Raw genomic sequence first — 116562 nt, 5'->3', positions numbered from 1 at the left:
TGTAGCCAAACTCCCTATCCCACTCAAATGGAAAATGGTCACCTCTCCACTACTCATGGAATGGATATCCAAAATGAATGAAATTGTTCGATTTAAAGAGTGTTCTGCCCACAACAACAGGCAGAGAAAAGACTTTAGAGATATTTGGCTCAGATGGTTCTTTTTAAAAAAAATCAGATAAACATTAAAGTAACAAAGCTTCTTGAGGTTGTACAAACAAAAAAAAAAAAAAATAAGGATACATTCTATGTGGTCAATCACTCTCTAGTGTTAGACAGTTTAAGTCAAGACTTAACAGAGTTCAAGTCTGATTTTGTTATATTATTATATGGTCTAATCTTGCATTCAATATTATAATTTAAAATTTTGGCATGGTAATCTTGGCCTATTGTTATTTGCGTGCACCCCCTTCCTCTCCCTTTTTTTCTTTCTGTACCCCCATATACAAAACATGTTCTCTTTTGTTCAATAAAAGTATTTGATACAAAAGAAAGGCAGTGACTGATTGGTTGCTATGAGTTACTGCCACACACAAATGCATTGCATTCACACCCACAAGCACACTCAAAATCACATTTAAAAAGGCACTCACGTGAACACAAACATACACTTATCCTGACATTTGAAAATATACATGCACAAGTACAAATAATCATGTGAAAATGTTCATTCACACACAATACATAAATAAATACATTTTAAATACATGCCATAAAATGAGCACAGTTGAAGAAGGAAAAATGGTGGCTGAACTTTATGTTCTTCAAGCATGACCATGAGGGTGGTTGACAGGGTTGTCCCACCTGTCAGTCATAGGGACTGGGTTCTTCACACTGAACCCATGTCAGTGACAATAAACATACTTTAAATGAGTCATTAGTGGGCAGTCTGTAGTAGGTATATCTGCTGGAGTGGTTCCTTACTTTGAAAAAAACACAAACATCAATCACTCAATCAACTGAGAAAAAAAAACACGGCAGTAAAGGGAACATATACCCCCTTTTTTTCTCTACATTCGCTCACAGTTGAATTTAATTCCCTCCCTCATCTTGTCCCATTGTAAAGTAATGGATTCCAGGACTTGATGTCCATCTGCTTTTCATAGAGGGTGGTGCACATATTCTCTGGAAATCAGAAGGAGTTCAGACCCCAGAATCCAGTATGTCACAATAAAACAAGATGCAGGAAGAGTTTCATTACATTGTAAGCCTAAGAGAGGTCCCTGCAAATAGATATAGACTATAATGCTTTCCATGTAAAAGACAATGTTAAGTGTTTATACACCTTTGTGCATAGGCCCGACTGAATGAAAAAAAATAAAGACATCAATTCTGCCTGCAAAAATAATGAAGAAGATCCCCAAAAAGTTCATAACAAAGTAACAAACAGATAAAGAGTTTTCTGTGCAGCTAGATAACATGTAAATACCATAACATAAGTACAAAAGTAAATGGAAAGCTAACCAACAATATAATCACAAAATGTTCTTGGACAGCACAATGAAAAGTAGACCACATTTGCATCAATATATTAGTTAAAAGGCAGCATGTATAACATAAAGACAAGTGAGCACTGCTTAAATAATAACGAGAACATTCCATGCTTGATATTGGAGGTGCTTTCAGACCACACAAATCTGAAAATCTAGTACAAAGTGGAAAGAGGTTGCCATGTCAGCCTTTCAAACAGGTCCTCCTTTATCTTCTAAATCTGGCCCGAGAGATTTTGTGGGATTTGTATAGAGCCTTTGTGAACTTTTCCCTTTTCCAGTATTTTCAAAATCAAACCTAAGTCACTCATGCACAGCGATTCAGAGTACAGCAAACATCACCTAGGGGAATATATGGTTCAGTGGATGTCACCAGTAGTGCCTGCATAACTAATGAACCCCATGTATCATTCTACATAGCTCAAGTGCCCAGTCATTGTGATTTATGATTAGTGGAAATTTCCATTAGGGGGAACTAAAATCTCCCAGTGTTTTGAGGGCCTGTATGAGCAGGATAAATTATGAAGTTGCCTTAAATACAATATTGACATTCTAAAATTCTACATACCAGCAGAAATCGATACCTGTTCCATATACTTTTTGTCCTTAGTGGCACAATCTGAGGTTATTTGTAAGAGAAACATTATTATTATCAGCTATAGTGAACGCTCTGGGGTATATTTATCAAACATTGAAGTTAGAGATAGCCGCAGTCCTCTAGAGTGAAATTCCGCAATTCTTCATTCATTTATATGGTATTTTGAAAGGAGTATTTATCAAAGGATGAACTTTCACTTTCACCTATTGATAAATACTCTTTTAAAAATCCCATAGAAATGAATGGAGAGTGGCGGAATTTCACTCTAGAGGACTGTGGCGATCTCCAACTTCATTTTTTGATAAATATACCCCAGTGAAACATCTTTGAACTGATGACAACATAGACCAGTCTTCTGGGGTAAAGATAAAGATATACACTTGCTAAACTCCACTACGGCTACTGAGGGACCATCTGTGCCACAACTTACCACCCTAAAAAGAAAAATAATTTTGCCAAGGTTTTTTAAAAGTGAACATAAATGTATAAACTTCTATATATAATGTTTCACGTGTTATTTGGTGACAGATGTCCCAAATATCATTTGAAATATTCTGTATAAACGTTTATACATTTATGGTCACCTTTAATGTAGCAGAATTTTGAGCTGGGTTAGCTTATGCAAACTATTACATCTTTGGCAATAAAAAGTAAAACCAGTGCCAGGTAATAAACATCCGTGCCAGACATAGCCCACAACACAAAGGGGCCGATTCATCAATAGTCGAATATCGAGGGTTAATTAACCCTCGATATTCGACTGGGAACTAAAATAGTTCGACTTCGAATATCGAAGTCGAACGATTTTGCGCAAATCCTGCGATCGATCGAACTATTAAATCCTTCGAATCGAACGATTCGAAGGATTTGAATCCAACGATCGAAGGAAAATCCTTCGATCAAAAAATCACAGGCAAGCCTATGGGGACCTTCCCCATAGGCTAACATTGACTTCGGTAGGTTTTATCTACCGAAGTAGGTGGTCGAAGTATTTTTTAAAGAGACAGTACTTCGATTATCGAATGGTCGAATAGTCGAACGATTTTTACTTCGAATCGTTCGAATTCGAACGAATTTAACCAATTCGATGGTCGAAGTACCCAAAAAATACTTCGAAATTCGAAGTTTTTTACATTCGAATTCTTCACTCGAATTTTGTAAATCTGCCCCATAGTATCTTATGCAATAGGTGAAAGATCATGAAACAAAGTTTTGTCCCCGTAGGGCCAAAATCATTATACTTTTATGGCAGTGCAAAAATATATGATAATTTCTGTTACAGTTAAAGGAAAAATGTACCCCCTATTTCAAAACAAAAGTATATTAAAATTGAGTTACATTTTCACATAAAGACAGTAAAAGTATTAAAAGGCACATATATTAGTATTAAAAGGCACATATACTGGCATACATAAAGGCAATATATATATATATATATATATATATATATATATATATATATATATATATATATATATTATTCTCAGAATAAAGAATGTGTTTTTTATGTGTTTATTGGTTTATTGAAATGTTTTAAAATTCTTATGGGAGATTAACTTTCCAAAAATTAGTTCATAAGCCTATAAACAGAAGTTGCTCTTCCTCTGAATCTTATTCTTATTAGAAGTGCTTACGGCACATGTTCTTTTTATATCAGAGAAATCAACATTAATAAAAATGACAGTTCCTTACTGTCAATCAATCATGTCAATAATGAGCATTCCTTCTGCTACCATGTCTGGTAGAGTAAAAATAAGCATTACATTCCCGCTGTAGCTGGTCTTTTTTACATACAGTATATAAAAATACACGAGGAGCCAGCACTCTCGATATAGAGTGTTATTTTACCTGGGTGCATGATCATCTTTTAATCTCCAACAAATGCAAAAAGTATCAGCACTCTCAGGTCTTAGAATTGTAGAAAATATTTTTATTAATAAAATGGCTCAAGACTAATAAAATGGCTCAAGACTAAAGTTTTCGGCCCCTTTCAAGGCCTTTCTCTTTTTTCACTTTGAGAAAGGCCTTGGATATATATATATATATATATATATATATATATATATATATATATATATATATATACACAAAAGCCATGAATATCTTGTAAATGATATCCTTATAAGAAGTGAGTTCTGATGTCATCAGTTATAAACAGTGAGTTCTGATGTTGTTTCTGTCACATGACTCACTGAAACTTGTGTATTATAATAAATAAAGTACCCCCAGTTGCAAAATATGAGGATATTAGAAGTTACCTCGGAGTTCCATGATCTGTAAAAAAACACTCTGCCTTTGGCCTCATGTTTTTATATGGTCATGAAACTCCTCGGTAACTTATATCATCCTTATTATTTAGGTGGTACTATATTCACTATATAATCAGTGCTTAGTGAGACCATCAGTTATTGTTATGTATAACAAAATATGAGGATAATAGTTGTCACCTTGAAGTCTCTTGACCTATGACTATATGACAAAAGCCAAAGCCAATGACAATGTGACAAAGCCAATGAGTTCTCCATCTCACTTTATCATGTTTTTTGATCAATTGTTTTTTTCCACAAAGGTTTTTCTTCACAATTGCATTTTTTTTGACGGGGGCAGGGGGGGTTACATTCTGAGCTTTGTATTTGTAAAAAATATTTGTTTGTGGGAAAAATGCAAATAATAAACATGATGAGGATCTCTTTACACTTTACAAGTGCAGACATGATACAGTTGTTTTCTCTTGGAAAAAAGATGTGAGGGGACATGATTACTCTTTACAAATACATTAGAGGAAATTATAGACAGATAGGGGCAAATTTACTAAAGGGCCAATTGACTAACGCTGGCGAAAATTCGCCAGCGTGACGTCATTTCGGGACTTCAATAATTTACTGACGTACGCTGGCATAAATTAGCTAGCGAAGGAGATAGACTGTAGCGCTACTTCACACTCTAACGCAAGGCAAATTTTCACTCTGGCGAATGGACGTGACTACGCAAATTCACTAAGATGCGGATTTAATGAACATTACCTCTTGCGCCAGACTTGCCTTCACCACCTCAGACCAGGCGAAGTGCAATAGAGTAGACAGGACTTCCTCAAAAAAAATGTGAACATTTTTTTAAGTCCCAAGAAACGCTGGCAACTTTTCAGTTTTTCAGGGTGATAGGCTGCAAAAGATCGTACATTTTTTTTAGGGTACCCGGCTTCCCCTCTACATTTCCTTACATATGGCACATAAACTATACACTGGGCACATGTGTAGGGCAATATAACGACTCTGATTATTTTATTAAGGTTCCCTGGGCTTATGTAGTGTAATGTATTTGCTGCAACGTATACGTCCATTGAGGAAAAGAACTTTCATTTGAAGCAGTGTAGGTGGTTCTTCACAGTGAGGGCGGTGAGGTTGTGGAATGCACTAGATGTCTATTTAGTGTGGCGTGAATAATTTTGTAGACAAGCTAAAATCAGCAGTTAGCATAGCTATTGGTATATATATTTTATGTGTGGGTATAGATAGGTTGGTATGAGTGTGTGTTTGTATAGTATGTATGTATGTGTGCTGGGGTTCATTTGGAGGGGTTGAACTTGATGGAATTTGGTCTTTTTTTCAATACCTTTTAACTATGTAATTGTGTCTCTATGTAACTCTGTAACTTGCTACAAGCTATATATGAAATCTATTAGACGTGTGACTAATTGGTAAATGGTTCAGATGCATGCTCTGCAAGTAGTGTAGTCCGCAGCACATATCTCCCACTACCCTCAGTATGACAGCTCATATTTGAAAGGAAAAGAAAGTACTTAGCTACTCGTGTGCAAATGGTACCCAGAGAGCATGCAACAGAGAATAAGGATGATTCAAAAGAAACTACAGTATATAACTCAATCTATCATGTCTCATTACTACTGACCTTATCAGATGTGTATTATCTAATCACTTCACAATTTTATTACTGATGCATGTTAACATGAAATGTATATGATTATGTTAAAGGGCACCTATTATAGGCCAATGTTGTGGGCTAATAAAGCATGCATTCCAGTTGGGGGAAACAATACTTGTAGTGTAGGGATTTTTAAAAGTGTATTTATCAATGGGTGAAAGTGAAAGTTCATCCTTTGATAAATATGCATTTCAAAATCCCATAGAAATGAATGGAAAGAGGTGGTATTTCATTCTAGAGGACTGTGGGGATCTCTAACTTTTTGATAAATATACCCCTTTGACTATGAAGGAATCAAGGAGGTGCCTACTGGGCATGCTCACTGCTTCCACGTCAATGGAAATCAATCAGGCATGCGCAGTAGACACCTCTTTGAGGTCTTCTTAGTCGAAGAGAGAAGGAGTGCTCCGAAAGTAAAATTGGCAGATCTTCACAGATAAGATAAGGAAATAACTATAAGAGCAGCAGCTGAACTGGTTGTAACAGAGGATCAAAATAAATCTGAACCCAGGGAGAAAGGTATGTTATTTTGTGGGCTATTTAGAGCATATTAATGGGGGGAGGGAATAAAAAGATTTACTTATTATTTAGCTTTATTATTATTAAAGCTAACAACATATGGATCATTTTCTCCACTGGTGTATAAAACCAGTGAAGAAAAGGACCTGACGGTTATAAGTCTTTACCGCTACTCAACTCTCTTTAAAAGGGCAGTTCACCTTCACAAAAACATAGTTTTAAAATAGAACACCAAAACAGTCATTTTTATTTCTAAAATATAAGTTTTTAAATTTGACATTTCTAATCGATAGGCAAAAAGTATGTTCAGTCCTATTCATTGAACCAATGTTGAAAAAGCATTGAGCAAGATGTACAGCAATGTCAATTACCCTTTACATATAAGGCACTCACATTTACAATGCTCTTGATTACTCTGATTTAGTTAGAGTGGGATCAGAGATTTGAGCTTTGGTTCAGTTAAAACACACAAATCAGTCTTATTTTAATATATATAATATATTAGGCTCAAAAGTAGTATACACCAGTGCCGTAACTAGAGGGGGGCGGGCCCTGGTGCGTGACGCGCAGCTGGGCCCCCCCCTGCCCACACTCCGTACACGACGGATTTCACTGGCGAGCGGGCTGCCGGGGGGCCCTGAGGGGGTGCGGGCCCTGGTATACACTTTACTTCTGTGTTAAATTAAACTGATTTTATTTTGTGCATATCATACATCCGACGTTTTGGCCCACATAAGGGCCTTTTTTCCTTGAAGATTTTGCAGATTTCTCACCAGAGCAGATCATTTTAGACCACAGCTGAGGCTGGTAACGAACACAGTTTCACAACTTTGGATTAAAGGTGTAACTTTGTTCCTCTGATAGGGAAACAACACGGGGAACATCTGAAAGAACTATCAACACTAACTGAATCATAGGTCAGAGGAACTTGGAATGAATTGGCACAGTATTCTTTAATAAACTGTATAAGTAACTGTAACCTACTTCTAATCTGCTGGGCCATATTAAAACACATTCTATTCCTGAAACTTTTGTACCATTTCTAGAAAACACAAAATTGTAGTTGAAAATACCTTTTGTCGTTGGACTTTTGGGAGCAGTTCATAAATATTGCATGTATTATAAAAAAAATCCATCAAACACAGTAGACTGGCTGGGGCTTTGATTAGAACACAGCAGAGCTCATAGCAAGCACTGTCACTGCGATAAATAACTGCTGCTATAGCAATGGCATACAACACAAATCCAGGCATTTTGTTTCCTGGGTGATTAATAGATCTATATTTTGGAATCACTCTCCACTTATTCTAACAGCAATATCTTGGATGCATTTGAAGGGCAGGAGTGCTGGCTGCCGTGGTTCCAATTGACAACATGCTGATCTGCAAGTCCAGGTGATAGCTGTGGGGAGTCATTGTCCACCTGCGTAACCATTAAAGAGAAAGAAATGTGCTTACCTGAGACCCCAGGTGGTGCTCCTGTTAACTGTAATGTGCACCAGTCCAAGGTACTTTTGTACCAAATTGCAATCTTCTTCTGCTTTTTCTAGTACTTCTGCTCAGGGTATCAGTTATTATTATAATCACTGAGGAGTATCAGCCATGATTATACATTTCCTCCTTCTTTCAGAGACTCAGGCTACAAACAACCAGAATCAGACCATATGCATATAAAAGTGGTTGTTGGACTTTTTTCTCCAATTTGGAAGTCCAGACTTTGGTCAGGGTCCATTTGGGGATCCCAATGAAGTTTTATATCTCTTTATTTTTGTTGACGCAAAACTGTGAGGCTACACATTCCATGTGCCACACATTTCATGCACAATGATGCACTTTGCAAAGATATTTGACTAAACTGGAAAACTGGGCACTAAATTGGCCAGTGAGGATCAACTTGATAAATTCAAAGTTATTCACTTTGGTAGAAATAACATAAATGCTAGTTATACACTAAAAAGTAGTGTGTTGGGGTCCTTTTAATGGAGAATAATTTGGGGTGGTGTATCAGGACTTGTGAGGTTTCAAACCCTGATATATGTTGTTGCTCATATATGTTTTTCCCAATTGAGCCACTGTCCCCTCCTCCACTTTCATTAAGGTCAGGTGTCCTTCCTGAATCACATTGCTGGATCATTAAAGGGATTCTGTCATGATTTTTATGGTGTCGTTTTGATTTCTAAATTACACTGTTTACACTGCAAATAAGTCACTCTATCATATAAAATGTCATTCATAACCTAACAAGTGTATTGTTTTAGTTGTAATTTTGGTGTGTAGGCAGCCATCTCAAGTCATTTTGCTTGGTCATGTGCTTTAAGAAAGAGCCAGTGCTGCACTATGGAACTGCTATTAGACAGGCTATTGTTTCTCCTACTCAATATAACTGAAGGAGTAGAAGTGGGAACTGGATTTTACTATTGCGTGCAGTTCTTATATCTACTAGGGAGCTGTTATCTGGTTATCTTTCCATTGTTCTGCTGATGGGCTGCAGTGCAGCTGTAAAGAGTGACTGAAGTTTATTAGAGCACAAGTCACATGACTGGGGGCACCTGAGAAACTGACAATTTGCCTAGCACCGTGCCAGATTTCAAAATAAAATATTAAAAAATGTGTTTGCTGTTTTGAAAAACGTATTGTAGTGCAGAAGTCTGCTGATGCAGTTTGAAAAAATGTTTTCCCATGACAGTATCCCTTTAAGATTTGATCCCTTATTCCCGCTCCAGCCTTGTTCCTTGAATCCCTGCCCTGTTCTGGCGTTTTTTGTAATTGACCTCTGGAATAAGACTGGGCCCATTTCCTGTTATCTTCTATGATTGATAAAAGGACATCGGCCTGTCCCTAACTATGATACAACTCTGCCTGCCTCTGGCTTTGTCCTGTCCCCGATTACAACTGAACTCTACCTGCCCCAGACCTCTTGCCTGCTTATGGACTTGCTCTAGTTCACCTACCTAACCACAGGTTGTACTTGACTTGTTTCCATTGTTTTTTCTCATTCTGCATTGCTATTGTCTTCCAATGTTAATATTAAATCATTTGATTGCACATCACACAGCTTCCACTTTTGTTCTACTTAGCAACATGCATAACCTGGGTTACACAGAACATAGGCTCCTACAAACCTCTCACCTGAGGTAGTGCATGACACTGTGCAACTCTAGACTGTGTCAGGTAGTGACAGCTAAGAGATATCTTGTATAAAAGGGTATTGACTCCAAGAATGAAAATGCAAATGATTTGGCTGTGAAAAGCCCTGCAGTGAGATTTTGTCATTACTGGTGTTATGAAAGTATGGACTTGAGCACACACTTCAAATGTTAAATTATATTAAAGTAATCAACATTTCTGTTGTTAATTAAAAACTGTTATTTAAAAATGCCTCTCTTGTTTTTAGACAAGAGAGAATTTTTTTTAAATTTTTTGCTAGAATTGGTTTGAGATTAGTGATGGGCAATTTTTTTCACTAATCTATGGTTTTGCCGCAAACTTCTGAGTTTCACCACTGGCAGAAAGTTTTGCGAAACAGTACCAAAAATTTGTCACGGGTCAGTTTTGCATGCAACAAAATTGACTCACAGTAGACAAAAAGAGACACGTGGTAGAAAAGAGAACACTCTCAGCACCCATCTGTTTGGTGGATGGATTTATTAGTTGTGCCTGGGGATATGTAGTAATATATAGATGGTACTTTTTGGTTAAACAGCAACATAGTTACTAAGTTTAGTAAAAGATACCATTACCAGTCGACCAGAGGTAATGTCAAAAGTCATAGACATGTGTATTAGAAATTGGCAACACGAGAACCTATTTTTCTATTATAGAAGCAGTTGTAGTATATTGGATAGGAGGTTCTCTAACATTGTAGCGCTGTGTGTACTGGTATTTTGAGTGAAAAATACATGTGATTTTTTACCAAAGCAATTCAGTGAATTTTGACACTGGTTTGCAAATTTTGACACAAAGGGAAACATGGCAGATTTGCACAGTTAAGACTGATAGTAAGGAAAAGATATTTTATTGGTAATCTAAATGCAGGAAAAGGTGCAGCGAAAAAATAGTGGTAAAAAATAAGCAAATAAACTCCATGTATTTTGCTTCAAAAAGTTGCCAAAAAAGTCACCCATAGACTCTAATGTGTTTTGCAAATTTTCCTGTAGCTGTTTGGTTTTTTCAGCCAAACAGGACAGATTGAACATTAAATAACCTCAATAAGGATTAATTACATGTTAGTTGGGATGAAGTACAAGGTACTGTTTTATTATTGCTAATTCCCATATACAGTATGTTAGAAATACATTGATGATTTTCAATGTGGAAGAATAGATTGAAATATTCATTTTTACATTGCATTAAGTTGATTTTTAACAAAATAAAACCATGCTTTAAAAGTAAAGAAAGAGGGGCTCTTTTGCTAATAAAACAGAATACAGTATTTTGCCCAGAATTCCTGGGTAATATGTGGCCCCATAACATAGAATACACTGCCACCTATGTTTAATTTGCAATACATGCACACTAGAGACACATGTTGAATAAGGCAAATCAACTAATTTATTTAATTGCTTTGTATTGCAAATTAAACATAGATTGCAATGTATTCTATGTTCATCCCAGCTAACATATAATTAATCCTTATTGAGGTTGTTTAATGTTAAAATAGTTTTTTTTAGCAAAGTATGGTGATCCAAATTATGTAAAGATCCTTTATCTAGAAAACACCAGTCCAGGGCATTCTCGATAACAGACCCCATACCTGTATCCAATGCTGCACAGTAGCAGTGCTATCCACACATTTTCAAAACAATTAATTATTGCTAGACGACTTTACAAGGTCTTTAGAAATGGTCATCTCATCTATAACTGTACACAAACAAATACAAGAGGTCCTCTGCACTCTTGATGTCGGGATATTTTTGCCCTAAGCTACTAAAGATGTCCTTCCTTTTAAACAAAACAGGGATAGTTTGTCCATACTGTATATAGCAATATATTTAAGCTGGCCAACTACATCAAAGTTATCCCTGGTCTGGCCAGACCTACACTAAACCTTTATCTGATTCATTAAGTAATTCTACTACTTCATTTTACAGTATACACCTGCCAATAGCAGGGAAGGGTGGGAGCTACAACATTGAGCTGGCCACTGCTCCTGTTTAAACTATAGTAAAAAAGGAAAAATGTGCCTTAGAGAGATACAATCAACCTATACTTACATATGTGAGAACAATATTTGTCTAATGAACTTTTCTTTCCATAGGATGGAAACCAAACGATCAGCCTGAACATCAAAAGCAGGGACCCAAGATCTCTCCTCAGGACCATAACCTTGCCAGTGCACCACTGTAATTTACCTCTGAAGAAACGAGAATTAACTCGTACCAAATACTCAGACTGATCTTCAACAGTAATTTTGAACCCCTTGCCAAATCTTAGAGAGGTGATCCACCAAAGAATTTACAGGGGGCTGACCTGAGAATGAAAAGGCTCAAGGATTATAGCCAAAAACTGTAAAAAATTGAGATTTGAGTGGAGTGGATGAGTGAGTAGCATTGTTAAATGCAAACTCAGCCCATAGAAGAAAATCTGCCCAGAGTACTTATTACTAGACATAACACTGCAGATTTTGTTCCAAAGACTGATTTGTTCTTTCCGTCTGACCATTAGTTTGTGGATGGTATGCAGAGGAAAAAGATAAATAAATACCCATCAGGGAGCAAAAGGCCCGACAAAACTTTGACACAAACTGAACCCCCTATCAGAAACAATGTTCAATAGAGCTCCATGAAACTAAAATATATTAGATAGGAAGAAGGGAGGGTGGGAAGGGGAACAAAATGAGACATTTTCTAAAACGATCCACTACCACCCAAATTACAGTATTCCCTCTAGAAGAAGGCAATTCCACAAGTCCTTAGAAATATGGGTATATGGCATTTCAGGAATGGGAAGTAACTGTAATAACCCCTGAGGTAATGACCTGTAAGGTTTAGAACGCTGACATACCGGGCATGAATAAATAATATAACCAACATCCTGCCATAAAGTTGGTCACCAAAGCCTGTGAGACAGAAGGGAACAGTGCGGCCCAGATGTCACAGAGGTTTTCTTGAAATAAAAGTTTACCCAGAGGCACATTAGGAGGAGCATTACCCAGGGTTTTAGATAAAGAGGAAGACGGATCAGGGCTGCAACAAACACTTCCTTACATACAGTAGAATCAGGTTCAGATTCTTCTTTAGGACTGGAGACAAACTTCTAGAAAGGGCATCTTCCTTAATTTTCTTTTCCCCGGACCTGTATGTCATAACAAAATTAAAACTGGTTTTAAACAGTGCCCACCTGGCATGTCTGGGGTTTAGGTGCTTAGTGGATTCGATGTACAACTGTAACTACATGCTAAGCGGCCTCTAGAAGATGTCTCCATTCTTCAAAGGCCCATTTAATGGCCACAAATTCCCTATTGCCAATATCATAGTCCATCTCTGCTGACGCACAAGCATGACCTTATTGGTAACAGGGTGCAGTTGAGACAAAACTGCCCCCGCACCAATCACAGAAGTTTCCACCTCCACCAGAAAAGGAAGGGTGGAATGCTGGAGTACCGAGGCCAAAATAAATACCTCTTTTAATTATACAAAAGCCCTCATTGCCTCTTCAGGCCACATGCTAGTATCAGCCCCCTTCTAGTAATATCAGTTATGGGAGCCACTAATATACAGAAATTCTTAAGAAATTGCCTGTAATAATTGGCGAATCCTAGAAACCTTTGAATGGTGCGTAAGGATATGGGTTGTGCCTAGGGTTGCCACCTGGCCGGTATCTTACCGACCTGGCCGGTAAAAATTATGGTTGATCCCAATGTTATTAATAGGGAAAAAAGACATATAGATAGGAAGGCCGGTATTTTTTTCCAGAAAAGGTGGCAACCTTAGTTGTGCCTAATCTAGATTTGCATGGACCTTAGCTGGCTCCATCTCTAAACCCTTCTAGGACAAAATGTACGCTAACAAATTTACAGAGGTGACCTCAAAGTCACATTTCTCGAATTTGGCATAAAGCTGGTTCTGCCTTAGCCTGCGTAAAACCTCTTGGACATAGATACGATGGTCAGTTAGAATAGAATAAAATATCAGGATATCATCAAGATACACCACAACACACTGACCCAAAAGATCACAAAATATATTGTTTATGAGTTCCTGGAAGACGACTGGGGCATTACATAAACCAAATAACATTACTAAATATTCATAATGCCCATTCTGAGTGTTAAACACTATCTTCAATTCATTCCCCTTCCCTTATTCGAATTAAATTATAGGCGCCCCTAAGATCAAGTTTAGAGAAGATGGTAGCGCCTTTAACTCTGTTAAAGAGTTCAGAGATCAAGGGAAGGGGGTAAAGATTCTTAATCATGATCTTATTAAGACCTCTATAATCGATGCAAGATCTGAGGCCCCCGCCTTTTTACTCAACAAAAAATAATCTGTCTCCATAAATAGAGATAATGGCTTTCATCCCCAAGCGACAGAAGCGCTTATTACGGTTATTCCTAAACCGGATAAAGATCCTCAACAATGTACCAGTTACCGCCCAATATCTTTAATCAATGTTGATCTCAAGATATATGCTAAAATGATTGCTGAAAGATTAAAAAAGTACTTACCTTTACTCATCCACCCCGATCAGACAGGTTTTATTCCCAAGAGAGAAGGAAAGGAAAATACTGTTAAGGTACTTTCCTTAATGCATTATGCTAATGCTCATGACATCCCCTCTTTTCTCCTTACTACGGATGCGGAGAAAGCCTTTGACAGGGTTTCCTGGCCTTTTTTGGATGCCACTTTGTCGGGATTTGGTTTTGGGGATATAATGAAAAATAGAATTTTAGCATTGTACCAAAATCCCACGGCCAGGATACGAGTTAATGGTATATTATCTCCCAAAATTGAAATTGCTAATGGGACTAGGCAGGGGTGCCCGCTTTCCCCTTTATTGTTTGTATTAGTTTTAGAGACCTTATTGTCACATATTCGGCTAGCTCCAGATATTGCAGGCATATTTGTTAAAAACAGAGAGTATAAAATAGCAGCGTTTGCGGACGATTTGCTATTATTTATCACTAAACCTATTATTACTGTACCTAATATAATGGTGTTATTTAAGTTATTTGGGAAACTCTCTAATTTTAAAATAAATTTTAGTAAATCGGAGGCCATGAACATTAATTTGCCAAGTCAGACCCGTACCCTGTTAGAACAGAACTTTCCATTCCGTTGGACCAATACTGCTATAAAATATTTAGGTGTTAAAATACCGTCCAAATCTCATTTAATATACCAGGAAAATTTCATCCCCTTACTTAAGGTGTTGGAACATAAAATAGAGAATTGGAAGAAATTAAGATTGTCTTGGTTCGGTAAAGTACAAACAGTAAAATCTATTCTAATGCCACAACTTCTATATCCACTTCAGGTACTACCAGTACATATACCGCGAGCTTTTTTCACCTCCATTAAATCATTGTTCTCTAGATATCTATGGTCAGATAAAAGCCCTCGGATTAAATACAATAATTTAATACGCCCAAAAGATGAGGGAGGCCTAGCGTTTCCAGACCCTTATACTTATTATAGAGCAGTACATCTGACTAGAGTGTTGGCATGGTATAATATAAAAGAATCGAAAGCCTGGTTAGACATAGAAAAAGCCCATGTTGACATCCCTTTAGAAAACCTTCTGTGGACTACTAAAGAAGTGGCTAGAAAATACGTCCGGAATCACCCCACTATTAGACCGTCTTTGGATGTATGGTTTTCCTGCAGGGAGGATCTTAACCTTGCCCCTAAGCCGTACTCCAACCCTTGACTATGAATCCTGAGTTTTTGCCCAGTTTAGATCAGGGCACATTTGTAAATTGGAACTGGTATGATACCAAACCCACCAAATTGAAGGATTTTTTTAAGAGAGGGATGAGACTGTCCTTGACAAAAATACAGAAAAGGTGGGGGAGTCACCCTAGAGACCTTTGGTGTTTTAACCAATTATCCCACTATCTCTCATCTACTACTCGCATAGGTTGGGAAAGAGAAAATACCTATTGGGAAAATATCATGGAAGGTAAATCCCCTGCTAAGAAACCTCTATCTGTGATCTATAAAATGATTATACAAGCACAAAATCTTCCGGATCCTCCCTGCAAGAAAATTGGGAAAAAGAAATGGGAGTGGAAATTCCTGATGAGACCTGGTGTAGTATTTTTAAGTCTCTACATAAAAGTTCGAGGGCGTCTAGGACACGGGAAACTTTGTTTAAATTAGTGACTAGGTGGTATTACACACCAATACGTTTATCTCAGATGTATCCGGCTCACAGTAAAGAGTGTTGGAGATGTAATTTATTTGACGGTACCTTTGCTCATCTTTGGGTTGATTGTATGAAACTTAAGGAATATTGGTTGTCAGTGGGCAGAACCATAAAGGATCTTACTGGGATTGAGATTGATACTTGTAACCCCCTACTGATTTTATTTCACTTAGATATAAAATCTAAGGAGATTATTCATAATGAGCTTTTCCTGCATCTCATCCAGTCTGCAAAGGCTTTAATTCCATGCAAATGGAAGTCCCCTGTACCTCCTACATATATTGAATGGATACACAAAGTGGAAGAAATTCGAAAGCTAGAGGAAATCGCTTATATTTTAAGAAATGAAAGTGGGAAATATTGGTTCATTTGGAAGCCGTGGATACTGTTTATTCAAGATAAGTAAAAGTGGACCATGTTATGCACAAGCTATGATTGCTAATTCCTAGACCAACATTTTCTCTTGCCCCCTATGCTACTATCTAGACCAATATGGTTTCAAATGTCTAATATCTGCTGTCATATGACTTGTTTTATTGATATGTGAATATGTACGCCTCACTTGGCTTCCGTACTACGTCGTGATGTATGTTTTTTGTATTATATAAACGACTGTGACGCTTCATCCTTATGTCCTTCCCCCATCCCCTCTCTCCTCTTTTCTTTTTTCTCTTCTGTTGATTTTCCTTTTTCTTTCACAAAATAAATAAATAAAGAATATTCAAAAAAAAAAAAATAATCTGTCACCGGCAGAAGAAGAGGAAGGTCTTATAAAGTCTCTTTCCAGGTTTTCTTTGATATATTCCTCCATAGCCTAAGACTCAGGAAGAGACAAAGGGTAAGTTCTACCCTTAGGGGCAGAGGAACCTGGTATTAGATCAATGGCACAATCATAGGGCCTATGCGGAGGAAGGGTCTCAGCAGCTTTTTTAGAGAAAACATCCGAAAAAGACACTTCTAGAGAGGTAGCTAAAATAGTCTTATTAAATTGGGATAAGGGTTGCACACAGATTAGATTCAGAGGCAGCAGGTAATTTTTTGGATGTTAATTTTGCAACTAGGTACGGTATACCCACTAAACTCTAGTCCCTTCTCTCAGACTAGTGGCCATAGATGAAAGTGTCCTAGGGTGTGGGATTAGTGTTTTCTTGTTCAGGAAACATCACTATGTCTCTGGGTAATCATTCTGAACAAAATTTATTTTTCATCATCAGTTGCCCGCAAACTCCTGTAATTCTAGGCCTCCCCTGGTTGCAGAAACACAACCCCCAGGTGCTTGGGATTCACCATAGGATGATGGCAGCCTGCCTGACAAAGCTAGAGCTGACAAGGTAACAACGGGTTGCTGCTGGATGGTGCCCAACCTTGCCGACAGTCTTTGCAAGCACTGGTCCTGCTTGGACTCTTTTTCTCTGCGAGCGTCCCAACACCGCTAGATCACCAGGTATCCTTACAGGCTAATTCTAAATTTCAATTTGTCTTCAATTTAAACTTTAAACGTTTTAAATTTTGGGGTCAGTGACCACATCTAAGGCTTCTCATTTATTGTTATTGCTATTTTTATCACTCATCTTTCTATTCAGGACCTTGCCTATTAATATTCTAGTAATTTATTCAAATCAGTGCATGGTTGGTAGGGAAATGTGAACCCTAGCAACCAGATTGCGGAAATTGTACACTGGATTAAAAAATACTAAATAATCAAGAAACCACAAATAATATACATTGAAAACCAATTTCAAATTGTCTCAGAATATCACTCTCTACATCATACCAAAAGTTAATATAAAGGTGAACGGCCTTATAGGCAATGGGTTTCTTAATTGCACAGAGACTTGATATGGTGACTATGTAATGACTTGAGTGCTTTGAAGAATATTCAGTACATGAAACATCTGGTTACTGTCTTTAAAGGAATTTGCAGTTAATGCCATGTTATCTTATTTGACTCACTATTGGGATGGTTCAAATGGTTATTCAGGGTTGCAGCCACCATACTGAAATGGAGATGTTCTGCTTTGTTTTACCTTCCATGTCTGATACTAGTTATTACACTTTAATCAGGTTTCCTGAGTATACCTGAAGATGAGATAGGCATCTAAATGTGCCTTGTCTGGTGAAGGTTCATTACTTTAAAGAAATGGAAAAAACAAATACTTAACTGGTTATGTAGGAATGCGCTGCTTAATTTTCAGATTATATTCCGTACATTACCTCCTGAGCTGTAGCATCGTGCTTACTGGACAAATGGGTGAGGGTATAATTTTCTCTTATTTCAAAAGCAGGGATAATATTTGGAACATATCTCACCATAGTGCTCTAGACTACTCATAATGCTGTTTAAATCCTATTGCTCTACCACTGTCAACTTAAAGGAGCTATATAGGATAAATTAACCCCTCTAATATTGTAGTGTAGGCAAGAAAAAGCTAGTTTTATTTTGGACTAAAAAGGAATGCTGTCTTTAAAAATGGTGCCTTTATTGGAGCTCCCTATAAATATGCTACAATCGCTATCCATATTCAGCTGAGGGGTGTATGTTTCCTAATGGTCCCTGCCAGAAGTACAGTAGGAGGCCGGAAAGTCATAAGCCACAGCACGCTTCATTTCCCTATTGGGTCAACCTTAGTGATGGGCGAATTTGTCCAGTTTCGCCATGAAATTCCGCGTTTCACAAAATTTTCACCTGTTTTGCGAATTTCGCAGGAAATTCGCGAAACAGGTGAAAAATTTGTGAAATGTAGATTTTGTTGCCTGCGTCAAAGTTGACGCTGGTGCCCATTAATGTTCATGGGTGTCCCTTAATCGTCACAGGGCAAATTTTCATGGCATATTCGCCCCAGCAGAATAAATTCGCCCATCACTAGTCAGCCTAGCTGCTGTTTGGTTCCTATGCTACAGAGCAGTGTGCTAAGTGCTACCAGCTCCCCTGCACAGCCTGGGAAAGGAGGTTTTTGCAGAAATTCTCAATAATTCAACCCAAAACATTACTTTCTTTCTATATTGAAACTAATATAATTCACTCGCTCATTTTTGTTTTTCACACAATATGTCTTCTTTAAGACATCACTAAATACTTGTATCCCATGTGCAAAAAGACTACAGTTCCATTCATTTACTCTGAAGGATTTATTCAAATGAGGGCAGCAGTGGGCAGTCAGAAGCACAGAATGTTATCCATGATGTGACCACTTTAGTGTTGTAAAGTCTTATGTCATGAGAGGACAGAAATTGCCAGTAGTAACATTTGGTGCTATTAGGGTTGCCACTTTTTTGGAAAAAAATACCGGCCTTCCTATATATTTAGATTTTTCCCCTATTAATAAAATTGGGATCAAGCAACATTTTTACCGGTCAGCCCGGTAAAATACTGGCCAGGTGGCAACCCTAGGTGCTGTCTTTACCATATTACAAGCCTTCAGGACATTATTCACACTCATAATGCTTACTGTCCTATCTATTTACATGAGAGCAACAGTCACAGAACTCTAGGCAGGTTGACCTAGTACTTCTGCCCAAGGAGCGCTATGCAAATAAAAATATACATGCATACATAACAGTATGCAGACTGCTCTGCTACTCATTCAGCTGCATCAGTTTTAAACTGTTGGAGTTTGCCTCCCTCTTCTGGACAGCTAAAGCTATTTAAATAAAGTGTTATTCCTTCCTAGTGTTACTTTTTGTATACTAAACGGTTGGTTGGTCTGTCCTTGTCTATATATCTATAGTTGGAATTAAAGGGGTTGTTCAACTTTGAGTTAACTTACAGTATGTAGTAGAAAGTGATATTCTGAGACAATTTGCAATGTTTTTTGTGTTATTATAGCCTTTTATTCAGCAGCTTTCCAGTTTGCAATTTAAGCAATCTGGTTGTTAACATGCATCAATTTGAATATGAGACTGGAATATGAATAAGAGAGGGGTTGAATATAAGAAATGAGTACTAAAAAGTAGCAATAACAATAAATTTATAGCCTTACCGAGCATTTGGTTTTTTTAGGTGGGGTCAGCAACCTCCATTTGAAAGTTGCTTAGAATTGGTCACTGTACAACAAACTAAAAGTTAACTTAAAGACCAACCACCACCTTTTAAAAAATTTATGGGGGAATGTAATAAAAGTTGCAAAGAGCAAAACAATTTGCACAAATAAGAATAAAAATTAGCATTTCGCAATGTAATATTCTTCCTTAAACTGCTATTGCTAATTTTCATTGCACATTGCGCCAGTGCTTGAAGGTGTCGTAATCTTTTGGAGCAAACTTAACTTTTTCAATAAGAAGTTTTATTACATTCACTGTGCACTAACGCAAATTATAAAATTCACAAACCTTTTGTCGGAAGTGGTCTCTAAACAGTTTCCGGGTTAGCAAAAGCTATATTAATTTCACGATATGGAAAAAATTTTCGCACAGAGGCATAACTTTTCCCCATATACTGTATGTTCTTATGTTTGCTTTACTTTTTCATTTGCAAATGCTCTAAACAATTGTTTTACCAAGCTGGGATAGAAGGAATATAAAATTCAATGACATATATAAATAAATTAAAAGGGGCTCTGCCTGTCTCATTCTCAGCACTGTGGGATCTGACTTCTAAAATGGTACAGCTGGCAGTCAATCAACAGACCTATGAAGAAACATGAAAGGCATTAAGCAGCCTAAGACCTGGCTCCTGCTACATTGATTTAGAAACAGCAGCACATAAAGGGTCAAACAGACACTGATTTTTATTGTGATTGCATTTACAAATAAAATTAAAATCATTGAAACTTTCTAATGAATGTATATTGGAAAGTGGATTAGAATTACAGTTCTTTTCTTTACAAAGACATTTGGTGAAGTTCTGCCCAACAATAAAGAACAAGAAAGAGCACATGGAATTCAGTTATGAATGGAAGGAATACATAACTGAAATATGCACAGTTGAACAGCAGAAATGATGTGCAGATAATTTGCAACGTGGATTCTTATTTGTGCAATACAAATGGCAACAGATTTTTTTAACAACTAGAATAACATGATGCTGACAACTGGCAAGAAATTGAATATATTCCTGACAGTTATTTCTGGCTGCCATTTCGAATGTTTAGCCATACATTGCAGAAATTCAGCATAATCCTAAAAGACTGGTCTACTGAGTAATGCCAATATCATCTCAATATAGTACAGTTTACTGGCTGGGCAGGATCCTTATTTGCCAATGTGTTTTTATTTGCTACTGGCAGTATTTTAGCGACCTGTAATTCTTCTCTGATGTTTTTATATAAAGGCGATTTGGAATAGGTGAAAACATCTGAGGAAAATATATTCCTTGCCATCTTCTCCTGTTTTGGCCAAATTTCTTGGCAGAGTGGCACAAGTTGCTCTTAGTGTCAGTAAACTTCACAAAACCCTGATGTCTGTCCAAATGTATTAATGTTTAACTAAGGGCCAAATTATATTCAAATACTGTCCAACCTCAAAGCTAATAAAGCCTCTGGCAATCTACTCACTATCAAGGTCAAAGTCCCTACAGCTAGATAAGACAGATTTCAAGATGCTGACTAAACATAACAGGTGATATGTCAGAGCAGGGTGGATATTTGAAAAACAGAGATGGAGCATGAAGGATTGTGTGGGGTCCCTGGTCTCTACCCACACTATTATGTAGGAAAAGAATACATATTATGTGGGGAGCAAGAATCTTAATTGTCTGGTGACTGGGGTACAAATAACTGCTCTTCACATCTGTTCCTTTGGCGGGGAGCAATTTTATTTCCTAAACCTGTGTAAGGGATGAAATAACACCCAAGGAGGCTGTAAAAAACAGGGGCAACTTATTACGGTTCCTCATTAACTGTCAGAGATATGTCAGAGCAGGGTGGATATTCGAAAAACAGAGATGGAGCATGAAGGATTGTGTGGGATCCCTGGTCTCTACCCACACTATTATGTAGGAAAAGAATACATATTATGTGGGGAGCAAGAATCTTAATTGTCTGGTGACTGGGGTACAAATAACTGCTCTTCACATCTGTTCCTTTGGCGGGGAGCAATTATATTTCCTAAACCTGTTTAAGGGATGAAATAACACCCAAGGAGGCTGTAAAAAAACAGGGGCAACATATTGCGGTTCCTCATTAACTGTACAGAGACATGTCATAATAGGTGTTTGTGCAGCAAAATCTAAATAGTCGGCTAAACATGTCTGAAAATGTTTGATATAGGGATTTGAATTTGCTAAATGAAATGAGCAAACTGCTTATGAATGCTGTGAATTCCAAAAAATCCAGGATTGCTATCAGTCCAGTGAGAAATCCTCCTACAGAAAAATAATTGTGGTCTGCGGTTGTGTAAGCCCTACTGCAATTTGGGCTTCTTTGAGAGGGAGTGCCCTGAATTCTAGTATTAATTAGAGCACTGAGAGCCTAGGTCAGCAGTTCCCCAAGAGGCCTAAATGTGGTGGATGGGGGCCCAGTCTGAAAAAGAAGTAAAGTGATATTTGGGAATGTATGCTTGGATATCCCTGAAACTATAGCAGGGACTCAGGGTCATTATTATGACCTGGTTTTCACCTTTCTGTAACCTTGTTATAGCCTAACAGAGTTTAAGCCAAATGCTTAATAATAATAAGAAGAAGAAGAAGAAGAAGAAGAAGAAGAAGAAGGAACCTGACCCCCAAAAGTCTTAAAACTATTAGGTTGATGATGGAACTTTTTTCATGATGTAGGCCTATAACCCTATTGAAGAAATGTTTGAGGACCATTACTTTAAATTAGGTGGTCAGTTTTCACCAAAGAATACACATAAGCTAACTTGGTAAAAAACTGTAACTTTTTTTTTTACTTTACAACAAGAAATTAAGGAAAAACTAAACTCCCCAATAAGAAAATCCCCTAAATATTACCCTAGGTAGTACCCCCTCATCCTGCTCCCCTGCATAGTTCTCTTAGGGGCAATTTCAGGGTAACTAACTATGCAGGGAGAAGTTGGGAGGGGGGACAACCTAGGGTAGTAGGTAGAGGATTTACTTATTGGGGGTTTATTTCGCCTTTAAAGAAAAAATATTGAAAGCGAAAGAAAAAGGAGGAGGAAAAGATAGGTGTCCTGGTGTAGAATTAAACATTCTCAGAGTCTGCAATGTTCAAATAGCATCTGGAGCTGCTGCATAGTGGGATCAGCCAACCAGGTGCCCCATACCTTATCAAACGTATTCAGGCAGTAAGTAATTTTATGCATGGGGAGAACATCAGCTACCTTCTACTGTGCGGGAGTTGGGAAGGTGGACAGCCTCCTCCAAAACTCTATTGCCTTTATTGCATAAAAGATCAGTATTCTTAGAAGAATATGTTGCTTCTGTCCTGGCTATGTTTATCACCAACCCAAGGAGGAACTCTTCGGGCAATTCAAAAACTATATAAATAGACACAGCACCAGAAAATCCACCATATCACCCCAGAACCCATGAATGTTAGGACCAGGCCCGAATTTGTGGTGTGGCCACAAAGGCCTGGGCCTAGGGCGGCAAATTATTAGGGGCAGCATGCTGCCCGGTCTCTTGCTGAGGAGCACCAGTGCTCCGGCGCTTGCACTTGCTAGAGGTGCGGGAGTGCGTGGTGCTTCTGCAATACAAATCCAGCCCTGGTTAGGACATGCCCTGAAGACATGGAAAATGTCCTGGGGTTTCTCCACGTTTGAAACATATTAAGTATTATTACTCCAAATGTCAGAGGGAAGGTATGTATGTGTAACTTCAACCTAATCATCTAAATCTATGTCAGTGTGCCTTCAATCCATTTTGTTGACCAGGCTGCAAAAGATTTACCTCTGTACAGTAGAACCCCCATTTTATGTTTTTAAGGGCACCAGGAAAACATTGTAAAATCTGGAAAATGTAAAATCAGGGAAATTTGTTAAAGCAACTTTTTCTTCAAGTTCTGAAAGGATGTACGCACACAAGTCAGTTTTATTTGAGATACAATATTTAATGCTTTAACAACAAGGGTTAAGCATTGCAGCATTAACTGACAGAGAGGCCTTGCTCCATAGTATAACAGCATTACAGCATTAATGTTATACTATGGAGTAAGGCCTCTCTGTCAGTCATATGCACAACCTAAAGTTGGTGCAGAACTTTTTGAGGGGCAAACTAATTAGAATTGACTATTTACATGGCAAAATATACATCTGGTTATTATGTTAAATCTTACTAATAATAACACTAATAACATTCACAGAGGACAAACAGCAATTTTTGGGAACATCAAGACAGCATTTTTAATGTAAAATATGAGAAAACTTTACTTAAAATCAGGTAAATGCATCCCTTGAAATGCACTATAAATTGGTGGGACCACGAATAAAAAATTTAAAATGAAGGAAAACTTAAAAACAGGGTACTTAAAATTGAGGCTCCACTGTAGTTGTTAAGCAGGGAGTAGATATGGGAATTTAAAATGTGTACAGTATGTCATTAAAAGATGTTTATGGAGTTCATGGGAACACTGAATGACATTACAGTGCCTTATAGGGTCGCAGTTGGCAAGCCAGCAAAAATGTTAACCCTAATGTGGGTTATTGGGATGAAGTCCATCTTTTCAACTGGTCCCAAAGAGGATACCTGCTTACACTTACTGCTTACGCTTCATTCTCCTTATTTGCTGGATGCAGTTGGAGGGAAGTCACTGGCAAAGTCTAATTTAATCAACCAAACTAATGCGCAAGTAACCCATGGATATAAAATAAACAGGTTTTTAAATAATGCAAACGTCACACTGCATTGCACTATTGTTATACTGATTTCTTCCAATGATATAGACTTATGGAGTATCTATAAATTGAAAAATACTGCCCTTTAATAAAGACATTCCACAAACTTTTTGTGGGTTGATGTTTAAGAAAAAACATTTTTCCTTTAATAAGCTTATGAATTGGAAGGCTTCATTATAACTAAAGGAGGTGGACAGCTGGAACATTTAAAAATAAAACCAGATGTTTATAAAAAAAAAAAAAAAGCACACACACAAAAAGACAAAGTTATTCAGCCTACAGAAAAAGGAACATAAGTAACCCATAGAGGCCCTCAGCTTTGTGGCTAATGGAAAAAGTGGTGAATAAACTTGAAAATCCATGTCATTGAGAAGAATGTATGCACTCTGTAATCTGCAGTCTAACCAGTTAGATAATTATCATCAATATAATGAGATGTGATTTGTGTAAAAGACAGAGGATGGTTACATGACTGAATAACAGTAGTTTGTCATTACATAATTAAAAATAAAGGCATACCGTAACTCCTGAGGTACTTAACAACTCAAAGTATGGCCCCATAGCTTTTTCTTTGGTCCTTTATTAAAAGCTTCTGGATGCACAAGTTACAGTGAGTTTGTTTTTATGGCTGCTGTGCATGGAAATGGTGAATTTCATGGTACATTTTTATAGAAAGGCAGACATATGTGTTGCACACATAGAGCATTCCATTCCACCCACCTACTTGATTCGTTGAATGCTTCTGAGTACCATTTTGACTTTTGAGGAAACTGTGACCTTCGAGCTATACCTTGATTCTAGCATGCAACAGCTGTTTCCATGCGCAGAAATGAAAATGGAGTGTCCACTATGCCAATATTTGGTTCATACAATATGCATATTATAACAATAATAAATTTGAATGCAATTATAAAGCTATGTGATGCAAAATTCAGATATGTTCTATAAGGAATGCTTCTTCATGTACCTTAAATAGAAAATAAAATGCCTGCTTACAGAAAGTGATAGTGACAAATATACTGGTGGGGCGTTCTCAGCACCATCTTGTACCAATAAATTGCTTACACTGTTCTATTACTGTATATGAGGAGCACTTCTGGCAAGGACACTGATGTTATACAACCCAAAAAATGGCCAGCACACCTGATCAACTTCCGTATATTATATATATATATATATATATATATATATATATATATATATATATATATATATATATATATAGATATAGATATAGATATAGATATAGATATAGATATAGATATAGATATAGATATAGATATAGATATAGATATTCATCAAATAAAGTTGAAAAAACTATAGCATTGCCTATAGCCTTCTATTAGATTTAACATCCCAGACCAGTCACTTTCTTGTTTCCTGGAATAATGAACAGTAAGAGGGTTATTTATTAAAGTCCAAATGCCAAAAACTCAAAAAATTCAAGTCTTTTACTATAAAATCCAATTTTTTAGTGGGGAAAAAACCCCAAATTTTTCAAGATTTATGATACCTCGAGGATGGAAAAAGTCAGAATCCAAACTATCTCAGACCCGCCGAGGTTGTCTATAACTCAATGGGAGAGTTCACTATCCTATTTGGAAGTTTCTGTGGTCTGTGCTGGAATTAGTCTGAAAATCTGACTCATTCAGGCTTTTCGGGCAAAAATCCAAATTCTGTCATTTTTGGAAAAAGTCTGAAAATATCATACCATTTGTTTATTGCTTGATTTTGTTTGAGTTTGTCTCCAATCCATTTAAATCGTGCTTTTCTAATAACCTGTCGCCTCAGGCAGCAGCGCCCCACTAGGTACCAGGGGCAGCAAAAATGCCACTCCACTCCACTTTAAGAGCTGAATTTCCGGATTTCAAACCGGAAATTCGGCTCTTCTAGCGCAGAGAGCGTAGTTAGGCTCTCTGCGCTAGCATACTGGCTCTCTCTGCCACCCTCGTGGACCCCCTGGACCCCCTCAAGCGCAAAAAGGTAAAAGCACAGGGGGGGAGGGGCAGCAACTGCCGCTGCCTCAGGCAGCGGAGGGGCCAGGATCGCCCCTGATCTAGCTGGTGAATACAGTAGGCCAGAACTGCTCTGACACAAGCCAACTGCTCATATCTCAATAATGAAAAACAAAAATAGCATTGTTTTTTGACAACTACTAAATACTTTTACAGTAATAGAACCATTCTGGGATGATTTAAAAGTAACATGAAGTTTAATGCTATAATAAAATCTTCAACACACATTGGGAAAAATTCATTACAGGAAAAATGTTAATCTTTTGTGAGCAGGGCCCTCTGATTCTATTTTTTTCTTATTTATTTTTTTTAAATGTTTGTTAAATTATTCAAAGACCCTGTTATTTATATATTAATGTAAAGCATGAGTAGCTTATGCATAAAATCATAATACAAACACTTCAAACATCAGCCAAAGACTGGATATGTCATTAAAGAAAAGTTTTATAGATAATAGATTTAAATAATATCTTTTATTATTCTGTTGTCAGCCCATCATTCTACATTTAAATCCATGGTGATGAACAAACCTTGCCTTTAGTTTGCACTATTCCATCATGTACTACAAGACAATATTAAAACAGGGAAACAAGATCTTCTGAGAGTTCCATGCCTGTGATCAAGCAGGTAGCAGGAAAAAAGCCAAAATATAGGTTGTCATCTCCTATATAGAGTGGAGTGTACAAAGTCTGATGCTGTAAAACACAGAAACAATATATATATATCTGTATATATATAAAATAAAAAAACAGCAACAGATATTCATTCCTCATAACCAAATGCCAGGCATCTGCAGATTTCCTGCTAAAGTTTGTAATCAATACATAAAAAAATATATTACAAATATTTTGTGAACTGTCTTCTCATTTTTCAGACCTTGGCTAGTTGTCTTTATGTCTCTATGAATTGCACTCTTCACAATGACAAGAGAGTATATATCTGTAGGTGGCAGTCATCCTTCTGCCCCCAGAGCAACGCAAGCGAATGGCTTTCAGCTTAGAAGTCTGAGGCCTGCAGCAATGGCAGGTGGAGCGAAACGGCTGCTTCAAGACTGTACTGAAGGAAACAAGTGGATCTGAGCGAGAAGTCTGGCTGCAGCGTCCTTCACAGCGAGCTAGCAGTACCATCTATAGGAAAGCAGAAAAAGAAAAACGTATTAAGCACTTCTTAGGCACCACAGTTAAGTGAGGACAGAACATAACATAACATCATTCTGCCCCCAGAGCAAAGTTTACATATGGTCTAGAAACCCATAGCAACCAATTAGCAGTTACTGGTAAAGAAAAAAAGTCTTTGAAATGCATGGCTTACATTTAGGGGGTTATTTATTAAATTCAGAATGTTAAAAACTCAAAAAAATCGAGTTCTTTTTACTATAAAATCAGAATTCTTAGTGGTAAAAAGCGACCTTTTCGGGATTTATTAAACCTGATGCTGCAAAAAGTCAGAATCCGAAAATCCGGCATCTCAGATCTGCTGAGGTTGTATATAAGTCAATGGTAGAGGTCCCTATCTTATTTGGAAGTTTCTGAGGTCTGCGCTGGAATTAGCCCGAAAAAAAAATCCAAAAAATTCGGGCTTTTCAGGAAAACGTCTGAGAAAATGGAGCAATTCGGGAAAAAACTCTGGGTTGCTATGGAGTTGGTCCCGATCTGATTAAATCATACTTTTTTAATAATAAATAAAGTCCAATCGATTCTAGTTTGGTCTGACTTTTTTTTTTTTTAAATACTACTTTTGATAAATAAGGTCTTTCGTATACTTATGTTACTTAGCTGCTGTATGAGCTAGCAATAAACCTTTGGATTTTTTTTCTTTGCTTTATTTAGTATGGCTGCTGTAATCTAAAGCATAACGCATCACACATACACACTAATATAGTATGTAATAACGTGCAAGTCTGTTCCAAGGATAGTAACCTACAGCAACCAATCGGATGCTTGCTTTTAAACAGATAATCCTACCTGATTATTGATATGGGTCATTAGAACTAGCAAAACCATAACCATAATATATAGCCCCTAACAATCATTTCCATTGTACAGTTTTGGGATCAATTATCTGGGAACCCTTTATCCAAAAAGCTCTGAATTACAGGAAGGCCATCTCCTAAAGACATAATTAAATAATTTAAATTGTTATAATTATTTCCTTTTTCTCTGAAATAATAAAAAATTAAATTGTACTTGATCCCAATTAACATATAGTTAATCCTTATATTGGAGGCAAAACAATTTAATTTATTATGTTTAAATTATTTTTAGCAGACTTAAGAAATGGAGATCCAAATTACAGAAATGTAACCCCATGTCCCAAGCATTCTGGATAACAGGTCCCATTCCTGCATTTTATTTTGTATTTCATACTATAGTGATAACCATGATAAACAGGAAGTCTATTCCAAACACAGGACTATAATATTGGAAATTCACATTTTATGTGGATTTGGAAATAAAATCTGCAGTATGTGCTGTTTAAATTATGACTGATTTTCTAACCCCTGCACATGAACATAACCTCTGTCTGGAAAGTTTTTACTCATATCAATGACTGACATGCGGTATTTATGACCCGGCAATTGTTTAACCTCTCTATTGTGCTGCAATAACATTACGTCAGTAGACCAGCCTAGAAAACTATGAAGCAGCACAAACTGTACACAGGAAGAATTCTCAGTAGCACACATTTCAAAAATGGTTTTGTCCTTGAACATTAGGAAAAGGAAGCTTATCATCAAAATCTTTAATATCCAATATTATTTTTACTATTTTTCATAGTACACGCAAATGTAGATAAATGTATTATGCTGTATTGTTTGGAGCCATTTCATTACATTGCTTATATTTAATTATAAGACTATTTAAAGGGATTATGTCATGCCTTTTATAGTATGGTTTTTATTTCTAAATGACGCTGTTTACTTTACTAAAAATTCACTCCACCATATAAAATGTTATTCCTGAACCAATAAGTATTTTTTTTGCTGTAATGTTGGCCATCTCAGGGCATTGTGTCTGATTATGTGCTTTTAGAAAGAGCCAGCACTACTGCTTTAGATAACCTATTGTTTCTCCTCCTCAGAGTAACTGGGGGAGTATCAGTGGGACTTGGTATTTTACTATTGAGTACTATTCTCATATCTAACAGGTAGCAGTCATTGTGTTACATTCCCATTGTTCTGTTGATAGGCTGCTGGGGGGAAAGGTTGTGGGGTGATATCACTCCAACTTGCAGTTCAGCAGTAAAGAGTGACTGAACTTTATCAGAGCATAAGTAACATGGCTGAGGGCACCTGGGGCATTACATGTGTAGCCCCATTTCAGATTTCAAATTTGAATATAAAAAAATCTGTTTCCTCTACTAAAAAACAGATTTTAGTGCAGAATTCTGTTGGAGAAGCACTATTAAGTGATTTATTTTGGGGGGGAAAAAAAAACATGTTTTTCCATGACAGAATCCCTTTAAAGGAACAGTAACACCAAAAAAATGAAAGTAATGAAAATATCATGTAGTGTTGCCCTGCACTGGTAAACCTGATCTGTTTGCTTCAGAAACACTACTATTGTTCATATAAACAAGCTGCTGAATAGCAAAGTACAAAAAACTGAAAAAAGGCTATATGGCACAGGATAAATAATGGATAACAGATAACATTATGTTCTACAGAGCTTATCTGATATCTGTTGTGTAACTCAGCCTTTCTCCTTTGAATAGCTGCCCCCATTGCTACACAGCAGCTTAAGCTGGCCATAGATGCAAAGAGCCGATCGTTCGACTCCTCGAACGATTGGACTTCCCCATTCGTGGGATCAAACGGAACAGCTGGACAAACGAGCGGGGAGAGATAAAGAGAGGCTGCAGGGGGGGAGGAGAGACATAATTTGTGGAAGGAAGTGAAAGGCTTGTGAAGAGAGTCTGCGGGGCAAGAGAGAGAGACATGCTGCATAGAGGGAACAGACCGGCTGTTTGTCCAGCCATTCCGTTTGATCCCACGTAGCATTTCTTATCTTAGAGCAGCCTCTAGCCCCGCTCTTCTGCCCAGCGATTCTGTTCCCTCCCGCCCAGCATTTCTCTCACGGCAGTCTGTCTGCACACAGCCTTTCCCTCCCTGTAGTCTCTCTCTCCCTCCCCTCTGCAGTTCTCTCATGGTGCTCAGACTGTCACCACCTTACCTCTGTGTTCCGACTTCCTGTTCATCACTTCCGGTTCTGTGTGGAGGAACACGTCGGGAGCGAGCACGCTGTGGGAACTGGTCGCCTTTTCGCCATTTTACAGAGAGTCATGGAGAAAGGCTATTTTGACATTTTTTTTAAAAAAACAGCTAGGAAATTTATATCAACGTATTAGGGTATGGCTATTATTTTAGCATTTGGAATGGAATTTTTAGATAACATTTTTTGGTGTTATTGGTCCTTTAATCTTGCCAGGTTAGCCTGAGCACCTTGTGTTCCCTTTCAAAACCTAGCTTAGACACTGCAGAGGACACCCACATACCACCCACTCTGTAAGCACATTTCATACAGAGAAAGGATTATAGGATGTATTATAAAAAAAAGTAGAACTTTTTTAACATGGCATACTGTCACCCAAGGGTATGAAACCATATGATCTTACATCCATGTAGACATTAAACAATGCTACTCTACCAATATGATCTCTGTGCTGAGCAAACACATTTGCTGGTGTTTAACATTTGGAAGATTAATAAAGAGACAGAGAAAAAAGCATCCTAGCTACCAGTTTATGTAGCAAATATAAAATATGTACTGCATTGTATAGATGAATATCAGAAACTATCAGGAATCAAATATTGGACTGATTAATGAACTGTTCCTACATTATTCTCCTGAGCCTCTGGGGGCTCTTGAAGGTACAATTGGTCTGTCTTCCAGATGTACATCCATTATTTCTCCTGCTACTTTCTTCACTCCACTTACATTGTTAACAACATGTGCCAATGAACAAGTAATTCAGGACCTATATAAGCCTGCCCAGTGCTATTCAGTTACTTGATCAGCTCCCAAGCCTGCTCTTGCCTGTTATTTAAGTCCGGGAAACCTTAATAAAATAAAATTGAGTTGTTATATTGCCCTACACATGATCCCAGTGTATAGCTTATGTGCCAAATGTTAGGAAATGTAGGGGGGGAGCTGGGTACCCCAGAAAAAATGCATGTTCTTTTGCAGCCTATCACCCTGAAAAATGAAAAGTCGCCAGCGTTTTTGGGACTTAGAAAAATTTTCAAGTATTTTTTGAGGAAGTCCTATCTACTCTATTGCGCTTCACCTGGTCTGAGGTAGCGAAGGCAAGTCTGGCACAAGAGGTAATGTTCAGTAAAATCCGCATCTTAGTGAATTTGCGTAGTTACGTCCCTTCACCAGAGCGCAACTTCGCCAGGTGTAAGGGAGCGAATTACTGCTAGAGTCTGTCTCCTTCGCTAGCGAAGTTATGCCTGCACCGGTTAGTAAATCGGCGAAGTAACGAAATTACATCACACTGGCGAATTTTCGCTAACATTAGTCACTTCGCCCTTTAGTAAATCTGCCCCCATGTGTGCAGTGATAAACAGATACCATTGCTGTCACAGTATTTATACACAAAGCAGCTTTAGGCTGTATTGAGACTTCCTCCACTAACATTATTCTGCCAACAGAGAAAACGCCAGGTGGAGCATTAGTATTAATGTGCCTGTGTCTCAGCAAATAGAATAGCAGGTAATGTATTCATGTCTCACAAACATATTGCTTCCATTACATAACAGGCTTTATGTTATTAAACCAAACATAGATTTCCATTGTGTATTCTAAAACAGCAGATTGGCCAGTCCTTTCATCTGTTATCTTTTTTTTTGTTTTGTTTTATGTTACATTCCGAATTTAACTAGAAAGCTGTATCAATGGAAAAAGTTTCAGGAAACTGAAAATAATATGAAATTAGGGCTTGACTGTAAAAATAAATGAATAAAAAATACAGCAAAACTAGAACTAAACAAACACTTTTTTCCCATTTAACATCAGCCAATAAAGGAAAAAATGTATTCTACTTTATTCCTGACATACTTTGCATGTTAATGAACAGTTATATTTTTTATTTTATAGACCTTAAATCAGAGGAACAAAGAAAACAGTAATTGTTACCTGTGCATATGCTTGGGCACCCTTTCTCTAATCTTGTGATATACAGTGTTTTTGCAATGACCCTGACCTGATAGCAATTTCTACATACATGATAGACAGTTCCTTAGATAGATAAGGGGAGGACTAGGTTGGGCTCTGATCCCATTGGTTTATGTGAAAGGCAAGGGGTGCAGGAAATATTGTACAGGTATGGGACCTGTTATCCTGAATGCTCTGGCCTAGAGTTTTCCGTATAATGGATCTTTCCATAATTTGGATCTTCATACCTTAAGTCTACAAGAAAATAATATAAACATTAAATAAACCCAAAAAGCTGGTTTTGCCTAGAATAAGGATTACTTGTATCTTAGTTTGGATAAAGTACAAGGTACTGACTTATTACTACAGGGAAAATATATTATTATAATGGAGTCTATGGGAGAAGGCATTTCCATAATTTGGAGCTTTTTGGATAACTGGTTTCTGGATAATGGATCCCATATAAGTACATGTAAAAAGAATGGATTCCACTAAATATAAATGAATTCTTGATGCCTGTGTGAAACAGTCAGCTAAGAAGCTGAAACTAAAAAGTGGATGCAACTCAAGATAATGATCAGAAACATAGCTTTAAACCCACCATAATCTACTTAAAGAAAGGCTTTTGGAGTGGCCCTCAGAACCCTGACTTAAACATCATGAGAGAGAATCATGCAAGATAGCCCAACGAGATCCAAGAATTTAGAAGTGATCTGCAAGGGAGAGTGGACAAAAATCCCTACAACACGACCTGGAAGACTCTTAGAAGGAGTTTACAAGATGTGTTCTCTGTCCAAATTCCAAAGGGGTGTTACTAAATACTCACTCACTAGGGTGTCCAAAGTTTTGAACATGCCACAATTACTATTTTCTTTGTTCCTGTGTTTTAATGTGTGTGAAATAAAATGCAGCTGTGCAGTAACATTTGCAAATATGCTGTCTTTAACACACTTTTTCCTGTGGTCGTTTTTTTTCACTGTCCTACAAAATTAAGTACAAATGTAATTTGTCCAGGGCTGCCCATATTTTTGCATTCAAGTGTTCATATACTTTATTGATAGATACAGTCCAGGTGGTGGACTCCACAATAAAAAGGGATATTGCCATGGGAATTTTTTTTTTTTTTTAAATGAACCAGTTAATAGTGTTGCTCCAGCAAAATTCTGCACTGAAATCCATTTCTCAATAGAGCAAACAGATTTTTTTTATATTCAATTTTGAAATCTGACATGGGGCTAGACATATTGTCAATTTCCCATCTGCCCCAAGTTATGTGACTTGTGCTCTGATAAACTTCAATCACTCTTTACTGCTGTACTGCAAGGTGGAGTGATATCCCCCTCCCTCCCCCCCCCCCAGTAGCCAAACAAAAGAACAATGGGAAGGTAACCAGATAACTCCCTAACACAAGATAACAGCTGCCTGGTAGATCTAAGAACAGCACTCAATAGTAAAAACCCATGTCCCACTAAGACACATTCAGTTACATTGAGAAGGAAAAGCAGCAGCCGGCCAGAAAGTATTTCTCTCCTAAAGTGCAGACACAAGTCACATGACCAGGGGCAGCTGGGAAATTGACAAAATGTCTAGCCCCATGTCAGATTTCAAAATTAAATATAAAAAAAATCTGTTTGCTCTTTTGAGAAATGAATTACAGTGCAGAAGTCTGCTGGAGTAGCACTATTAACGGATGCGTTTTAAAAAAAATTATGTTTTCCGATGACAGGATCCCTTAAGGATAAAAGCCTGGATGTGAAGAGACTATAGCTCTATATACCACTTTTAATTGCATTATCAATTAACTTAACTAATTTGTGTAGAGACCCTGAGGGTTACATATTTTACTCCCTTGTATTTGGACACCAATGCGGTCCATTTTGCTGGGTCCATTAAAACCAAGCTAATTCAAATATATCTATAGAAATAAGTCAACTGGACTTGCTGTGTTTTTCCTTGAAGACATTTCACCAGTCATCCAACTGGCTTTCTCAATTCAGAATAATTTATAAATCTTCCTTCGAGAATATAAATCCACTGGAATGTTGCTCCAATCAGCATAATCTGTTTATCATAATCCACAATGATGTCATTAAATTAGTTGACTGCCTGACTGCTGTGATCCATATCATCTGCCATTGTCCAATAAATACTTTATTTGTTTGAAGCGATTAAGGTGGCCATAGACACACAGATCCGATCGTACGAATCGAGGATTCGTACGATTTTCGGATCGTGTGTGGCATGTGCCGACATCTTTCGCCCGGCGGAGAACGGTCGTTTGGTCGATCGGTCAAGTTTGATTTTGACCCGACCGATCCCGCCGGAGCTCATGGCACATCGTAATCTGATCGTTCGGCCATACGGCCGAACAATCAGATTACCCCCGATATAGCCATGCCTGTTAATGGCATATCGGGGAAAGATCGTTGCATCTATGGCCACCTTTACCCTGGACTGCTGTTACTTGATCTGTGTACCAGGAGACACCCAGGATTCCCCTGAGGGTAAGGGGACACTACACACTGCTGGGAGTAGCAGGGAGTTGTCCATAGCCTCATGGTGCCTGGCATAAACTAGCAGCAAGTCACACTACTCACACACTTCTCAGGCCCACCCACGGGTGTGCTACATATGCATATTGCAAAATTACATTTTGTTTCACTATCCAAAATAAATTGTTAGGTGGAGTTTCCCCTTTAGTTTTCAAAGTAGTAAAGTTTTCATATTGTGACAGTTGTTTGCATTTATCTTAGGCACAAGCTGAAGTTTATAGAGCTATTTTACAAATTTCATGTGGCTCCAATTAAGTCAATTTTGTTAACATGCAATGAATGTTCTGGTTACTGTGGTAATAAATGTGCATTTCCATGAAGAGCTTGTAGCTAGCTGAACATGGATCCGATAGTGTTTCAACATTTTATTCAGTTTTCACTGTATTTTGGTAAATATTACTGATGTAATTGCCAAATAAATATGTGGCTGTTGTCTTCCAAGAAATCACAAATGTTGATGTCTTCATTTGTTATTTTGAAAGGAAGTCCAGCCAAATTAAAAACATGCAGGCATTGATGCTCTCATTAGGCTAATAGGGGGATGGGGTTTAGAAAACACAGTGTGCTATAGGCCTAAAGTAACAACAGGGATTTATTTTGCTCTCGCACTTACTATCTTTCCATTAGTTATCTAAGTTAGTTTAACTAGAGGTACTGAGCCCTTTTCTGTGCCTGTTTTTGCTCACAGATGATCAAAAGTCCACTGTGCATGAAGATCAGGGCCGGATTTACATGATGGGCGCTCCTAGCCCCACTGCTGTTCGTCAACCAGTCCCCTCGCCTTTATTCAGGCAATTGCAATTTAAAAAACTATTGTATCTCCTGGGCATTCCCAGTGTTTCTGAACCAATGTGGGTGTGGCAGGGCAGCATGCCACCCCCTAAAATTCTGGCACCTTAGGCCTGGGCCTTGGTGGCCTTTCCACAAATCTAGGCCTGAGGAAGACTACCTCTGCACTGGAAATCTAATTATCTACCTCACAAAGACCAAATATAGAGTAACATCAGTTGTCCTGTTTAGCTCCAGAAATAACAAAAAACATATATATTTTTTTCTCAGTTAAAACAATAGGGAAAAAAGTTTATCCAAACTGCACACAATACTGTTGGACCTACGGTCTTGCCTCTCAGTTTAAACATTTGCTTCTGATTATGCACGGTTCAGTGCAAGGAGTGGTGTTTAGGCAGTATATGGGCATCTACTTGGATACCCTTTACCTGTAAAACTTACAAGGTACTCACAGGGTGCAGTCCCTGTGTTCGGTACCTTGTGTTGTTTGCACAGAGTAGAAACCCACATAAGATACAAACTATACTTTGCACTGCACTATAACTAAATACATATGTCACCCTAAGAAACTAGTACTTGTCCAGTATCACAACCTATCCAGTAGTGAATGAACCCTTCTTTACCAAGCTGTATCACATCACCACTGTCTGACTTTTTCCATGTAGTTAGAAGATTATTTCATACGTCACATATATGAGGACCACATTATATTAATAGTGTTATGTTCTAAAATCTATGGAGCTCTTGAACAGACTTGAGGACTTAAAAATTGTTAAGGGGTCACATCCAGCCCACGGGCCTTCAGCTGGACAGTGCTAACAGAATATTACAGATGTTATTTTTTCATTTATTCCACATATGTAAAAAAAACCTCCTAAATAGTAAGTATAAGAATTTATGGTAGATATATTTTTTTTCTGCTCGTGAATCAGAATTTGCCTCCTTAGCTTGTTATACAAACAACTAAGACCCTGAAGCAAGTGAAGCAAGGTAGATAACATCATAAGAAGTGAGGGTTATGGTGATTTGTGAGTTTTCTGCATGCTTCTAGACTTTCAATATATTTTACATAAAAATGTGTTTCGTGCAGTTTATGTGATTGCATGTTTTTGGCTGTTTATTAACTTTTAGATGTTCTGTGTTCAAAATTAATTTCATCTGTGTTGCTAGCGGACAGCCACATCGGCCTGATCAAATACAACCCCAAAGCCTTGCACAGCCCCATATGCTGTAACAAACTTTAGCTATGAAACCTCTCACACATTGTTTTTACAGCCTATTCATGCATTTACATACCTTGAGGGCAGTTGGCAAGCCACACTGCCATTGATAGCCTCTGTGCGCTGGAGCTATTTTATCCTCTTTTATAATATATATATATATTATACACAATGTTTAGTCTGTGTGAATAGCAAGGCAGATTAGTTTACTTTCATTTAGATGTGTTTGGAACCGTCTTCTGGATTATTGTGTCTTTACAAAGAGTAAAGATATTATTACAACAAGTTTCTGCTTATTATTTTAGAATAATAAAAAATATATATTTGAAAAGAGAAGAAAAAAAAGTATTCTAAAATAAAACTTTAAAAAAATCTAATAAAATTAGATCCTGCTAAATAGGTCTAGAATGAAGTCGGGCCTCTATTAGGCTGTGTTCGATGCTAGGCATCTGATGAAAAGGTTAAGAAGAAATGCATGAACATGGGGGCAACATATTTAATGGGTAATGGCAAACTGGTCTAGCATTTTCTCACCCAAGTATTTTGTCGTGTCATGGGAGCTGAACAAGACACTAGAAATCACTCCCCCCATTCTGTTATGGTACCCCCTAACATTTTTCAGTTTATATTTTAAAAAATATATGTCACACATGGAATCCCATATTATGGTGACTGTAAATGAAACACTTCATAAAGTGATTCAACAATGTATGCATTCTATTGCCTATTATGTATATAATAGAGGGAACCTACAAATATTGAAACACAAGATTACACCACATTTTTAATTTGTAATTATATAAAGGGATTCACATGGGCTATTCTGACCATAGAGGACCCTTCACTCATTGTATTATATTCAGTGTAGCATTGACATATATGCAGTCTTAAAGATTTACAGACTTAAAGACTTACAGAACAGAACCCAAGTGGAAGAAATGAACGATGACCTGTGCTCTCTCCTGAGAGTTTGTTAGGGTTGCACTATTGCTATTAAAAACATTTCAAAGGATATCATCACATAGGAAATTGTGTGATGCCCCATCCTGTATGAATTTAGACACTGAGTAATTTCTGAGAATTTCTTTTATCATCTCACAACTACTTTCTACAAACAACATGTGCATACATAATAACCAAATGTTGGCCCTCCAATAAACAAAACTCTTTGTTTATCAAGATTGGCATCAGTCTTGTCAGTCTAATAAAAAAAGCCTTATTAGACACCAGGCGAGAGTCCATATAACTACAAAAATGTGTAGATTGTTATCAGTCTGCTGTCTGTCTCAAAACTGCAATCACTCTGTGTCGTACCATTAAGCATTTAATTCTCAGCTTAGATACTTTGCTCAGACATAAAACAGTTCTGCAATGGGATGGGGGTATGAAAAACATACTGCAAACACAACAAAACAGCAGTAAGTAGTTTCTCATTCTTAAGGTGGCCATACACATAGAGATCGACAAACAAGCTCTCCCCCGATATGCCCCACTAATAGACACTAATATATGTTCAAGTAAAAGTTAATAGAAGATAATCCAACTATTCATTTATTTGTCATTGTAGATGGCACCCTTACATGAGGAAAAAGTCTGAAAATACCTGATTGGGTAAATGTAAAGAAAAAAACTTCAAAACAATGGAAATCACAAAAATAATCTGAATATTGAAAATACAACTATAGAAGCTGACCAGGTTTTAGCTGCCTATTTTTTTCTTCTTCAAATTTAAGATGTTCTTGATTGATAAATCTTGAATAAACATTTTGAAAAAAATATGAGATTGTGGGTATATTTTTTTCAAATGCAATTTCAGGTTTTTATAAAAACAAGAGATCTGATTTTGTTCTACATTGGCTCCAGTTTCTGGGATTTTTTTTTTAAAGAAAATAAATAGGTGCATTAATTTCCTCTGCTATCCTCTGAATGCAATTAGTTCAGATAAGGATACATATTGATATAATACACTGTAATCAGAGTATGACCAATATAATCACTTGTTAAAGGGCACAGACAATTAGGGATGTCGCGGACTGTTCGCCCGCGAACTAATTCGCGCGAACATCGACTATTCGCGTTCGGCGAATGTTCGCGAACGTCGCGCGACGTTCGCCAATTTGGGTTCGCCTTAGCTGGCGCTTATTTTTGCCCTCTCACCCCAGACCAGCAGATACATGGCAGCCAATCAGGAAGCTCTCCCTCCTGGACCACCCCCACACCCCCTGGACCACTCCCCTTCCATATATAAACTGAAGCCTTGCAGCGTTTTTTCATTCTGCCTGTGTGTGCTTGGAAGAGCTAGTGTAGGGAGAGAGCTGTTAGTGATTTGAGGGACAGTTGATAGTAACTTTGCTGGCTAGTAATCTACTTGATACTGCTCTGTATTGTAGGGACAGAACTCTGCAGGGATTTGAGGGACATTTTAGGTTAGGTAGCTTTGCTGGCTAGTAATCTACCTTCTACTGCAGTGCTCTGTATGTAGCTGCTGTGGGCAGCTGTCTGTCCTGCTGCTGATCTCTCATCTGCATCTGTTCTTCAAACAACTGCCACCTAGCTGTCTAAATATCAATAATAATACCGTCTCCAGAAACACCACCCGAGTGACGTTTTTCAAGCAGCAATAATATATTCCGTATCCAACGGCTGTAGTGTATACGTTGACCTTGCAGGCATTATTTGCCCAGTCTTTAACCAAGTGCCACCTAGCTGTGTGAGCTTTTTCACATTCCGTGTCCAGAAACATCACCTGAGTGACGTAGTGTGATTTCTGCCCTTTACAGCACAAAACGCAGCGCTGTGTCAACAATGGATTTTTCAGATACATTTTTGCCCTTGATCCCCCTCTGGCATGCCACTGTCCAGGTCGTTGCACCCTTTAAACAACTTTAAAATCATTTTTCTGGCCAGAAATGTCTTTTCTAGCTTTTAAAATTCGCCTTCCCATTGAAGTCTATGGGGTTCGCGACGTTCGCGAACTATTCGCATGTTTTGTCGCAAGTTCGCGAATATGTTCGCGAACATTTTTTCCGCCGTTCGCTACATCCCTACAGACAATCAGTAACAAGACAGTTCAGCAAAAATGACTGACTTATATTAGGCAATCAACTAAGGCCAAACTTATAGAAACCTATCTATAAAGAAAAAAAAAAATAACTATAACTCCATGTTCAGTATGGCTTTACATAGTGTATTTGTTTTTTTATATCATTGTGCAAACCCAAGATGTTAATAGTGATAATAAGTATCAATTTCATGCAAAAAAAAAAGACAAGTCATTTTTATGCTTTCCATATTTCTGAACACTCTGTAAAATGTAATGTTCGCTAGTTTATGACCAATCATAAATTAATGTCTTTATATTTTAAGACAGCTATAAAATAGGCCATAATTATTTCTCAGTTCCAGAGAAATCCATTGCTGCTTTTTTCCACTTAAAGTTATTTCAAACTGAAAAATGCTTACGATAATTCTCTATCTCCTCCAAGGCTCCTTATTTATATTGTGATAAAACATGCATTCAGCGACATGTATTCAATGTTTACTCAAATTGAATGAAATTGTATGGTTAAAGTGGACTGTACCTTGGCAGTGCATTTATGTTGCGGGTGATTAATCGAATCAACATAATGATGTCTCATGCAACGATCGGGATCTGATTCTGCCAGGAAAGCTTTGCCTTTTTTGTCTGCATTGACCAAAATTACCACCAGAGACAGCGCAGAAATCCATGCAAGAAGGACACGATTTCCCATCGTTTACTGAAATGCTTTGGAGAAATGGCAAGTCTTGGACCTCAATTGGTTAAATACTCAATCCCAGTCTTCCTTTCAGGTTTACATAACAATCTTCCATTAACTTCCAAGCTTCCATTGTTCCACATGCTTTGGAGCTAGTTTTTATCTGCGGAGACACAAAGCAAAGCAAAAGAAACTTATATTTTACAGTTAAGTCAATTTCTATTATAGTTGTAATTTCCTCAAATAGACATTACACTGATCCAGTGATTCCCAACCAGTGGCTTGTGAGCTACATGTTGCTCTCTAACCTCTTTGGTGTTGCTCCCGGTTGTATCAATGCAGGTGTTGATTTTTAAATTTCTGATCTGGAGCCAAGATCTGGAAGCATGTGTACCGTGAAACTGAGCCTCCTATAGTCTGCCAGTCCACATGTGGCTACCAAATAACTAATCACAGCCCTTATTGGGCACCCCTAGGAACTTTTTTAATGCTAATGTTTCTCCCCAATTTATTTATTTTTGAATGTGGCTCACAGGTAAAAAAAAACCCCTGCACTAATCAGTTAAAACTCTTTAAACAAAAGAGGTATTCACGTATCTCAGAGATTATATTAACAGAGTGGGTTGCTTAGAGTTATAAGGGTATTAGAACTGTGCTAACCCATCCCAAAAATGGTGTAAAAAAGGTAAATATAAATGCTACCAACTAGAAATAAATGCGGAACTGAGGTCTGCTATATAAAGTACTCGCTATGTATACAGTGTATGCAATACTTTTTTTTTTATGGGGTCCCCAACTTAAACAGTTGATTTTTTCATAATGAAAGAAAATGTAGCAACTTTCTGATCTGCATTTTGGGTCTTACTGTATTTAGCAAAATTTGTATTTGTGTAATTGTTTTGACCCAGCATACTCTAAACTCATTCAGTAAAGCACAACGGTTTCCTTATTTATTACAAAATACAAATATAAAATGGCAAATGAATTTTGTAGAAATAACAAATATAAATAAGAACACCACAATTTTGTAGTTTACTCAACTTTTTAATGAGTTAACATGCACTAAAAAAACTAAAAACTCAAATTAGATAAATGTTTTACAATTTGAAAAAATCCTTATGCCAACGTTTTTCGTGCTTATCCCTTAATGAATAGCTTAAAAATCGTATTTTTAACATCATTTAAATACACGAATTTTAGCACAATAATATTTAGAAAATATATTGATGTTGATATATAAGCCCCTTAATTAGAAATGTTGAACAGGTTGAAATTTGTTGGTAAATGTAGTTGTGGTTGAAGCATTGGTTTATCGCTTTCTGCTTTCCAGTTCTGAAAGTCAGTTCTCCTCAAGGTCTGTTAATCAACTGGTTTGCATTATTGTTTCAGGAGTCAGAGAAGGCGGTGCATAAAATGTAACCATCTGAACAGATTATTTGCAGTTGATATTTACAGATGATTTACAGTGATATAGCTAAACCATATAATAAATCTATACTGTATAATAAATGAAGAACTCAAAAGGAAATGTCAATGCAATGCATATATCATATAATATTATCACATATGCATACTCTCCTAAAGAGAATCATAACATGAGCTACTTATATGCAGAAGAGGCTATAATGTGAATTTTCATATTGGGGCAAATTTTCCCAAATCAGCCAGCATTATAAAATAAAATAAAATTAATATTGCTGGTTTTAGGTGTCAAGTTGCTTTCAACTCCAGATGACCATAAATAGAGAGTTTTCCAGATTGTCCTGTGTTCTATTTGGGTGTTTGAGCTTCTTCCTGTTATGTGCATGATTGCTGTGATTGGACCGTCCACCTTGTTAATGGTCATGCTCTTCTACTTTTCCCTTTAACTCCTCACCCATCATTTGTTATTTAAAAATACAATATTTTTATGTTCAAAGTATCACCACCTAAATGTCTCCACCAACCAGTTTATATTTTATTGCAGTTATTATCAATTTACTGATTGTCAGCAAAATTTTCATGACAGTCATGAAAATGCTTGAATGAATTATCACATTTATTGATGGGTTTTCAGATTTTTTTTTAATCTGTCAAATTGGCAGAATTGATTTCACTGCTCAATGAACACATGCCATATGAGGGTCTATAGATGTCGTATTGTTCAGTTCATCTTGGCCAACTTACGAAGTCATTGGAACAGCAGAAATGAGGCTCTTCTCACTTCCTTTTGGCCAACTGCAGAAATTTTCCATCATAATTCAGGATCTATAATCCTTGATCCACCAAGATCACAGGAATATCGGTCTGAATGCCCCTGATGTCATACATGTCCAGATGGTCAAAATCTTGACAAGTATGGCCAGCTTAATTCCCCAAATAGAATGAGCACTTAAATTGTATGTAGTGAAGTACTAATATAAGTACTAATCCTTTCTGCATTATTACAATATTGTAATGATACTAGAAGAGAGTAATAAATATGAACCAATTGTTCTGTTTAAATAAAACAAATTGGCAATAGGAAATCTGCCCCCAAAATATAAAGTATAAACCCCAATTGAATGTATAAATGATATACAAGACTACATACTTAACATCATATATGTCAGGACCAGCCAAAATTCGAAATGTGATGTTTGTGTTTCTGGGACTGTGCACTTACACTTTGAGCCACTGGAGGCACTTAGGATAGGTCCTGACCAGTTCTCTTTGTACACTATTTGTATTCTCTCTGTCTGCTCTTTCCTCTGTCCAGGCTTGGACTGCCAATCTCTGGCTTCTGGCAAATGCCAGAAGGGCTGCTGTAAGATGCTATAGACAGTTGCTATTTAGTGGACTGTTGGGGGCTGTTTAGGTCTTTGTGTCCTTGAAATTCCAGGGCCTATTTTCAATTCCAGTCCAGATCTGCCTCCGTCCACCTTATTAGGTCCATGTGTAGATTATCATGTAATTAAGATCCTTTATAAGCCTGTCCCTGTTTATGTTTTCACCTAGCATCAATTCCTGTTTAGTTTTTTTTGTCTCCATTAAACTCTGCATTAACATCATGGCTTTACAACTCGGTTCTTCCATTTATGGGTATACCCTGGGTTACCCAGTATATAGACTCCCATCTCCCACCGCTTCTCTTCGGTGTCAGATTGTAATAATATATTACTGCTCCAATGACATATTGCATCATTGCAGCAGTGCGGGAAGTTACATCTGCTGCAATTGAGAATGTTGCAGGAAACACAATTAACTGTGTGCAATTTGAGGAATCACACACACATTGTAGTTAGCAAAATGAGTGGAGAAGCCATCACTTCCAGCACACCAACGCACACAGCATTAATAAAGAAATAAGCACATATTTTGATATTTGCTATTGATGAAACCTGCTGTAGGAACCCTAGGATGCTAGCACACTATTCATCACAGCAGACTGGACAGTCACATTGCAGATTTGTATTGGAAGTACATTAAAATGCAAGAAGAATGTTTGGGGGCAAGTTCCTTTTATATATGTTGTCAATATGCACATTTAAATTAGTTGTGAATAAGACATATTTTGTTTTATTTGGTCACTGTGCTCGCTTTGTTACAAATATCAGAAATGAACCTGGTGTGTAGATAGGATCAGATAAGCACACAGCCCTATCAGTTCTTCAAAGCCCAAAGACTAAGCATCACCTTATAAGGTATCTTATGAACAGAAGTGTTATAGAAAGATTATTTGTTTCAGGTTGGTACATTTCTACCAAATATCTTTACCTCTGTCACAAATAGGGCTTTTGTATTAATTAAAGACAAGTTATGGGGCACTTCAGATTTTGTTAAAAATGTCCAGTTGTATTTTCCTAATGCAGATATTAGTAGGTCAATGTATACATCTTTTCTAGTTATGGGCGAATTTGCGCCGTTTCCCTTCGCTGATATATTCACGAATTTCGCGTGAAATTCGCGTCCATTTTTTTTGATGCCGGTGAATTTTCAGCAGCAAATTTTCACGCCTGTTTCGTGAATTTATTTTCGTTCATCCCTGGTTATAATCCCCTTACTAGAAGGGTATAGCCAGGCTCAAGCTATGGTCAGGCAACTGAGAGGATAAGTACTTGAAACAATAAGTACAAAGAACAACCTTTATGTTTGCTCATAACATGTATCCTGATTAGGGATGTAGCGAACGTCGGAAAAAAAGTTCGCGAACATATTCGCGAACTTGCGCAAAAATGCGAGCGGTTCGCGAACGGTTCACGAACCCCATAGACTTCAATGGGAAGGCGAACTTTAACATCTAAAAAAGACATTTCTGGCCAGAAAAATGATTTTAAAGTTGTTTAAAGGGTGCAACGACCTGGACAGTGGCATGCCAGAGGGGGATCAAGGGCAAAAATGTATCTGAAAAATCTGCCTGTGTGTGCTTGGAAGAGATAGTGTAGGGGGAGAGCTGTTAGTGATTTCAGGGACAGATGATAGTAAGTTTGCTGGCTAGTAATCTGCTTGATACTGCTCTGTATTGGAGGGACAGAAGTCTGCAGGGATTTGAGGGACATTTTAGCTTAGGTAGCTTTGCTGGCTAGTAATCTACTGTTCTCTTTAAACAACTGCCATACGTTGACCTTGTAGGCATTGTTTGCCCAGTTTTTTTGGACGCAGCCACTGAAGCACAGTTGCCAGAAAAAATATGCCATATAAATGCTGAAAATAGTAATTTTTCGCCATACGTTGACCTTGTAGACATTGTTTGCCCAGTTTTTTTGGTTGCAGCCACTGAAGCACAGTTGCCAGAAAAAATATGCCATATAAATGCTGAAAATAGTCATTTTTTGCCATACGTTGACCTTGTAGGCATTGTTTGCCCAGTTTTTTTGGTCGCAGCCACTGAAGCACAGTTGCCAGAAAAAATATGCCATATAAATGCTGAAAATAGTCATTTTTTGCCATATACGTTGAGTCAACGTATGGCAAAAAATGACTATTTTCAGCATTTATATGGCATATTTTTTCTGGCCTCTGTGCTTCAGTGGCTGCGGCCAAAAAAACTGGGCAAACAATGCCTACAAGGTCAACGTCGTTGACCTTGTAGGCATTGTTTGCCCAGTTTTTTTGGCCGCAGCCACTGAAGCACAGAGGCCAGAAAAAATATGCCATATAAATGCTGAAATAGTCATTTTTTTTGGTCGCAGCCACTGAAGCACAGTTGCCAGAAAAATTATGCCATATAAATGCTGAAAATATAAATTTTTTTGGTTGCAGCCACTGAAGCACAGAGGCCAGAAAAATTATGCCATATAAATGCTGAAAATATAAATTTTTTTGGTTGCAGCCACTGAAGCACAGAGGCCAGAAAAATTATGCCATATAAATGCTGAAAATATGCATTTTTTTGGTTGCAGCCACTGAAGCACAGAGGCCAGAAAAATTATGCCATATAAATGCAGAAAATATGCATTTTTTTGGTCGCAGCCACTGAAGCACAGTTGCCAGAAAAATTATGCCATATAAATGCTGAAAATATAAATTTTTTTGGTTGCAGCCACTGAAGCACAGAGGCCAGAAAAATTATGCCATATAAATGCTGAAAATATAAATTTTTTTGGTTGCAGCCACTGAAGCACAGAGGCCAGAAAAATTATGCCATATAAATGCTGAAAATATGCATTTTTTTGGTTGCAGCCACTGAAGCACAGAGGACAGAAAAATTATGCCATATAAATGCAGAAAATATGCATTTTTTTGGACGCAGCCACTGAAGCACAGTTGCCAGAAAAAATATGCCATATAAATGCTGAAAATAGTCATTTTTTGCCATACGTTGACCTTGTAGACATTGTTTGCCCAGTTTTTTTGGTTGCAGCCACTGAAGCACAGAGGCCAGAAAAAATTAAACCAGTAGGGTTTGCACCCTAGTTTGTAACGGTGGCGGAGGGAGGAGGACGCTAAAGGACAGCTGTGTGTGGAGTCATGAGGCTTGAAGAGAAGGACAGCTGCATAGAAGTCAGAACAAGTCTTCCGGCGTGCAGTAACCCTCCGAGATCCACCCCTCATTCATTTTAATAAAGGTCAGGTAATCGACACTTTTGTGACCTAGGCGAGTTCTCTTCTCAGTTACAATCCCTCCTGCTGCACTGAAGGTCCTTTCTGAGAGCACACTTGAGGCTGGGCAAGACAAGAGGTTCATGGCAAATTGTGACAGCTCTGGCCACAGATCAAGCCTGCACACCCAGTAGTCCAGGGGTTCATCGCTCCTCAGAGTGTCGATATCTGCAGTTAATGCCAGGTAGTCCGCTACCTGCCGGTCGAGGCGTTCTTTGAGGGTGGATCCAGAAGGGTTGTGGCGCTGCCTTGGACAGAAAAACATTTGCATGTCTGACGTTACAGACTGGCCAAAGGGCTTTGTCCTTGCAGGTGTGCTCCTGGCAGGATTACTGGCACCTCTGCCCCTGGAATGTTGATGAGTTCCTGAAGTGACATCACCCTTAAAAGCATTGTACAACATGTTTTGCAGGCTGGTTTGTAAATGCCGCATCTTTTCGGACTTGTGGTATGTTGGTAACATTTCTGACACTTTATGCTTGTACCGAGGGTCTAGTAGCGTTGCGACCCAGTACAGGTCCTTCTCCTTAAGCCTCTTGATACGGGGGTCCTTCAACAGGCATGACAGCATGAAAGACCCCATTCTCACAAGGTTGGATGCAGAGCTATCCATCTCCGCTTCCTCATTATCAAGGACTGCATCATCCACGGTCTCCTCCCCCCAGCCACGTACAAGACCAGGGGTCCCCAAAAGGTCACCACTAGCCCCCTGGGAAGCCTGCTCCTGTTGGTCCTCCTCCTCCTCCTCCTCCTCCTCCACAAAGCCACCTTCCTCCTCTGACTCCACTTCTGGCACCTCTCCCTGCGTTGCAGCAGGTGCCTGGGTTCGTTCTGGTGATTCCGACCAGAAATCGCGCGCTTCCAGCTCCTCGTCACGCTGGTCTACAGCCTCATCTGTCACTCGTCGCACGGCACGCTCCAGGAAGAAAGCGAAGGGTATTAGATCGCTGATGGTGCCTTCGGTGCGACTGACCATATTTGTCACCTCTTCAAAAGGTCGCATGAGCCTGCAGGCATCGCGCATAAGCACCCAGTAACGGGGGAAAAAAATCCCCAGCTCTGCAGATCCAGTCCTACCACCCAGTTCAAAAAGGTACTCGTTGACGGCCCTTTGTTGTTGCAGCAGACGTTCCAACATAAGGAGCGTTGAATTCCAGCGAGTCTGGCTGTCAGAAATCAAACGCCTGACTGGCATGTTGTAGCGCTGCTGAATGTCAGCAAGGCGTGCCATGGCTGTGTAGGAACGTCTGAAATGGGCCGACACCTTTCTGGACTGGGTGAGAACGTCCTGGAATCCTGGGTACTTGGAGACAAAACGTTGCCATGCAGGGCACATGTGTTAAATTGCCCAGTCTCAACGCTGCCAACAGATTGCTTCCATTGTCACACACCACTTTTCCGATCTGCAGTTGGTGTGGGGTCAGCCACCGATCGGCCTGTGACTGCAGAGATGACAGGAGTACAGATCCGGTATGGTTTTTGCTTTCCAGGCACGTCATCCCCAAGACAGCGTGACAACGGCGTACCTGGCACGTCGAATAGCCTAGGGGGAGCTGGGGGTGCACAGGTGTGGAGGAGGAGAAGGAGGACCCAGCAGCAGAGTAAGAAGAAGACGAGGTAGAGAGCGATGGAGGAGTAGAGGTGGTGGCAGAACCGCGTGCAATCCGTGGCGGTGACACCAACTCCACTGTTGTTGTTGAGCTACCCATTCCCTGCTTCCCAGCCATTACCAAGTTCACCCAGTGGGCAGTGTAGGTGACATACCTGCCCTGACCATGCTTGGAGGACCATGCGTCAGTAGTCATATGGACCTTTGGCCCAACACTAAGTGACAGAGATGCGGTAACTTGGCTCTGCACATGTTGGTACAGGTGTGGTATTCCCTTTTTAGAAAAAAAATTGCGGCTGGGTACCTTCCACTGCGGTGTCCCAATTGCTACAAATTTGCGGAAGGCCTCAGAGTCCACCAGCTGGTATGGTAAATGCTGGCGGGCTAAGAGTGCAGACAAGCCAGCTGTCAGACGCCGGGCAAGGGGGTGACAGTCAGACATTGGCTTCTTACGCTCAAACATGGCCTTCACAGAAACTTGGCTGGTGGCAGATGACTGGGAATGGGAACAGGTGGTCAAGGTGGAAGGCGGAGTGGAGGGTGGTTCAGACGGGTCAAGGAGAGCAGAGGTAGAGCAGTAAGATGCTGGACCAGAAGGAGTGTGGCTTTTAGTTTGCCTGTTGCCTTTGAGGTGTTGCTCCCAAAGTGCTTTGTGCTTGCCGCTCATGTGCCTTCGCATAGAAGTTGTACCTATGTGGCTGTTGGGCTTACCAAGGCTCAGTTTCTGACTGCACTCATTGCAAATTACAATGCTTTTGTCAGAGGCACACACATTAAAAAAATCCCACACTGCTGACTTTTTGGAAGTGTGCGATCTGGCGGTAACAGTAGAAGTTGGCGGCATTGGCGGCAATGGCGGGTGCGTTGGTCGGCTGAACACAGGTGCCGATACATGTTGTTGCCCTACTGATCCCTGCGGGCTGTCCTCCCTGCTTCTTCTAAGTCTTATTCTCCTACTGCCTCTCTGACTCTCCGTCTCTCCATCTGAACTACCCTCCTCTTGCTCTCTTCTACTAGGCACCCACAAAACATCAATCTCCTCATCATCATTCTCCTCAGATGCATCAATTTCTTCTGACACATCACAGAAGGAAGCAGCAGCGGGGACCTCCTCCTCATCACTCATTATGTCCATCTCTATCGTGTTCTCTACCAGAATTAAATCTGGTGTAACGTCCTCATCTCCTTCATCTTCTTCTGGCAATAATGGTTGCACATTACTCAGTTCAAGAAACTCATGGGAAAATAACTCCTCTGACTCCAGTGAAGAAGGGGCACCGGTGGTGGAGGAAGTGTTACGTGGGGTGGCCATAGCAGTGGAGGATGAGGAGGATGTTGTGGTAAAGTTAGAAACGGTAGAGGATGGGGTGTGCTGTGTAAGCCAGTCAACTACCTCTTCAGCATTTTGGGAGTTCAGGGTCATTGGCTTTTTAAAACTGGGCAATTTGCTAGGGCCACAGGATTGCATAGCAGCACGGCCCCTAGCACGGCCTCTGCGTGGCGGCCTGCCTTTGCCTGGCATTATTTTTAAAAAAACAACAACAACAAAAACTCAGTTGGTTTTCTGGAAACGATAATACACACAGCTAGATGGCAGTTTGAAGAAAACACTGTGCAAATAATGCCTACAAGGTCAACGTATACACTACTACAGCGGTGGATACGGATTACGTAAAATATATGAATGCTGCTTGAAAAAAAGTAACTCAAGTGGTTTTTCTAGAGACGATAATATTATCAATATTTAGACAAAATGTGAACAAGCTCACACAGCTAGATGGCGGTTTGAAGAAAACACTGTGCAAATAATGCCTACAAGGTCAACGTATACACTACTACAGCGGTGGATACGGATTACGTAAAATATATGAATGCTGCTTGAAAAAAAGTAACTCAAGTGGTTTTTCTAGAGACGATAATATTATCAATATTTAGACAAAATGTGAACAAGCTCACACAGCTAGATGGCGGTTTGAAGAAAACACTGTGCAAATAATGCCTACAAGGTCAACGTATACACTACTACAGCGGTGGATACGGATTACGTAAAATATATGAATGCTGCTTGAAAAAAAGTAACTCAAGTGGTTTTTCTAGAGACGATAATATTATCAATATTTAGACAAAATGTGAACAAGCTCACACAGCTAGATGGCGGTTTGAAGAAAACACTGTGCAAATAATGCCTACAAGGTCAACGTATACACTACTACAGCGGTGGATACGGATTACGTAAAATATATGAATGCTGCTTGAAAAAAAGTAACTCAAGTGGTTTTTCTAGAGACGATAATATTATCAATATTTAGACAAAATGTGAACAAGCTCACACAGCTAGATGGCGGTTTGAAGAAAACACTGTGCAAATAATGCCTACAAGGTCAACGTATACACTACTACAGCGGTGGATACGGATTACGTAAAATATATGAATGCTGCTTGAAAAAAGTAACTCAAGTGGTTTTTCTAGAGACGATAATATTATCAATATTTAGACAAAATGTGAACAAGCTCACACAGCTAGATGGCGGTTTGAAGAAAACACTGTGCAAATAATGCCTACAAGGTCAACGTATACACTACTACAGTGGTGGATACGGATTACGTAAAATATATGAATGCTGCTTGAAAAAAAGTAACTCAAGTGGTTTTTCTAGAGACGATAATATTATCAATATTTAGACAAAATGTGAACAAGCTCACACAGCTAGATGGCGGTTTGAAGAAAACACTGTGCAAATACTGCCCACAAGATCAACGTATACACTACTACAGCGGTGGATACGGATTACGTAAAATATATGAATGCTGCTTGAAAAAAGTCACTCCGGTGTTTTTTCTGGAGACGGTAATATTATGGATATTTAGACAGAATGTGAACAAGGTCACACAGCTAGATGGCAGTTGGTTGAATAACACACTGGGCAAAAAATGCCTACAGGGCAAATAATGCCTAAAAGGTCAATTTATACACTAATACAGCGATGGATACGGATTACGTAAAATATATTATGGCTGCTTGAAAAAAGTCACTCCGGTGTTTTTTCTGGAGACGGTAATATTATGGATATTTAGACAGAATGTGAACAAGGTCACACAGCTAGATGGCAGTTGGTTGAATAACACACTGGGCAAAAAATGCCTACAGGGCAAATAATGCCTAAAAGGTCAATTTATACACTAATACAGCGATGGATACGGATTACGTAAAATATATTATGGCTGCTTGAAAAAAGTCACTCCGGTGTTTTTTCTGGAGACGGTAATATTATGGATATTTAGACAGAATGTGAACAAGGTCACACAGCTAGATGGCAGTTGGTTGAATAACACACTGGGCAAAAAATGCCTACAGGGCAAATAATGCCTAAAAGGTCAACTTATACACTACTACAGCGATGGATACGGATTACGTAAAATATATTATGGCTGCTTGAAAAAAGTCACTCCGGTGTTTTTTCTGGAGACGGTAATATTATGGATATTTAGACAGAATGTGAACAAGGTCACACAGCTAGATGGCAGTTGGTTGAATAACACACTGGGCAAAAAATGCCTACAGGGCAAATAATGCCTAAAAGGTCAATTTATACACTACTACAGCGGTAGTAAAATAAAAAAAAGTAAAATAAAAAAAAAATGAATATTAAAAAAAAAAATTAAAGTTGGTGCTGCTGAACTACTAGGAGCAGCAGATTAGCACACCAGTCCCACTCCCCAACACTGCTAGACTAATAGCACTGGGCTCTTATAGTAGTAGTAGTAGTAGTAGTAAAACAACAAAAAAATAAATAAAAGCAGTCCTTACAAGGACTACTGTTATTGCAGCAGTCAGCAGATGAGATCAGAAGCAGGACAGCTGCCCACTGCAGCTACATACAGAGCACTGCAGTAGAAGGTAGATTACTAGCCAGCAAAGCTACCTAAGCTTAAATGTCCCTCAAACCCCTGCAGACTTCTGTCCCTCCAATAACAGAGCAGTATCAAAACGATTACTAGCCAGCAAACTTTCAACTGTCCCTGAAATCACTAACAGGCAGCAGCTCTCTCCCTACACTATCTCTTCAGCACACACAGGCAGAGTGAAAAAACGCTGCAGGGCTTCGGTTTTTATAGGGAAGGGGAGTGGTCCAGGGGAGAGCTTCCTGATTGGCTGCCATGTACCTGCTGGTCTGGGGTGAGAGGGCAAAAAAAAGCGCCAACAATGGCGAACCCAAAATGGAGAACGTCGCGCGACGTTCGCGAACTTCCGGCGAGCACGAACACCCGATGTTCGCGCGAACAAGTTCGCCGGCGAACAGTTCGCGCCATCTCTAATCCTGATATATATCATACAACTAAAGTATAGTATTTACCTGTACATCTACAATCTAAACTACATTTATGTACAAAATAGGGATGCACCAAATCCAGGATCCAATTCAGGATTTGCTGAAACCCCAGTATGTTGCAGGATTCACATTTAGATAAATTCTTAGGCTACTGCCACAAAAGTCTGAGGCCAATAATAGCCAATTCTCATTAAGTCAATTTATTCCACTCCAATATGCCATAGCTTGTTTTTAATAGATGGGCAAGAAGGAGCACTTTTACATAGTAGTTTGAGAAATATAGTAGTGGTGAAAACAAAGAGTGCAGCTTAAGTAGAGGTGCTAAAACCAAGCATAAATATGTTTTAATTGGAGCAAGAAGTTGGATTTTTTTTAGAAATTACCAGGAACCCTGATATGTAGGAAACTTGTTACTTTATTTGAAGAGTTGTACAATGTTTTATTTAGAACAACTGTGGACAAAGGGCCACTCTATTCTGTTTGAGAATCAACAAACTTTCATTTGTTTGTTTGTTTATATTGTATGTGAAATTAAGAAGTTCCCTGTCTTGTGGAAAATACCTTCTGTGAATAAAACACAGGTGCATATCTACTTATCCTTTGAAAAATGCATTGCTGCTTCTGTAAATTCTGCTACAAACACATCTATAGGACTTGCTCACATATTTTTTAAGAGCACCCTGAGGAATCAATACGGTTGTCATCTGTTGCCAACAAGTGACAGCTCTATCAAGGTATTTTTCATTCATAATAACAACCATAGTTACTATTGTTTCCACTGTTCATTAGTTATTGCTTATTTCATAGCTGCCAGTTACTATTGCTACCATAGTTATTATTGTTGCCATGGTTACCATTTCAACCATAGTTACTATAGTTTTCATTGCTACCATAGTTAATATGGTTTCTATAGTTACCATTGCTACCATAGTTATTTGTTTCATAGTTGCTATTGTTGTCAGTTACTATTGCTACCATAGATATTTTTCCATGGTTACCATTGCTACCATAGTTATTATTGTTTCCATAGTTACCATTGCTACCATAGTTATTTGTTTCATAGTTGCTATTGTTGTCAGTTACTATTGCTACCATAGATATTTTTCCATGGTTACCATTGCTACCATAGTTATTATTGTTTCCATAGTTACCATTGCTACCATAGTTATCATTGCTATTGTAGTTACTATTGTTTTTATAGTTCCTATCATTTCCATAGTTATCAATGCTATAAAAGTTACTGCTACTACTATTGTTTCCATTGCAACAATAATTGCTATTATTTCCATGTTTTCTAGATTAAAGTCATGTATATCACTGGGGAGCATTGGAGATAGCATGGATATCATTGGGGAGGGTGTGAAATCCCTCTGGATTTCAGCTGCCACAATTTTCATCATATACTAAATGACATTGTGTTGGGTGTTTCCTTAATTTTGAAGGATCTGGGGATTTTAGTAGATAACAAGTGTTCTAACAAGTTGTCTTCAAGCAGTGCCATTCTGCGGCTACTTAAAATAGTGAATAAAATGCTATTTTACATAAACAATGCATTTCATCAATGGATGAAAATATAATGTTGCCTCTTTATTGTTCCCTGGTAAGGCCTCACCTGGAGTATGCAGTGCAGTTTTGAGCTCCAGTCCTTAAGAAGGATAATAATGAGCTGGAGAGAGTGCAGAGACGTGCAACTAAACTGGTTAGAGCAGGGATCCCCAACCTTTTGAACCCGTGAGCAACATTCAGAAGTAAAAGGAGTTGGGGAGCAACATTAACATTAAAAATTTTATTGAGGTGCCATATAAGTGCTGTGATTGGCCATTTTGCAGCCCCTATGTGGATTGTCAACCTACATTGAGGCTCTTTTTGGCATTACACCTGGATTTTATGCAACCAGAACTTGCCTCCAAGTCAGGAATTTAAAAATAAGCACCTGCTCTGAGGCCACCGAGAGCAACATCCAAGGGGGTGAAGAGCAACATGTTGCTCATGAGCTTCTGGTTGGGGATCACTGGGTTAGAGGGATGGAAGACTTAAATTATGATGGTAGACTGTCAAGGTTAGGGAGAAGAGACACTTGTGAGGGGACAGGATTACTCTTAATAAGTACATTAGAGGGCATTATAGACAGATAGTAAGAGATCTTTTTCCCCATGCCAGAAGCCATCTTTGTAGGCTAGAGGAACAAAGCTGTTGAAGCAGCTTAGATTGTTGTTCACGGTGAGGGACGTGAGGTTGTAGAATGCCCTGATGGATGATGTTGTGATGGTAGACTCTATTAATGGCTTGAAGAGGGCTTGGATGATTTCTTGACAAGCATAATATAATGGGCTATGGCGATACTAAAATCTACAATTAGTATAGATATTGCTATATATAGTTTATGTGAGAGTATGGAGTCTTGTGAGTGTGTATATGTATGGATGCTGGGTTTCATTTGGAGGGGTTGAACTTGATGGACTTTGGTCTTTTTTCAACCCAACTTAACTAGGAAACTATGTAAATATGCACTATGTTAATATTCAGGGTGTTCCCCCAGTTCCACAGTGCATTACAAAAACTTTGTTTTTCTTTCAAGTGATTTAGATATACATCACATTTGTCACATTAAATATCAATATAAATCAATTCCTATAAGGCTGAGAACAAATATATACCGAGTACTATGCTTGAGACATTTCAGCTACTGCTTTGTTGGCTCCTTTTTTTCTTATTTCGTTTTTATTGGATAGATAGACAGCTTTTAACAGTCAGAACAAACTGTTCTTATAGACTGACTTTGAGGCAGACCGCTAATATTGATAATTGAAATACAGACAAAAGCAGTTTCACAGAATGCATTGTGTATTTATGTACTGTTACTTTATGCCTTAAAGCAGTTATTACATTTCATGTACTCTTTTGTTTTCCTGATGGAATTGCAGCTGGTCATTGGTCCTATCCAGATTGGATGAGTTAATGTCTAAGTTTAAGATTAAGTTGTGGGAGTGAATGGAGTTTTTAAAGGAAAAGTTATGTAGACATGACTGCTTGATGTAGGTATGGGTGGTTTTAGCTCTTGCTGCTTTATAGGCACAGTGATCAGTCTGGTTCTAAATAAACTTCTGGATCTTACTCTCTACTGTATCTGGCAATTGTTTTTCTAGTAGCTATTAAAATGTGGAATGTTAATCCAAAAAAAGCGTTTATATTCAAGTTAAGGGCAATAACACAGTCCACGGTGACAAATCTCCTGAAAATTTCCAGTGGGAAAACATGAGTTGCTTTTTGAAGTCTCCCAAAGTTGTCTCACAAGTGACTTTAGAAAATGAAGTGACACATATGGCTTCCGATCACCAAGGTACATTATAGCTGCTGGGAAAGCATTTTCAGGAGATTTGTTGATCACGGTAGCACATTCTGCAAGTGCCAAATCTTCCTGTGTCCCATTGCCCTAAGAAGGCTGCTGTTGGAATTGGACATAGAATTAAATAATCTAGCAATGCGATTGAATGTGCTGTCTCACAAAGGTGTATTGATATGTTAAGTGCACCATAAATACATTTGGGTACCCGACACATTGCATGACTTGCATCTTATGTTGGACCTCATATGGGGTACATTTTAGAAAATACACCTGGAGTCATATTCCACATATGTAGTAGATTCTTATGGTTCTCAAAGTTGGTTACATGTTTAGAACATGTTTCTAGAAAGATGAATGCACTAAACCACTCAGGAAGGGTAGAATGATTTATTCAAACCACTTTCCAATTCAAGCATTGTTTAGTTTTAATTAAAATGTAATGATTTGTAGCATTTAGCTAATCATTTTAGAGCTCCAGGCAGTTTAATAGTCATATCAAAATGTATAAATCTAAACTGCAGAGGTCAAACTGTAAAAAGGTGTAGCATCTGAGCTGAGGATATTTATAGAAACATTCCTTATTTATACCAATTTTATGTTGTAACAATGGGAGGCTGGAAGTCTCCACACTCTTATTAAGTTAAAGGCTTTTCTAGTTTTCATCAGATGCTCGTCTCTTCTGGGTACCTCTCTTTGGTTATTCTCCATTAGTGATGGATAACAATTTGTTTAAGATTTTGGCATATATTTTTGTAACAAGGTTAAAATATGGATATGGAAGTTGAGTTGACTCCTACTGAAGTACCATCCACTGAGCACAGCTATGTGCTAAGCACCAGTTAGTGCCCTTAGTATATGCACAATAATATTGCAATGCTCTAGGGGCCCAGTGTAAAGGCTTAAAGAAACTCACATTCATACTGTCTCTGCAACTGCCTTCAACAAATAAATCCCCAGACTAAGTCTTGATCCAAAGATCTTGCCTCTGATCTAAGCTGAAAAAAGATAGCATTTAATATGTCCAATTCAAATTATAAGTGAATATAAAAAGTAGTAGGAAAAATGGTATACAGAACCACTCTTTTCATTTATTAAATTTAATTTAGTATCAGAATTTAGAAATGAGCCCTAAACTTTGGTTTCCAATTCAGACAGCACCCTGATGTATGGTACTTGTTAAGTGTAGAACAACATGGCATTGGATGTAAAGTAGCTGGATAAAACAGAGTGTAGGGGAACAACATGACCACAGCAGTGGCCCCTGAAAATAATAAATAGAGCAACAGTGTACAATATATGAGAGATTTATGGAGAAATTTAAAAAACGTTGCAAAGCTTGCACTTTGTCTAGTAACTTAAACCTCAAACAATAAGATGTTTCCTTTCAAACAGGTGACCAGTATAGGTTTCTTGCTGATTGGTTACTATTGGTCAGGGGCAGACTGGCACACCAGGGTGCTGGCAGAAATCTCTGTGGGCCCTCACGCTAGCAAATATATCCAGCATGGCATCTGGTGGGGTGGTTGATGATATTGCATTTGGGACGTTTGGTATCCAAAAATACAGCTGCAGCACCTCTTAGTTACAAAAGTAAAAAATTACATTTATTAGGTCAGACAGCCAGGCAACCTTTCAGGCTCACTTTCGTCCTTTCTCAAGCCTGTCTCAGTGGGCCCCTGAGCTCAGGTCCTTTCAGTGGACCCAAGTGTCCACAGTCTGACACTGCTATTGTTTATGAAACCTGGTATTGTTTACTAAACCTGGTGCAGATTTTCCCCCAATATCAGTTATAAAGATGTGACAATATTTTGCATTGCATTTCTGGGTGTACACAATTGCACAACTGTGGGAAATATTAAACTTTTAACACACAACCACTCGTAAGTTATATTAACATTTCTTGTAATTTTCCTCATATGCTTTGTTAGCCCATAAAATGTTTTTTATTAGCATTTGGCAAAAGGGATTTGAAATCTGAGATCATCTTGTGTCTGTGCAAATAAATGAAACTAACATCAACACAAAACTTTGGGTCATTCACTAGCTGGAACTAAAATAATTATGCTATAAAATAATGCATTACAGTTGTCTACTGGCAGTTCTACACACCAACTTGTCATCAATGTCGTAGCGTTTTAACCATGTAAATTCACAATTGTCAATATGTGCAAAATACAAAGACTGAATTAATTTATTATTGAATTAATATTTTTCCTTATGTACTTCAATATCTAAAAATAAAACAATTATATCAAAAATGTTTTTCTTAGAGGCAATACTCGGAATAAATATCAACAGATTTATTCTGTTTTAACTCTGTAGCTCTGCTTTGAACCTTGGTAGAGGCTGTGTTACCAGAGCACTGAGAAAGCCTATAGCTTGTATTGGAAAGGGCACTGGCATCCATACAATGCACTAGCACTAGAGTTTTTGCTGTGTGTTAATTAGGGGGCTGTGTAGGAAGTTATAGGAGCAATGGGGGTTCAATTGACACTGGGGAAACATAGATATAACGCCACCATGGATGTGCAGGTAGCTGTAAGGTTGAAACAGCAGGTGTCTCAATAGTTGCAACAGACTTATTGCAAAAGAAATCACACATTGCATTTTGACAAGCATGCACCAGAAATTAAGTAATTCATAATCCCACAATTTGCGTCTGATTCACATGCTTGCAAAATTTAGTTGTTATGTGGCATTAGCCCATATTACGGTAGACAGAACTTGCTGTGTGGCTGAATTATGCTGGAATTCTGGACACTGCATTGTGGGGACATAATATATGCCAAATTTTGTCTGAACATTGCATTTCACAAATTTACCCTGGTAGGTAAATACCACTTAAAAGGGGCCTTCACAATCACAAGCGCAGTTTGTAAAATGGAATTTAGGACACAATTACCATGTGTTGTACCCACAACAAAATGATCTAAGATGTTTAATTTTGCTTTTTCAGAAGCAATAGGATTATAGTTGAGTTGATGTTATATCTCGGGGTATAATGTCCTTTGAATCAAATTACAGAACAGAAAACAATACAGAATGTCTATTTGAAAAATGGTGGAAGGAAATAGTACTGTGTCATGGGTAGAAAGTGAAAACATCTTTTTTTAAGTTTAAGCAATTGACTATTAATTTGAACAAATGTAGAGCTAAACCTACATAATGCAGTTACCATCCTTTTATATCTTAAACAGCTGGAAAAAATAAGAACTGCAATGTCCTGATGGAATTATTGTTCTCTCAAAATACAAAATACATCTCAAATACAGATGGAAAAAAACAGCCCTGTTACAAACATATAAGAAGTATCATTTAATGGGGTGCTTTCACCATAATGGTTATAATATTCACTCTGCTTCCTTGTGCATAGACTAAAACAGCGAGTTAATTGTTCTGTGCACTTATATTTTAGGCATTATAAATTTGTAGACATTGGAGGTTAAAGGACAATACACAAAGAGGACAAACTGTATCATTATGTGTTCACAATGATAGGTGATGGTGGGGTTTATATAGTCAGCTGAAGGAGAGAGTGGCTGGTAAAGGGCGAGGCAAAGAATCAACAAGGGGACTATAAAACATTGGTGTCGTTTTAGGAATATACATTGGCAAGATTTTGAGTAACTGATAAAGGGGTCATGTAATGAGATCCAGTGTCTGGTTGTGATATATATGTATTTTGGTGCAAAGTGCAGTGTCAGCATGTAAAGCCCTTTCCTTAGCACACAGGGCAGACAATAAATACAGAACCATGTTGTGACCTGCACAAAGTAACTCATGTTTGAAGGACTAAAATTAGGAATCATGTAGGACACAGGTGGGGGATAGGAAGGGAATGTCTATCTGCCTCTCATGAACTGCTATACTGCAAGTTGGAGAGATATCACTCCTCCCTCCCCCCCCCCCCAGCAGCCAAACAAAAGAACAATGGGTAGGTAACCAGATAGCAGCTCCCTAACACAAGATAACAGCTGCCTGGTAGATCTAAGAACAACACTCAATAGTAAAAACCCATGTCCCAGTGAGACACATTCAGTTACATTGAGAAGGAAAAACAGCAGCCTGCCAGAAAGCATTTCTCTCCTAAAGTGCAGGCACAAGTCACATGACTTGGGGCAGCTGGGAAATTGACAAAATGTCTAGCCCCATGTCAGATTTCAAAATTGAATATAAAAAAATCAGTTTGCTCTTTTGAGAAATCGATTTCAATGCAGAATTCTGCTGGAGTAGCACTATTAACTTATGCGTTTTGAAAAAAAAAAATTTTCTGATGACAGGATCCCTTTAAGTTCCTCAATCAGAGCATTTATATTTTCTGTTCCCACAAAACAATTTGGAAAATTTGAAATGCGTGTTTTGAAATCAGCAATCCACCCGTTCTAAGCACACAGGGACATCATACAGTATATATATATATATATATATTATATATATATATATATATATATATATATATATATATATATATATATATATATATAATATATCAAAACAGGGGGGTTGTGGGAGCACTCTAAAGGCTTTAAAGTATATATATATATAAGTATAATAAATGCTATTGCATATGTACCCAAAACAGGGGTTATTTTGTTACAAAGTTATGATCATAAAATTGATAAGCCACCATACCACGTCAAGGTAAACCCCTTTAAATTAGTGGTGATCCTATGCTTTTAAAATTGGGCGTTTGTTTTGGGAATATCTCTCCTTTAAAAGCCTGATTGCTGGCTGGGGAGGATTTAGCCCTCAGTGAAAAAACAGCGTTCAACGGACATTGATTACAGGTAATGCTAAAATGCACATAAAATATAAAACAAGTTAGGGACCGCCATTCGGGGTTTACCTTGACGTGGATGGTGGCTTATCAATTTTATGATCATAACTTTGTAACAAAATAACCCCTGTTTTGGGTACATATGCAATAGCATTTATTATACTTATATATATACTTTAAAGCCTTTAGAGTGCTCCCACAACCCCCCTGTTTTGATATATATATATAAATATAAAAGCAGGGCCTGTTTGTTCAAACACTTTGGGGACGATGACACTGCAGATCTAGTAACCCATAGAACCAGACATATGCTTGCTTTCAAATGGGTGATCAGTAAAAGCTATCTATAACTGGTTGCTATGGGATACTAAACCTGGAGCAAACTTTGGGATTTTTATTTTATTGCTCACTTGGTATTCTCGGTATAAACGCCAATATTGGCACTATATAAAGTCACTGTCAAAATAAAACAAGGATTTTTGCAAATTTGTTCAAAGTATTTACCTGGTGGTAAATGAGGATGATGCTATAAAGGCTCTCAGTATAATAAGAGATTATTATTCCATTCTGCAAAAAATTAATCATTAAATTACAAATTCCAGCACTTATTAGCATCCTCCATCTGTAGGGGGATACAGGCAGCATGTTGCCCCTGCTTGCATTAGACCACACATCAGGAAAGCTGCAAGTTCATTACAGATATAGAACAGTGTTGTCCAAATTCTGTGGGTCAGAATTTTTCTGGGATACATGGCAAAGGGCCAATAATGGAAGCCAGTGTTAACCACTCCCTGTTTTTAAACCACACACATTTTAAATTACACCCATGTTACCACAAGGCCATGTACACATTAATGGTGGTGGCACGCCAAAAAACCAAATGGTTGATGCTTGCTGCACCAACATGCATAAGTCATATTAAGCCATACAGGTTTATGTCTCACATGCAGAGTATGGCTATCACAGGCAGGGTAGGGCACACACAGGCAGAGTATGGCACACATACTATGGCACAGAGTTTGGCAGAGTATACGAAGCATACACAGGGAGAATAGGGCAGGCAGAGTAAGGCACACACAGGGAGCACTGTGAATTGTTACAGATGTACTCATGATGGTGATAACAGAGATTGCAAATAAGCAATGGTTCTGAAACTGTGCCGCTGGCCCTCCTGTGTGGGTGGGGTGCTGAATAAGTGGCAGGGGAGCTCAGCCTGAAAACAAATGAGGTGGAGGGAGGGCTTACAATTCTACTTCTTCTTTAACATTTGGGAAAAAGGTAAAAGGTCTTGAAAAACTGGTAATAGAGTAAACATCACCATGCCAGACCATACAATGTCAGACCATATAATGTTTCTACCCTCACAGTCCTTCTTTTAATATAAAATGCTGATTGTAAAGCTCCCAGCATACAGCATTACCAACATCACATGATCATTCTGGTTACTGTAGGTCTGTGATTTTTAGCAGTAATTCCTATTGATAAACATTTTCTGACACTTTTTCCATGTTGCAGGTGTCTCCTGTGCCATGCACCTGCTACTCAAGCATTAAATACTGAACCTGTTTTAAAGCATGTCATGATGATTTTTATGCATGTATTAAAGTATCAAACTGCAGACTTGTTTACATCCAAGAATACAGTAAATATTATGTTATAAATATTTAAACTAACTTTTTGCATGATGCAGAGAATGATATTCTAAGACATTTTGAAATGGGTCTTCATTTTTAAAGTGTTTTTTTTTTTATTAACAGATTTTAACAGTACAGTTATCACAGTGCCAAAAACATATTTAGACAATCAAGATAAAGGCAGTCCAGCAGAACGCACAGCGTACAAAATTGCAATATGATAGCACAATATCAATACCCAATCAAGATCATCAATTCCACATGTATTAATGAGAAATCAAGGAAAGGGAAATAGTCAAAAATAATCAAAAACAAAAACAAAAAAAAAAGTGGGGAGGGGGGAAAGGGGGAACATCTTTCTCCACAGAACAATCAATATCAATTATCACTAAATAATGTAACCAAACAGCAACAGGCGACATAATACAAAGGGCGAATTATCAACCGTCTTCCGATTGAGAATACACTTGCCAAGGATGCCATATATCAAAAAATATCTCATCAACCGTTCTTTAAAGGACCAGTAACATCAAAAAAAAAATTTCATAAATTCGTTAGTATACAACGAAAAAATAACACCAAGACAAATTAAAGTTTAAAATAGCAAAGCTTTATTAAGAAATAACTTACATAAACTCCACTTCCTGTCCTCTTCAGAAACGGCGAAAAGGCGACAATCCATTCTGCGGCGCTTGACTTCTCCTCCCTGGCTATTCACTGACAGCGTGTCCTCTGCAGCCATCTCATTCTCCAGCTTTTCTTCATCCTCGCAGGAGCAGCAGTAGGAATGCAATGTCGGTGGGCTCCCCATTGGATTCACGAGGGGTGCAGGAAAGTAGAGGAGGGCAGTGCGTCCATTCCTGCCTTGAAGAACCGGTGCCGATACCTCCTCCTCCTGCGCTGTGGATATCTGCGAGCTGGCGGCCGGTTACTGTTCAGCGCTCTGGACATCTGCGAGCTGCCGGCCGGTTACTGTTCAGCGCTGTGGGCCAGGAACATCCCTTTCTTCCCGGATCTGCACATAACCGACCAGGTGGCTCTGTTGCGACGAACCCGGAGTTAGCTCCGCTCAGTGCTCCATGCCCCTTCATGTGGCCCCTCTCCTGGCTGCTTCTGAACTCCATGCTAATATACCACGCTGAATACACTGCCCTGCGGCAGCAGAAGCGCAGGAGGAGGAATAGGTATCGGCACTGGTTCTTCAAGGCAGGAATGGACGCACTGCCCTCCTCTACTTTCCTGCAACCCTCGTGAATCCAATGGGGAGCCCGCCGAAATTGCATTCCTACTGCTGCTCCTGCGAGGATGAAGAAAAGCTGGAGAATGAGATGGCTGCAGAGGACACGCTGTCAGTGAATAGCCAGGGAGGAGAAGTCAAGCGCCGCAGAATGGATGGTCGCCTTTTCGCCGTTTCTGAAGAGGACAGGAAGTAGAGTTTATGTAAGTTATTTCTTAATAAAGGCTTTGCTATTTTAAACTTTAATTTGTCTTGGTGTTATTTTTTCGTTGTATACTAACGAATTTTTGAAAAAAATTTGATGTTACTGGTCCTTTAACATTGGTAATCTGCAGATAAGGAGACTTCCAAGCAGCTGCTATAGTTTGCTCAGTTGTATTAAATATGTAAGTAATCAAGCGCATTCTTTCTTTGGGATACCCTCAATTTGTTTATGTAGCAACGCTTCCCATGGGCTTTTAGGGAGAGTCACACCCAAAATACTATCTACCATAGCATAAACTCTATACCACAATCTCCTAGCCTTAGGACAAGTCCACCAAATATGTGCCATTGTACCAACATCTTGACATCCCCGAAAACAATTAGCATTATAGGATGGAACCCATTTAGCTATACGTGCAGGAACTAAATACCATCGAGTTAGAACTTTCAGCGAAGTTTCCTGAATATCCGAACTAATGGAGCAGTGAGCTATGTTAAGAAAAATAGAAGACCAGTCGTCTTCTTCTAGAGTTAAATCCAACTCCCGTTCCCAAGCCTTGATATATTTCAATTCTTTAGGAGGAGTAGCGTTTGTCCAATTATCATAAAAAACAGATATTAATCTCCTAGATAGAGGGTGCTTAATGCAAAATAATTCAAATTGAGTGGGAGCGTTATAGGATGTGGCCTGAGAGAGAGATTGAATATAGTGCCGAATTTGGAGAAAGTGATAGTGCTCGGATTGAGGTAGTTCAAATTTTTGTTGCAATTGGGTGAGAGAGATAAGTTTCCCGTCACAAATAAAATTATGGATAAAAGTTAAACCCTTCTCAGAGAGTACCTGGTTGTGAGGCGTCTTGGGAGTCCTCAGAAGGCGAGTCCAGGCTGTTGTGAGGAGACTGCGACAGTTGGGATGGTGGTGAAGCAGTAGGCCCCGCCGCCATCTTGGACTCCAGGTCCGAAACTTCAGCGTTAGCAAAATAGTCTGTAACGGCGATTTGCATAGATTTCTTCTTCGCTTTACCAGATCTCGTCATCTTCCCAAGCAATATCGTGAAGTTTAGGAGCAGTGAAGGCAGTAAAAGTGTGCTTAAGGAAAGCTTTTAGGTTCAGCTGGGCCGGAGCCAACAAGAAACACGTCTGCTCAGGTCAGCATCGCGCCACGCCCCCTTTAAAGTGGTTTTTAATGATTTAGCTTTTTGTTCAGCAGCTCTCCAGTTTGGAAATTCCATTGCTATCTGGTTTCTAGGGTCCAAAATACCCTCGCAACTGCAATTTACTTAGAAGTTACAGAATTCACTAGAATACACAAGCAAAATCCTTACTGGTAGCAAATTCTGTAGAAAAATCCTAGTACATTGCTGCTTTTAAATTATGAATTTAATAAAAGTGAAATACTTGACAATGAGTAGGAACTCTATTCACAATGCAATTAAACAGTCAGGGCAAATCTTACTAAAATCACTACTGTAGAGAGCTTGCTTACAAACACAAGTACAAAATACTTGTTTGGATGCAAATTAGTGCACACACTGATGCAACTCAGAACGGTACTTGCTCCCATAGTCCTGTACCTGTGCACTTTCCCTGTCTGCTAAGTTTGCAGTTACATTTTAGTTGGTTTAATAGAGTGAATATCATTAAAAATAATTAAGTATATAGACTTCTTTCAAAAGTTTGTATACTAAAGGGTTGAATGCATTGTTAGTATTAATGCTCATCAGGGGCTGATGGGGGAAATAGAAACAGTTAAGGAAAGTCTTCAGAGATATTGACACAACTTATACCCTGTTTCAAGATTGGCACCTTAAAGATATTTTGTTGGCAACTGACAAGTGTCAATCAGAGAAACCAGGAAGCCTGTGCAAAACCTGGTGCACCATCAGAACTGGTCTGGCAAAAACACCTTAAGCACAATGTAATTTTGTGAATCTTTCAGCAAAGCTACACACCACAGGGCGCAAATCAGTGGAAAAGGATGTAGGCCGGTTAAGTTAAAATTTCAAGTAGATTTTTTTGGCTTCTGTTACAACATATTAGATAAGGGGATCTTGAACAAATGTTTGACCAAACTTTTCCCAATAGTTTTAAATCTCGACCCTTAGACAAATATGCCTTCAAAAAAGATTGGGCATCCTATTCATTTTATCATTTTATACATAAAAATTGTTTTTAGATGTTATAATATATTTTACAAACACAACGCAGACAAGGTAACGCAGAATGTGTAAAGGGTAATGTGGTCCCAATGGACTAAATTTGGTCTACACACACATGATAAATCATTATAAAGGCAATACAACTATATCACTGCTGAAGCAAAAGTTTTAAAGAGGGTCAAATATCACTCACCGCAAGTTATACTCCAAAACATTTGTCTCAGTTCTAAAAATAAAATCATATTTTATGCATTTCTTCTCATGATGTCAAATCATTCTTTGGATATACAGTATATCTGTATTCATAAAGTCGTTCCAGCAGTAAGTTTTGTTACACAGGAAAAGTAGCTAAAAGACTTTAGACTCCATGTGCTGATTATTTAACCAATAAGAGGCCTAAGTATCACATTCCTCGCACTTTAAACAAAGTGTGTTTGGAAAAACATGCTCCTTCAGAAAAAAAAAACTGTGTACATGTGTGTGACAGATGTAATTTAATACAGATAATTGTACAGAAGTAGGTCAGTGTCTGAAAGCAGGTGGAAAAATAACTGGCGTTTATCATCCTCAAATGGAACAAGGTGCAGATAGAAAAGGGCCCCAATTTAGTGTGACCTTTACAGTACTCTAAACCTTGAAAAGGACCATACATAGAAAAGGTTCTTGCGGAAGGGATTTTTTGGCAAAAATAATATCTAAGTACACTGGTGATTGACAGCAATTTTGGACCAAGCAAAAGTGGATGGGATTTCCCCTGGGATAGGTAACAGGCAGATACAAAGGTGGATATTGCAGGAGACATCGTTACTATCAAATTCAATATATTAAATTGGCAAATCAAGAAAACAGCAAAAAGCAGAATACCTGCTATTCAGTCTTTATTGTGCATTCCACATGACATGTTTCGGGCAGCAAGGGCCCTTTCTCAAGTGTGTACAAGCCAAAGTGAAAAAGTGCTTTATAGTGTCATACAGGAAGTCCCACCCCTCCATCAAAAAAATCTTTTGAACCACAGTTAACCCTTACCACTGGGAGGTACAATAATCAATTACATAAGAACACAAGTAGTGTATAATATAAGAATAAATAGATATAAGATATTTAAAAGTCCAGGATATCATAAAAATTTGTGTAGCTGTGCAAATTCCCGATTCAAAACTCCATAACCATTAAAATGCGGTCGTCTGAAGCAATTTCCTCATGAAATAGTTGAGACAAACTGCACATAAATATAAAAACAATAACCAAATTACTTGTAGGAACTGCTCAAAAAGAGCCTACCTAAAGGTTACCTTGTTTCAACTGCCTATACATTAATAACTATTGATACAAAAGGTCTTACCCTTAGCCGATACTTGCAACAAGTAATTAACAAGTAATTGTTTTTATATTTATTTATGTGTAGTTTGTCTCAACTATTTCATGAGGAAATTGTTTCAGACGACCGCATTTTAATGGTTATGGAGTTTTGACACTACGGATTGAATCTGGAATTTGCACAGCTACACAAATTTTTACGATATCCTGGACTTTTAAATATCTTATATCTATTTATTCTTATATTATACACTACTTGTGTTCTTATGTAATTGATTATTGTACCTCCCAGTGGTAAGGGTTAACTGTGGTTCAAAAGATTTTTTTGATGGAGGGGTGGGACTTCCTGTATGACACTATAAAGCACTTTTTCACTTTGGCTTGTACACACTTGAGAAAGGGCCCTTGCTGCCCGAAACATGTCGTGTGGAATGCACAATAAAGACTGAATAGCAGTTATTCTGCTTTTTGCTGTTTTCTTGATTTGCCAATTTAATATATTGAAGTTAACCCTGTTGTTGCCTGTGACGGAGCACCAGTGCAAATCAAGAATATCCAACTAATGCTGGGTGCATGTGTGTCACCTTTAAATGTAATTTACTATCAAATTGCTGCTGTACTTCAAAGTTTATATAGAATCCATGTAAAATGGCATAACTTATTACGCAAATATTTAAATTTACACATTAATAAGTAGTATGTCCTAAGTGTGACACTTTTAATATATATATATATATATATAAGCCTTGCCGTTAAAGTGGACTAGTATATAGGATACAATACATAGTATATACCTGAAAAAAGCTTAGTTTCAAAGATACGGCTTAAGAAGGCTTGTAGAAGGCATGAATTCGGCCACTTTACTTGCCTGGCAGGTACTGCTTCATTTGTTCTGTAAAAATAATTATATACAGTATAGCTCTGTTAAAAACCTAAAGCAGAAGGTATCCACGTGTTTCATGCTACACACATAGAGGCACATTTATTAAAGGTCGAATTTCGAATTCATGTGAGTTTTTTAAAATACTATTAAATTTTAATATACTCTAAATTCGACTGGGGGGTTATTCATAAGAAAATCAAATATCTAGAACTCGGACAAACTTTACCGACTTGAAAAATCGAATCGAATTTGAATTGAATTCGACTAAACACGATTCGAGTTTTTTCTCCGAAAAAAACTAGAATATCAGGAAGGCTACTAACATGTCCAAATTGGTCCCAGGACGTCTCCCATTGACTTATACATGAACTCGGCAGGTTTTAGGTGGCAAATAGTCGAATTTGAGTTCGATTATGAGTATGATAAATCTCGAAATTCAAATTAAAACTCAAATCGAGTTTGGATAATTCACAATTTGAATTTGTAAGTTTTGACCATAAAAAAATTTGAATTTGAATCTTTAATTTGACCCTTAATAAATCTGCCCCATAGCATTGCCTTAAAACTAAAAATAATAGGTTTCAACCTTCACTCATGGAATTATGGTCAGAGCCTAATAATTTAAAGCCAAATCCCAACATGCATACATCCTCTTCAATATCCTTTGATTTCATCAGGAAAAGATTTTAGAAGATGGGTTCTGATGGAGTAAGACCTGGAGAGCATTGAAGCAAAGGAAACCTTATAGTTAGGGCGAGTAAGGCTAAAAGGAGCCGGAGAGCCCTTCTCAATCTAAGACATATAGCGAGAACCCTCTTTAAACAGGAGGTATTAAAGCATGGCTTAAAGGAGAGCTAAACCCCCAAATGAGAAAAGCTCCATCCACTAGCCCTCTATAGTCCCCTCTCCTTGCTTCCTCCCTGTATAGTGCATTAGTGCAAAAGGTGTCCTCAAATGTCGAACTCACTTCTCCATACAGAGTAGCTCAGTGGAGCTTCAGGGCACCATCTTCTGCATTTTCGGTTTTCTTTGGCTCCTCTTTGGCTTTGCACTGTTCAAACCTTAAATAATGAGCCACACTACAGGCACAGATGTTCTCTAAAATTAAATATATATTTTCTTGCATTTTGCATTGCAAAAATACTTATGTTTATCAGTATCTATGACCAAGCTATTCCATTGCTTCCCATAATCAAAAATAGCAAAGTCTTTATCTTGTTCTAATAACATCACAGTAATGTTAAATCATTTTCCTGTTAGACTATTTTCCACAAAACAGTTATTCACACTGTCAAAAAGAAAGAATAACCAGACTGAATGTTATCAAGTGCAGGAACAGAAATATCTCTTTCATAGCAGCTTTTGCTGAGAACATTAGTTCAATGTATAGTAAAGGGATGACATTTAAGAGCAAAATGAACTGTCTTGAGAGAACAGATAAGTGATAAACCCATTTCACCTAAGCGTATCTAGACAGTTATCCATTAAAACACTTGCTTTGAGTCACTATGCTTGAGTGGAATACTAATTGTATTAACCATTTGCTTTTATTGGTAGATCCTCTAGCTGCTCTACTACCTACTCTAAGCCTGCTTCTTATTTCTAGAGTGAGCTGTAGCCCTTGGTTATGGGTTCCTCACCCAAGTTTTACCAAGGTTAAATGCTTACCACAGGCACTTCTTTACTGAAGGCTACTATCCACTCCCCTCCACAATGCGGCATCATTAGAGACTTAAGCCTGGGATCCCCTTCCACTCACTTTTTTTTTAAAACATGTCTGTTGTAGAGAGCATTATATGCTACAATGCTAGATGAGTAATGAAGACTGCTCACTATTAATATGAAATTCCCGGTTGATAATTACATTACTGCTGTAGTCTGCGTACAGGTAAACAATGACACGCAGTGCTTCCGGCATATTATAAGGCTAGTACCACACTCCTGCAGTAGAATGTGCTCTTTCCAAAAAAAAAAAAAAGAAAACTGTTCTAGTTACTGTTAATCTTTTGACACATAATACTCAGACATAGACCCTGTTTGCAGAAGCAGAGAAAATTCATATGCACTATTTTTGTTTTAGGGTCCCTACAGGCCACATACATTGGTAAATCTATGTATGCTGGGCATGAAACTGTTTCGTAGATGGAATCCTTGCTTTATAGTTGGCAAAACAAGAGCTTGTTGGTGGAAGAGGCTTATTATAACAAAGGGTGTAGCTTATACAGTGTGGGTGGGGGCTACTCTTGGCACAACGTGATTAGCATGGAGCGCATAGCATTCCTCCACTTTTTTTTTCCACCCCAATTCAAACACTGGTCCTGCCTTTAGATGTTGTTAGGCCAAATAGAAGTTTAGGCTTCCCTTCTTCCATATACGTTAGAGGCACCCTAAAACTTGGACTTCCTGCTCTAGAATATTCCAGGGAAAATACCCTACGGATCAACATAAGTGGTTAGTGCCACCTGCTGGACTAACTATATTGTCTTCACTATTTCTATTGAAATTATAGTTCATCTCATAAGAGATGGAGCCAATCTACGCAGGCAGAGAATAATAGTTTATAATGCAAGGGAAGGACTGACGACTTGCAGTCATTGCTTCATTAAAGGCTATGGTCATAACATTTTTATGTCTGGAATGTAGCCCAAAATGTTCCTTTTGGAGAGCACTGCCTTAAGACATGGGTACTTCACTTATTTAAGGTGCCTGTACAACGTATATAAAGGCTACCAGATAATTATTCTGGTCTGAGATGATTGTATTTAATTCAAACACAATCAGATCTATCCATCAACTTGCAAGGTGGTCTCTCTACAAATATAGATAGTAAAGAGTAGATTTCTAAAACTATTACGGTTTGGGGGGATTATTTTACATTATCTGACTTTTCTGGGATTTTAAATAGGAATTTAGATATGTTGCATTCTTGCATTTTTGTGTCTTTCAATGTGCCCTCTACAAATAAATTAGCAAGTTAAGAGTTAAACCTTTCGCAATATCGGACTGGTAACTTTAGTTAAAAAGCAAAGACTTGGAAACTCTGTAGATCTTTGCTGGTTAAACATGTATGTAATATTAGATATACATAGATGTAACTACAGGCTCAAAAGTAGTTAAGAACTGTACCTTCTATAATAAATTAAAGGAAAACTATACCCCCAAAATGAATACTTAAGCAACAGATAGTTAATATCAAATTGAATGACATATAAAAGAATCTTACCAAACTGAAATATATATTTACATAAATCTTGCCCTTTTACATCTCTTGCCTTGAGCCACCATTTCGTGACTCTATCTGTGCTGCCTCAGAGATCACCTGACCAGAAATACTTCAACACTAACTGTAACAGGAAGAAGTGAGGAAGCAAAAGGCAGAACTCTGTCTGTTAATTGGCTCATGTGACCTAACATGTGGTTTGTATGTGTGCACAGTGAATCTTACGATCCCAGGGGGCGGCCCTTATTTTTTAAAATGGCAATTTTCTATTTATGATTACCCAATGGCACATACTACTAAAAAAGTATATTATTATGATAATGGTTCATTTCCATGAAGCAGGGTTTTACACATGAGCTGTTTTACTCAGTATCTTTTAATAGAGACATACATTGTTTGGGGGGTATAGTTTTCCTTTAAGGACACTAATAAGCCTCAGTGGAACTGTAGGACAAGTGAATAAAGCATGTTACTCTGGATTTGACCAAGGGTTCAAGAGAGTTCAAGTGCTATTTTTGCCACCTAACATGTACTAATTTTTATGGACCAGTATTTTAGCACCAGTTAAGAAGTGGAACTAGTTTTGAGATCACTGCAGAGGGATCACCTACCACATAACAACATTTATCATGAGCTAGCTCCTTGAAGCATATTTAGAGACAGCATACATACATACATTTTGCACAGTAAAGTCATTACAAACATGGTTAAATTAAACACTGGACTGTGAAAATGTAGGTTAACAATGTTAAATAAAACATTGAACCATTAAAAAAAATCAACATTATTTTATTTATTTGAGAAATATGCACTAGGAAAAATAGCTTGATTCACTTTGCATTGCTATTCCCTATTCCCCCAAGAAGCTTAATTCCATAGTATCTAAAATGTCTCCTAACTAGACCTCCAGGAGTGCCTTATAAGGTGTGGGATATATACAGGGAGGCTGTAGGCTGCCTGTTTATTGTGTACTACAGCCTCAGATCTCAACTATGTGTGAGCTTCCTTCACGTCTGCTTTTTAGGTGCTCAAGACAGAGGGCCCCCAGGTAAACTCATAGAATGTCTTGATGGGATTACTTCTACAATATAAAGTCAATTCAGCAAAGAGGGGCTGCACAGATAATCTGCAACTGGTGCATACAGTAAGCTGCATTATGTAAGAAAAGGCACAACTAATCACCAGGTAGCAATGACTGGTTGCTTTCAGCTACTGCACCTGGGCAAACTTTAATACACAGGGTGCTAACATTTTATTGTTAGTTACAGATGTGTCTGATGAAGATTCAAGATTTTGTGGGGGAAAAAGCCTCTAGTTTAGGAATGCTATGTTTGCATCCTGTACTTTTAGACAGTTGAATTGAAAATTAATGTAGATGCCCTGCCAGGTATTCATGGAACAGAGGCGCCACATTCAAATATAAATACAGGGTAAAGAGTTATGGAATATATTATTCCTATGAGACTATAAAGTCTAGGAAGCTACACAATACAAGTCTATGGGCATCATTTCTGTGGTGAAACAAGGCGAAAAAATTCGCCCATCCCTAACAGGGAGTCCATAAAGGTCCCTCAAGATAATAAGCTATACTGTTTCTGGTAGACTACAATGCTCCTGAGCTCTATGTGCATAGCAGGGGGTAAGTGGCATTCTGTGTCTAAAACTGTGCTAATCTTAATTTATTATTATTTATATTTGTAAGTCATATTTTCCCTTTTTGGCACATATTGCCATTATATCACATTTAAATACATGGGTCACAGAGGAAGTCATTTTGATTAAATCAGCTATTATTATTTAACGAAGCAGACCATTACACACTGGGGAGCATGACCTGTTTATCATAGCATCTGTAGTTGGTAACTCAAGAAAGGTTTATCATCTGCACTTCCCCTTAATTTATTGAAATAGGACAGTGGTGGCTAACTCCTAGACGTATGCAGACTTCACAGTCACAGTGCAGGATAAAAGAACAAAGACCGCATAGCATTTGCAAATTAGCTGTGTAACCTATCCTAATAATTTTGTTAGTAGAAAAAGAAATAATAGTAATATCACAAGGATCAGTGTTTGGGGGGGGGGATTTCCGCCCTTTCTTAAAATAGGAAGAGTGCCAGATAGTAGGCATAGCAATTGAAAATAGTGGAATTATGGCAAAATTGATACAGCATCACAATTTAATAAAAGGGCATAGTGTCCAGGTCTAGTAAACCAAAAAAATTGAATATGCTTTCAAACAGGAGACCAATAACTGCTACTTGTTGCAAAGAGTTAAGAGAACTGATGCAGACTATAAAATAACACGTTTATGTGAATGCTGCCCATTCTGCAATGCCATATTATTAAAGAAGTATTGTAGGCGGGAGGTACACATTTTCAACAGCTAAATGAACCATAGGCTGCAGAGGCATACTGTATACAAATAAAGTGGTCCTAGGCAGTCTGTTTTGCTCCTGGCTCCACCACAAAACTGGCTTAACAAACTAATGGGCTCATTATAAGACCTAACTTCCTGAAGTAATGAAAATAATCATCTGTACCACTAAATACATTGTGTGCAATTCACAAACATATGTTGTTTGGTTAGCACATTTAGCCTCACTTTTAAACTGTTTAAAGAAAGCTACCTTTAGCTATGGCTATATGGAAACTTAATATACAAGCCTGACAAATATGTTAACACGGTTGAGTTGCAATTTAAGAAACTACCAGTCAAATACATTTATGTGTTTCTGTTAGTTTGCGTGCCTCGTAAGTATTTATTAGTATTCAGTGGTTGATAACTAGTAGATGGAGTCAAGAGCTGATTTCAAGTACAAAATGAATTGTAAATGTACATAGATACAGAAGAAGAAGTATGCCTCCTATTCTAAGTTACATTTTCTAAGCAGGGCTTTTGTAATTGAACCTGGCTTTATTTCAGCAAATGTTATGCTACATTAAAATCCATGCTTTGGTGCAAAAAGTATATTATTTTAGTGGTGGAATTTAACCTATGTAAATCAAAATAGCTATTCAGTAAAATACTCATAATTTATATGCATAGTAACAAGAATAAAACCAACTGATCAAAGACCACTGCATAGGATATGTAGAAGCGGCATGATATATAGTAGAGAGACTCAACCTGTAGTTCCCCAGCCATCACTGGAAAACAATCTACATCATCCTGTCCTGATGATGCTGGGGGGGTTACAATTCAGCAGCAGCTGGAAATTCATGCAGATAATTGACCTTTGGTGTATGTTGGCACTGCATTGCTAATGAAGTGAATACCATAGTTTGTGTGTGGGCTGAACGATGGTCCAGGTGCAGAACTGGTGCTCAGGCTGAATGTTACTGATGTGGAGGAGGACATATCTGGAGCAGAAATTAGGTTTTAGCAAAAAAAAGTTTGATTTATGAACTGCTAAGACATTTTCAGGATACGTTTGCACAAGGAGATGAAATTTGTTACAGCTCATGAAAAGTATCAGGCTTAGAAACTATCCACAATCTGTATAGCACAAGTAGGCTCGTCCTTATTCCAACTGTAACAGGAACGGTTTATGATTTTCCAAAGTATGTTTCTGGTTACTAGTTTATGTAATAAATTACAGGTGAGCAGTAAATGTTACCTGCTAATTGGTTGCCAGTAGCAACTTTTATAGAATAGGTACCTTCTCACATGGTTGTTGATTCCCATGAGGTGGCTTTTCATGAGTTCAACCACATGCTAATGCACACGTTTAATCAGTAATCTCTTCCCTGTGATACCTGTAGCCATCACACTGAACTAAACCCAGATGAGACCCGACATTCAGAGTTTCATCTGTTTTCAGCAGTTTGGTGCAGTGCTGTGGGTACAGGCCACATGGTGAAAAATGGGCTAACTTTACTAATGTGCTCCTTTGGGGTAGAACATGGGGAAACTTGGTGCCAAGTATTGTTATTCAAGCAAATGTACAAAATATGAATATACCTCTTTCACAAACACAGTAAAACAGAACTGGACAATATATATACCATTAATATATAAAATTATTATTGGATGTTATAAAACTGACATATAGAAAATAGGTAAAAATTTACTCAAGGTTTAAAGAGACAATGATTGTATGTAAAGCTATAAAAACCATACAATTTAATAAGGCAGCAAATAAAAGTTTCAAATGAACCACAATACTAATAGCAAAAGTGTATACTTGCTTGCAAATTGCCTTGTTCCTTGCAACACATATCAGCATGATCTACCCTAGGTATGAAACAATATTTCAAATTTCATGCCCTTTTGCCAGATGAATAACACAGTTGTTCTCATTTACTTTGTAAGGCGATGCGAAGCCCACAGGTTTCCAGTTGCATCGATCCCCCAAATCTGAAACATCTGCAGTAAGCTCTACTTTGAAATCTTTCATGACTGAAATTTACAATCTACAAAATGCAACGACATGTTCATTTACTTAGAAATGTAATTGCATTGCCAACGGGATTAAGCTACTGCTGTGATTTTATTATATACTCTCTAGTTTTTTTACATTGCTACACACTTTGCTCCACTCAGTGTCAGACCTTGTTAGCGAATGAAAGCATCATGACTGCAAATGTGAAGTAAGGACATTATAGTCTTACTTTAAAGGAAAATGTTACTGCAAGGTATTGGAGGGGAGCAGCTTTAGTTCTGGTAATAGCAGAAGGAAACCATAAATCACATGACATGACTCCTAATTTTATTTTACCTTTAGATAATTGTTTCAGGGTGGACCTTCATCAGCACAGAATGAAAGCTAAATCAATCTCCCTGAAACTACTACGAGACGTGTATACCTCATCATAAAGTTTTGAGAATGTGTAGATGAGGGTTACAATTTGGTGTTGAATTACATCCAGAAAGCTGTTGGTAGTTGATAAAGAGTGGCGTGATAACAACTGGAAGATTTTAGACTTAATGTTACTGACGTGGACCCGCATACACACCCTCCAGTCTTATTTATATATAGGTCAAAGTGAACCTGAACCTTTGTTCCATTAAATATTTAAACAGAATTTGTAGTCATGTTTATCACTTTCCCTTTAATTCTACTTAGGCAGCATATACAAGTAAGTGGGGAACGAGACAAACCATGTAGGCTTATTAAATATACAGCTAAAATGAAAGCGATTGAAGTGCTGCCCATTAGCGAAACAGTTCAATGTCGAGCACGTACAGACAGACAGCTGCTCACAGGGCTCATAACCTTTCTTTATTGTTCTGATAAGTTAGAGGTGGGGCATGAGAGGGATTCCAAACATAGCACATGTTTATACAGAAATGTTAATATGTTCCACACACTCACACACATAAAAAGGAAATAACAGCTGATCAGAATCAGACCAGACAGGGAGCTCTGACAACACTCATTTGGAGATCTGTGGAAAATCCAGGAGAGCTGCTCACCCACAGGGAGGCAGGAATAATCTATCTACAGCTGGTCTTTTATCTTGGTATTATCAGAATTTATGCATCCAATGGAAAGTCAGAAGTATTTATTGCCAACAGTGCCAGTGTTTTTTTGCTAATGCCTTTGTCTGTAATTCTAAAGACAATTGAATTCAAAGCAGCATATAACAGATATTTTTAGACTGACATATGAAAACTATATTTATAATATATATATATATATAAGATTTTTTTAAATTTGCTTTTAACTATGAATTATGCTATATATTTTACAGTCAGTCTGAGCACTGCACAAAATCCATTACAATTTATACTATGAAAATTGTACACTGTTATTGCATGATGCCTGAAAAATGCATGACTCATAAAGCCTAAACGGATCCACATCATTAGACTTATGCCTATAAATTTATAGTGGTATACTGTATATATATTAATCAGGACATGTCCAGGATATGCGGTAACATATTGGAATTCTTCTTAATGACACAGGTCACAGCCAGGATTATTTTTATGGACCATTTAGATAAGCACACAAAATCTTATCAATATGTTAAGCTCTGCTAAAACCAATACATTATGTATATTAATGGTCAAATCAAGCTAAATTTAGCACAACTCATCAACAAATTATTAATTTCACAAAACATATAGATTTTAAGCTTAAATTAACATTACTGCTTGATTCTTTAAATTATGAAGGCATTTGTAAAACAATTCCTTTTAGCATTTTGCATTATTCTAAACAAAAGTACAACATTAGCATTATCTTACCTTCATTTGTTTTTTTTTAAGAAAGTTTTCTAAAATGATTTTGTGTTTCCATACTTGGTCCAGTTGTATTTTAATTAGAATGCTGTTTCCTCATCCTACACAATGTATCACGTTTGTGACATACTAGGAAAGAGAATTAGAATTCAGATGGCTCCCATACTATGCATCCTCCTTGCACGGACGGTCTAATACCTGGAATTCAGCATCCTTATCTGAAATGCACCGACTGGCCACTTCACACTTCAGCATTTGCTGTGCTGCATGAACTAAAGACCACTACTAAATATACTCCTCTGAGGTACTGCCAAGACAAACACTGTAGATGTCCTCCTAGCCAGCAGCCAATCACAGACATATGTGAAATCTCTTCTAATCCATAACCAGTGCGGATGAATCCATGACAAGCTTCCTTAATATTAATATAAATATTATTGTATAAATTAAAAGTGGTGCCGTTCAATGTGACACACAAAGCTTGAAATAAAGTGTTGCCTATTGTTTGTGTCATCCCAGATATTCAGGCAGATGAGCAGGACCCCAGTCAGCTTGTAGTTTTAACAGTTAACTCCTTTAGGGGCCATTTATTTAAACACCCACCAGGTTTCAAGCAGATAAATGCTAAACAGTTAGAAGAAGCCAAAGCATTTAACCAGCACACACAAACCCATGTACATAATCAGCTCTGTTTTGCAGAAAATATTGTCAGAATATATATCAGATATATATATCAGAATACAATTCATACATTACTAATCACTGAATATTCCTATAGGACTTTGTTTGATACTAAAGGAAAAAAAAAAAACAAATAAGTAGAAATCTCTTACTAAGCAGACTGATACCATTGCAATGAACTGGAATTTGTTTCTCCCCAGCTGTACCCAGCTGTTGTACAACTTTAACTCTCTGCTACTGCCAGTGTATGAAATTCTCTCTGCCACCTACCTCAGAAGTGTGCACCAAAAGTTTCCATTTCCATGTTAAGCTGTGCAAAGCAAGAAGTTGGAATATCCAGGCAATGCTCCGTCACATTTCTTTCCTTTTATTTCTTTCTTTCTTCCAAACACAAGGGGGGGGGGAAGAAGGAACTTGGAGCAGACGTTTAAAAAGAAAACTGAGGTAAAGAGAATGTCAAATGGAAATGTGCCATTGCCCTCGTATATCAATCAGGAGAGCAGCAGCAGTTCCCCAGCAAATGGGAATTCCACAGAAATATGAAGCTCTGTTATCTGAGAAATCACTAAACACAATTTGCTGAAATGACCACAAACCAGATTCACATGTTTCTGATCCTAATAATGTAGACTCTTTCAACAAGAAGGAATGCTCTTTCTTTCTAATCGGCAAAAGGGCCACTAATTCTTTAAAAAAATATAGCGCCATTATCTGAAAAAAAAAGGAATGATGTAACACAAAGACATACATATATATATATATATATATATATATATATATATATATATATATATATATATATATATATATATATTGTAAAGTTCAGGGGGGAGTGGGATCGCCCATGCACTACGGCCACAACACAGTAGTAGAATAAATGTCTTTTTATTCCTTATTCAAACAAACAAACTGTATCTTCAGCAGGTAGCATTAACAACGTAAACAAGCTGTATCCTCAGCAGGTAAAGTAAGTCAACTTAAACATAGTCTTCAGCATAAAGTAACAATCACTTTCATGCACATCAGAATTGAAAGAAAACAGTTCATATTCCCATTCAGGGATCAGGCTCACCTAGCCTTACAGAGCGTTTGATTCCCAGTCAGGAGAGCAGTTTCCAAACACACTTCTCCCTTGCAGACCTCACGTGTGTCTACCAACCCCCTTCCTGAACTCTCAGGGCTCTCTTAACTCCTGCACTCCAGGTACCTGAATAAAGGGGAAATATACCTGCTGTCCAGGACCCACCCCTGGAGTCCTGTACAAAATATATACAGTATATATATATATAGTAGAAAATATGGTATAAAATATGATATAAGATGTAGCAACATCTGTTTCTTTTAAGGAAAGGAGTATTCCCCCTATGTCCTGCTCAGGATGCTGGAACTGCCCAAGAGAACAGGAAGTGAGGGGTACAGGAAAATTTCTTCCCCCAGCTAAGTAATAGTACCGTTTGTTATTCTGTTTCTTCAACTAATACTGTTCCTAAAAATCATGTTCAACATGGACAAACGTAATGGAACCTTCACATGTATACATTATGTTTGCCAGATCAACCTTTTTGCCAGGGCCACATGAGGATTAAATTTAGTGAGAAGCAAGTTGGACATATCAAAGATCAGAAGGATAGGAACTGGCAGGAAGCACGTTGGTAAATAAGCACACAAATCCATCCCAGGTGTTGTGAAAAGTTGAAAAAATTTAGTACCCCACTACAGGTAAGGGATCCGTTATCTGGAAAGCTCAGAATTACGGGAAGACCACCTCCCATAGATTCCATTTTATCTAAATAATCTAAATTTGTAAAAACTACTTTTTTCTCTGTGATAATAAAATAGTACCTTGTACTTAATCCAAACTAATATATTAATCCTTATTGTAGGCAAACACAGTCTATTGAGTTTATTGTAATGTTTAAAGGATTATCTAGTAGATTTAAGGCATGAAGATCCAAGTTATGGAACAATCCGTTATTCAGAAAATGCCAGGTCCTCAGCATTCTGGATAATATGTCCCTTACCTGTACTGGAATATTTAAAGCCCCCTATTGAACAGAAAACATCTTTTTTATTATTCTTTTTCATCTTTAGGACTGAGCTACACCTTGTAAGTATCTGGCCCCTTTAGGAGTTGAACCTGTGCCACTAGTGATGATGAGGTAAGTAAGATGCTGGACAGTGGGGGGGCAGTAGATGTGATCTATTTGGATTTTGCCAAAGCGTTTGATACTGTGCCCCACAAACGACTGCTTTCTATACTAAGGTCTGTTGGGCTTTTTCGTTTACACATGGATAGGAGACTGGCTACAGGATCGGGTACAGAGGGTGGTTGTTAATGGTACATTCTCTACTTGGAGTAAGGTTCTGAGTGGGGTCCCTCAGGGCTCGGTATTGGATCCACTTTTGTTTATTAATGACTTAGGGGAGGGTATTGTCAGTAATGTATCAGTGTTTGCAGATGACACACAACTATGCAGCCCAATTAATTCCATCCAAGATGTGGCATCCTTGCAACACAATCTTGACAAACTGGCAATCTGGGCAGCTAAGTGGCAAATGAGATTCAATGTTGATAAATGTAAAGTCATGCACCTGGGATGTTAGTATATCCAAGCCACTTATACCCTTAATGGGACTGCACTAGGCAAATCCATTAAGGAAAAGGACCTTGGAGTCCTTGTAGATGATAAACTTGGCTGTAGCAAGCAATGCCAGTCAGCAGCATCAGGGGCAAATAAGGTCTTGAGCTGTATTAAAAGGGGTATAGAGTCACGGGAGGAGGGGGGTCATTCTTCCACTGTAGAGCACTTGTAAGGCCCCATCTAGAATATGCTGTACAGTTTTGGTCTCCATCACTCAAACAGGATATTATTGTATTAGAGAGGGTACAGAGAAGGGCAACTAAGCTGGTAAAAGGTATGGAAAATCTTAGCTATGAGGAAAGACTGGCCAAATTGGGGATGTTCACGCTGGAGAAGAGGCGCTTAAGGGGAGATATGATAACTATGTATAAATATATAAGGAGATCATATAATAATCTCTCTAATGCTTTATTTACCAGTAGATCTTTCCAGCTGACACAAGGTCACCCATTACGATTAGAAGAAAAGAGGTTCCGCCTAAATATTCGGAAGGGGTTTTTTACAGTGAGAGCTGTGAAGATGTGGAATTCTCTCCCTGAATCAGTTGTACGGATACATTAGATTTAAGAAGGGGTTGGATAGCTTTTTAGCAAGTGAGGGAATACAGGGTTATGGGAGATAGCTCATAGTACAAGTAAATCCAGGGACTAGTCCGATTTCGGAGTCAGGAAGGAATTTTCCCCCTCTGAGGCAAATTGGAGAGGCTTCAGTTGTTTTTTTTTTTTTTTGCCTTCCTCTGGATCAACTAGCAGTTAGGCAGATTAATAAAAAAAACTAAAAGGCCCAACTTGATGGACGCGTGTCTTTTTTCAACCTTACTTACTATGTTACTATGTAGTGATACTTTTTCCCCGGAGGCACTACTCCACACAAAGTCCCACAAAATCATATGAACTAGTTCATTGTGACTGTGACAGACTATGCAAGTAGAACAGTAAAACCTTTACAGAAGTTAGGAAATGCTTGCATGGGAAATATTAAATATAGATCTTGCTATACTTCCATTGAGCATGTAAAAAATAATTAAAACATTAAAGGTAGATTTAATGGGGGACTCTACAGAGACTCTTAAAGAAAATACAGGAACATTAAGGGGCACAATTTGGGCCTGATAAAAAAAATCCTGTCCTTACTGCCTGCCATACAGCCTACAAGCCTCCATACCGATGCCAGTCATTAATACAGTGCTGTCCTAGGGTAAGGCCATAAGGACTTGTGGAATCACAAATTTGCTGCCTATTTAAAAAATTAAGTTGGCTCGCAGTTCTTGACTTCAGTTGTGCACAAAGCAGAACAAGCTTTGCCTCCTCCTAGAATAGAATAGAATCCAATAGGCTGGCAATACTATTCATGCTATGAAAATGAAGAAGGAAGGGACTGGAAAATACACAGTACTGGTGCTGCCCGCTGCCAATCTCTGCAAAGTAGTGGAGGCAAGGGTCTGCAACCCAACCCCTCCACTCAGACTCTGCATAACCCAACATCAGGTAAGCCCCAGTTTTTCTTTAAAATATAAAGAAAACTAGTGATTGATCCCTATTATCAAAATACTTGTTTTGGAAAAAGGTACTTGATAAATGCATTTTAACAAAAAGGTGGATATTCCCTTTAAGAGTAATTACCATTATAAACTGAAAATATTTTGCTTTTATTGAAAGCTTATATTGGTTTGTACAAAACTAGCACAGTGATATATTCTCTACTTTAGTCCTTAAAGGGATACTGTCATGGGAAAAAACATTTTTTTCAAAATGAATCAGTTAATAGTGCTGCTCCAGCAGAATTCTGCACTGAAATCCATTTCTCAAAAGAGCAAACAGATTTTTTTATATTCAATTTTGAAATCTGACATGGGGCTAGACATTTTGTCAATTTCCCAATTTCCCAGCTGCCCCATGTCATGTGACTTGTGCTCTGATAAACTTCAATCACTCTTTACTGCTGTACTGCAAGTTGGAGTGATTATCACCCCCTCCCTTTTCCCCCCCCAGCAGCCAAACAGCAGAACAATGGGAAGGTAACCAGATAGCAGCTCCCTAACACAAGATAACAGCTCCCTGGTAGATCTAACAACAACACTCAATAGTAAAAACCCATGTCTCACTGAGACACATTCAGTTACATTGAGAAGGAAAAACAGCAGCCTGCCAGAAAGCATTTCTCTCCTGAAGTGCAGGCACAAGTCACATGACCTCACATGACCAGGGGCAGCTGGGAAATTGACAAAATGTCTAGCCCCATGTCAGATTTCAAAATTGAATATAAAAAAATCTGTTTGCTCTTTTGAGAAATGGACTTCAGTGCAGAATTCTGCTGGAGCAGCTCTATTAACTGATTCATTTTGAAAAAAAAAAAATTCCCATGACAGTATCCCTTTAAACAATTGTATTCTAAACAGCATATCTGCACTGCTGCACTAGGCACCGGACATCACTGCACCCTTTGGCGCATGCGCAGTTCCATCATTGGAAGTGATGTCACTTCCACCCCCACCCGTGACACGCATCAGGTACCCCCCCCCCCGACCTCTGCCCCCACATTTTGTGGGGAAGAGGGTTTTTTTTTCTACACAAACATTCTATTCACCATATAGGCATCTGAGGGACACCCCCTAAAGCTGCAGCTCAAGGCACAGGCCCTTGAGTGCCTATATGGTAAATATGAAATGGCAGCCTACATTTCTCCATAATAGCTTATTTATATAACCTGTTTCTGAAGCAAACATACACATTTTACCATTGAAGGGTAACAGCACATTATACTTAAATGCTTATAAACCCCTTTGATTTTTTGTTACATGCCCTTTAATAATGGATATGATTTTTCAACCCTTTATCATCTATCAACTAAAACAATGACATGGGTTAAAAGTAAAGTAGAGAGGGGAGCATGTTAGTAACCAAAACATATGTTTTTAATATGCTCCAGTCATTGCAAGAGTTTAGGGGTTAAATTAATCTGGCGCTCTTTCATACAGTTTAGCACCTTCCTCCAGCTGCATTTTTCTAAGGCAAAAACGTTTTAACAAAAATGTCTTGTAAATAATATTTGGAAATAATGCTGACGGAGTGTTTTCACAAATAAGAGGTATGATTTCTTAAAGGACCATTAACACCAAAATTGAACAGGATTCAGAATAAAATGTATCCAGATTTTGACCAAATTCAACAATTGGAGTTATTTTTTTTAATTAAAAATAATGTTGTCTTTTATAAATGATGCCAATTTTTCAACTTACTATGTATAAATGTTTTTATGGTACATCCATTTATTGACAAAGCAGAACTCCGGATCAGCACTCTTCCTCACCCCAATTTTGCAAATGGTTGCAAGTTCTTTAAGTGACTATGTATCTCAATCTTCCACATGAATTTGATGAACAGCACCATACAATTCACAAATCTGTTAAAAAGCCTTTATTCCATTGTGGCTAATCCCAGGACAAAACAAGCAACATTTCAGGCTGCAACATGCCCTTTTTCAAGATCCAGATTGTATGGTGCTGTTCATCAAATTTCTGTACTCCCATTTATTGTATTTCTGGGCCATTAAAGATCAAAAATGAAAGTGTTTTATATGTATTTAAATATAGTGTATTGTAAACATGCACTGGTAAAAATGTCATGTTTGTTCCAAAAACACTAATATGGGGTATATAAATAAGGTGCTGTATAGCCATGGGTGGCAGAGTTTCAAGTTGAATAAGGCACAGATTTAGGGCCGAGACACAAACGAAGATTCAGGGAGATTTAGTCGCCCAGCGACAAATCACCTCTTCTTCGGGCGACTAATCTCCACGAAAAGCCTTCCTGTCAGCTTGAATCTAAATCGCCGGTGGTATGGCACTCGGATCGCTTTGTTTTCCGAAGTCACCCAAAGTTTCCTTGTTAGGCAACTTCGGGCAACTTCGGAAAATGAAGCGCTCCCATTGCCATTTAGATTCTAGCCGGCAGGGAAGGCAATTCGGGGTGATTTGTCACCGGACGACTAAATCTCCCTGAATATTCATGTGTCTCTGCCCTTATATAGCAGGTAATAGATAAGCTCTGTAGACTACAATGGGTTTCATCCTTACAGAAGAAGATAAACAGCGGCTAATTGCTATTCATGGAATTCTAAAGAACTATGGAATAAAAACTTTTTTCAAAATAAAAGAGGACATCTGTTATTAACATACTGTTTATTTGTAGTTACCAGATGGACTCCTAAATTGATTTTTTTCACCTTTTGATGTTACTAGTCCTTTAACTCTACAGGGTTCCTTTTAGAGAACCAAGTATAAGAGTTCATACAAATAACACAGGACATGGATGAATGTTATGCAGACCTGAACAACATATTTTTAATAAACATCCTATCGTTCTTTTTTGGGGCCATTAACTGCCTTAGAATAATGTAATCCATAATTTAGGAAGGCAGGCCGTTTTTTTCAAACTGTAGAATTTGAAATGTCTTTCAAAAGCATTACTTCGGTATTTCCAACTTCTGTTTATAAAACTTCACTTGTGATAAATATGTATAATTTTCAACACATTTGTATTCAAGGGTATTTTTTTCCAGTTTACTTAAATTTACAAAGATGATGACAATTTATATGAAAATCTCAACATCCTTTTCTCTACCTCAGATCTGAAAAATCCAATATGTCTGAAGCGAAGCTAAAGAACTTTTTGCAAAATCAGAGAAAAAGTAATCAAACTGTTCCCACTCTGTCAAGTCACACTATGCAGGTAGTTTTATTATTGTTACATTTAACTATTTTGATTACATTTACATTCCAATATCAACAACTATTTGAATAGGGACCTTCTGATAAACAGGAAAAAGCAGACAGCCTTCCCAGGCATAACTTGTTGGGCAGTGTAAATTAAAACACGCACCTAAGTAAATCCACCATTTATTTTACACAGCTTTTCACACCATTTTTCTGGCGATAATTGTTTTACACAGTATGATAAATAGGCCACTATTTTTCATACAGACACTTTAGTTGCTCTTAAGATCAAAGAAGAAGAGGTCTTGACATTTGTCCCTTTAAAAGTGACAGACACAGGACTTATTATTTGACCCTTTCTTTGACCCTAAGTAAATGAAGTAATTGGTCATAGGTCAGGAGGAATTTGTTCATTGATTTAATTGGGGATACATCTTCCCTAAAACTCCCCAATGGTTCGCTCCCCTCTCTTGTGCTGATCTTATTGGACCGATTTTAATCAAATTGGACTTTTAAAGGATTTTCTGATTAGAAATTGTAAGAAAAACTGGAATTTTTAGAGGTTTTCATGAAATTCTGATTTCTTACCACATTGTTCAGTTCTTTTTTTTGTCCGCACTTTTTATTTTCAGATCTTTTAATATATTCAATGACAATTGTGGTTTTAGAGTTTGTGAGTTTAATAATGGTTTCCAAAACCTCTAAAACCATACTTCTCAACTGTCCCATTTTCTGCTGGGCAGTCCTGATTTTTACAGCTCAGGCCTCAGTCCCGGGTAAAATATTCAAAGTTTCTATTTGATCTCCCGCACTGAGGCCAGAAAAAGATTTGAAGCTCATGAAACTTAATTAAGATAAGAGGCTTTTTGGCAGAGAGGCCAGAACACTGAGCAGCGATACTTTTTTAAGATAAGCAAAGATACAATTGTAACTATTTAAGATAATCATTGTAACTATTTAAGATAAGCAAGTCTCTTCGGGAAAACCGATTTGCAGCTTAAAAAAATTACAAAACTGTTATATCACATAAAACAGTCGTAAAACTCGCAGAAATAAGTTCAAACTTTCATAACCTGTCAAGTTTTGTAAAATGGGCATGTTAAATATCAGTTTTGTCAATTTTTGTTTACCGTGCTGCACACGCCACAACTTTTTGTCCCTCTTTCCGTTTTTCAAATGTTGGGGGTATGTAAAACCATTAAAATCTGACCTTTAAAGAATAAGCCTCTATGTGTAGTGTATGATGATCAAGTAGAGGGTGTAGCAGAACTAGAAGAATGCAGCAGACTGTAGAACTCAGCTTTATTCCTCTCTGTTCTCGTCCCTCCACTTACCTGTGTCCATAACCTTTGTTATTACTCCACCCAGTGTTAAGCTGCTAAAGCATATTAAAATGAACATTTAACATTTTTACAGAAATGGATGGAACAATATTACTCTGTGAGGCTTGAAAAAAACATTCCTCATGTTGCTGGACATATCCACTTAATGGTCCCAAAAAACGCTGGCGGGTTTTCTACATGATGGCTGATAGGCTGAAAAAGATCGAAAATTTTTTGGGGCTCCCCTTCCTCCCCCCTACATTTCCTGACTCATGGCAACTTAGCTAGACAGTGGGCACATGTGTAGGGCAAAATAAAATTTTTATTGGCTGATTTGAAGGTTTTCTAGGCATTTGTAGTGCAGATACGTGTTCCTCCATTGAAATTTGAATTTTGCGCCGTATGCAAATTAGCCTTCGCTAGCGCAACTTCGCTTTATATAGCGAATCAACGCTAGCGCAACTTCGCAAACTTACGCTACCCCTGTGCGCAACTTCGCATTTTAGTGAATTTGCGGAGCGCTGGCGAAAATTCGCCTGGCGAAGTGCGGCGAAGAGCGGCGAAGTTGCGCCTGGCGCAACTTCGATTCTTAGTGAATTTGCCCCCATGTGTTCATGTTTACAGTGGTTGTTCAAGAATGTCTAATAATTATGATCTCTGCAGTGTCTCTTATTAAAGAGCTTTTTTTACTCTAACACACCAGTCACCACAGTATGGATCTAATTTACCAAATCCCTGACGCAAGTGCAAGAGCACAAAGGAAGGCATTTGTGTCAAAAATAGCTGCAGCGTAGTGATGAGCGCATTTCTTCGCCATGTTGCAAAATGTTGCACGGTAGACAAAAATGTTGCTCATAGAGTCTAATGTATTTTGCCACAAAATTGTCAGAGTGACTAAAAAAGTTGCAGTGACTTTCGTGAATTTTCCCGTTTCATGAATTTTCTCGTAGTTTTGCCAAATGTTTTCACTGAAATGGGACAGATTCGCTCATCACTTCTGCAGAGTTCTGTACCTATGGCTGGTAGGTGCAGGGCAGGATGCAAAGTGCAAAATAAAAATTTTGGCATGTGCTTATTTTTTGCACTTGCATCCTTCCCAGCCAGCAGCATAACTAGTGTGTGCCAGCCCTTTGGAAGGGCCTGGCCAAAGGTGATTCCTACACACCTCTGCTGCCCACTCCTTGTCCTATGTTGACCCACTCCACTCAAGACTCCTGCCCCCTGAGTCCCCCTTTCCCTGCCCATAGGTAGGAGAGTGGCTGGGGAAGGTATTCTTTTTAGCTATATAGGAAGCAGACACCATGGCCCGGGCCCCCCCCTATTCCCCTGGCAGGTCTGCTTCCTTTGTAGTTACGCCACTGTTCCCTGCTCTATGTAAACAAGTTTTTAAATCCTGGAGCCTTTAAATAAGTCAATAGTATGGATTTTTAGGCAGAACAATTTCTTACTGAACTACAACTTAAAGGAAAACTATACCCCTCAAAATGAATACTTAAAGGAATGTATTAAAGAATCTCACCAAATCGGTATATTTATATACATAAGTAAATATTGCCCTTTTACATCTCTTGCCTTGAACCCCCATTTTGTGGGGAGGAAGCAAAAGAAAGAACCTAACATGTTTGGTTTGTTTGTGTGCACCGTGAATCCTAGGATCACAGGAAGCGGCTCTTATTATTTAAAATGGCAATTTTCTATTTATGATTACCCAATGGCACATACTTCTATTGGTGGCGAGGACCCCCCAAAAGTTATTAAAATCCACTGGTGATCAGGACCCCATAAGTTATAAAAAGCCATTAGTGATCAGGGCCCCCCTAAAAGTTAAAAAAAAATGGCTTGGGCCCCACCCACAAGTTATAAAAAGCCATTGGTGATCAGGGGCCCCCCTGCAAGTAAATAAAATTGATGTACTGGGCCCCCCACCTACAAGTTATAAAAAGCCATTGGTGGCCTCCTTTAAGTTAAAAAAAACTTGGTGGCTAGGCCCCCCAAAAAATTAAAAAAAATTGCTTGCCAAGGTTTTGTGTCTAAGGGGGGCCCGGCCATGCTCATGTACTTGATTAGCTGCTGTCTTATATTCTGAAGCTGGCAGCATGCTGAAAGCAGGGGGGCCCGGCTAATCAAGTAAGTGAAGCATGGCTGGGCCCCCCTTAGACACAAAACCCTGCGTGGCACGGGACAACTGTCCCCCCTGTGCCCCCCTGATGGCGGCCCTGCATATTCATATTCAACTGCAGGGAATTCCACAAACTGAAAAAGAAACAATAAAAGAGTATAAAGGCACATCTTAACCTATGCAGCTACAAATCTCTTTGTCTTCATGATGTTGGATTTCACTGTATCTGCAATTCACCATAAGCTCACTATTCTAAATAAAAGCAAGATAACTGACCTAATTCTGGTTGATTCAGCTGAGGATTTATTAAACAGTGTTGTTTAAGAATCCATCCCTCATGTTTCTGGATGACATCTATGCTCCCTTGATAATATGTTGGAGTTTGTTGGCGGTTATAATACAGCAGCATTTAGGAAGAGCAACCCGGTTACAGAAGGCTTATGTTGTTACAAAATATACAAGAAAAAAATTACATTACAAGGATAAATGAACTATTTCCTTGTTTTAACATACCATACACATTTGGTGTAATGTGAAGATCATGTGAGATGCTTCTTTACTTGAACATTTGATTTGATTTTGTTCTTTTTTACAATCAGTAGCATTTCTAGCTACTTCATTCATCAAGTGAGATAATAGCTGCATTTTAACATAAGCCACATGTAGAGAACATGCAGCATGCCTTAAAGGAACATGTTTAAAGGGATACTGTCATGGGAAAACATGCATCAGTTAACAGTGCTGCTCCAGCAGAATTCTGCACTGAAATTCATTTTTCAAAACAGATTTTGTAATATTCAATTTTGAAATCTGACATGGGGCTAGACATATTGTCAGTTTCCCAGCTGCCCCCAGTCATGTGACTTGTGCTCTGATTTCAAAGTAGCAACTTTCTTTTAATATATAACATGCCTTATGGAAACAGTAGTATTTCAGCAGTGACAAAGTTTATTGGATTAACAGAAAATATGCAATATGCATCATAATAAAATTAGACAGGTGCATAAATTTGGGCATTCCAACAGAGATATTACATCATTACTTAGTTGAGCCTCATTTTGCAAATGTAACAGCCTCTAGACGCCTCCTATAGACTTTGATGAGTGTCTGGGTTCTGGATGGCAGTATTTTTGACCATTCGTCCATACAAAATCTCTCCAGTTCAGTTAATTTGATGGCTGCCGGACAACCTGCTTCAAATCATCACATAGATTTTCCATGATATTCGAGTCGGGGGACTCCGACGGCCATTCCAGAATATTGTACTTCTTTCTCTGCATAAATGCCTTTGTAGATTTCCAAGTGTGTTTAGGGTCCTTGTCTTATTTGAATATCCAACCCCTGCGGAACTTCAACTTTGTGACTGATGCTTGAACATTATCCTGAAGAATTTGTTGATATTGCGTTGCCCTAGTCCCTGAACTAGCCACACAGCTCCACAGCATGATGGAACCTCCACCAAATTTGGCAGTAGGTAGCAGGTGTTTTTCTTGGAATGCGGTGTTCTTCTTCCGCCATGCAAAATGCTTTTTGTTATGACCAAATAACTAAATTTTTGTCTCATCAGTCCAAAGCACTTTGTTCCAAAATGACTGTGACTTGTCTAAATGAGCTTTTGGATACAACAAGCGACTCTGTTTGTGGTGTGAGTGCAGAAAGGGCTTCTTTCTCATGACCCTGCATACAGATGTTCTGTGCAAATTGTGCGGAATTGTAGAACGATGTCCAGATACACCATCTGCAGCAAGATGTTCTTGCAGGTCTTTGGAGGTGATATTTGGGGGTGTCTGTAACCATTCTCACAATCCTCCATATATGCCGCTCCTGTATTTTTCTTGGCCTGCCAGACCTGGGTTTTACACCAACTGTGCCTGTGGCCTTCCATTTCCTGATTACATTCCTTACAGTTGAAACTGACAGTTTAAACCTCTTTTTGTAGCCTTCCCCTAAACCATGATACTGAACAATCTTTGTTTTCAGATCTTTTTAGAGTTGCTTTGAGGATCCCATGCTGTCACTCTTCAGAGGAGATTCAAACAGAAACACAACTTGTAATTGGCCACCTTAAATACCTTTTCTCATGATTGGACACACTTGCCTATGAAGTTCATGGCTAATCCAACCAATTTGGTGTTGCCAGTAATCAGTATTGAGCAGCTACAATACAATACAGCTACATGCATTCCAATTAGCAAAATTACAAGGGTACCCAAATTTTTGAACAGACAGTTTTTCACATTTGATTTATTTTATACAACTGAATACTGCTTCACAAAAAATCTTTGTTCAGGAGACGCCCCAGTACTGCGATGCCCAGGATTTGGCATGGCATGGGGGTGTTTGGAACATTATGGTTGCTACATGCTGCAGTTTGCCATTATTGCTGGAAAATGCTCTTCAGGGATTTTCTCTCAGTCTCACAGCCCCATTTTAAAGCCCTGCCCAGATTTCCTAATTTGGAAATCTGCACAGGCAGCTTTCACTACTAAGCTATAACCACCATAAGCAAATGTTTGGCCAGATTTAAACCAGATTAACACCCTTTACAACTGTGTTGTGCTACATGTATATTACAATGTAAATTCAACTACAGGTAACGTAATACATCCATATGAGGTGCCTAAAGTTGGTCTTCTTTTATATATATGTACTGTGTATATATATATATATATATATATATATATATATATATATATATATATATATATATATATATATATATATATATGCCCCCTCTTGAGGACTATGAATAATATCATCATCATAATATCATCATAATTTATTTATATAACAGGTTAATCAGCCACTGTGGAAATACATTGACTAATTAACACAAGCTTAAGTCAGCTTACTCATGGTATCATTATCTCAGGCTGGTATTTTGTTATTCCTCCCTTTGTATTATATCAAACATACTACAAAGAGTTATACTACAAAGAATATGTATACTGTATATAAAATACTTTTTTTTTTTTACTGAATTTTTTCATTTACAGGTACTTTATTCAGTTATATTATTCTAACCTAACCAGTAAATTAATAGGCTTGAAGTTAACGTCAAATGAGGCGTTGACACACAGAATGGATTTTAGCATGAATACACAAAAGTATGCAGTTTTGTGCCAAATGCACCATGTATGTGCACCGATGGGTGGATGTAGGCTTAGTGCATTTGCCACTGCCCCAAGTAGACACTAGTCTGGAAGTCAGGTACGTAGATACATAAAGGTTCTTTATAGAAAGGTAAGCAGTGAAAGTTAACTGGCACAGTGCATCAGTTTTTAAACCCGGGCGGGGGGGGGGGGGGTTAGTGACACCAAACAACCAGATGCCATTTTTAACTACATTTTAGAAAGAGCAGAGTCATAAAGCAAATACAGGTATGGGCTCTGTTATCAGGAAACCCATTATAAAGAAAGCTCCCATATTCAGAAAGTCCACCATCCATAGACTCCAATTTATCCAAATAATTTTAAAAAAAATCTCTGTAATTATAAAACAGTGCCTTATACTTTATCCAAACTAAGATATAACAAATCCTTATTTTAGTAGACTTTTAAGGTTTTGATGTAGACTTAGGGGCAGATTTACTAAGATTTTAATGGTAAATTCGAATGTTTTTTTTGTCAAAACTCCAGTTTAAAACCATCAATTCGAATTTGAATGTGAGATTTAGCACACCTAGACCCTGGAAACAACTCTAATTCGATACTTTGTCAACTAAAACCTGCCGAGTTCACATAGAAGTCAATGGCAGAGGTCCGTTGAACCATTATGTTAATAGCCACCTTGACATTTTTTTTTCCGCGGAAAACTTGATTCAAATTTTACTTGAATTTTCAGGTTGTTCCTGTTCGATCAAATTTTAGACGTTCGACTGTTTTCATAAATACCGCCCATTCAAATTGTGAGTACAATTACATCAGAAAAATTAACATACCTCTTAAATTAGACCTTTAATAAAACGTATGGCGATCCAAATTTCAGAAAGATTCCTTTTCTGGAAAACACTAACAGGATAACAGGTTCCATACCTGTCATTAAAAATAAACAAATACAAATGAAGATTGTTTGTTATATTCAGCCCACTCTATAATATACTAAAATGTAAGTGAAGGTTAACTTCCCCTTTAAATTAAAAGTGATACAGTAAATACAGAAAAATTGAGATCCATAGTAGAAACAAAGGTGTCATCGCTGAAATGACATAACCAGTGTTTACTTTGGCAAGAAAAGGGAAATATACTAGTAATTCTGTAACTTAGAAAAAAAGCGCAATAGTTTCATTATGCTTCACGGCTGTCTTTTTCTCCCCAGTCACTACTAGCTCAGCAACAGATGGCAAAGGAAATGAGTATTATTCCTTCATGTGGATGTCTCAGACTATTCCAGTTTACAGCTTTTCTCACTCTATATTTCAGCTGAACGTGTCATTTATTGTTGTCATTGCCATTATTCCAAGGGTAAATGTCAATCTAAAATGGAATATAATCGTTCTAAAGCAAAGCTAACTTGATACATTTCCAGTTGCAGTAAGTATACCATGTCAATATCTTTTTTCAGTGGTAACTAATCTGGGCGCATGACTTTTGAAATAAGAAACGCTTATGTCATACTGTCTAAACAAAGAAAAGTTTGAGCACTGAGTACGTACTGTATTAATACTGTGGAAAGCCTTTGACATAATGACTGATCCATTACTAACAATTAGGCTAGAACTAAATATTGTTGGGAATCATTACACTGACCCCAGCAACCAAAAAACACTGAGGGGCCGATTCACTAACTTCGAGTGAAGGATTCGAAGTAAAAAACTTCGAATTTCGAAGAGTTTTTTGGGCTACTTCGACCATCAAATGGGCTACTACGACCTTCGACTACGACTAAAAATCGTTCGACTATTCGACCATTCGATAGTCGAAGTACTGTCTCTTTAAGAATAAACTTCGACCCCCTAGTTCGCCATCTAAAAGCTACCGAACTCAATGTTAGCATTTGGGGAAGGACCCCATAGGCTTGCCTAAGTTTTTTTGACCGAAGGATATTCCTTCGATCGTTGGATTTAAATCCTTCGAATCGTTCGTTTCGAAGGATTTTATCGTTCGATCGAAGGAATAATCGTTCGATCACACTATTTGCGCTAAAATCCTTCGACTTTGATATTCGAAGTCGAAAGATTTTAGTTCCCAGTCGAATATCGAGGGTTAATTAACCCTCGATATTCAACCCTTTGTGAATCGGCCCCATAGACTATGATTTTATTTTTTTTGATGTTACTTTTATTTATTTTTTATATCGCAAAATTTTTCTATTCAGGCCCGTTCCTAATCATATTCAATACTACTTACTTTCTATCTGTTTTATGGTTACCAGGGTAAGTTTGCCCTAGAACAAAGTAATACAATACAAATACATTTTAAAAATCTGAAAATAAATCAAAAAAAGAACAGTTGCAAATGGCCATAGGATATGTTTACAACATACTTAAAGTTAGCTTTAAAGTAGAAGGAAAGACACAATCACTTGGGGGGTTATTTACTAAACTCTGCAAAAATCACAAAAAAAACTTGACTTTTTTTTTTATAAAATCATGAATTTTTCGGAATTTATTAAACCCCGAGGATAGAAAAGTCTGAATCAGAAAATCCGGCATCTCAGACCTGTCGAGGATGCATATAAGTCAATAGGAGAAGTCCCAATGATTTTTGATGTGTGCTGGGTTTCGTGCAATACCCCGAAGTTTTTGGAAGAAAGAAGGATGTAACATCAAATCATTGGAGACAGTTCCCAGAACACACATGTTTCAGTAAAAGTTTATGAACATACATCGACATGAGAACTAACACCTACTGGCAGAAGTAAACAACAGTATAACACAATATATGAGTGAGAAGGTGTTTGTTGCAAACTGACAGTGCACACACACTCATCTAACACTAATTACAGATTGGTTGCTGTAGAATCCTGCATTAAAGTGAGCTTTGCCGTGTTGGTAAAAGAGCCACACTGTCTAGGGAAGCAAGGAAATAGATGCACGAGGCTATTGGTACCACAAGATGAGAACGACAATACTAGACAAACATACAATGAAATGGGAAAGCATGAAAATGGATGGCTTCCCATCCTAGATAGGAGTTGGGAGTTTGGTCCTCAAGGATCACCTGAAAATGCAGAATGACAGCAATTCCCTTTGGCTTTAAAGCAGAATTTAAACATAACAAATGAAGTAGGCTAGAGATGTTTTACATTGCGTTTTGGCTTCTGTATGAGCCCAAAGCAACTCCAGCCCTTTAGCAGTAAATATATGTGCCTCTGAAGATGCCCCAGTAGCTCCCCATCTTCTTTTTTGCTGATTCCCTGCACATGCTCTGTGCTGCTGTCAGTTACTGAGCTTAGGGACCGACTCACAATCTACAGTACACATATAATACAAATGTCATGATATAAGACTGATTAGTAATTAGTACCGATAATTACTACATGGCAGCACAGAAACCAGCACAATTAGCATCAGAATTTAATAATCAGCCCTGTAGCATCAGCTTATATTACAGACTAACCTCATTCTCTGCTTGATAATTTGCAACAACCCCTAAGCTTAGCTTCGGAACAGCAGCTGAGAGCCCACTGAGCAAATCAGTATCACAGACACTTTCCAAGATGGTGACAATTTGAAGTCCTGTATAATTGCTGTTATTAAGAAGCTGAAAATTTAGGCTGGTGCAATAAGTGCAGTATATAAAATATGGCATTTTTAGCCGGGTTTGGTTCTCCTTTAACATATAAAAAATGCGGTGCTCAAAACAATAAGCAAGGAACAATTAGCAATTTATATTGATGCGGTTCTTACTCTTAGCATATACCTCCTTGTCATTTATTATGAAATATGTATAATGCACATAAAATAAACTCGTATATAAACTGACACAAGTTGCTCAGCAACCTACAGGTAACAACAGGATATAGATATAGGGAAAAGGAAAAGCAGTTTATAGTACAGTGACAACTTTTAATAAAATGAGAACACTGTGGGGCCGATTCACTAAGGGTCGAATATCGAGGGTTAATTAACCCTCGATATTCGACTAGGAATTAAAGTCCTTCGACTTCGAATATCGAAGTCGAAGGATTTAGCACTGATAGTTCGATCGAACGATCGAAGGATAATTCCTTCGATCTAACGATAAAATCGTTAAAAATAATATTTGTGTATTTTAGTTTTTATTTTTGGAATAGAAGAGGCTGGTTTCAGAGCGTGACAGAAAGGGAAATTGCAGGGAATTTAATACAACAAGAAAGCCATGTGTTGAAGTTCAGCAACGGCAGGAGGGTCATGGTTGAATTTCTCCAAATTACATACATTTTTCCCTTTGACTGGGGCCCTGATTATCCTGCAATATGGGGCCCCACATCTCTAACTCTGTCCCTGGAAAATGAACACATGCATCAACCTGAAATGTATTAGTTAATAGCTTACAGCCCCAAAAGTAGAGACACATGATGAATGAACATATCTGGAAACCTTATAAATATGTTGACCCCAAGATCTTTGAAATTAACTATACGACTTCAGCTTCATATGGAGACCATGTTTTAAGTTATCAGCAACCCAATGCTTCTCATGTCATCTCTAGGAAAACTGATGAAATTCCAGAATATAGACATCCTAGTCTGAACATAAAATAACCATGACTATCCCAGCACAAGTACAGAAAGCCTCTAAACAAATATGATAAGGTGTATATATTGTTTACTATACATATATACAGTATACATATATACTAGGCAGTTAGTAACTATTATTAAGCTAAAACTATTACTAAATATATTGGGTTGCGGTATTTTGGTTATATTATCTCATCAAGATCTACTACCACAAGAATTGTGCCTGACACCAGAGAGATGTATATGGTATACTGTAAAGAGCAAGAAACCAATGTTCAGCAGACTTCTACTTCAACTAATGCTATTATGCAAAGAGGCACAGGATCCTCAATACTATGACTGGAGGTAAACAAGTTAGGGACCGCCATATGGGGTTTACCTTGACGTGGTATGGTGGCTTTTCAACTTTATGATCATAACTTTGAAACTAAAAACCCCTGTCTTTGTGAACACATTCATTTGCATATATACTGAATTACTTAGACAGGGGCCCAGGGAATGTGCACTGACCCAATTGGTTATGTCAGTAGCACTTCCCTTATACTTAGGGGCCGATTCATCAAGCTCGAGTGAAGGATTCGAATTAAAAAACTTCGAATTTCGAGTGGTTTTTTGTGCTCCTCGACTATCGTATTGGCGTAAATTCGCCTGAGTAGAATGATTTGAATAGATTGAGAGCAAAAACGCTGCGACTATTCGCCATTCGATAGTCGAAGTACTGGATCGAGCGCAAAAACGCTGCGAATATTCGCCCATTCGATAATCGAAGTACTGTCTCTTTTAAAAATACTTCGACTGCCTACTTCGGCACCTAAAACCTACTGAATTGCTTTAAAAGCCTATGGGAAAGTCCCGTAGACTTGTTTTCCAAGTTTTTGATCGAATACAAAGGCATTCGATCGAACGAAAATCCTTCGAGCGAATATTCGATCGGGCGCCTTTTCGCCTGGCGAATATTCGCCAATTCGACTATTCGCCAGCGCTTAAATTCGCCCGAATTGCCTATTCGATTCTATTCCCCAGTCGAATTTCGAGGGATTTAACCCCTCGAAATTCGACCATTGATACATCTGCCCCTTACTGTATATTTCTACTTAGCAATGTGAGTGCTCCCACAACCCCCTTTTGTATTTGATACTGTAAAGAGCCCCATGATTTTTGATGGGCTTAAAAAAGATTTTTTTTTTGTGGCAGCCTTAGTCAGGGCACTGGCTAAATAATAAAACATGTGTAAGGGTTGTTGTAATGTACCAGTCACCAACTCAAGGCCGTTTGAGGAAGTAGGCGTTTGGCTGTGGGCAAAGAGAGCTTGCAAGGGGAGGTGGGTAAGGGCTGCGTTGTGCACAAGGTTGGGACAGGGGTGGATTTCCATTTTCGGCAGCCCGAGGTCTTGTGGTCCTAGTGCACACCTTCTGTGCACACCCCCTGTGCCCACACGCATGTGCCAAAGTGCTGGGGAACGGTGCGTTTCCAATTAGTCTCTGCAGCACGCCCCTAAAATTTTGCCACCCTAGGTTCGGGCGTTTGTGGCCTCACCACAAATCAGAGGCTGTGGGGGGGGGTTTTGCACTGTAGTTGTTGCACTGAGTAGAGCCTGCATGTACAAAGTGCATCAGGAACTACATACTTATTGGCTACCTTGATTTTGGAAGCACTGTATTACATGAGCCAAAGGAGGCAAAATTCAGAGAAATGGTATAAACTGTAATTGCATTGTGCAGCTCATGGGCGTAACTATAGAGGAAGCAGACCCTGGGGGCCCAGGAAGTATAGGGGCCCCACCAGGCCATAATTCAGGAGTGCTAATACTTTACTAATGTGAGGTCTACTTTTAGTGATGTTGTCCCATTATGATCTACATCCATAAAGTCATTGTTAGCATTGTTCCCTGGAAAATATTACTTAAATATTATATTGATTTATAAGAAAATTTATATTGCTATATTTAACAAACAAATATTTCTAATGTAACCATAAAGTAATAAATATCTGAATTTAAATTATGAAATAGGAAGGTGATTTAAAAAAGCTGTTTGTTGACAGTGTCTTGAGATCTACTGATCACCAGCTAAAGGTCTACTATTGATCCTGATCTACCTTTTGGGTACCCGTGCCCTAATTCATATACAATTTCAATAAATATTGGTAAAACAAGTCAACCTCTAATTATTTTGGGGGCCTGAAAAATAATTTGCTGTGGGCCCAGTAATATCTAGTTATGCCACTGGTCCAGCTAATGGGCACAATGTTTGGTGTGTACCTACTGGTTTATAAATGTGTCCTTCATGTTACCTTCATCTGTTTGTGAACTTTAAAATAGTCAATGAAAAAAATTACATACAATTTTCATGTTACGATTTATATATGGGCATGACTAACATGCATGACAGTAGTGAACATATGGCTAGTATTTGCAATACTCCTTTAGATTTAATGATACGTAAGAAATGTTCATAGATATTTCCTATTCCCAGCATAACAATGACTGAACTTTTGAAGAGATTATTTAGAAATAACTGACTGTATATGGAATGGATTTTATACAATTATATAGAAAAGAAATCTCCTTCGTCAAAGATGACCTTAATATATTGATATGGGTGTGTAGAGGATTTCTCATCTTGCAGTCACACCCTTATTACACCACTACCTAATAATGTTTTAAAGTTGTTTACAGGTGATCACAACTTTAATTTTTTGAATAGTTTATGCAAGAACAGTGACCAACTCCGTGATGCAGCTGACATAATTTCCTACTTCTGCCAGGTGATCCCTGTGGTGTCCAAAAAAAGAGGGCAACAATTTGGAGGTTTAAAAATACGTCACCCACCTACATATCTGGTTCTTAAAGCACAGTTAACTGTTTACTATTTATTTGCAAAAACTTCATAAAGTCTCTAAAGATTGTACACAATAATATCAGTTCCCAATAGTAGTAGTAACTCAGTAGTAAGTAGTGGTGTTTGGCACAGGAAGGTAGATTAGGTTGAAGTAACCTCTAGCAAATGTTTATAATTCTAACAATTTTGCTGTGCTTGGTAGAGCTTTTGGCTTCCTTGCTAACTACCCTCAGCCTGACTCTTATTCTTGGAATTAGCTATAATGAGATCTAATCTCACACTGGCTAGTCCTACCTTCTTTTCCTACTGAAGTCTCCTACTTCAGGCTCTCCAGCACCACATACCACCTCCAACAAGTGAGATCCACTGGTGCCTCCAGTTTTAAAGACTAAGGATAACTGAAATGATGATGACTGGCCAATGAAGAATTCAGAGGGCATGCCTTAGGGTGAAGACACACAGAGCTACTAGCAGCAGCTACTTCTAAAGACTACAAAAATAGACAATGCTGATAATTTACTGACAATTGTCTTTACGTGTGTTTTAACAGAGGCAGTTCTCTGTATTGTCTATGGCAGGGTATTTTCTGGGGTGTGGTAGCTGTAACAAGTAGCTGCTACTAGTAGCTCTGTGTGTATTCACCCTTAAACCACAATGACAAAAGGAGAAACAGTACCCTCTACCTGAACAGACCCAGCTAATGCTGGGATTAACACCTAAGGGGAACAAAAAAGAAGTTTCACTCTTTGATTATTCAAAAACTATGACTGCTGGGCCAGCTAGATCAATTGGATCAATTGGATCATTGACCATGCTGGGTCATACAATCTAAAACTGACTGATGTCATGGAGCTGCACTGCCTTAAGCTCCCCATAGACGTGACGATTCTTCTTGCCGAACGACCGATTTTAGGGAAGCCCGACCAATCCTTCGAAATTATCGCGCGGTTAGTGGGATTCGAACGATCGTACATCTTACGATTTTTTGCCTGACATCTGTCAGGAAATTGATCGGCCAGGTCAAAAAATCTGGCCAGTGCAATCTATCTATGTTTGCAGGGCCAAGCAGGCAGCTCCCCTTTGTTTTCCTGGCAAATTGGTCTTTTTAGTTGATGGTAAATTCGTACGATCGTTCTGAGAAGATCGTGGTCTCCGCACCCAATCTTTGGTTTTCTAAAAAATACTTGCTGTTATTATATGAAAAATCATCCTGTAGCATTTGCAGAGTATAAGAAGTGTAGACAGAAAAATCCCTGATGAAAAACAGCAAGCATAATGGAATTTTTGGATGTTATGGAAATGTTTACATTTGTATTGGAGAATTTACATCCAAATCATTATTTCACCAACAATCTGTTTTATAGCCATATTGCCTTCACAGATTAAATGCAATAAATCAGGGAAATATCATGGGTTTGGCTTTTTAAACAATTCCATATGAAAACAAAAATAATTTCACCCTTTATCACTCTACTACCACATAAATCTCAAATCTGCAAATAGTTCATCAGCAAGGCATACTGTTATATGTTTATCTCCCGCTTAACAATATAGCAAATGGCCAAATCAGTCATTGCCCTTTTTTGTTCTACAAATCTGTAATGTGAATGACCAACTATCAGGTGAGATTATGATGACAAGGAGATAAGAATACTTTATGAGTTGCAGATGATTGAACATTTTTGTGATGCAAACTTTTCATATAGTATGTTTCTTTCTATTAAGTGCCAATAATATAAAGCTGTGTTTGTCAAACCATATGCATAGTGAAGATTGAACATTTTAAAGTGTATATATCATGTTTGCATTTTAAAGTAGATTTCCACCCAAAAAGTGTTTTTTTTGTATACTAAAAATAAATCTAATCCTTAGCATACGTGAAAGGAAAAACAGTTCCACGGAAAGTCTGTCTCTTGCAATTATCTGACTACTCCTACCTTTGCAACACAGCATCATTAGTTAAATCTCCTCCAAAGACTCCCATTCCTGCATTCCCATAGTGCCTTGCATGCACTACAGTGTTTAATTCTGATACGTCTGGTCTATAGTCTAACATCAAACACGGTAGCAAAGGACAGACAAAAATGGCTTTCAAAGAAAACACATATTTCCCTTTTAAATTCCCCTTTAAAGCCATTGCTGTATAAATACTGCACATATTTTACCAAATTAGCACAATAATGCATACCTGCCAACACTAATAATCAGTCAACTTTAGGTTGCACCCAAGATCTGTTGAACAGTGTCTTGAATTAGAAATTTAAGAGATATGATAAAGGACATATAAGGGTATATTTTTACTCTTGTTGATCCCAGTACTGGCATGTTAAATCTTGCTATTGAATTCCTGATTAAGGGCTCAAGGGGCTTTGAGTGAAAAGGTTCACTAAGGTCAGAAAGTAAATTAAGGGGACTGGAGGCCTGAAATTACCCTAATAACTGATCCCATTTGCTAAAAACAGGTAGACTACCTGAGGCAACAACTGGTGATATCAGACACACTTAATGAGGAGAGAGACTGTGCTGGACTTCGTTTTTAAAACAGACATGAATATTATTTACAAACCAATAGCAAAAGATTAGTGATGGGCGAATTTATTCGCCAGGCGCGAATTCGCAGCGAATTTGCGCGATTCGCCGCCAGCCGATAAATTCGCGAAACGCCCGCGAAAATTCGGCATAAAAAACGGGCGCCGGCGTCGGAAAAACGGGCGCCGGCGTCAAAAACGGGCGCCGGCGTCAAAAACGAGAAAAATTTATTTGAATATGCAAATTATATAAGTAAAATAATAAATCTGCAATTTTTTTGTAAAACAGTTTAAAAACTAGAAAAAATGTCCATTGATTCCAATGCATTTTGCACAAGAAAAAAAGCATACTGACAAAGTATTTCATGATTTTTTTCACCATTTTTCAAATTTATCTGCCAAAGTGAAACTGAGAAGTTTCACTCATCACTACTCTTTAGCGCTTAAAAAAAGGAGCCAGGAATTACAACTAAAGAACAATGACAAACATCTGTAAATCTTGTAATACAACAATTTATTGGCATTTAGGATTAATATTTTGGTCATTTGTTTTAATTTGGTTTTAGTTCTAGCCAACATGGCGTAGCAATTAATTCTTTAAAGCGAAATTATTTCTGGTAGCCTGAGAGCAAATTCCATATTTTGGAAAAATTTCAAAGCATTTTTGAAAGTTCTACATATGTCTTTCATAAATTGTGTTGTTGACAATAAAAATAAAAAGAGCCTTCTCATATGTACCTCTCAAAATCCAAGAAAGCATCCCTTTAACAATGTTTGTCACAGGAGAGAATAATACACACATTATGGGTAACTTTATAAAACAACATATTTTTACTTGAGTTTATTATGAGTTTATTTATTGATTTTATTAGAATTGTACCACTGAGCAACCAGACAGATCGTGAGTTAATTTCCTGATGTATAGTAGTGTAGGGATGTGAAAATCTTAAGACACCCTTACACTTTACAGACAGGCACATCCCTAGTAGTATGGACACCTCAGTGGGTCCTTATGGGGACCTTGTGCTTATGTAACCCCTGCAGTTCACACAGTGTACTCTAGAGGCACTGTGCCAGAGTATAAAAGGTTTAGGAACCATGTGCTCTGGGTCCATTGCTTTAGCCCAACCAAGCAGGCTGGAAGGGAATGGGTGATGCTGACCCTAGGCGCCTTGGCCCTAGTAATTAGACAGCTATACTCGTTTTATAGATCACTCTAGGAGTGATAGAGAGGTTAAATAGTTGAGCAGCTCAAGGCTCCGCCGAGGAGATTAGGGGGATTAAGATCCCAGGGTATTACTGACCCAGAGTAAGGAACCAAGTGTTGAGATAGGGATGTCAGGAGTTCCCCAAGTCTGCCACTGGAAGATATCCTGAAAACCGGGCAATACCCATCACATGCTGTCAACTTACTCTCTGCTGTATATTCCCTAGCCTGTGGGGATTCAGCCTATACGTGCTGTGAGTATATGCTTCCTTTATGCTGCTGTGTATGTTCTATACTCCATTGTGGATCAATGTGTTAAATGATCTCTGTGCTATTGTTCAATAAATATTGTTCTTGGTTCAACTGTTAAAGAACTACTGGCGCCCATCATTGTGCTATCGCATATCAGGTTACAGTTACACTACACCCTTGCCTCCACCCCGCTGCGAGGGCTTACCCCTGAGAAAGAGAGCTCATCGGTGGTCTCGGCCCACCAAGGAACGTAGCTAAACTGTCCTACCACAAGTCAGTTTACTACAGCGCTACAGTAGACTAATTCAAACCAAGTGCTGATAGCTTTTAACTTCACTGGTTACATTTACAGTGTAGTTAGTAAAACAGATGCTTTTTAATTCTTTTTAATCCTAAACAAATTTTCAACGTTTTCTTGAATATGCCTGTTTTTTGGAACTTCGTGCACTGCATGGGGCATTGTACATGAGGTCTATACTGTTTACACAAAATGAACTGTTTTCTGGTTCAGATTTTATATATTTATATATTTTAAGTACTATGTATTCCTTAGCTCTTTTTTTTCCAAGCACCAGAGTAGTATATGTTTGTATTTCATTCAAATAAAGGGGGTTTGATCCTGCTTTGTCGCATGAAACCATAAAGACGTTTTGTAGTTTCCAGAAAATATATAGAATTTGGTAGATGTGTATAGGTAAGGGGCCTGTTATCTAGAATGCTCGGGACCTGGGGATTTCTAGATGAGGGGGTGTTTCTGTAATTTGAACCATAAGGGGGAATGTAATTAAACTTGCAAACGCTGTTTAAAATGATTTTTTTGAAAATACTCGCAATGTAAAATCATTCACTGGCAAATATTACATTACTTATTATCGATAAGTAAAGGTTAGCGTTAACACCTGCTCTGGAGTTTCTTCATATATTTTGTTGCAAGAATTAATCAACCAGATAGGATTGTTTCACCACCAATAAGGATTAATTATATTTTAGGGATCACATACATGGTACTGTTTTATTATTGCAGGGAAAAACTGAATCATTTTTAAAAAATCGAATTACATAATTAAAATGTAGACTATGGGCAGTTGGGCCTAGAAATAATAATTGAAAAAAGCTAGATGGGCCCTGATTACATGGGGGCCTGTGCATTAATCTGCCCCTTTCTATGGAAGATGGCCTTTAGTGATGGGCGAATTTGCGCTGTTTTGCTTCGCCGGAAAATTTGAGAATTTCGGACGAAATTTGTGAAACGGGACAAAATTTGCGAAACGGCGCCGGCGAATTTTTTCGGGCGAATTTTCACGGGCATTTTGTGAATTTATTCGCTGGCGGCGAATAGCGCAAATTCGTTGCGAATTCGCCCATCACTAATGGCCTTCCTTTAATTTGCATGTTTGTAGATAACAGCTCCTATACCAGTACAAGAAAACAAATTCTCCATTCAAGGACAAAAAGTGTCAATAACTTGTAAAGCTCTAGTAAAACTAGTAAAACACTTGTTTCTAGAAATACACAACTTTACTTTCTCAAATGGGACCAATCATTCTAAGGTTCAAGTTCTGGTTAAAGATTTGATTTAGAATGTATGGTGCATCTCCTTTTAATATATGTTACATTTAATTACATCTACAAAATGTAATATATATATTACATGTGTAAATGTAGAGTAATTAAATGGTGATGCAAAATAAATTCTATAAATCTTCTAAATATTTAATCAGAAATTAACTTAACCATAGAATCTTTCTCTCTCTCTCTCTCTCTCTCTCTCTCTCTCTCTCTCTCTCTCTCTCTCTCTCTCTCAAAGAATCACATTATATAAACTGGCTAAAGTCCAAGTTCCTTTGTCAAACTCATGCCATAGCAATCTACTGTTAGTATTAAATATAAATACTACAGATACAAAAAATCATGGATTTGCTGTTTATCCAAGCAGACAAAGCTCTTCATTTATTTATCATGGTCTATTTATTCTGACTGTGAGCTTGATTTCAATAGGGGTGATCTCTTTTTATCTGTAAAGATTAAAATGAACAAGACTATGTATATTAGAAACAAGTGGTTCATATATATTTAGTGATAATGTTCAATAAACTTTGATACTGGAACTGCTTGGTGAAATATTGCAGAACACTATCATTTACTTTAATGTTTCAAAATTCTGTTATTGACAGAAGGCCACAATACATTTGATAAAGTGATAAAAGCAACTCTATAAACACCCAAGTATTTAAACTTCTTTGGCATCTTGTGATGCTCCATTATTGAAAAGCCACAGGAAAAATAATCTATGAAAGCTAATCAGAGTCTGTAAAAGACATTCACATAAAAACAAAAATATTTTTCCTATGAATTTTCATAATCAAGAATGGCTGTTGCTGGTGTACAGAGGAGCATAACATCACTTATGATATTACAAGGAGGATTACTGCAAAAGGCTGCATGATTTACTAAAACTCAGGACTCAGGAAAAGGTATTTTCCATTGATAAGGTTGTATAGCATAACTATATATGTATACTAATTCAATGTCTCATATAAAATCTGTGGTAGTCCCTTAGAGAAACTATTGACAACCAAAGGGTACAACCATAAAAGGTCAACATGGACAACAGAGATGTCACTACTGTTCAGCAAATAACACTGTTTAAACAAGCCTTTGCTCAAGGATGAGCTCTTATTATGCATAACTAGGTGAACAGTTATTTTGTCCTTAATTTTGCTGAAGTCAAATACTTGCTTCTAATTGGTCACTGTGAAACCACCTCAAATGTAATCATTAACCCAATTATTTAAGCATTTTACCATAAATAATCTGTTCATCTCTAAAACAGGACAGAATAATGAGACTCCTGGTCTGCGTCTGTTCTCTTGCATGCAATTGTCTTCCCGCAGCTGACAATCCCTTGGTACTTGAAGGTTTGGCCTTAACAGTTTGGCACCCCAGATGGGACTCGAACCCACAATCCCTGGTTTAGGATTATGAAGTAAACAGGTAACGCAAGATAAGACATATTGCACAGCAAATGCTGAAAACCCAGGTGCTATCCAGCTTCTCTGATCTGTGGCAGCCATTGCATTCTTACCCGAATGCGCAAGTCTGTGAGTGAGATGTGCCATCATAGCATACAGTGCCTTTGGTAAACAGTATATTAGCCCATTTCACCAGAGACCCTCGTCATCTCTCCAATTTTGACCAGTTTCTCTTTTCCGTTTCAGGGGCCTGATCCTGCATTGTAGCTAGGACTTCCGTGTCTAAAGGCCCTTTGTGGTCTTTCTGGATGCAATGTACTGTCATGATAGGCAGGAGGGCAGCAGCTTTTGCCGTTTCATCTGCTTTGGCATTCCCTTTTACCTCTGGAGTCTGAAGCTTTGTATGTGCTTGTACTTTAAGAATGGCTACCTCAGTTGGAAGCTGTAATACTAGTAATAGCGGTTTTACTAAATTTGCATTCTTAATTGGTTTACCTGACGACGTCATAAAAAATTTTTGGCCTTCCAAATAGGCAGATAGTCATATGCAACCCCATGACAGTCAGTCCTTCTGACAGGGTACATGCTGAAATTAGAGCTTGTAATTCAGCTTCTTGAGCTGACGTGTGGAGGTAGACTCTGTTGGACTAAAACATTAGATAATGTTACAGCATATGCTGTATTGTATTTACCATCATCTGTACAATAGCGAGGTCCATCAACACACAATTCTAGATCTGGATTTAATAAAGGTTCATCCTTTACATTATCAAATCCTTTTATCTCGTTTTGCATTAATTCAAAGCAATCATGTGTTTCAACATCCCTCCCCCTTTTGTGGTATTAGTTTGGCGGGGTTCAGAACTTTACATCTTTCTTCATAGTTTCAGCTTCTGCCCTGGAAGTTATTAAAGTGTCCTTATATTCCTGAATCCATTGTAAAATTTTTTGTAAATGTAATACCATTTTTTGTATTCTTTTGATCCTTTAATGCTAGCCCCACATCGTTATACATTAGGTTCTTAGGGAAAGGCACACGGGCAGATTCGGGGAGATTTAGTTGCCTGGCGACTAATCACCTCGCGAGGCAACTTCGGTCAATTTTGGAAATCGAATCGCGGCGAGTGCATTGCCGCAGGCAATTTTTCATTTTACCAGGCAGAAGGCAGGGGGAAGGCAGTTCGGGGGGAATTGTCGCCCTGAAGAAGAGGCAATTAAATCTCTCCGAATCTGCCCATGTGCCCCTGCCCTTAGCTTCTTTATTTGCTGCATCACATTCTGCTGCCCATCTGTTTAGATATCCCCTGAAATCTTTATACTCATCTAGACATTATATAATTTCATCCCTTAACTGGCCAGTTCAAATTTCCTTTCTGTTTTTTTTTTTTTTCTCAAACAGCTATATAAAATTGCTCCTCTACAAGAATGCTCCTGACTTTTGGTTATATAGATTCGATTAGTCAAGTTATAGTTTAGTTATTCAGTTTACTCTGATTTACAACTTCCAATAAGTTAATACCTCAATCTAAGTATTGAAGAATTTTATTCCATTTAGATATAAGATGATATATCACACTATGGTTTGTTATATTACTGCAATGTTTTAATAAATCAAGAGAAAACGACTTCTGGAGTCTCAGTAAAGAGGTCCCAATCCCCATTTTCCAGAAACTCAGCTCCTTGAAATACAACCAAAAAGAAACATTGTCGTAGGTAAAACATCCAATTCTGATGTTGGTTCTAAAGACTTAATTAGCATTGATTAACCTGTTTAGGTTTGAGTTCAATTGGGTCTAATTAGACATTTACGCGTATGTCGTTGAAAGTACGCATGAAAATCCGCGTTTATTGCATCAACTCTATCAATTGCACCAATTTGGTGATTTATACGCATGTTCATCCGCATAATCGGATTTAACGCGTAAATTACAGCATACGTACTGTGTATTAAAACTAAGTTAAATTCCGCAAGAGAAATAAAAGAATCAAGAAATTGATATACGAGAATGGAGCATATAATAAATACGCATTACGCATCAACAACATACGTGTAAAAATAAAATGTTTCGCATAATTAACGAGTAACGCGTAAGTTACTTCAACTCTCACTCTTTGATTCAATTTAGTATTACGCGTAAGAATACGCAAAGTACGCATTAGATAAGTTTAAAAAACTACAATAGATAATTAAACATAGATTGCTCTCAACAGAAGACAACTTTATATTTTTATCTATGTATCTTTATATGTTAGCAAATGATATTTGTTAAGGTCTCATTGATTAAAACAGTCAAGTTTATATGTTGATGTAAAAATCTTACTAATATCAATGATATGTCATTATGATGATTGTTATTTTCCTGGAAAAAATTTTCAATAAAAATTATTGAAACCAAATTTCCTTTCTGGTTGAAGCAACTTCATTATCAGGATCGTCTTGACCATCTAATATGCTCCTATCTGGCCAGGAGGCAGGAAACTTCCTTTTATTTGCATATCTATGTGTGCCGATAAAAAACTCTCTACAATTCTAGCAGGTTTCTTTTAACTCTCAATTAACAATGTCTTTGACTATCAAAACCTTTTTTCTTGAGCCACTTATCATGGGTGCTGAGTAGAGTCTTCCAAAGGTCCCTATATATTCTGCCTGTTTCGGGTAGCCCTGTTCTTTAACAGAGACACATGGTCAGATTTGAAGAGGTTAGTCGCTCAGGCGACAAATCTCCTCTTCTTTGGGGGGACTAATCTCCCCTAAATACATTCCCCTGCCTTCCTGCTGGCTAGAATGTAAATCACCGGTGGGATTTGTTTTCCGAAGTTGAACTAGGTTCCCTGTGAAGCAGTTCGGGAGATTAGTCGCCTTGAAGAGGAGATTTGTCGCCGGGCGACTCTGATGAATCTGATCGTGATTCCCAATTCCCATTATTTTTCTCTATCCATTCTTTTGCTGTTAGACCAGGGGGATCAGACACCCCCTCCTTGGGGGTTCTGCTTCAGATTGAGCACCCTGTTGCCCATCTATCGTGATTGGCAAATCGACTTCCTCAATACTCCCGTGCATCTACATTCAGAGCCTTGCTCACCCCTTGGGAGCATGCTCACACAGCTTGGTCATGTTTTCCTGGGAAACAGCAATAGCTTTTCCGAATCTGCACTACTTTCTATTCCCTTTTGCACTTTCAACTAACAATCTTATCTTAAACATACGTTACTTATTGCTAGGGATGTAGCGAACGTCGGAAAAAAAGTTCGCGAACATATTCGCGAACTTGCGCAAAAATGCGAGCGGTTCGCGAACGGTTCGCGAACCCCATAGACTTCAATGGGAAGGCGAACTTTAACATCTAGAAAAGACATTTCTGGCCAGAAAAATGATTTTAAAGTTGTTTAAAGGGTGCAACGACCTGGACAGTGGCATGCCAGAGGGGGATCAAGGGCAAAAATGTATCTGAAAAATCTGCCTGTGTGTGCTTGGAAGAGATAGTGTAGGGGGAGAGCTGTTAGTGATTTCAGGGACAGATGATAGTAAGCTTGCTGGCTAGTAATCTGCTTGATACTGCTCTGTATTGGAGGGACAGAAGTCTGCAGGGATTTGAGGGACATTTTAGCTTAGGTAGCTTTGCTGGCTAGTAATCTACTGTTCTCTTTAAACAACTGCCATACGTTGACCTTGTAGGCATTGTTTGCCCAGTTTTTTTGGACGCAGCCACTGAAGCACAGTTGCCAGAAAAAATATGCCATATAAATGCTGAAAATAGTAATTTTTCGCCATACGTTGACCTTGTAGACATTGTTTGCCCAGTTTTTTTGGACGCAGCCACTGAAGCACAGTTGCCAGAAAAATTATGCCATATAAATGCTGAAAATATAAATTTTTTTGGTTGCAGCCACTGAAGCACAGAGGCCAGAAAAATTATGCCATATAAATGCAGAAAATATGCATTTTTTTGGTCGCAGCCACTGAAGCACAGTTGCCAGAAAAATTATGCCATATAAATGCTGAAAATATAAATTTTTTTGGTTGCAGCCACTGAAGCACAGAGGCCAGAAAAATTATGCCATATAAATGCAGAAAATATGCATTTTTTTGGTCGCAGCCACTGAAGCACAGTTGCCAGAAAAAATATGCCATATAAATGCTGAAAATAGTCATTTTTTGCCATATACGTTGAGTCAACGTATGGCAAAAAATTACTATTTTCAGCATTTATATGGCATATTTTTTCTGGCCTCTGTGCTTCAGTGGCTGCGGCCAAAAAAACTGGGCAAACAATGCCTACAAGGTCAACGTCGTTGACCTTGTAGGCATTGTTTGCCCAGTTTTTTTGGCCGCAGCCACTGAAGCACAGAGGCCAGAAAAAATATGCCATATAAATGCTGAAAATAGTAATTTTTTTGGTCGCAGCCACTGAAGCACAGTTGCCAGAAAAATTATGCCATATAAATGCTGAAAATATAAATTTTTTTGGTTGCAGCCACTGAAGCACAGAGGCCAGAAAAATTATGCCATATAAATGCTGAAAATATAAATTTTTTTGGTTGCAGCCACTGAAGCACAGAGGCCAGAAAAATTATGCCATATAAATGCAGAAAATATGCATTTTTTTGGTCGCAGCCACTGAAGCACAGTTGCCAGAAAAATTATGCCATATAAATGCAGAAAATATGCATTTTTTTGGACGCAGCCACTGAAGCACAGTTGCCAGAAAAAATATGCCATATAAATGCTGAAAATAGTCATTTTTTGCCATACGTTGACCTTGTAGACATTGTTTGCCCAGTTTTTTTGGTTGCAGCCACTGAAGCACAGAGGCCAGAAAAAATTAAACCAGTAGGGTTTGCACCCTAGTTTGTAACGGTGGCGGAGGGAGGAGGAGGACGCTAAAGGACAGCTGTGTGTGGAGTCATGAGGCTTGAAGAGAAGGACAGCTGCATAGAAGTCAGAACAAGTCTTCCGGCGTGCAGTAACCCTCCGAGATCCACCCCTCATTCATTTTAATAAAGGTCAGGTAATCGACACTTTTGTGACCTAGGCGAGTTCTCTTCTCAGTTACAATCCCTCCTGCTGCACTGAAGGTCCTTTCTGAGAGCACACTTGAGGCTGGGCAAGACAAGAGGTTCATGGCAAATTGTGACAGCTCTGGCCACAGATCAAGCCTGCGCACCCAGTAGTCCAGGGGTTCATCGCTCCTCAGAGTGTCGATATCTGCAGTTAATGCCAGGTAGTCCGCTACCTGCCGGTCGAGGCGTTCTTTGAGGGTGGATCCAGAAGGGTTGTGGCGCTGCCTTGGACAGAAAAACATTTGCATGTCTGACGTTACAGACTGGCCAAAGGGCTTTGTCCTTGCAGGTGTGCTCGTGGCAGGATTACTGGCACCTCTGCCCCTGGAATGTTGATGAGTTCCTGAAGTGACATCACCCTTAAAAGCATTGTACAACATGTTTTGCAGGCTGGTTTGTAAATGCCGCATCTTTTCGGACTTGTGGTATGTTGGTAACATTTCTGACACTTTATGCTTGTACCGAGGGTCTAGTAGCGTTGCGACCCAGTACAGGTCCTTCTCCTTAAGCCTCTTGATACGGGGGTCCTTCAACAGGCATGACAGCATGAAAGACCCCATTCTCACAAGGTTGGATGCAGAGCTATCCATCTCCGCTTCCTCATTATCAAGGACTGCATCATCCACGGTCTCCTCCCCCCAGCCACGTACAAGACCAGGGGTCCCCAAAAGGTCACCACTAGCCCCCTGGGAAGCCTGCTCCTGTTGGTCCTCCTCCTCCTCCTCCACAAAGCCACCTTCCTCCTCTGACTCCACTTCTGGCACCTCTCCCTGCGTTGCAGCAGGTGCCTGGGTTCGTTCTGGTGATTCCGACCAGAAATCGTGCGCTTCCAGCTCCTCGTCACGCTGGTCTACAGCCTCATCTGTCACTCGTCGCACGGCACGCTCCAGGAAGAAAGCGAAGGGTATTAGGTCGCTGATGGTGCCTTCGGTGCGACTGACCATATTTGTCACCTCTTCAAAAGGTCGCATGAGCCTGCAGGCATCGCGCATAAGCACCCAGTAACGGGGGAAAAAAATCCCCAGCTGTGCAGATCCAGTCCTACCACCCAGTTCAAAAAGGTACTCGTTGACGGCCCTTTGTTGTTGCAGCAGACGTTCCAACATAAGGAGCGTTGAATTCCAGCGAGTCTGGCTGTCAGAAATCAAACGCCTGACTGGCATGTTGTAGCGCTGCTGAATGTCAGCAAGGCGTGCCATGGCTGTGTAGGAACGTCTGAAATGGGCCGACACCTTTCTGGACTGGGTGAGAACGTCCTGGAATCCTGGGTACTTGGAGACAAAACGTTGGACTATTAAATTTAACACATGTGCCATGCAGGGCACATGTGTTAAATTGCCTAGTCTCAACGCTGCCAACAGATTGCTTCCATTGTCACACACCACTTTTCCGATCTGCAGTTGGTGTGGGGTCAGCCACCGATCGGCCTGTGACTGCAGAGATGACAGGAGTACAGATCCGGTATGGTTTTTGCTTTCCAGGCACGTCATCCCCAAGACAGCGTGACAACGGCGTACCTGGCACGTCGAATAGCCTAGGGGGAGCTGGGGGTGCACAGGTGTGGAGGAGGAGAAGGAGGACCCAGCAGCAGAGTAAGAAGAAGAAGAAGACGAGGTAGAGAGCGATGGAGGAGTAGAGGTGGTGGCAGAACCGCGTGCAATCCGTGGCGGTGACACCAACTCCACTGTTGTTGTTGAGCTACCCATTCCCTGCTTCCCAGCCATTACCAAGTTCACCCAGTGGGCAGTGTAGGTGACATACCTGCCCTGACCATGCTTGGAGGACCATGCGTCAGTAGTCATATGGACCTTTGGCCCAACACTAAGTGACAGAGATGCGGTAACTTGGCTCTGCACATGTTGGTACAGGTGTGGTATTCCCTTTTTAGAAAAAAAATTGCGGCTGGGTACCTTCCACTGCGGTGTCCCAATTGCTACAAATTTGCGGAAGGCCTCAGAGTCCACCAGCTGGTATGGTAAAAGCTGGCGGGCTAAGAGTGCAGACAAGCCAGCTGTCAGACGCCGGGCAAGGGGGTGACAGTCAGACATTGGCTTCTTACGCTCAAACATGGCCTTCACAGAAACTTGGCTGGTGGCAGATGACTGGGAATGGGAACAGGTGGTCAAGGTGGAAGGCGGAGTGGAGGGTGGTTCAGACGGGTCAAGGAGAGCAGAGGTAGAGCAGTAAGATGCTGGACCAGAAGGAGTGTGGCTTTTAGTTTGCCTGTTGCCTTTGAGGTGTTGCTCCCAAAGTGCTTTGTGCTTGCCGCTCATGTGCCTTCGCATAGAAGTTGTACCTATGTGGCTGTTGGGCTTACCAAGGCTCAGTTTCTGACTGCACTCATTGCAAATTACAATGCTTTTGTCAGAGGCACACACATTAAAAAAATCCCACACTGCTGACTTTTTGGAAGTGTGCGATCTGGCGGTAACAGTAGAAGTTGGCGGAGTTGGCGGTATTGGCGGCAATGGCGGGTGCGTTGGCCGGCTGAACACAGGTGCCGATACATGTTGTTGCCCTGCTGATCCCTGCGGGCTGTCCTCCCTGCTTCTTCTAAGTCTTATTCTCCTACTGCCTCTCTGACTCTCCGTCTCTCCATCTGAACTACCCTCCTCTTGCTCTCTTCTACTAGGCACCCACAAAACATCAATCTCCTCATCATCATTCTCCTCAGATGCATCAATTTCTTCTGACACATCACAGAAGGAAGCAGCAGCGGGGACCTCCTCCTCATCACTCATTATGTCCATCTCTATCGTGTTCTCTGCCAGAATTAAATCTGGTGTAAGGTCCTCATCTCCTTCATCTTCTTCTGGCAATAATGGTTGCGCATTACTCAGTTCAAGAAACTCATTGGAAAATAACTCCTCTGACCCCAGTGAAGAAGGGGCACCGGTGGTGGAGGAAGTGTTACGTGGGGTGGCCATAGCAGTGGAGGATGAGGAGGATGTTGTGGTAAAGTTAGAAACGGTAGAGGATGGGGTGTGCTGTGTAAGCCAGTCAACTACCTCTTCAGCATTTTGGGAGTTCAGGGTCATTGGCTTTTTAAAACTGGGAAATTTGCTAGGGCCACAGGATTGCATAGCAGCACGGCCCCTAGCACGGCCTCTGCGTGGCGGCCTGCCTTTGCCTGGCATTATTTTTAAAAAAACAACAACAACAACAAAAACTCAGTTGGTTTTTCTGGAAACGATAATACACACAGCTAGATGGCGGGTTGAAGAAAACACTGTGCAAATAATGCCTACAAAGTCAACGTATACACTACTACAGCGGTGGATACGGATTACGTAAAATATATGAATGCTGCTTGAAAAAAAGTAACTCAAGTGGTTTTTCTAGAGACGATAATATTATCAATATTTAGACAAAATGTGAACAAGGTCACACAGCTCGATGGCGGGTTGAAGAAAACAGTGTGCAAATAATGCCTACAAGGTCAACGTATACACTACTACAGCGGTGGATACGGATTACGTAAAATATATGAATGCTGCTTGAAAAAAAGTAACTCAAGTGGTTTTTCTAGAGACGATAATATTATCAATATTTAGACAAAATGTGAACAAGCTCACACAGCTCGATGGCGGGTTGAAGAAAACAGTGTGTAAATAATGCCTACAAGGTCAACGTATACACTACTACAGCGGTGGATACGGATTACGTAAAATATATGAATGCTGCTTGAAAAAAAGTAACTCAAGTGGTTTTTCTAGAGACGATAATATTATCAATATTTAGACAAAATGTGAACAAGCTCACACAGCTCGATGGCGGGTTGAAGAAAACACTGTGCAAATAATGCCTACAAGGTCAACGTATACACTACTACAGCGGTGGATACGGATTACGTAAAATATATGAATGCTGCTTGAAAAAAAGTAACTCAAGTGGTTTTTCTAGAGACGATAATATTATCAATATTTAGACAAAATGTGAACAAGCTCACACAGCTCGATGGCGGGTTGAAGAAAACAGTGTGCAAATAATGCCTACAAGGTCAACGTATACACTACTACAGCGGTGGATACGGATTACGTAAAATATATGAATGCTGCTTGAAAAAAAGTAACTCAAGTGGTTTTTCTAGAGACGATAATATTATCAATATTTAGACAAAATGTGAACAAGCTCACACAGCTCGATGGCGGGTTGAAGAAAACAGTGTGCAAATAATGCCTACAAGGTCAACGTATACACTACTACAGCGGTGGATACGGATTACGTAAAATATATGAATGCTGCTTGAAAAAAAGTAACTCAAGTGGTTTTTCTAGAGACGATAATATTATCAATATTTAGACAAAATGTGAACAAGCTCACACAGCTCGATGGCGGGTTGAAGAAAACACTGTGCAAATAATGCCTACAAGGTCAACGTATACACTACTACAGCGGTGGATACGGATTACGTAAAATATATGAATGCTGCTTGAAAAAAAGTAACTCAAGTGGTTTTTCTAGAG

At 38.5% G+C, this 116562-nt stretch overlaps 1 protein-coding gene across 3 annotated transcripts; it reads right to left on the bottom strand.

The window, feature by feature from the left end:
* Window positions 1–26770: 26770 nt before the first annotated feature.
* ndp.S (Norrie disease (pseudoglioma) S homeolog) lies at window positions 26771–93636 on the bottom strand. 3 transcript variants are annotated; one of them, XM_041582942.1, is made up of 3 exons: window positions 93512–93636; window positions 40974–41292; window positions 26771–27803 (listed from the first exon to the last, which is right to left on the bottom strand). In XM_041582942.1, the coding sequence occupies exons 2-3, from the start codon at window positions 41142–41144 to the stop codon at window positions 27576–27578; spliced, it is 399 nt and encodes a 132-aa protein (XP_041438876.1). In that variant the 5' UTR covers window positions 41145–41292; window positions 93512–93636; the 3' UTR covers window positions 26771–27575.
* Window positions 93637–116562: the final 22926 nt, after the last annotated feature.

This window comes from Xenopus laevis, chromosome 2S (assembly GCF_017654675.1).
Source record: "Xenopus laevis strain J_2021 chromosome 2S, Xenopus_laevis_v10.1, whole genome shotgun sequence".
Taxonomy (NCBI): Eukaryota; Metazoa; Chordata; class Amphibia; order Anura; family Pipidae; genus Xenopus; species Xenopus laevis.
This window is presented reverse-complemented; position numbering and strand designations above follow the sequence as displayed.

Coding starts and splice junctions, on each gene's coding strand:
- ndp.S (XM_041582942.1), bottom strand. CDS start 41,144: ATGGGAAATCGTGTCCTTCTTGCATGGATTTCTGCGCTGTCTCTGGTG. Junction 27,804..40,973: donor AACATAAATGCACTGCCAAG/GTACAGTCCACT, acceptor GCTTTCCTATAG/ATGGTACTGCTAGCTCGCTG.